This window comes from Silurus aristotelis (assembly GCF_946808225.1).
Source record: "Silurus aristotelis genome assembly, chromosome: 3".
NCBI classification, from domain to species: Eukaryota; Metazoa; Chordata; class Actinopteri; order Siluriformes; family Siluridae; genus Silurus; species Silurus aristotelis.
The window spans coordinates 23420928-23542823 of record NC_139576.1 but is presented as its reverse complement, the minus strand read 5'-3'; the positions used below and the strand labels follow the sequence as shown (position 1 = coordinate 23542823).

General features: G+C 37.7%; 4 protein-coding genes and 1 long non-coding RNA gene across 14 annotated transcripts in view; 1 reads left to right on the top strand and 4 right to left on the bottom strand.

The window, feature by feature from the left end:
• Positions 1–2870: 2870 nt before the first annotated feature.
• raph1a (Ras association (RalGDS/AF-6) and pleckstrin homology domains 1a) lies at positions 2871–61217 on the top strand. 3 transcript variants are annotated; one of them, XM_083537976.1, is made up of 16 exons: positions 2871–3229; positions 18052–18118; positions 39349–39468; positions 39854–39959; positions 40200–40804; positions 42332–42406; positions 47316–47393; positions 50828–50987; positions 52195–52316; positions 53377–53442; positions 53578–53721; positions 54499–54609; positions 55945–56043; positions 56133–56253; positions 56375–56505; positions 57707–61217. In XM_083537976.1, the coding sequence occupies exons 3-16, from the start codon at positions 39349–39351 to the stop codon at positions 59849–59851; spliced, it is 4083 nt and encodes a 1360-aa protein (XP_083394102.1). In that variant the 5' UTR covers positions 2871–3229; positions 18052–18118; the 3' UTR covers positions 59852–61217. The 3 variants fall into 3 exon arrangements, with proteins under 3 accessions (XP_083394102.1, XP_083394103.1, XP_083394104.1); XM_083537977.1 differs by lacking the exon at positions 18052–18118; XM_083537978.1 differs by lacking the exon at positions 42332–42406.
• A 442-nt stretch (positions 61218–61659) lies between these two features.
• LOC310724274 lies at positions 61660–66405 on the bottom strand. The gene is made up of 3 exons (XR_014533016.1): positions 64124–66405; positions 62110–62232; positions 61660–62001 (listed from the first exon to the last, which is right to left on the bottom strand). It is a non-coding gene; the product is annotated as an uncharacterized lncRNA (long non-coding RNA).
• Positions 66406–69758: 3353 nt separating this feature from the next.
• On the bottom strand, positions 69759–99961 carry abi2a (abl-interactor 2a). Of its 4 annotated transcripts, XM_083538034.1 has the most exons (11): positions 99679–99948; positions 84456–84623; positions 83512–83688; positions 79598–79695; positions 79243–79392; positions 76812–76930; positions 76219–76470; positions 75323–75484; positions 74794–74880; positions 74260–74433; positions 69759–72002 (listed from the first exon to the last, which is right to left on the bottom strand). In XM_083538034.1, exons 1-11 carry the CDS (start codon positions 99793–99795, stop codon positions 71827–71829), a joined length of 1680 nt encoding a protein of 559 aa, XP_083394160.1. In that variant the 5' UTR covers positions 99796–99948; the 3' UTR covers positions 69759–71826. The 4 variants fall into 4 exon arrangements, with proteins under 4 accessions (XP_083394160.1, XP_083394161.1, XP_083394162.1 ...); XM_083538035.1 differs by lacking the exon at positions 74794–74880 and having other exon boundaries at positions 99679–99947; XM_083538036.1 differs by lacking the exon at positions 76219–76470 and having other exon boundaries at positions 99679–99938.
• Positions 99962–100633: 672 nt separating this feature from the next.
• On the bottom strand, positions 100634–106325 carry tmem237a (transmembrane protein 237a). Of its 4 annotated transcripts, none has more exons than XM_083536013.1 (13): positions 106251–106325; positions 105504–105526; positions 104956–104969; positions 104133–104204; positions 103867–104004; positions 103700–103793; positions 103467–103624; positions 103126–103243; positions 102761–102952; positions 101738–101811; positions 101565–101652; positions 101210–101331; positions 100634–101132 (listed from the first exon to the last, which is right to left on the bottom strand). In XM_083536013.1, the coding sequence occupies exons 1-13, from the start codon at positions 106266–106268 to the stop codon at positions 101086–101088; spliced, it is 1158 nt and encodes a 385-aa protein (XP_083392139.1). In that variant the 5' UTR covers positions 106269–106325; the 3' UTR covers positions 100634–101085. The 4 variants fall into 4 exon arrangements, with proteins under 4 accessions (XP_083392139.1, XP_083392140.1, XP_083392142.1 ...); XM_083536014.1 differs by having other exon boundaries at positions 104956–105078; positions 106251–106292; XM_083536016.1 differs by lacking the exon at positions 103867–104004.
• Positions 106326–114101: 7776 nt separating this feature from the next.
• als2a (alsin Rho guanine nucleotide exchange factor ALS2 a) overlaps positions 114102–121896 on the bottom strand; it is a 20226-nt gene continuing 12431 nt past the window's right edge. For both annotated transcript variants that reach the window (XM_083537974.1, XM_083537975.1), the window contains 10 exons: positions 121857–121896; positions 121278–121395; positions 120383–120540; positions 118184–118291; positions 117777–117953; positions 117568–117613; positions 117357–117418; positions 116196–116345; positions 115983–116079; positions 114102–115200 (listed from right to left, as the gene is read on the bottom strand). The exon at positions 121857–121896 is cut by the window's right edge and continues 125 nt beyond it. In XM_083537974.1, coding sequence (XP_083394100.1) covers positions 115156–115200; positions 115983–116079; positions 116196–116345; positions 117357–117418; positions 117568–117613; positions 117777–117953; positions 118184–118291; positions 120383–120540; positions 121278–121395; positions 121857–121896 — 1001 coding nt within the window. In that variant the 3' untranslated portion in view covers positions 114102–115155. The remainder of the gene's footprint in view (positions 115201–115982; positions 116080–116195; positions 116346–117356; positions 117419–117567; positions 117614–117776; positions 117954–118183; positions 118292–120382; positions 120541–121277; positions 121396–121856) is intronic.

Genomic DNA, 121896 nt, shown 5'->3' with positions numbered 1-121896 from the left:
ACAGTTTAAATCCACCTCCAATGTTCCTGGCCTTACTCCCTTTCCACTTGGTCTCCTGAACACACAACATATCTACCTTTCTCCTCTCCATCATATCAGCTATCTCTCTCCCTTTACCCGTCATAGTACCAACATTTAAAGTACCAACCCGAACCTCTACTCTCCTACACTGCTCCTTTTCCTGCCGTCTCTGTAGACGTCTTCCTCCTCTCCTTCTCCTCCTTCGGCCAACAGTAGCCCAATTTCCACCGGTACCCTGTCGGCTAACGATACCTGTGGCGGTCGTTGTTAACCCGGGCCTCGACCGATCCGGTATGAAATTCTCATTTGTGATCCGCATATTTGATTTGGCACATGTTTTACGCTGGATGCCCTTCCTAACGCAACCCTCCCCATTTACCCGGGCTTGGGACCGGCACTAAGAGTGCACTGGCTTGTGCCCCCCTAATGGCTGGGTTGAGAGCATTTCCCTTTGATGTCTTTAAATGTTTAAGCTTTGTGGGTAAACTTTCAGACAGTTTTTTATTAAAATGAAAAGTGAGTCCTGTTCTATTCAGAAATAATGAGCTTTGATCAATTGTTGGATAGCTGAATAAAGTTTGTGAACCCAGATGTGTTAATTTTACATCAAACTCTTTGATCATAATTTACCTTTGAGTTCAAGAAAACAACTTAGCTTTTCTCCCAACAGTTCACTACAGAAAATGTAAACGAGCAAAAGCAAAAGTCTTAGGAGTGTATATATATAATTCATGCTTTAATTCTTTGTTTAATTCCCTTTCTAAACATATATTGGTTTACGCCAATTAAAAGCTTTATATTTTGCTATGTTTTTCATACTAAGTATATGCTAATATATACAATAAAATAATGTATATATATATATATATTTTTTCTTTTATTGATGATCAGTTTTGTTAGGAATATTTATTTTTACACAATAGTACAAAAATATTTCGACTGAATTTACTAAAATAAAAACTTCAGCCTGCAATAACGAATATAAACCACATGGTGGCAAAATACCCACAAAACAAAAAATATAAAAACTATAAAAAAGGTAACTTCATTAAATGTCTAGCCCTCTCTTGAAGCTATATTCCTCTAACATCACACACAAGTGTGAATATCTGTAATATCTGTAATATTCGTAATATCTGTGCACAAAATAAAAATATGAATGTTCTGAAACAGCAATACAGTGTGGCTTCACTATCAAGACAATTACTTGCGTTGGGGTGCAAACATATATTGACTATAGTGGACTTTTTTTTTTTGGTTTGAGTGGTGAGATTCTCAGCTGTGATTTCTTTGATGTGGCTAGTCTGCAGCCTCAGAGTGCAGTCAGTATTAGTCTCACAATGTCTTCCCCTTTACAGTATATAGGTTGCTCATGTTTCCACATTGTAAGCCCCCCTCACCACACCAATGCAGTCTGTGTCTCTCAGCGACATTACAATAGGGTGCTCTGAAACTGGTGCATGCATTTCACATGCAGTTACATTTTTAAACAAAAAAAAACCTTTTTCTTCCTGTACTGTAAATGTACAACAGTATACAAACGGTTTAGCAGAATCTAGACCTACATATTTTTTAAAACTCAAAGACTCCAACTCAGTGACAAGATATTTCAACCCTTAATTATACCTTAATGCAAGTGATTATACAGGATTATACAAATTTGCAACGGAACCTATTCTCTTTTTTTTGTACAAAGTAAAGATGAAAAGAGTTCACAATACCCTGATTTCAATATGCAAAATGATAATAATAATAATAATAATAATAATAATAATAATAATAATAATAAATAATCACACACATTTAGAATAGCCAATCCAATTACTGCCATGATTTGAAGAGAATGTGAAGAAACACATACACACTTATTTCTTCTGTCAGCAACCTGAACTCTGAATCAAGGGTGTCTATGACAACATCAGTTAACATTAACAGAAAAATAACAGAAAGAACTTACAGAATGATGCAAAACCTGTTCACAGTGAAATCACTATTTCACAAGTTAGAGTTAGATTTAGATAATAAAGGGCTAATAACACACTAAAGATCTAAATATTGAAAACGTCTTTTTTCCCCACTAATACTTTGTATATTCTACACTTGTCACTTTTTTTACATATATTTTTCTAATATTTGGATTCAATCCAAATGGTGGCTCTGAATGGGATATAACGAGGTTAATAGATAGACACATTCAGTAATAAATAGCATAATTAGTTATTTGTTATTTACTATTCTAACATATTCAGATATGATGGATCCCTGACAGATCTTATTCAGTGAGTGTTTAAGCTTCATACCCAGTGTTTGTGAGATCAGTTCCACCGTGCCTCTAACCAGAAACAAAACAGTTACTGAAAGTGTGTGAGTGAAATTTCTTCATCTATCCACCTCCTGTTCTTCTCCAAATGTCGGGTGACTCTGATTCACTATAACACCAGAAGAAAAGAAAACAAACAAATGCTGAAATTTTTAAGACATTTAACATTGGGAATTTATAAGAAATTTAGTATTCAGATGTAGATTAAGTGTAAAACTTATAATGTCCATACTGTACAATTGGATACATGCATAATGTCCAAATTATCCAAATGCAGAAATGTATAATGTCCATTAAGAATAATAATTTCAGTTTGTAAAAAAAATGTAGAATAATCACTTGTGATAGTTTTCCCAGCAGGTTTGGGAATCCTCTGTCTAAATAAAAGTGAAAAGCGCAAACAGGACAATAGAGTGTGCTATTACAGGTGAGTAATCCGTAAGCAAACACACCGGGATCGGGATGGGAATAATAGTGGGATGAGGAGGATCCACGCGGTGGACTGGCACACCCACTGAAGGGGATTGCGTGAATGTGGTGACGTAAGCCGGGCAGGGCACGCGCGCGATCGCGGAGCCGCTGGCCCGGATCTCAGGGCTGGACAGGAAACGAAGGCTCGTGCACGCGCCTCGGTCCAGCAGCAGCAGCAGCAGCAGCAACAGCAGCAGCTCCCATCGGTGCGGGAACGGAAACGGGAGCCTAAATGCACCTCCGAGCTCAAGGGGCTTCTCGGGTCTATCGGTTGTGAACACGGCCGAGGCGTTTAAACCACAGACTGATTCAGTCCTGCTGGATCTGAACAACACGTCGGCTTCCCCCCCCCCCCCCATTGTGGATCTGCTCATTTCCCATTCACGAGCCTTTAACCGTCATCCTGGATTCATAACGGTCAGTCGCTCTAAGTGGCTTTTTATGCTATTGCTAGAAACGATGAGTTGTCACGGTAGGAGAAAATCATGGCGAATAAAACGCCTGTAATCTGACCATTTATTCTATTAACGAAGTGTATTAGCTTAGTAGCTAGCAGTGATAGGCGCAGCTTAGAAGGTGCTAATGATCAGACAAACCAATGTATCCGATCTACAGAAAAAGCTACCAAAAAGGTGTGGAATCGGTCCTGTACATAAAAACACGGTTGTATTTTGTGTGTCACAGCGCTGACAGCATTGTGGCGTGTGTGCGTGTGTGTGTGTGTGTGTGTGAAACGGGAATTGCGTGCGCATTGACAAGCGCTGGATCAGACATTATGTGTGCGTCTTCGGCATGGACGCATTTGGCAGCAGAGAAATCTGATCGTATTCAGGCCTGTGATCGGACACGTGATTAAAGCGCAGAAAACCTGCAATTTCAGATTGTGTGTGTGTGTGTGTGTGTGTGCGCGTGCACCAGCCTCGCCAGCTAAAACCTTACATCTGTGCAGGGTGTGTTTCCACTGCCTCCACGAACGCATTGCATTTTCACCATGCGGCAGCTCGTTTTAGTTTTTCCCATCACTGCGATCTGCACATTAGTAATCGTGCATATATCAATAAGTAGGTGGACCTGTACGATTATTATTGCGCAGGCATGAGGGCTTCTGACAGAAGCTGTTTGCTTTGCAGTAAACATCAGGAGGCCCAGGCTCCATTTCCAACAGCAGTGTGTCAAGTGGCCTCGGATTTGCATTGCAGTTGTCTGCATTACCTTCCCACTTTACTGCGAGTGTAGATGTGATCCTTATTCACAATACTCCACCTCCACCTTTACCTCTGTATTGACTGATTTTGGATTGCGTTATACAGAATGTTACTAATGTATCACTTGAAAGCATTTGTTAAGGCAAAGAGAATAGGGAGCTTTATATCTTATATTTAGGAAAAGGAGATGCAAGCTTTGGTTTGAACTATTCACAGTTAATAAATAATATCTTTCAACAGACTATTTAACCATATTATTATTATTTGTTTGTCTTGACAGAATAAGCGTTTTGTTTTGCCCTATGGGTATGCAAACATTTGCATTCATCTGTATCTTCATAGCTATAATATATATTAAAAAAAAAAACAATGTAGCATGCAAATATACTGTAAGTTTGCTCATCACTTGCTCTTACCCATATTGTTGGATTAATGACACCTAAAAACATTTTATTCCATTCATGCTAAAATGTTTATCATGTTAAGTTTTGGTTTTAATGTCATTTTATTTTTCCTTTAATTGAACTAATTATAGATATCTTATGAATCAGAGTCAGGGTGTAAAACAGGAAAGAATAGCAGGCTTATGATCATCCCCGAGGCTGTTTAAGGTTACCTGCAGAGAGGTCATCCAGCTGTCTGGGGGGTTGAAAGATGATACACAATGTTGCTTTTATTAAACTCTCTTATTTCTTGTCTAGAACAGTTCAAGTTTTTTTGTTAAAGGTTGGGTTTGAATGTGTAATTATACCCATGTTTGGCTCAGAGCACACCGACACAGTCTGGAATGAATGAAGAAACTTTGTTGTCTTTGTTTGCTTCTTATGGAGGTGTGTAGAGCCAGGTCTGTACGGAGCTGACAGTGAACAGATGCTTTCAGTGTGAAATGGGTGGGAAGATTAGCCTATATGTTGACAATTCTTGCTCAATGGAATACAGGTCAATTGAGGTGGGGGGGTGGCAGGAACGGGGGCTCAGAAATACCAACTACTTGCTAACCCAGCAGTGTGCATAGTCCAGTGGCATCTAACAACACTCCCCTAACAAGCATGATGAATTAGTGTTTTTATTGTAAACCAGGCCAAAACCAGGCCATTTGCTCTATAGTTCTCAGCCTCTGAAATAGTTTAGTGATTCTTATTTGTGTTATGAGTGGTATTGATAGGTGATTTATTTTATTTTCTGATGCCCTGTACTTTATTCCTTGTATATTGGAGTTAATTAATAGATTCTTCTGGTTCATTTAAGTCATTTGCACATCTAATTCTTCACAATCTGGTGCTCAATCTGTTTTTGTCTCCTTCTGCTGTTATTATCTGCATATATTTTACCACAAAACCAAAATCACAGTTTTCATTGAGAAAATACGTGTAACTAATGAAGAAATTTTTTTTAAATTTGTTTCAAATGTCCAGAATTAGATTCTCGGCCATGTCCCTTACCAATCAGATTTGTTCCACTTGCCTGAGATTGAAATTGTAATGTGTAAATAAACTTCTGACAGCTGGATTTAAAACATGTTGTTTGGAATTCAGTCAATTTCTGTCATATACAAATTTTCAGCAAAGGGAATGGTAACATAGAGTTGCAGTGGAAGTTACATTTAAATTAATTATTTTCTATTGAATTTGTATATTTTTTTTAATAGACATGGTCAGTTCTACAGAAATCTGAATGTATATTTAGATCCTTAATGAGCAAGCCAGATTCAAACATGGTACAGGAAAAACTCTTGAAGAAACCTTTAGAGAAATCAGACTCAAAAGGAACCCATTCTCTCTTGCATTACACCGGATTGTGTGATTAGAAATCATTACAGTAAAGCTGTAGAAGAGTAAAGACGCAGGCACGTTTCCATGTTACTCAACCTTCATATGACAGACCTTGACATGTGACAGTTTAGTAAAAGCCCTTTTTACATTTTACATATCTGACCTTTGACTTGCAGGGGCAAAGAGGGGATAGTAGGATATTGTGCTTAGGGAGTGGTTTAGATATTTGTAGTTTAAGTTCTGTAAAAACTCCACAGAGTAAAAGAGTGCTAAACTGCCTAACGCCCTAACAGGTCTCTCCACATACTGATTTGCATTGGACGACAGACTATCCACATATAAATTTGCCTTAAAGGGATAGCCCTCCGTTTTCTACTTAATTTCTGTCCACCACATTTAAAATGTAGACATGATTATACAACAGTTTTTTTCATTTTATTAATAATGTTTCTGTACATGTAGAAATGGACAAACAACCCAGTTCCCAAAAACACTTATAACAGTAGTCTTTAGGCTGTTATTGAAATGTTTTTCCGATGACGATACGAGGATTCTAATTATTGAAGCAGTATACAATAAATATGCTACTACTGTATATTCACTGGGGTCTTGAAAAATGAAATATGCTTTTCTGTAGTGTGTACAACTTACCCACACTAACATTGTATAGTTCAAATAATCCTGTTCTATTATGCTTTTTGAGAAGTTTTGTGAAATCGACGGGTCATCACGTGGAAACGGAAATAATTCTTTGTTTATATTTTTTACCATGGTGACACAAAAACTTTAGAAATCCTACAATTTCATTATAAAATAACTGCCCTTAGATTTCAATTGCCCATTGGGTTTTTATTTATTTTCCTCACTCAGAGAAACATGCTGAAACTACCATCTGTAGTTGTGACACATACGACACACTTGTAGAGAGTAAACAGATGTTAGGAACAATTCCTGATATATTATTTTAATATTAAGTGTTTGGTGGTTGAGCTAACCACATGTAGCAGAAGTGCAGCAGTAAACTGGACCCCACCAATCTGGGACTGGCCCTGTTTGCTAAAATTACCTCATGTCATTTTAAAAAGGGTGGGTTCAGCTGTTGAGAGCCTCTGGGTTTTGATAGAGGTACAGGATCGAGGATGCTTCTCCAGACATTCTTACTTATAACAGTCCTACCGTAGAAATACAAAGTGTGAAACGTTCTGTTTGTTGTAGTGAAGTGCATATGGGTTTGTGACTGAGGTTTTGTGTCAGCCATGGCAGCCATCTTTGATCTTTTACAAAGCGAAAAATCCCAGCTGGCATTCCTTCGAGTGAAACTGGAGGCCACAATCACCTCCCACAAACATGACGGATGAGGGGGAAACATGGCAATGGGGAAGAGACATAAAAAGCACTTCATAGTAATAGTTTGTGTACAGACCATCATTATAGGCTTTGACTGCACTGTACTGTGCACACACTAGTATGGTGCAGTATTGTGATGTGTTGTTTGCAGATGACATAGGCCATGTGGATTAACATCATCGCTGTATTTCATGTACAGTTGCCTGAGAACTTGGGCACATGGTCCAGCTGTTAGCTGCTATCCTCAAGCTGTGGTCATGATTGACACGCTTCTCTCAGCATGGGCAGATGCAAGTGCCATGTTTCTAGATCATTAATGTCAATAATGATTAGAAATGCACTGACATTTCAGTCAGGGTCAGTTCTTTAGATATGAAAAAAGTTCAAATGCAAAAACCTTTACCCAAATCGCATGCTCAAATGTATAAAATATAACAAACTGTAACACTTTAACATTTCTGTAACGTGTTTGAAGCAGTTAGCACCTTGTGGTTATTATAATCACCCTGTACCCAAATGACTGTCCCAGTTTCAGTGAATTCAATTGGATTATTTTAATAAGAAATTAAATAAAATCTATCTGGCAACCATGACCTTGTAGATAAGGTCTACAAATAATATTTTTTCAAATAAGTTTCATTCAAAAAAAAAAAAAAAAAAAGCTTCCAATTAATTACATGTGTACTATTTTACGAAAAAGGCAATTTAAGTCATTTCATGCTGGCTCTCAATATCTATTTTGTTTGGCATCAGCATGGCCAAGATTTTCATTTAACTGAATCACTAATGATTCTAGAGCTACTTAAGTTGACACTGGAATTTAAATGGTGTTATTGCTCCTTGTTCTCTCCAAATCTGAATGTCAGTGGTGATGCTTGGGGGCACAGGGGACGATTTATGTGCTATAGCTGTTTGATTCATGGAGAATGGTTTTAGCACAGCATTTACACTGTGTTGAAATGAAGTCATGGGTGTGCTCTATTTTCTGTTTAGGTGAACCAGGTGTTCTGTTCGTCATTGCGGCTAATTTTACGTTGAAGTTGAAGTTCCTTTATGAAGTGCCCTGCCTAGCGGGTATTTGCACTATGACTAGTCTGTGTTGGGTAAGCAATGAAAAGTGCTTATGTACTCTCACCCAGTGATTTGGAGAAACAGACATGACTGCCAGGTAGTAGAGTTGTTTGAGTCAGCAAACTTTGTGTGTGTGTGTTTGTGTGAAATGTGCTGAAGCTTCCTCATGTTGATGTCATTCTGAGACTAATTGCAGTTATAACTCTCACTAATAAAATCACTAAAATTAACTTACACAGGATCCCAATTGTTGTTTGGGAGGGCATTCCTAGGAAACCTATATTTGAAGGTAACTTAAACACCATATTGTTTTAGGCTGAGTAAATTTAACAGTCAGAAAAGAAAAGGACGAATTTTCAAACTGTCAAACAGCCTGTGTCAGAGGTCAGGGTTCCAACAGGCATGGAGAAATGTCTCAACTCTCTCCACCCTCAGAGGCAGCTGTCTCCATCCCATATACACTCAATCACATGAACAGACTAGTATCACACAATCCTAAAAATAGAGAATGTACTGTAAGGCTAACAGGGTCAAAGTTTAGTTTTTTTGGTATCAGGTATAATGCAGCACTGTCCACAATCCTAGTTATTATAATTATTTTGAGCAATATTAAAGCCATTCATTTGTTCATCTCTAGTAACTTCATTCTAGTCAGTCCAGGAACACAGTGCGAGGCAGGAATACATGCCAGTCCACTACAGAGCATCACACACACACACACACACACACACACACTCACACACTCACACTCACACTCACACTCACACTCATTCATACCTATTCATACCTAACTGCAAATGATCATAACCAATCTACCTACTGGCATGTTTCAAGGAGGTGAGAGGAAACCAGAAGACCCTGAGGAAATTCCCAGGACTCAATCAATTAAGATTATTATTGCATATTTTTCCCTGTTTCTATTTATTTAATAATTTTTATCACATTTATTTGATTTGACTTTGAAATGATCAAAATAAATGTCTACACTCACAAGCATGAGTGAAACGTTTTTTTTTTTGTCCTCCATTATTCTTTTATTTAAATAACCAACTTGTGCAACCTGTTATATTATAAATATACTTTAGGATGCACTTATACAGCTTTATATTCCTGGAGTTTAGTCAGAGTCTACCAGACATGAGGTCTAAGTTTGATTGTGTCACCTCCTATTTGACCTGTTTGGAAAGGATGTCCTGAAAAGTTTATTTACTGATTAAATAGATAGATAGATAGATAGATAGATAGATAGATAGATAGATAGATAGATAGATAGATAGATAGATAGATAGATAGATAGATAGATAGATAGATAGATAGATAGATAGATAGATAGATAGATAGATAGATAGATAGATAGATAGATAGGTTGCTAGTAAAGAGGGACACTGGGAGAAAAACACACTGTGCACCACTTTTTTCTGCCATTGACTTGTTGTCACGTAATCGGCTGCCCCTTAATCGCTGTACAGCAGGAAGCACAGAGGAATGCTAGCTGATTAGAGACCACTGTGCCAACCACTAAGTCCTCACACGTTTTGGCTATCGAGCCTCAGCACAGCATGCAAATAAACAAGGGAAGGACAATCCGTTTTACATCTTTGTTGTGCTGAAAAACATGACTGCGAGGCAGATTTTGTGTTAGGAGCGTGTTTCTCTGCTTGCTTTCTAGATGACTGTAGGTAATGATGGAATTGAGGACACTGAGATCTCTTTCAGCAGTCCATCATCAAGTGAAGCAATCAAACCTGTAACCATGCAGAGGCAGGCTTATTTTTTGGCCGACCCCAAATATCAGTGCTGATGTCATTTCACTGGAAATGTTACACCCCCTTGTTTTAGGCCAGACAGGATGTAACTGTGTGCTGTATGTGTGTACATGCGAGCTACATTTGGATCATACAAATGTGTGTTTCTATTGTTTAACGTAATATGAGCAAAGCAGCATGGTCTGACTTTCTGTACAGTCTGTACGGATATGCGGAATGAAGAGGGTGAAACAGAGTGAAATAATGGCAAAGTAAGGTGGTGTTTCTTGTAGTCTAGGGAGTTATCTATTTGCTTCCATCTCAGCTTTGTGCCCAAGTGCTTCTGTGGCATTGCCTGTGTAATCTGTCTCATGTTGTTCTGTTCTGACCTGTTTGTTTTGAGCAAATAAACTCGGAGGCTTATCAGACACATTTCTAGTGTTGTTACACACTTTGTAATGTGCCACTTTCCTCTCTTTAGGATTTCGCCATGAACTTATTACAGTATGCTGCTGACTATTATGTTAATGAACAGCATATGAGAGCATGTCCAATTCTACTTCTACACATTTTCTCTCATTAATAAGCTAGTAAAAAAGAATATCGTTTTGGTCCCAATTTCATCTCAAATAACATCAGATGAACTAGCAAATAGTTTAACAGATGGAGGAGGGAATCTTGATTTACTTTCTTGAAATTATTCAACTTCTTTAATTGACATTTGCTCTGTGGTGACTCATTTTGAGCATCACATGAGAATTTGTGTTTGCATAACAGTGCAGTTTTACCACAGAGTAAAATGTGAAAAGGGTAGCTTTGCAAAATTCAGTAAATGAAATATTGAAGTGGATGTTTGGAAAATCTAGGCTCATTCCCCTTCTCAGTTTTTCTTTTCTCCTTTCTCTTCTTTTCGCTGGGTCGGTATTTAGTCCTGGTCTGGCCTGCTTTGCCAGGTTTTCCAAGCTGTTCCTCATGTGACAAAATGAGTGTCAGCCTCGGGGAAGAATGAGTGGCTGGGAATCAGGATCTCTTACAGTTTACAGCTTTCCGTCCTCATCTCACCTGTCTCCATTTAAAACCAAGTGCTTATTTTACCAGCACAATATCAAAGGCTTAGAGTGCTTTACTGTATGCTGACACTGCTGTTCCATTAAAGAGAGTAAGGAGTGCCAGACGAGTCAAGGAGTTTGCAATTGTTTTTTTTTTAATATTTTTCTGTGTCCTTAAGTTTGTATAATGACCATATGAGCAGTGCTGTATATGTAAGTATATGTAACTATGGTTAACAGGTAGGATTTTTTACCTTTTTTTTTTTTTTAAAGAGAGAAAGAGAGAGAGCGAGAGAGAGAGAGAGAGAGAGAGAGAGAGAGAGAAAAAAATGATGTACAGAGCACATACATTCATTTGAGCATTACAGGCTTTCATGCCTCTGTTTTGACATGTCTACGGTCTCTGTCATAACGCGCCGTTGTCCCAGTTGTTTCTTGCCCAGCAATGTTGTATATGAACACCAGAGAGACCTGGGTCTCCATTTTTTCAATATATTTACCATGATTTAGCTTTCGTCCACCTTGCAGGTTTTTATGACCTTTTGATTAAGTATGCTGTATTTAGACTGCCAACATTTCCTCGAATGACAGAAACTGCTTAGCTGAGTCATCCGAGTCTCATATTTGAGTATTGTAAATCAAAGCTGGCTTAGTGAGTAGTTTATAAAAAATCTCTTTGCTCTCATGAGGGTCTTTAACTATTGTTTTAACACAAGTGGGTGTACATGTGCCTGCATGCAGTATCTTTAAAATCCTCTGTGATGCCATTGAGGGCCACATTTTTACGTGTTATCACTGATCCATTTACAAACACAGTCTCTCTAGCCTGAATTTGTGCATCATTTCAAGATATCCTTAAATGATTCCTTGTATTTATTATATTATGCCCTATATATATGTAACTCTCTATGATAATTTCACTCCATTGCCATGCCTTTTGCAGTATAACCTTCTTTTGGTGTAGTGCTTATTTTCAAGTTTTAGAATAAGTCAGTAAAACTGTTGTTTAATGAAGAAGATGTTTCACTCTTAATGTACTCATGCTATAACCTACCAACTCTTTTCTTTTACATTATATTAACCCAGTAACACATTATTAATCAGTCAATTTTGACAGCAAAAGTTAGACTCTAACTAGTCTAACGAGATACTCTATCAGTTGTCACAATTTTTGTTCAATGTTGATGGGATTGGGAATTACAAAAAAAACATACACACGCTATGCTACACTCTTGTATAATATACTATAATAATTTAGATTATTCACATATATTCTGTGCACGTTACACATACACACTATACATGTTTTGAACTGAATCGCTGTGACCTGTTGGTGCCCAATGCACACAAACGCATCAAATCCCACAAGAATCCCACACTCATCAAAGTTGCATGTTGTCCATCACACATATGTTAGTGTTAAAACACTGCTACTGTATTGTGAAAGTGAAGTTGGTTGGGGAAATGTGTCACCATCCCTCAGGCTCCAATGGGAATTTACTTTGCAGGAATGTTTGGGTTGTGTTGGTGGAACTTCTATATGCTTCACTTACTTTTCTGTCCATCAACAGAACAGACTTTAAAGTGTGCTCAGATTTCCTACTCAGATCATTTTGGACATACTAGTCATGTTCAGGTATTTTGATCATTTTCTGGCTGTTACAGATCTTCCCAGTTTCATACTCATGCTCTGCTTTTGTTTAGAACTTTCCTCACCTAGTGACATACTATCTGCTACTGTGAATGGTCCAATTCTTTATCATTTATATCCAAGTCTTTCCTTTTGTTTAGTGAATGACCTTAGCTAAAAACATGCTCACCTCAGGACCTCAATATTCTAACATCTTTTCAACACAATAGTTACTTCTTGATGTCATAGTATACAATATGTAGAAAAATAATGATTTATAATTTCACATGTGTAGAAGAAGATGGATTCTTATTTGATTCTGGTTTCTTTTAAGGTTTCTTCATCCTGTCATGAAACATGGAGATTTCCTCTACCACTTTTACTTCTGGTTTGCTCATTAAGCATGTAAATCAAAATGTACACATTGGTTTATGCCTGTTGTTAAAAGTATTATGAAAAGAGCTTTCAATTGAAATGATTAGAAATGTAGACTTTAAATTCATCCCACATTTCGCATATGTCTTATACAAATAAACATGCAGGTGGTCTGCAAGATGCATGGTTGTCAAGTATCCATAGTCAGAACCATTACCCATCCAGCATCCAGGTTACTGTTTCCACATAGTGTCTGTTCTTCTGTTTTCCCCAAGTCTATTTGAGATTGCTCCAGGTTCTCCTGTTTCCTCCAATCTTCCAAAAACATTACAGTAGTTTGACTTGTGATGATAATTTGCCCCTAGTTGTGAATTAATTTGTGTGCATGGTGTCCCATCTGAGGTGTATTTCCCAATTCAGGATAGGCTCCCCCACACTGACTTTAGATAAAGTGGTTACTAAAAGTGAGTGATGAGTTAAAAGAGTCTATGCTGTCATTTCTTCTCCCCCGCACTACCTAATCTAGGGAACAGAGCTCCATTATGCTTTACTGTTCATATTTTCTTTTTACTTTTTACGTGCTTTTATTTATCTTAAATCATATGTTGAAATAGAAGTTATAAGAGTGTTACACTTTTAGGTTTTGCTGAGATCATTACATAAGACCTTTGAGATTGTTTTGCGAGTTTGCTATTCTAAACAAATTTTGAGTGAATGAAAGCCTCCTGATACGAAATACTTGAGAGGAGTTCCAAGCAGATAGTCCTTTAGTCTTCAGGTTAGACGCAGTTTGACCTAAGCTCATGGTCTGTCATAATATTTTTTGACAATACATGAGAAAGATTTTCATGTTTGGTGATGCTTGCAAGGTTTAGTACAACATGGTGAAATCGGAAAAAGCAGCCTTATGTGTGATTACAAGATTTGGGCCAATAAATGCATAACACACCCACAAAGAAGAAACCAGCATAGAGAAGCTTTGTGCTGAAATTAAATATCATGTTCTGTCTCTCTTATTGACCAGAACCATTCCCGAGTCGACATGATCCATGTCTTTCCCTCATCCTCTTGTATACAGCTCACATCTGGTCCCAGACACGGCATCTACACATCCGTACAACTCTCTGGAGCTCTGAGATCTCCAGCTCTGACATGACTACATCATTGGCTCATGAATGCTCTCACAAGTACATGCCTCAAACAGATGTTGTGTTGTGTTGTTCAGCTCTGGTTTGGGATTTCAAGACCATGGGAATTGGTCCATTTTATGAGACACATTCAGAGATAAATTCCCATAGCAGAAATCTCCTATCTCATCTCATTGTTTTTTTTTATTATTATGTAATGGTGTCCAAGAGATGACACTATACCGAGAGATTTAAGAAGAGATTTATTTTTATTTATTTATTTATTTTTTTTAAAGAAGTTGATGCACACATTCATTTGCCTGTGCCTGATTTGCCTGTTCTAGTTTCCTTCTCATTTGCTCTCCTGTGAGTTTATGGCATCCTAAATATGGCGGAAGGTGCAAACTTTGAAGCAAAACCATAGTTCAAAACCATGAAGCCATAGTCAAATTTCTCACAGTGTGTGAGAGCCTTTAGTCCTGCTGACCCAGTAACAGCTTGCAGACTCCAGTGTCTCTCTAAATCAGGGTTATTAAAAGATGCCCAAATAAAAATTTGTGTAGGATAAGTAGGACGATTCAGAACACTTTTCCAATACAAGGTGACAACATATAAGTTGTGTGTGCACACTTAATTATTTAGATTTTAGGTTAAGCTTTAGCGAGTACACTGCGTAGTGACATAGTTAGGCCTGCAGCGGTTCAGGGAGGCAGTGAACACCACGGCCTCTTCCCCAGCGACGACACTGTGTCCTCAGGCAGGGCACAGCAGCCTCACCACAAAGGAGCTCCAGCTTTGAAATTAGAGCTTCATGGTCTTTCCCTGGCATAAATACACTCTCACCCACAGCTGCCTGCTACATCTGTGAGAGCGAAGATGCTGAATGAATGTGCGTGTGTGTGTTGGTGTGTGAATCCTTTTGCTTTCATCAGCCCTACACAGTGTGTATTGTGTGAATGAATGTGTGCCTGTTCATGAATTAATCCGCTCCGTACAGCAGGGACGGTGAGTAAACCTGGATACCGTGAAATGGTGCAAGAGCTGAGCAGCACTTTAACTATTAGTCATTTCTGATCAGTGTTGCTTCAAGTGATTCTGTGTAACTGCTCTAGTGTGTGCAGGTTTGTCCCAGAGCAATGAAAATGTATGTGGTTGAGTATATTTGTTACCTCTACACTAAATTCTGAAATACCTTTCAATTTTACATCATTTGGATTTGCTTTACTGACAGTCAAATATTTGATTGAAGGGTTACTACAATATCAGTCACATCTCAACGTGTTTTTTATTTATTTTTTTTTTTTATTGCAACTATTTTAGAATGCTATGGAGATATTAACACTTGGAATTTTACCACGAGGAAGAAAAATTCTGAAGAAATTTACAGAAAAAAACTTTTTTACTTTTTTTTTTTTTTAATAAGATTAACATTAAACACATATTCTCAATTAGAACCATGAGAGTGCTTACACTATAGATCCCAAATAGACTGAGTACTTGATAGCTGGTCTATCTAAATGAAAACAAGATTAAATCGTTAATATAATAGATAATAGTTTTCATTTTGATGAAGAAGTACATTTCTATATAGATGTTAACTTTACTATTTACAGGAAATTATTATAATATACTATTATACATTGTAATTTTGACAGTACATCATGATGTGCAAAGTAGAAATGTATAGTATCCTCATACATAATTTTTGTCTTATTGTCTTACACTGCTGTAGTACCTCCCATCAGTGACAGCTGATCATGATGTTAAAACTTCTATGCCTATTTCTTTTTCTATATCTATTGTATCAATAACATTATAAGAATGGTGTAGGGCAAATTAGTACACACAATTAAAGACAGTCAGACAGCTGTTCCTAAAATATCTCTCTCTCTCTCTCTCTCTCTCTCTCTCTCTCTCTCTCTCTCTCTCTCTCTCTCTCTCTCGCTCCCTCTCTCTCTCTCTCTCTCTCTCTCTCTCTCTCTTGCTCCCTCTCTCTCTCTCTCTCTCTCTCTCTCTCTCTCTCTCTCTCTCTCTCTCTCTTTCTCTCTCTTTCTCTCTCTCTCTGGCTCTGTTTGTTTTTTTTTCTTTCAATTTTAGTCTCTCACTTCCTGTCTCTTCCTTGTTTTCCCTCTTCTAATTCATTTACATCTGGAATCAGGATGTGTGTATCAGATTTCCTATGCGGTTAAGAAGACAAAGGCCTGTGGGAGAGCACAAAGTTCCATTCCAGTGTTAATCACTGAGTTTTTCCAGTGTCACTTCTGTGTAGAGGACCTGATGGGATCAGAGACATTGGTCTTCAATAAGTTTCCCGAAGTAAACAAGCACAGTTTTTTCATTAGAATTTCAACCTTTGCTGATGATTTTTGCATACAGAGGTCTTAACGGTCTAGTGGGTTAGGGGCTGAGTGTAGAACGTTATTAATTAAATAATATCTCCATTTTCCCTCTGTAGCCTTATCTTCAAAATCAAGATACAAATATACAGTATAACGTTGAGTGATAGTGCAAGATGGTGCGATTAGGGACAATGATTGATGGCAGATAGTGATGCTGCCTGTTCCTGCCCGGTTGAGAAGTGGTCCAGCCTGTGGTACTGCAAAGTCAGAGTTTGTCTCCTAAATCAAAAATGTTTATTGTTAATATGTACAGACAGTATCATTTAAAGGACTTGTGCAATTTTCTTATCATATTTTCCACCTATAAAGTTTGCAGTCTGAGGTTTTGAATAAAAGTTTTTTAATTCATCTCAGTATTTCCATTTCCATTACCATTTCCTTGCTGTACCTTGTACAATTTAACAAGCCTGTTCAGGTACAGATGCATTAAGACTGATGCCATTTCTAATTGGCTGACCTCAACCAGTGTAGCCTTATTTAACTGAGCCATTCTTGAAACCTGGGTCAGGCAGATGTGAATGTGCCCTTGGTAGTAACATCACAACACAAGAATTTAAAATGGAGCTGAGTTTACATGAGTTTACATGTACTCAGTCTGCATGCTTAGGCTGAGAAATAAAACTGTTTTAAAACCTTTCCAATATTTGCATCCAAATGTTTTATCCATTATCCATAATTTCCACATCATGGGTCAGTGTGGTTTACACCAGATACATAGTCCCAAAATGGAATAATGTGCTGTAAATGTACCTGCGCTGTTTTAGCCTTTGTAGATACAAAACACTAGGGCATTTTGTGGTTAGGTTTGTCCAGATGACATGTAAAGGCAGGACAATATTTGTACACTACATGTATAGCTCTTTTGCTTCTTTCTGGTTTTACCTTTTGACATTTGCAGGCAGGATAACAGCCTGGTTATGCATTATAAAATGCAAGCATTTGGATTATGGCATGCACATGCTCATGTGGGAAATAATTTAAGACATATGCCCCTTGTCTAAATCACTTGCACAGTTGTAAAGTGGCAGCTGCTTGGCCAACACAGAACGGAAGTGCATGTGATAAAAGAGTATGTTGAACTGAGCCGCACACACACAAACACACAGACACACACACACACACACACACACACACACACACACACACACACACACACACACACACACACACACACACACACACGCACACCAGCAGCTCATACTTTAAATGAAGTGACGCCCAGCTTCCAGGCCTGGAAAAGCAGAGTTCAGAAGAGACATTTTTATGTTAGGTGACTGAGCTTCTGGTTAAATTCCTTTGACTTAACTTATGTGGTCCATATTGAGATCCAACCAGCTTTCAGATTTCTGCATAATTGTGCATAAAGCAGTTCAGCTGGTGCCCTGTAGAGAGGATTTACACCAGCTGGATTTTTTTGCCTACCTTGCAGAAAATAAGCACTGAATATATTTTCAAAGACACAAATGAATTATTGTGCATGGCCTGAAATAACGTGGACTTTTAATTATTTTTTTGGCAGGGTGATTGAGGCTTATTTTCATTTCCGAAGCCTTTGTGAACTTGGATCAAGCAAAGCTCAACCAAAGGTAAGAACCACTCAGCAGTGGAATTAACAGGTAAAGCCTTTAATCGCTTTTTTGTGGAATTGCTAAATTGTTTACTGTATTGTTGCCATACTGTACAAATGTGTTAATGGAAGGATGGTAGGCATGTCTGGTGTCCCAATGCAAATTCATAGCTTTATCACATGCTGGATGCTCTTCTTTGACATAAACAATCCATTATTTTTGTAGACGAAAGGAATATTTCATACCGAATAATGACAGTTTTGAAAAGAACATGCTGCGTGGGCAGAGTAGACCATTTTAAATCAACCTTAAGTGGGTGAGTTTAACAAAATCTCAAATAACATTAGCTGAGGTCAGGGGTTTTGGCCGCATGCTTGCGAGTCTTGCTTAGGTAGATGATTCCATGTAAAAGTGAAACCATGTGGGGGTCGTACATAGCTTTGTGAGCGTTCTCCTTTGGGAGTCTCTGATGTTGCTGAATTACAGCTCTGTGCATCTCCTGGCCTGTTATCATTGCGCCAAGGCTGCAACTCGCCACAGACTTCAACGCACGTGTGATATTAACCCCCTCCTGCCCTGCTAAAGAGGGAAAGCCTCATTGCATTTTCCTTGCTATAAAAACTATATGGCAATTTCTTTAATGAAGCAGCCTGCTTTAGCTCTGTTCTAATGAGAGGGGACGTCTGGGTGCTTCACCAGCATGAACAGAGCACCCTACAGCTCAGCATTCCTGGAACAGTAAATTAAGAGAGGTTTTTCCCTTTTTGGCTTTAGCAAAGGGGAAGCATTGCGTTTATGCCGTGTCAGCACCGTTACCACATCACCAGATTGTCTGATATGGATGGGACTTGTGTAAAGCTTTGTAGAATGTTATTTATTTAGCGTAATACATTTGAAGAATTACGCTTTCAGATTACTTTCTATGTTTTTTGCATGGCAGTGCATCATAACAGAAGGATATTAATGACTATGCTTAATGCCTTTAGCCATATCATATCCAAATTACAGGTTTATTGCAAAAAGACAAACATTTTGCCCTCTGTAATTTCATGACTAAGTCAGTCAGGGGTTGTGATAATCACACCTTTCTGCAGGAGAGAATAGGAATTTCAGTAGCCTCAAAACAAAACGAGCATTTTTGTTTTTCTGCACGCAAAGATTTCAAGTTTCTTCAGTGTCTCAGGAAAGGCAATAGGTTTCTAATTGCACTGTTTCTGATAGAAACAGAAGCTGTAAAATGTGCAGCTCCCAGGCAGTGGGGGTTGTTATTCTGTGTCTCTGTGCTCTTCTTGGCCCCTGAGGCATCTCCTGACTTCTCACATGGCTCAGATGAGTTCAGCTGCTGTCTGACTCTGACATAAACTCAGTCACCAGGGCCTGTGTCGTGGTGGGTCTGGGGTTATGTCAGTATTTAAGCACGTTCAGATCTGAGCAGTGAGTAGTTTTAACCCAGCAGAAAGTTCCCACATTGCATGTTTGTGGATGCATGCATAGTCTGCTCCCTCAGGCACATCTCTATTAAAGAGCCAGTTGGCATGGCAACAGTGTGGCTTGATCCAAAGAGCATTATGTCTGCATTGCCTCTATTCATATACTTCATATAAATCTTGGTTTGGGCTCCAGTTGTCTTGTGGTGAAAGTTCATGTACTGTTGTGTGGCTATTTCATGACTAATGTGTAGTTCCTCGAACAGCAGGAACATAGTGTTTATTCAAACGACTTATAAGCAGCAAAAAAGCGTTTCTGTGACTTTCTTGTCTTCTTTCTTTCTTTCTTATGACTTTTTATGAGTTTTATGACATAAGGGAAATAGGAGTGGGTATTGCAATGTTATGAAAGAAATGTTATGATAAAAAATGTTTAATATCTAACCTGGGTGCTTTCGGTGAAAGAGGACAGCTAAGTGCATCAGCATGTGTTTTGTTTGTCCAGTTGATTTAAGTAAGCAATAAAACACATTCTAGGGAAATAATCAGTGATGAGGTTATGCATCTATACGTGAAACCGAGTAATTGTTATGCTGCTCAAGTTGATTATTTTCCAATAATCAATGTTGTAGTCCTCTGATACACCAGCAATTTGCCAATGATTGCAAACTGAAATGTATAACTAAACTACCTTCCATAAGTGCTAATAAACATACATAATAAACATGTCCTAATAGTAACAGCACAATTTTTATACATTTGATTAATTATTAAACTTGGGTTATGTGGGTCCAACAAAGTTCCTGTGAATCAGTTGTTAGTATAGAAATGCAAAACTTGTAATGTTTAGCATTTCTATACCAACAACATGCAAGAATTTAAGCCTGTGATTTCACTTACACACTTGGTTTTAGGAATTAAGCAACACTGTGGTAGAAAGATTTATACATTTTACATTACGCAGATTACACAAGATAAGCTAGCGAGCAGTTTAAACATGCTGAAGTCTGTGTTCACGTGACTGTTTTTTGCCATGAGGGTATTGCAGGTGTCCTTTGTGTATGCACAACATATTATGTGTACACTGTTGGCTACTATTAGAAGCTTCTTGAAAGTCGATATGAGAGGGAATGGCTAATGCTATTGATTGATAGTGCCGCGTGTTATGTCTCAGTGCAGATTTAACTGCCCTGCTGTGTGAGAATAAAGAGCATCAGATAGACTGGTCTTTTCAGAATCATCAAACTGTAATTCATCACCAAACCGTAACACTTTGTGAACTCCTGTTGATGGTGGGGCTGGGTAATTATATGTAATGGTAGCATGTGCACTGCTTGACTCAGCTGTTTCTCTAATTGCCTGTTGGGGGGGAAGCAGAATATGGTGCACCCCGATATTTTATCATGTTACACGGTGTCAGCTGTGTGCTTTCTAATTCAGTTTCCAATGTCTCAGAACTACCAGTTTTAACATCTTTACAATGTTATTATGGAGGGAAGAATGAAAGGGAGCTGGGCTAGATGTTCCTTTTAATAGGTCAGGTCTAGACTCAATTCTATGAACTGTATGTACTTTATGTGCATAGAATTGAGACTAGACCTGGACAATGCTTATAAATATAAATAGTCGTTTAAAAAAAGCTTCAACCCGGGGTAAAAATAAAGCTGGTTTGTCTTTTTTTTTTTTTTGATCTTGGCCTAATAACCTTTTATAGCACATGTGAGATGTTTTGATTTAAATACCACCAAAAGAACATTTAAAAGCCAGACAATGTACCAGAAATATAAAGTTGCTCAGACCATTTATCCTGTTCAGACACTGTTTCAGGCAACTGCTCTGGTCTGTGTTTACTTTGGATCGTTTGTGGTGAAACCAGTGTTTAGGTGTGTTGGAAAACCTGCTCTAGTCTGCTGTTCTTTGTTAGGCGTGACCCCATTGCTGTGTAACATTTAAAATGAATCCAGAGAATCTTTTCTACCTGGCTGAAGGTGCTTGATCTGGAGTGGAGCCATATCCTGTCTTTGTAGTAAAACAAGTACCAGTATTTATGTGTGTCCTCTGTTACAGGCATTTGAGGTCATTCTCTAGGAGTGTGTGTTTTCCAGGGTTGTGACAAGAGCTAATCAGTTCTTCCTTTCTTAAAAAAATTCTGCCCTGAATTATGAGCTCCTAAATCAGGCTGAGATTGTGAGCTTCATTTACCCTTCAGCAGATTGACATCTTAGGCAGCCTGGCTGTGGCTAGTGCCATGATTCCTTTAATTCCTCCCTCACACACTTTAATTGTCAGAGATGCGTGCTAAGCCCTTCTCCCATTGGGTGTGTTTTGCCAAGGCAGGGAGGGTAACCGCTATGCATGCTGCTTATTTCCAAAGCTTAGTTGTCCGTGAACAATGACATTAGTTTGCCATTTTCCATCTGTCAAGCTAAAAGAGACAACCTTGAATCCCTCTTTATTTCCTGTTCTTATCTTTGTCTGACATTTTGTCTTCCTCTTATTTCTAAATGTACTGTTTTTGTATTTGATCACTGGCTGTGACTGTGCAAGTTAGATGTCAGATTTTCCCATTTATGGATGAAATACAGGTTTTAAATTTGTCCTCTTCTGAAAATCTTTGGGCTTCATTGCTACCCTGAGACGACTGCATGATCGACAGGAGGCAAATGGTTGAAATTCTTGGCCAAGCTTCTGTTCCAGTGTTGAATTTGGTTCCTGGGAAGCAGCTGTGATTGGGCCAAAACACATTAACCATCCTCAAAATCATGGCTTCAAGAAAATATTTAGCATATACATAATTAGTTTTCCACGATTGTCTTCTATCTCGGGGAAGGGGAGAGGACTCTGTGGAAAAGCTTCCTGTTGTGTTTCAGATTAATAGTCAGCGGTGATGATTGCAGCTGGAACATTTTTCTGGAGTATGGCTGTTTAATAACACGTTTGCACTGTTATACCCTATGTAGTGAATGTGTATAGTCTAATTCCAGATATAATGGGGAGCATTTTCTGCAGTCACGTTTGCCTAATCTTACAAAAATGTCCTCCTCACACAGTTGTGAAAAGAAACACCTACTTATTACTCTACAAAGAATTATTTTCTTTAGGTCCTAATTTTGTTTTAGTAATAGTAGTAGTTTCTCTCATAAACAGATGTGGCAAAATTATTAACATCCCTAAAACACTTAAAAATTTCAACATTAAACAAAGAAAATCATTTTTGCTGTACAATTTCTGTACCAGTACAATTCCGTTACATACATTTTATGTTTGGAAAGGAGTTTTGTGATACAATAAAACCATATATCTCCATATGTGTTGTTTGGTATTTTGGTATTTGGTTATTTCTTTGCTACTTTTAATGAAAGATAGAAAAATATGAAGAGTGTAATATGATAGGGTTTAAGTCATGTAGAATAAAATCAAGCTAAGTATTGTCTTTAGTACTATAAAAAAAAATTTATTATATTGACAATAAATATTGTGATACATTAAATATGGCCTTTTTGTGAATTATTTAGCTTTTAAGCATTCTGTACAAACAAAATAAGCTTTGATAAGCTCTGTTTATTCTTTGTGCAGGAAACTGTTGGCTCTACCTCAATTTTTTATTTTAGTTTGTAATTGCAGAATACTGATTCTACCAATCTTAATTTCTGGAGGTTTCTAGGTTTTGACTGCGTTAGCCCATTGCATAATAGAAGTTTGGTATACAGTAGAATGAGGCTATACCCTGCTTTCTTCTTCTTCTTCTTCTTTCGGCTGCTCCCATTAGGGGTCGCCACAGCGGATCATCCGTCTCCATACCACCCTGTCCTCTATATCTGCCTCTTTTACACCAACTACCTGCATGTCTTCCCTCACCACATCCATGAACCTCCTCCTTGGCCTTCCTCTTTTCCTCCTACCTGGTGGCTCCATCTTCAGCATTTTTCTACCAATATAATTCATGTCCCTTCTCTGCACATGTCCAAACCATCTCAATCTCGCCTCCCTCACCTTGTCACCAAAACATCCTACATGTGCTGTCCCTCTAATAAACTCATTTCTAATCTTGTCCATCCTCGTCACTCCCAACGAAAACCTCAACATCTTCAGCTCTGCTACCTCCAGCTCCACCTCCTGTCTTTTACTCAATGCCACTGTCTCTAATCCATACAACATCGCAGGTCTCACCACAGTCCTATAAACTTTCCCTTTCATTCTTGCAGATACTCTTCTATCACAAATCACTCCTGTCACTCTTCTCCACCCACTCCACCCTGCCTGCACTCTTTTCTTTACTTCCCTAACACACTCTCCATTACTTTGCACTGTTGACCCCAGGTACCTGAACTCCTCCACCTTCTCCACCTCTTCTCCCTGCAACCGCATCACTCCACTGCCCTCCCTCTCATTCACACACATGTACTCTGTCTTACACCTACTGACTTTCATTCCCCTTCTCTCCAGCGCATATCTCCACCTCTCCAGGCTCTTCTCAACCTGCTCTCTACTCTCACCACAAATCACAATATCATCTGCAAACATCATAGTCCAGGGAGACTCCTGTCTGACCTCGTCCGTCAACCTGTCCATCACCACTGCAAACAGGAAAGGGCTCAGGGCCGATCCTTGATGCAGTCCAACCTTCACCCTGAACCAGTCTGTCGTACCTACTGCACACTTTACTGCCGTCACACTGTCCTCATACATGTCCTGCACCACCCTCACATACTTCTCTGACACACCTGACTTCCTCATACAATACCACAACTCCTCTCTCGGCACCCTGTCGTACGCTTTCTCTAAATCCACAAATACACAATGCAGCTCCTTCTGTCCTTCTCTATACTTCTCCATCAACATCCTTAAAGCAAATAAGGCATCTGTGGTGCTCTTCCTCGGCATGAAACCATACTGTTGCTCACAGATGGTCACCTCTTCTCTCAACCTGGCTTCCACTACTCTTTCCCATAACTTCATGGTGTGACTGATCAACTTAATTCCCCTGTAGTTACCGCAGGTCTGCACATCTCCCTTATGCTTAAAGATCGGTACCAGCACACTCCTTCTCCATTCCTCAGGCATCCTCTCCCCTTCCAGAATCCTGTTAAACAATCTGGTTAAAAACTCCACTGCCATCTCTCCTAAACATCTCCACGCTTCTACCGGTATGTCATCTGGTCCAACCGACTTTCCATTCTTCATCCTCTTAATCGCTGCTCTCACTTCCTCCTTAATAATCCTATCTACATCCTGCTTCACTAACTCCACATCCTCCAACCTTCTCTCTCTCTGATTTTCCTCATTCATCAGCTGCTCAAAATACTCCCTCCATCTTCTCAACACACTCTCCTCACTAGTCAACACATTTCCCTCTCCATCCTTTATTGCTCTAACTTGCAGTACATCCTTCCCAGCTCGGTCCCTCTGCTTGGCCAATCGGTATAAATCCTTTTCTCCTTCCTTAGTGTCCAACCTCTTATACAGTTCCTCATATGCCTTTTCCTTGGCTTTCGCCACATCCCTTTTAACCTGCTGCCGCATCTCCTTGTACTCCTGCCTACTTTTCTCATCACTCTGTCGATCCCACTTCTGTTTTGCCAACCTCTTCCCCCTAATGCTCTCCTGCACTTCCTCATTCCACCACCACGTCTCCTTGTCTTGCTTTCTATTTCCAGATGTCACACCAAGTACTTTTCTAGCTGCCTCCCTCATCACTCCTGCAGTAGTTGCCCAATCATCCGGCACCTCTTCACCACCACCGAGCCCCTGTCTGACCTCTTCCCTGAACCTCACACTACACTCTTCCTCCTTCAGTTTCCACCATCTTATTCTTCTTTCAAACCTTACTTTCCTCCTCTTCTTCTTCGCCTCCAAAACCATCCTACAGACCACCATCCGATGCTGTCTAGCTACACTGTCCCCCGCCAACACCTTACAGTCTCCAATCTCCTTCAGGTTGCATCTCCTACACAGAAGATAATCCACCTGTGTGCACCTTCCTCCACTCTTATACGTCACCCTATGATCCTCCTTCTTCTTAAAATACGTGTTCACCACTGCCATTTCCATCCTTTTAGCAAAATCTACCACCATCTGCCCTTCCACATTCCTCTCCTTTAGGCCATACCTACCCATCACCTCCTCATCACCTCTGTTCCCTTCACCTACATGCCCATTGAAGTCTGCCCCAATCACCAATCGTTCTTTCCTAGGTACACCATCTACCACTTCATCTAATTCACTCCAGAATCTTTCTTTCTCCTCCATCTCACAGCCAACTTGTGGAGCATAGGCACTGATGACATTTATCATCATCCCTTCAACTTCCACCTTCACGATCATCACCCTATCAGAAACTCTCTTCACCTCCACTACACTCTTACTGTACGCTTCCTTCAGAATCACCCCTACACCATTTCTCTTCCCATCCACACCATGATAAAACAGTTTAAACCCACCTCCAATGTTCCTGGCCTTACTCCCTTTCCACTTGGTCTCCTGAACACACAACACATCTACCTTTCTCCTCTCCATCATATCAGCTATCTCTCTCCCTTTACCCGTCATAGTACCAACATTTAAAGTACCAACCCGAACCTCTACTCTCCTACACTGCTCCTTTTCCTGCCGTCTCTGTAGACGCCTTCCTCCTCTCCTTCTCCTCCTTCGGCCAACAGTAGCCCAATTTCCACCGGTACCCTGTCGGCTAACGATACCTGTGGCGGTCGTTGTTAACCCGGGCCTCGACCGATCCGGTATGAAATTCTCATTTGTGATCCGCATATTTGATTTGGCACATGTTTTACGCTGGATGCCCTTCCTAACGCAACCCTCCCCATTTACCCGGGCTTGGGACCGGCACTAAGAGTACACTGGCTTGTGCCCCCCTAATGGCTGGGTTCTATACCCTGCTTTCTATCAACATGAAATGTTTAATTCTTTGTGGAAATATTTGTGTTTAAAAGATGTACCTGTCCTCTCTCCTTTATTAGAGGGAGGTGTAGTAAGAATTCAGTTCAATTTGTACTACTTTTTGCAGGTTTTTTCCTATAAATGTATAACTAATGAGCGAGCCAGTGGTGACTGTGGCAAGGAAAATATCTTCGCTTGGAGGCCACTCTGTGCAGCTTGGGATGGTTTTTCATCAACGCCCTGGGTGGTTCCATGAAATTCCAGATTAAAAACGGGCGCTTTGAGGATAGATTGGACTGTAGCTAATGTCAAAAGTCTGCTACATTGACTCAGGACTACTTTTCGCTTCTGATCACCATCACTGTACCCCGCAACATCATATATCTGCTATAAATAGACATTCGGTACAACCCAGATGAGGATGGGTTCCCCTCTCAAGGTTTCTTCCTTATGCCATCTCGGGGAGTTTTTCTATGCCACAGTCACCACCGGCTTGTTCATCAGGGACAAACTTACACTTATAAAGAACATATTCACTTTTAATCACCACATTTTCTGTGTAAAGCTGCTTTGAGACAATGTTCATTGTTAAAAGCGCTATATAAATAAAAATGAATTGAATTTAATTAAATAGACTTTTACCAGTTTGGTAAGAGGTGTGTGTTATATATGTGTAACTGTCAGGAAGTTGGGATTATTATTCTACTTACCCCCCAAAAAACCTCTATCTTCCCCTAACCCGCATCAAGCTGTCACTGATGGGCTTTGGCTTATGAACGTCAAATTTCCGCTGGGCTATGGGCTGAAAGAGGTCTTTCATACCTACCATGGGGGAGTCTAGACTATGTGTGTATGTTTCTGTTGGTTGTGCTGTGAGATGCATAGACATGTGTGAGTATGCTTTACCCCTGAGTGTGACCAGTCCATCACTATCCATGCATTTGTCCAGGGAGTAGCCTGGGTGGATCTTTGTTTATCCAGGGAGGTGACATGGAAATAAAGAGCAATGGCAGAATGGCAAATCCTCCTGTATAAATACACACTTTTACTATTAACAGCTAGGATTTATTTTAGTCACAGTCTGCAGACTGGAGTGTTGTTACTCCAAGACGCGTCTGGAAAGCTACGACAGCATCAGCTGTGGACCCAGTGACGACTGTGTTAAATGGGACTGGTCGTAAGCAGTGGAATTTAGCACTGATCTGAGGATTTAGACACATCCTGCCAAGTGACAGGCATCCCTTGGCTAACACGAGAGCCAGTTAATCAGCCAGTTGTCTTTATACTTTATTCCATCATCTGCTTATACAGTTGGAGGGAGAAAATGGTTAAATGGAGCAGAAACCTTAAGGATACTTTAGCTCTTCTTGAATCAAATCCTCTAGCATTTCAAACTGTAGGATTTGCTTTAATTTTTGTAACAGCAACTGTACATTTAAACATTAATACTTTTTCCAAATAGGAAAAAAGTTATGTTATATTTTGTTTAATTATTGCTTATACAAGAAATAAGATTTTTGTATAAGCAATAATTTACCAAATACAAATTTAGCTAGTTATGTAATGCATAATAGTTTTTTTTACTCAGGTGTCATCAAAGTTAGCTAGGTAATGCTAGTTCAGGGCTGAATATAGTTAGCTGACTAGCTTATTTAACGTTGTTTAATTTATTTAATTGCCCCTAGTTTAATTTAGCTAAGCACACTGATTGCTAACTAGAGGTACAAACCTAATGAAAGCTATTAGTCCAGCTAGAGACCTACTTAGCAGTCCCACATATACGGTGTTAAATATTCCTAGCAAAATCAATAATAATAATCATTAGTCTTTAATACATAATTCTAGTACTATAGCATTTAATGTTTATTAGGCAAACATGATATTGTAGACATATTGAAGGGTTTAAATAGGGTGTGGCATTTTGACAGTGTTCCTAATTGGCCCTGCATTGCAGTGACAGTCCTTAAATAAGTCTGTGTTTATTTTCATTTTGCCAAAATTCTATTGCTCATAGTCTTAATAAAAATAAGGTATTGTGCTAAGCATTGCACAGAGACAGAGTGGAAATGAAATAAATAGTAATGTCTGAGGATTTTGTGTATGCTGAACTTGCGAGTGTTTAGAGTGAACTCACTAAAACACAATCTGCAGCTAGTTAAATGTGTTTTCTTTTGCATGTGGTTCTCTTTATTCAAGAAAACTTGAAAGCCCTGAAGAATTTAGTTGCATTACAAGGAGCATTTTCCATGCCACTAAGGTGTAAATGTCAGCAAATGCCATGTTCAAGTTCCTTTAGATAACCGATTAGCCCTCAAAATGTTGCATTTTAGATGTTGTTTTATTCTTTCTTATCAAAGTAAGTCTGAGCAGGGGCTTTGTTTTAGGTCACATATGTGTTCCATTCTGGGGTTTCTTCCTGGCAACTCTCTTGAGATAATAAAGTCTAGGGACATTCTTTTACCCTGACAAGGCTGAAATACTGTCCAAGGCAACGCTTTATATATATATATATCTCTGAAAAGCTGCCTTGAGGATAAAAGAGAATGATGTGGATGCATTAATACATAAAACAAACTGAATTAATTAATGTTTGTTATTCTTGTTTGTCAGTGACCCTGTCTTATTGACTCCATGTTTTGCAATGGTTCCATCTTCCTAATCATCAGCGTCAGCAATACCACGTTAGCTGTTGCAAACCACAAATGTAACTATTATTTAAATATAAATACAGTTGTAAATGATGTATAATATCACAAAGTGGACAGACTCCATAAATTCTCTCTCACTCTCTCTTATTGCAAGTATATCAGCATTCATCTAAAGTCTGCCAGTGAATCATATGTATTACAACACACGACTGTGTACACGCTAAACTGGCCATGACTTTCTAAATTATTGATACAAATCATATATTTTTTTTAATTGCTGGATTCCCTAAGTTTTAGTCTTCAGCAACCAGGATTTGTCAAATATATAATTCCACTGCTAAGATTTATTTTTAGATAGATGATTTTTGAATTTATACCAACATATATTTTCAATAATAGGCAGGAATCTATGTTTAGTATGTTGTGCCTATTTGTGGGTGATTTTTTAAACCCCACCCTGTGGCATTTTAAAGAGCAGTCCCATGCCAGTTATTTGATGGGTGTAGTCATGCTGGAACAGCTCTGATATTTTGTACCCAGTACACTGTGACTTCACTCAGAGGAGGTGCTGTTTTTAGTCTGGTTTTGGATAAACATATGAGCAATCAGTGGCCTAGTTTAATGAACTGCAATTACATCACCCCCTCACATCACCACACCACTCGGGCGTTATAGCACTGGAACATTTTAAAAAACCTCAAAAATATTTGACCACTTTATTTACTCTCAGTGTTTGCCTGTTTAACTATGAGTATTCACCAATCATGTTATTGTTTGACGAAGTGACACATTGAGCAAGACCTTTTAGTTAAAAATTTGTAATCGTCATTAAATTGTTTTGGTTGTGTATATTGTGTATAGTTTTATAGTTAAAGTTTTATATTGACTGTTTTAAAAAAACACATTTGTAACCAAAAATGGAATAGAATAGAAACACTATCAACAGCAGCAACAACACTGACTGTGTGTTGTTTTACATGTTCTCCTCAACTCAGTGGCGGGCCATGCATTTGGTACCTGGGACTTTAGTGGGGACTTACTCGACTTAATCCACCTCTTAATACCACCACTATCACATCGCAATTATGGAAATCATCAATAACTATACAAAAAACGCAATATAACAACGTGTGACATTACAGAGAGAGAGGCATTTTACATATGGAGGGTGAAAACCAAAAGCAAGAAACCCAGTTGAGACTCCAAACCTCTACACTACAACCGCACCTGTGCACCTACATCATCAGTTTATAATCAATATTTGTCTAATAATATGACAAAAATATTTAAAATGTAAATAAAATACGACCTACTCACCAGAGATGCAGACTCATAATTTGCACCGCTTCTCAGAGGCTGTAATCCAGTGGTACCGCTCGTATTCACTGGTCTGGAAGTGGAGAACAAACCCTTTCCCGGGCTGAGACACACTAGCTAGCTTCTAGCTTTTCTGGAAAATAGATTTTTAAGTATGTCCGTGACCAAATCAATTTCTCTTCCTCCAAAGGTGTAAAAAAAAGTCTAGCTCAGATGTATTCATGTGTGCAGAACTACACACGTGTTTTGCCAGAACTTGGCTGTAACAGGTTCTCTCTGACCAACCAATCAGAGGGCAGAAAAATGCTGACACTATTAGCATTAGCTGGCCCTGTGAGGCGAATATGAAATCTGATTGGTTAAAGAAACAGACTTGTTGATAATATTCTCTATGGTAAAAAGCCAGCAGTATTAACTTTGCAGGCCCTCAGCAGATTAGATTGACATATCAGCACATAGAGGCTAAAGTCTGATTGGACAAAAAATCTAACATCCACATACACGTAAGGGAAGCAGGGCAGCCAAGAGAAACACTACGAAATGAAGAGAATTACCTGTTGGGAATAAATTAATACAATTTAATGTAACAAATATTTGAATTTAGGTTGTAAATGTAGGTCAACGCTGCAGATAGTGTTTAGGCCAGCAGAGACGGCTTTGCTGGCCCTGACCCCCCCGCCACTACCTCAGCTATTTGCCAAAAAATGGCAAGAGGTCAATTGGCTGTCCTAAATTCCTTTGGGTGGGAAAATGTGATGCTCTGTCATAGACTTTCCCACCATAGACAGTCCTAACTTGCTCTCAGTGTTCTTGGGATAGCTTGATTCTGAAGTCTTGAACTTCCTCTTCGTTTCACACTAAAATAAGCATTGTATGAATTGTTTGTACTAGCAAGACTAGTTATGTTTTAGATCAAGCAAATACTTCAAAATAATCATGCTTCAAATAGTCCTTTTTGTGTTATCACATGCAAATTAACCGTGAAACATGTATTATTACATGCAAATGAACCGTAAAACATGTATGATCAAATGCAAATTCACAGTAGGCCTGTCCCAAATTTCGAATAAATCCAGTCTTATCGTAACAGGTTATCATCAAAAATAGTATAAGTGCTTTTACTGTATTTGTACTCAATACCAGATACCTTTTTTTCCTTACGCAGTCCAAAACTCAATTCTACAGATACTAAGTCAGTCAGGCATTTGGATAAACTGACTCATTGCTGACTTTTCCTAAGGCTAATGGCTCATGTGTTAGAAAGTCCCATGGAGCAGGACATCAAATGTAGACAAATGTAGATATTTAGATGGAAAATGGTTTGAAGGAAGGAGCAAATGGCCTTCTGTGTCATGACTGGAAAGTCGGTTGGAGTATCTGTTTGGCTGAGCTTTTTTTTTTTTTGGCCAGTCAACAATACTGCCTGATGTGATCTTCTGTTTTCTTGCTTTCTTCAGATGACTTGAACATTTGCAGTTTAGTAAGAATGGATGTCTAAGTGTACACGACAGTCTGGTTTTATTATTTGGCGTTTTCTTATCCATATCGAACTGCTTTGTTTTTGCAACTAGAAGCAAACTTTTACTATTATATTGTAATAAATAGATAATTTAATGAAGGCCAAAGAGTAATACTGTAATACTGTGGGTGGTAGCAGTGAGAGCGGCACTGATTATTCCCATATGTCTGTGTGAGATAAGTGCCAATTACAGTGGCATTTGCTGAACTCCAGCGCCCAGCACCTCAAACGTTCTTTATCATCTTTATCACTCAAGACCTTACTGTGCAGGTTGTGACTTAATATGATGATTTGGTGTTGAGTCTCCAAGAAGTCACAAATTTGTAATATCGAGTAGCAGCAAAACACAAAATACCATTTTATCCGACATGTTGTGATTTGACGATTAAAGAGATGTTTTAATGTTTTTTTTATTACATTTAATGAACAAACTGCCATCTTTTTATAAATATTTGTGGTCAGTAGAAGACATGCCAGGCTTTGTTGTTGTTCTAGAATTGAGTAATAAGGGCCAATGTTAATGAGACTCTTATCTTCAGGATGAAACATATGTAAGTGATGAAATTGCCATTTTCAACACTTTGCCCATTAGTGGTCATCGTCAGTTTGCACAATGCTGGATTATAAACACACACAGACTTGATCATGAGAAGAAGGAATTTTAAACTAATGATTATAAACTCATTATAACACTTATCTTGTACTGTTTGCCAGTCCGCTGTAATAGTCATAAATCTGCATGTGTGTTTCTCTAGCTTCACATCTGGAATACTGAAGTTAAAGTCTCTTGCTAATTCATTTTCATTTTTTCCTACAGCAGCTGAGGCCAGCTATTCCTCTGTGAGCATCACTGCATTTGTTTTTCTCTTTGAAATTATGGCAAGAGGAAAAGAATGAGTATAAAAAAAAAGATCTGGGTCTAATTTGAACCTCTCTCTCTTTCTCTGTCCCACTTTCAAATCTCTTTTAGTACCACAGTTTCGGAGTCGGTTCAATGTGAGCAGCTTATTGTGGTTAAACACAAATACAGTCTATTCAAATTTAATATTTAATAAATTACTTAGGGTCATCCTCCAATATGGTTACAGTGCTATTGGATTAGTGAGAGAGGTCTTTGACACTGCTGTCTTTTTGGACAAGTTTGAAAGATTGTTGTTGTTCCTGGATGGCAAACTTCATACTCCACAATAGCACTCATAAATCACATATTTCCTAATAACAGTCCATGGAAATGTACCTACAACTAGCTTGATTTGTCCTGGTTGTGCTGAAGTGGCTGCCGACGCTGCAGCTGAAGATGTCTGAAGTTTAGTAAAGCTGTGTTAAAATACAGCACTGGTGTAATATTACATTAATCACTACAACAAACAGAAACCTTGACCATAGTAACTGTCTCCAAAAGCAGCTTAGTCAATTTTTATACTATTGAAATTTTGCATAGGTTTGTGAAAGGATGTCTTGAGATCCTCTTTCTGATATGTGTTGCAACAAAAATACAATCAGGTTTTTTCCTCATTTAATTTTTGGGTTAGTACAGTCATGCAACGTTGTGTGTCACTTTTTGCTCACGTGCGTGATGATGAATACCTCAAACACATTGCCTGTGTAAATGGATCTATTACAGAATGTTCTAAGTGGGTCAATACACAGATGTTATAATATTAATAATGTTGATCTTTGCATAAGAACAATTTGTAACTTCTTTCTAATGTTTTTAGTTATGCATTTATTTACTTTAGATTTTAATTAAAAGTACTGAACACATTTGTTTAAAACAACACTAGTTTCTTTATCTTTTGACACATACAGAAAAGCCATCAAGTATGCTTGATATATTTATCATATTGTCCTTCCATAGTAGCGCCATGACTCCCTTAACAATTCTACATTTTTATTGCAAGCAGAAACACAGGCCGGTTTTTGCGGAGCCATCAAACAGTAGTTAGAAATAAATCTTGCTTCCAGGAAGAGACATGATTGTGTACTAATCATTGCTGGTTGGTGTGTTTAGTATTCATAAACAGCAGTAGGAGAAAACCTCAAGACTGGTGCAGTTATAAAGTGGATTTCAGGCCCAAATGTGAAGAAACTTGCTCTCAAAACATCAGCTGAGTTATTTCCATCATTTATTTTTCATGAACTTGAGGATCAACTCAAGAGATTTGGGTTCAACTCAAGAGCTTTGTGCTATACATTACTGTAGTACTGACAGCTACTTTCTTATATATACACACTTTTGTATATACAGCTATTAAGGAATATGTTGTCATATATCGTTGAACTGGTGCTGTGGTTAATCCTAGAGCTCATGGGCCAAGTGTCGGAATGTCGAAACCCAGAAACGAGGCATCAAATGTAAACATACAGTCATGTGGAAAATAGATTAAAAGGAAATGGAAAAATATGGTCTTCTGTAGCATGGCTGGAAAGTCAATTGAGGCCATGTATTTGGCTGAGCAGTTCTGTGCAAACAGTCCACAGAAATATGGACAGGTTCATCTCAAGTGCTATCTGAGCTCTATGCAACATGTGTGTTACTGATCAGAGCTCACATCCCAGCTGCTTTCTTCTTAGACTTCCACAATTTTATGTGAAAAATAGGCTGTTGCATGTGCTGCCTGTAGAATGTCCCCGGGTCATAACCTCTCTTCAAAGCTTCCATGTTTCCATTTTTAACAACATGCGGGAAATTGTGGAGCTGAATGTGGAGCTGGGCTTTCTCTGATCTGTTTTCAATATTGATTAAGAGATATAAACTGTCAGGAGATATGGAGGTTTTAACCTACTATGATTATGAACTTAAATAATTCTTGTCTGATTAACTAATGTATATGTTGTATTTTATCCTGTGTTTCATTAACTATTAGGAGATATGCATGTTGGATTATTGCTACTTTCACACTCCGCTTTGGGCTGACAATGTCAACCATATTATCTCTTACTCTTGTGCCGTGCTGAATTTTGGATCAAGAGTATTTAGTGCGAGTGATGGCACCTGGCATTAGTACACATTGCGCAGTAGTTTGACTGGAACTTAATCTTTTTACCTAAACACACTGACCTCTGACACTAAGGTCACATAGGTCATAGAGTCAGTCATAGAAGAGCTGCTCTCCATTTACAAACAGCATGGATCTGACTGTGGGAACCACTGTCTGAGATTTGAGCTCATGGTATAGGAATGGCAGCTATTTTACACACTGCTGAAGTCATGAAGAAAAGCACATTCCATATGGATGGATGTTAGCTGCCACAATTATCAGATATTAATTATTGCTGTTGTGTTAAGGGCTATCAAAAATCAGATAGGAGACAACATATACATGATATGCAATATCATAAAAAGCTATGTACCTCACCAAAAACACAAAAAGTGATAGTTCAGTGAGTTTATTAAGCATGAATATGTCTTTCCAGCTCCGCGAATTTGTACGGAAACATCGTATGATTGTAATAACCTCAATTTCAGTGATCTCAATTAATCCATGTCGATATAATATTCCCAATCAGATCAAACAATCCTTTTGATTCGGGCCAAATAATCCTAAATTATTTCTGTGAGATCAAGTAATCCTGATCACTTTATATAACCCTAATCTCCCAACTTAATTCTAATCAAATTTTCCAAAATAAAGTTCTTCCCATTACCTCGGATTCAAATGTTAGAACATTGTTAGAAATAATGACAGTGGTATTTAGTGTATTGTCCTGTGTTCTATTAACTTCAAATGATAAATTTTTGTGGCATGTTATATAAACTCACATTTGTTTTCCATCTGAGAGAAATAACTTAAAGAGCAACTATGTGCTGTATTTTTTTCTTGTGCCCTGTTACAGAGTATGTGTCATAAAGCTTTGGCCTTTTCTCTGGTGCTCTCGTCAGGAGGGATGTCTTATGCAACACAGCAGCCCAAGAGGGAGACTGAGGAATCCATTACATCCTGCCCATTTCCTGTTCACATTAGACTGTCCTCCTTCACACACAGATCAGTGTCTCCTGTACTCTAAAACCAGTAAAGACTCCCTCATAGTTAGGCACTAACTGTACGTACGTGTGTAATGTGATATGAGCAGTGCTACAGCTGTGTGTGGCTGCTGTAATACCAGAGTGCCAGCAGAGCAGCATGAAGCAGACTCAGGATAAAGGCCAGGCTCAGACTTAGCAGATCAGAGCATGTATGATCACTTTAAACGTTTGGCATTAAAATAAATACAGGTGCATTAACTTACAAAAACAGAATCTCAAGACTGGCAGCTTCTACTTCTTAAGACAGGGAAATACTCTAGTAGCTGTGGGTTGTGAGTTTAAATCACAACACCAACCTGCTGCCATTTAAAGATGCTTGAGCAAGACCCTCAACCTCCAACTGCTCAGTTGTAAGTTGCTTTGAATAAGGGCATATGCCATTTATGTAAATGACTTTTAATAGTTTTTCACTGAACCCCAATTGTTCTGTTTTCACTAAGCAGTGACCCATAACTATATCTAAGTACTATTGCTGAATATGGAAACACTTCTTGGCAGGATACAGAAGGTACTAAAAAGAGGCATGCAAGTAAATCAACAAACGATTCTAATCATTTATCTGGTAAAACAGAATCAGCATTTTGTTATAACAAAAAATAAAAAAATAAAAAATGAGCTTCAAATAAAAAAAGTTACTTTTTTAAATATTTCATATATGATAATGTGCTGTTTAGACTGCTAGTATATTCAGATAAACTCAGTTTGTATAGCACTTTTAAAACATGAACAATGAACACAAAAAGCAGCTTTAAAGAAATAATAATAGTATTACTGATATCGCCAAGCTAGTTAGAAGCACAAACAAAGTTTGTACTCAGTTTTTTTCTTTTCTTTTCAAATGTTCTTTTCGGCAGCTTTTAGTCTCCTGTTTCTCAAATATAAAATGTAGACCTTGGGGGGCTTTGCTGTTGCTACTAATGTTAGTGTTTACTGTTAACACATGTGGGAAAACCAGGGTATGAATAGCAATTCGTAACTGCACTGCAAAACATAATAATTTGACACGTCATTTGGACGTCATTGTCATTTAGGTTTGTTTTGAGACATTTGCTTTACTGTTGAAGCTCATTTTAGCCCCATTATAGTTCTACTCTCACAGAAACTAGTCACTTCTAAATAACTTCTATAAATTAGCCAAACTTTGATCCAAGATTAGCAGTCGTGCTGGTTTTAGTTTTAGATCTTTGACGCTGTCTTTCTTTCTCTCGCTCGCTCACACACACATACACATACACATACATACACATGCACACACACACACACACTGCTCACACCTATTCCTGCTGGTCTAGGCTGTGTCAGCAGGGTGTGTGTGGGCACGTCTCAGATAGCTTACGTCCTACGCCCCATGCTTGCCAATCCCAACCTTAAATTACAGGGCAGATAACCACAAGGAGCTAATTGTAGCACGGTTGCTTGAAAGACTCCTTTCCCATGTTCACTTTTGCAGCGTCCATTTTTATATATGTTTGCAGAAATGTTTTCTTTGGCTAAAATGGCTTGGGAATACTGGAGCCCAAAGAGGGGAAGAATAGTTTGTGATATTGCAGAATGTTGACTCCATTGTAATCCTTGTAGCAACATGTGTACTCCTTCTCTGGTGACCCAAGGCTGCATTAAATTGAATGCCTGTACTCTTAATTGTGTAGTAGTAATGCAAACCTCTTCTTGTGCAGTTGTGGTGTGGCAGGCCCATGCCTGTGCTAAGTTTTTAATGAACACATATCTGCTGAGGGGTGCAACACTGAATCACTAGCGCTGACACCATCTTAATTTATCTCACCCAGACACCGTTCTGCTGGGCTTTTCACACTTCGGTCGTATATTTTCAGCATCTTCTCTCTCTGTGGTGTCCAGCATCAGCAATATCCCTTCTAAACAACAACCCTTCTCTCATCCCTGCTGTGTGACCAGTTACATTTCTGTACTGATAGAAGGAGTGGGCATTATGGCAAAAATAACATTTCTGCAATACACAACACATTATTGTTCCTATAGTAATAGCTCATACATTATGGATTGTATGGCAAATCTTAATTGTTTAAAAATAAAAATTTATATTTGTTGATGTGTTAAAACTTTTTGTTAGGAGACATCTATGTAGCATTATGAAGAGCAGACAATAATCCACTCTGTGATGGTATAATACAATCTGATGTGATGTGTAGACCCTGAAGTATTCTTTCATGTTTTTAGTTTTTTATTTTACTTAAATGTATTTTTTTTTTATAATGCTAAGCTTTCAATTCATTAAAATCTTTATAGACAATAAGCATTTTAAACTTTGTGATGGTAAGACATGGGAAATACATTTTTATCTATTTTCAGTGATGCAACATGACTGTAGTAAATCAAACAGGAACAGAGATCACTATAATCATTTTGTCTAGTTTATTTGAAAAGATCTTCTTTATTTTCATATAGTTAAGTGGAAAGTCCTGGGGTTAAGACAATGTCCTTCTGATCAGAAGGTTGTGAGATTGAAGAACAGCACTACCAAGTTGCCGCTGCTGGGCACTTGAGCAAGGCTCTTTACCCTCAGCTGCTCAGTTTTATAAAGGAGATAATTGGAAGTCAGTCTGGAAAATGGCATCTACCAAATACTAGAAATGTTATTTATCCTTTGTGTCTTTATTCTTATTCTCTATGTCAGTGAAAAAAAGAGCCCCTTTTCAGATGAAGCAGTTCAGAAGACTTAATATGTTTTGATAGTTTGGATTATTTTTGTGCCAGAATATTTTATTTGAGTTTGTGTTAACATGTGCTGCTGAGGATTTGGAGCATAGTTGAGAATTTAATAGTTATGACAGTGATTGCTTGACAGTGATTTGACAGTGATTGCTTGTTTATGTTTATGGACAATATCCCAGGAGCATGTATGACAGGAGATAATGTCCAATTGTACTGCTGTCTATCTGATCCTCTCCATTTTTTTCTTTCTCCCAGGCTGTTTCTCTCTTACACACACGCACACACACACACACACACACACACACACACACACACACACACACACACACACACACACATAAACACACTACATCTGTTTATCTCATGTGTTTATACACACTGCAGGGGCTGCTCTCCGCATCATTAATAAATCAATCACGCTGTTGATGGTAACTTCAAAGATGTTTAAAGTAATGGTTACTCTGCATGGTGTCAATTGTTGAAACATGTTAAAAAAATTCTTATTCTGTAGTGTTGCCAGGATATATTTACTCATTAACACTAGGGGGCAGTGTAAGATCATTATTGAATACAATATGGCATCAAACAGTATGTGTGTTTGTTTAAATATCAATAAAGCACAGTAATATAGGTTCATATGTGTTCTAGTTTAGACATCTTCAGTGTGATTTCTGATGAAATTGTATATTTAGTATACTTATATGCTGTATGTGTTTGTTTCTCAGATGGAGCAGTTCTCAGATGATGAGCTAGACCATGCTGCTGAGGAAGACAGTGATAAGGAAGACCAGGACCTGGACCAGATGTTTGGGGCATGGCTCGGGGAGCTGGACAAGCTAACCAAGGTTGTGCGTGTGTGTTTTAAATTACAACTATAATGTATCGTTTTATATATATTAATAAGTGATATGCTTTGTACGTTCTTTATAGGGAAACTTTATTAGGAATGTTAGTGAATGTTAGTGAAAGCCATGACATTTATTGAAAATCTGTGTTATTTTGACAGCAAACATTTCTCTGCAGATTAAGAGTATTAGTACCCAGATTATTTCCTATGAACAGTCTATGAATGTCATTCTGTGTTTTCACATACAATGAATTCCCCACATACTAAATGATTTGATGAATATAAATACTTCATGTTTATAAGATCAGTTCACATCTATAATAAAGTTTCTGTGGAATACTTAAATGAAGTATTAAGCTTTGTCTTATTATATTGCTTTGTAGAGTTTGGATGATGGAAAGACAGAGAAAGGGGTGCAGAAAGCTCCTCTCAGACAGGAGACTAACATGGCAAACTTCTCGTACCGGTTCTCCATATACAACATCAATGGTCAGTTTGATGTTTCCCATTTTCTACCCAAAGACAGACACACACAACCTGCATCTTTAAGATAAAATATTTCAAACATGATTCACCTCTGATAAAAACACATAATAGATGCTAATACCTTTTGAAATATTGAATTATATTTTACTTTATAACTATATAATGATTCAGTGCAAGTCATTTTCATGGTCACTTGGTGTCAACCCCACTGTAACCAGATGTTTTGTTTACTTAATCACACAGAGGCACTAAACCAGGGGGACTCTGTGGATCTGGATGCCCTAATGGCAGACCTGTGCTCTATCGAGCAGGAGCTGAGCACCATCGGCAAACCAAGTAGTGGCTCTGCACGACTAGGCCTGAGTGGAGAAGCCAAAATGCGACAGAAACCTCCAGCTGGCCGTAGCCACAGTGTGAAGCACACAGGGGGAAGTGGAGGCAGCAGTGGAGGTAGTGGAGGCAGCAGCAGTAGCAGCAGCACTCGTGTCTCGCCTGCATCTACGATCAGGCCTGCGCTTGCTTCCAACTTCTCCCTGGATGACATCACTGCCCAGCTGGAGCGTGCCTCGCAGAGCATGGATGAGGCAGCACGCCTCAGTACAGTGTCCCTCGCCTCCACCTCCTCAGCGCCGTATTCTACCTCTACCATGAGGAGGCCTGCCCATCACCATCACCGGCGCACCGGCTCGGTAGGGACTGTCATCGAGCATGATGTGAGGTCCATTGTGCACTCGTCTCGCTCCAGCATCAACTCTGCCTCAGCATCCAGTGTTGACTCGCTGGAGATGGACAAGTCAAGGCAGCCGGAGCAGGATAGTCTCCAGGAGCATAGCCAGCAGAGCTCAGAGGTAACTCTTTTGTTTCATGTGTACAATAGCATAATAAGCTAACATGCAGTGGATACAGATACAAATTAAAAAGTAAAATACAATCTAAAATAAAATATGCTGTTTATTATAGCAAAGTTGTTAAAAATGTGTGTGCGTGTGTGTGTCTTTTGATTTGTGTTTATGAGGTAAATAGGCTGGCACTTTTTTCAGTCACGCTCTCATTCTTCATCTCTATAGCATCTAAGCAGGACATTCACAGCCTCCCACTTTCACTGCACTCATCTGTTCCACCCACAAACAGATCCAGGTCCATTAAGATCGCATCAGTCTAAAATCACAGACAGGCACTCTAGAGACACATGAACCGTTAGATAACTTGTATTAAAGTGATGGATTGACTTGTTCTTTCGGTAGCTCTCTCTCTAGAAGACAGACTAGGACACCACACTGGAATTTACTAAAAGGAGAACACATTTTAAATATACACCAATCATATTATTTCTTTTAAAATCGAACCATTGTGTGGAGACAACATACACAATTCAACTGCTGCCTTCATTGTTACAAAAAAGGCCTAACAGGGATGACTGAAATGGAGGCAGCAGATGTGGAGATTAAGTGGAAGGTTCAGGTTTCTGCATGTCTTTTTTTTAACGTCACAGCGAATGCCACTTTGTCTCTTTGTGCAGAGGTGAAAATATATAGATGCACGTCAAGCTGTAGCTGTTAGCTGAAAACATTTCGCTAATCATTCGACTCACTGGTTATTCTGTGAATTCCAGGCAATCATAAAGTGTTATAACTGAAATAAATTGCAAAGCATTCATTTGAATGTATTCAATATTCAAAATGATTCGATGAGCAGAAGTGTTACGATGTCTGTAGCAGTAAGTACACAGTCAGTCTTAAAGATCTGCTGTTGAGATATTATAGTAAAAAAGTTCACAGAAAACTTTATTTTTGCTAATTTAAAGTGCTTACTGAAGAGGTTCAGGAAGAAGTAGGTCTTTGGAAAGTGTCTGAGCACATATCCCTGGGGTTTTATGATTGCTGCTGCTCAGGGTCTGTCATATAGACAATTTTACCTGAGTGTATATGAGATTATGCATGTACAAAAAAAAAAAGACAGATTTCTTATGTGTTGGGGACAAGATTTTTGTGAGTTAATACATAAGTCACATACAGCTCAGATCTAACGCATCACCAACTATAGCAAGAAAAATTTATGCAATAAAATGTATTGTATAGTTTTTGAAAAAACATGTATCAGTGTTAAATGTGAGTAACATAAAGCAAATGTTATTATTGATCAATATTTAAATTAATCTTTCACATTTATTGCATTTACAGGTCCTATGACCACCACCTGCTTTAATCTGCTGTGCTTTCACAGATTTGCAGTTAATAATCACCGCTCTCTCTCTCTCTCTCTCTCTCTCTCTCTCTCTCTCTCTCTCTCTCTCTCTCTCTCTCTCTCTCTCTCTCTCTCTCTCTCTCTCTCTCTCTCTCTCTCTCTTCCTCTCTCTCTTTTTCTTTTGCTCAAAGCATTCGTATCTGGACAGGGAGACTTCTCTGATTCTGAAAAACATTGCAGGAAAGCCCTCTCACTTGCTGACAAAGGTGACACCCTGATTTCTGTCCATGTAATCACTCTTTTCTGGTGGCTTTTTAACATCACTCTGCATCACCCTCATGCACCCTGCATTTCCCCTTGCTTATAGTTGGATTTCTGAGCGGTCAATGATAATTTCTCTTGCATGTTGGCTTTACATTTGTCCTAGTTTGCTGCATACCTAGCCTGACCCTGAACCCTGGTCCATTTGTTATACAATTTTAAACTACAAATATTTGACAAGCATAATTATGCATCTCAGTTTTGGATGGAATGATAATTTCTGTAAGTGTTTGTTGGGAATGTTTTGACTGGTGTTGGTTTGAACTCTGCACTGCTTGATCATGTCATGTGTCAGTGTTCATAGTCGTAGTGCTAGACACATTAGTTATGATGGTTATGATTATTTATTCGGTAATCACAGCATGCTCACAGCATGCATCCATCACATGGAAAGAATTGACATCATTCTAATGTGTAGACTATAAAAAATCATTCCGGTAGCTATAAGTGAGGATAAGAATTTTGCTCAATGTTGATGTGAAAAGCATGTGCTTGCATGTGTCAGCATTTTGAGTGATGAATCAGCCTCTCTGCTACAAAATACAGCTCATTACAACAACGTCTGAACATTTACTTTTGTGTTGTATTTGTATTATTTTGTATGCAAATCAAAGACAAAATTGTTTTCAAAACAACACGTGGTTTAATAAGAATTATATTTTTTATTTTTATATAAACATTTCTGTAATTATTTTAAAAAATCTTATAAGGCTATAATTTTAGCTGTAGTATGTAGGAAACATTGTAATCATAGCCCACCAATTGTTTTTTAAATGTCTACATCTTGTCACTGAGTTGTTGTTAATCTTCTCGTCTTTGAAACGTTAGTAATTGACTTTTGTACAGTGAGTTAAATGTTAATACAATTTTAAAAGATTTTCCTTGACAAATCAAGAGGTGCCAACCTTTGTGCATTTTGCATAAATTATGAGTTATCACAAACATCCAAAATAAATTCCAGAATAACAACACTCCTGATCAATATGTGAAAATAGAATTGAGTTGGAATTGGATTGACAGTTTTTGCCTTTCATGGTTGGCAGGTCTGGAAATCGTTTTGTGTAGTTAGTGTTTTTTGCTGGTTATCAGCATTTGCTCAGATTAAAAGTGCTGTATATGCAGATATTCCTTTGAATGGGGAACAGCTTCTTTTACAAGTTGTGTGCAGGTCCAGCAGGCAGTGTCTCAGGCAGACCTCTGCATCATTATAGAAAAAAAGGAACTCTTGTGTTGTATTACTGTGAATGCAAAATTAGAATTATTTACAGTAGTATTATTTATGTTTTTTCTTGAAATTTTGACTTCTTTTTGTTTTGAAATTCCTTTCAGTAATGTGTTCATTATTTGGGTGTCTAGAGTAAGGAATCCTCAGTCTCTATTCAAACAGAGGAACCAATTAACACATTTTCATGCATGTTGCTGCTCTTATTTGCTTTTTAAATGTGGGTGCTCCCCTTTTCTTTTCTCAGAAAAGAAGGGTAGAGATGGCAGAGTCCATGTTGACATATCATACAGCCATTTTCTCTTTGTAAAGTGTGTAATAGTAAACAGCACATAAACCGTGATTAAGAGGTCATAAAATGAATTCTTTTAAGGAAAAATATTACATAATACCAAACTGGTCGGTCAATACCTTCCCCAATGATTCTGAGTTCTTTATCCTCTGCACTTTGTGACTCATACACCAGTTCATTACATTTTTGTGCAGTCTGGTCTGTGTTGCTTAAAAAGTTTTGAGCTGTCTGGTGTAGATGGTGCAGCTTGTCCTGACTGACTAGAGCTGTTCAGCGTGTTTCTAAACAGGAATAAAGTAAAGCTGTGACAGAAGGGTCATGACGAAGCAGCACTCAGCCTAATTACTCGAACGAGTCTGAGAGCAAGCCAGCTCATGCTTAATTATCAGGACTCTGCGAATCGCTTACTCCACACACCAGGGCTTGTTAAAATCAGTCTTCGTGGAGTAAGAGAGTTGATTTAGGAATGCTTTTACAGTTTATATCCTAATGAATTGTCACGCATCCAGATGTTCTTATAGTGTTCTATATATTTAAAGGTAAAGTAAAAACTGTTTGAGTGTAGTTGTTTCATTTGGAATGGCTGTCTTATATGAATGTGTTTGTTTGGTATGTGAAGAGTTAAGCACTGGCCCGTGTGTGTTTAACCCAGGTTTAGTGGCTTGTCATCACTGACAGTAAATGCAGGAGGTCAGGCTGAAGAACCATGCGACCTCAGCTTTGTTAATCTCCTTTAGTTGAGGGGCAGAGTTAAATCTCTCAACCTTCCATGTGCACTTTGACCAGTGCAGTCACCTGCTTTGCATGGCCATTACTGCAAACCTATAGCAGAGAAGTCTTCCGGTCTTTTGTAGTTGATTATAACTATACTTGCAAATAATGTTAAATAAATGGCATTTCTTTCACCAGGATTATCTCCATTTCAATGCTATATATGCTATATATGCTATATATTATAGGAAAATATATATATATATATATATATATATATATATATATATATATATATATATATATATATATATATATATATATACTTTATGTAAAAAAAAAATCAGCTAAACATTACAGCCCAAATATACTTACTCACAAAATATTTTTGTCTGTTTGAGTCTTACACTCAAGTAGGTTAGTATGTTTACATCTGACTTGCTAGCAAATATGAAAAGGTTATAGTTGCCAGTTAATAATATGTTAGTCGACATGTCAAAAGTGATTCAGGTTGACCTTTTATACTAATCTGAAGCACTGTGTAAAGTCTGAAGGGCTTATTCGCTTTTTTATTTTCTTAAAAAGCAGGTGATAAATATAGTTTTGTCAGTTTGGTTTGAGTTTTAATGTCTTGAAAGGAAAAATGTTGAAAAAAATGTCAATTTCAAAAAGTATTTTCTAAGTAAAAAAATTACTCTAAGTAAAATGTGTTAGTTAAATCCCTAATAGAAATAAAGTAATTCATGTTTTTATTTATGATGAAATAGTAAATGCAAGTAGCCCATTAATTGTAGTGCAAGCTATACAAATCAAAAATCAAGACACATTAAGATATCAATTACACCCTACTTCAAGATCAGATTTAATTATGTGATGTCTTGAGGTTTCCACCCTTAGTGACTTTTTTCAAGTAGCATTAGCTTCATTGTAAAATGAAAGAGGAAAAACTTTCGACACTAAATGTCTTTTTACAGTGTACACTTTTGACACATTTGTGTTTCTGATCATAGGTTATTATATATATAGTTCTGTGAACTTGAAATTTTACTAATCCTTGCCAATTTGTTCTCGATTTTTTGGTAGCTCATAGAAGGCTCTTTAGTCCTTTGTTGTTTCGTATCGTGTAACTGGTCTCTCATCTCCTGTTGCCTTCTTTATCAGCATGTCTGATAGCTCTGGCCTTTCCAAAAGATACCTGAGGAACAACACCTGCTCAGGCGCTCTGTTCACTTACCCCAACAAACCCTTGTTTATGCCAACATGAATGCATGTTTTCCCAGCAAGCGGGCAAATTGAAGTGCCTGATCATTATTTTAATCAGCTAATTGGTCAGAGCTTCCTGTACTCTGCTGTTCTGGTGTTTTATGATGGGTAGGAGAACATCTGTTGGGTTGTCGACCCTTTCGGTTAATGATTAGCAGTTTCTGTTTGCTGTGACATTGGGATTGTTTTTTATTTGCGAAGGATCTTAAGAATTCAAGAATATAAAAAATGTTGTTTGTTATATTAGACCATTTTTTGGATACCAGATTTACCATCTGGTATTGACAATATTATATATATTATTTGTTAACTATACATTATAATACATAACAAGTAAGGAATATAACATGAAAGGTCAATTATATGAGCACTGTCATACCGTTTTAACCCCTAATAATTATGTTCAATTTTATGAAACATTTATGAGACAGGTCAGTTCTTACAATATAGCACCTGTAAGTAAGAAAAAATATGCAGCTTGTCATATTACTAATTATTAGAAATGTTGCTGTAAAGAAAAATTAATCAATTCTTTCTAACCAATCAGATTCAAGAATTTAACAGCTGTGCGAAAAAAGAGATGTAAAAATTGTGAGCTGATTGAAGGCAGTAAAGTTTAGTCTTCATGTAACTGTGCGTCCCAGCAAGACACTGCAACACAAAGAGGATAATACACTGTGGCTCGACGTGATCCTAAACCCGCTGCACAGCTGTCACAGGAAAGCATGCACACATACACGCTTGTGCACCCATGCACTTTAGATTGTGCTTCCTAGAGAAAATTAAATGGGCTTGGTTAGTCAAAAGGGGAGGGCATATGTGTGTGTGATACTGATTACGGACCGCCTCCTCTCCTAACTCTCTTTCCCTCTCTCTAATGTTTGGCATGGATGTGGTGGTGTTTTTTTTTCCCAGGATTTCTCTTTCTTTTTACATCAAGAATCCATGCTTGTTGCATGTCATTTATGGTGTTAAATTAAGATTATAGTGGACAGTATTGGTGATTCCTGTTCCTGTGTGCACCTCTTTTTCTCTGATATTGAACTCCAGAAACAAGGATACATGGATTATGGAACAGCCTTCTCTATTACGCTGTTCAACAGATCCTCCATACATTAAGAAAATTACTCATTTTGAGTCATTTTTATGTGTAGCTCTTTGGATCTAAACATCAGAGACACTGCCTGCCTGGTTGAATCTATAATTAAAATGTCTTCTTGTTGGAGAAATCAGGTAAAGTTGGAGTATAGCAACAGTGTAATCAAGGAAACGTATCAGGATTCATTCTGATGAATTCATTTTTTTTTAGTTATGTAATGTTTGTTTTATTTAATTATGTAGTAAAATAATGTGTGCATGTGTGTAGGAGGAACAGGCTGCCAAACTTAAAGCAGAGAAGATACGAGTCGCTCTGGAGAAGATTAAGGAAGCGCAGGTTAAAAAGGTGAGAATTTTCTGACAAACATGAAACATACACTATTGTTCATTATGTGAAACGTAATTTGTCTCCTAGAATATATTTAAAATGTCTTTATTACAGTTATTACTGTATTTAAATATGTACTGTCTCGAAATTCAAGTTGACATGGTCTTAGTAACTAATTTTTCATTCGGTGTTCATTTATTCCACTGTTGATTATAATTTTAATGCATGTAACATCACGTAAAACACCAAGGTTAATTCAGGGATCACTTTTACGAAGGTTAACATTAACTACCAGCTGTTGAGTCAGAATACACAAAGACACATTAACACAACAGAAGAAAAGTCGTTCATTAAAACTGGGCACAATTGTCCTATAGAACAGAAATAATGTCTAGGTCTGGAATCATCCAGTTAGCTGTTGCATATTTTTTTTTGTCCTAAAATACAATGTTTTTTGAGTGTCAGTACTTATTCATATTGGTATATAACATTGCGTATTAAATAGTGCTAAAAAGAAAAAAGTAGACAAACACTTTGACAAGTTTCTTATTCTTGTTTTCTGTACACAATGTGGCAAAATTATTGTAAAATGCAATACTTGAAAGATAAAGTCATGTTAATAAGTTTTTGACATTCGGTCTGACAGACATAGTTTTAAGTACGTTTTATCTGATTTTTACAAAAAGTTATTGTTATGCATTTCTTGTCTTGTATAAAGAATTTGCTTGTGTATTGTTAGTTAAAATCCTCTACTCTCAATAGTTCCCTTTACAGAGGGTATATGAAGAAAGTTCAGTTGATTTTTTACTAATTTAATGCCTTTACATGTTGTGACACCTGACAATATCCACAATACAGTAAATGTGATACAGTATTGATATATTATTGTATTGTCCAGCCCTAGTACAGGCTGCACTCACTGCCACCCTATAATGCATAGTTATTGATTTACCACCATGAAGATTCCTGTTATAGCACCATATAAGCATGGATTTGTTTCTTTTGCACAGAAAGCCTGTACAGAACAGAAGTAGGTCATTGCAGCAGATTAACATTGAAGGATCAGTGCAGTACAGAATTGCTAATGATTTTTTTCGGGACATTCTCACACAGTCATATGATGAAACTGGCTTGTAATGTTCTGTCTGCAATGGACACATTCCTCTTTCATTTGTTTATGTAATGTGTTAAAGTTTTTCAGGTTACCTTGAAAGGAATAAGCAAAAACGAATGGCACGTGACTAGCATTGTCAGTGACAACAATAACAACACATGGAGGAGATTAAGCACATTTCTGTGTTTGCATGTGTTTGCACATGTTTACATGCTTTCAACTATTAGCCACAATTATTTGTTTTATGTTGTGTGGGTCTGCTGACCAGATGCACTGTTGGTTTCTGGTTCATGTCAGTGAACTGCACACACTCTATTTGCTGCCCTTTAAACATACATAAATCCTGAAATCTCTCAGAGTAGAATCTTAAATGTGTATTTAAAACATGCATGGAAGCATAAAATGTAATAAAATGTTAGGATTCATTACCACTGGCAAACTGACCCTGAAGCCATTGATTTCTTGTTTTTTTTTTTTTTTTTTGCTAAACCTAAAAGTATGAATGAATGATGCAAATTGGAACAATATCCAACTGTCTAACAGGTGAGCATTTTGAATAATAATTATTAAAATAAAATATTTAATCATAATATATTTGATCAATAATAAATAAAATTTCCTTCTTTAATTTTGATCAGGAGACTAATGTATTTTAGATCACAATCATTTCTCAACTTCAGTAACTGTGGTCAGGATTGTCGTTGACTGAGCCTGTCCAATGAACACTGGGAACTAGATGGTAATACACCCTAGATGAGACACCAGTCTATAGCAGGGCACCATGCATAATCTGTGTCACACACTAATTCACACCAGGTTAACCACACTTTAGTGCAGCCAGTCCATCTGCTGGCATATTTTTGAGAGAAGACATGGGGAGAGCATGCACACCTGCAGACTTCATAACCACCAGTCCATGGGGAGTGGTAGCTCAGTGGTTAAGGGGCTGGGTTACTTATCAGAAAGGCATGGGATCAGAATTGCCAAGCTTACACTCTTGGGCCCTTGAGCAAGGCCCTTAACCCTCTGTGCTCCAGGGGCGCTGTATCATCTCTGACTCCAGCTTCTAAGCAAGCTGGGATATGCAAAAAAAAGAATTTCTCTGTGCTGTAATGTATATGTGACAAACAAAGACTATTCTATACAATAGATTTGAAATGCAAAAGTTTTGGTTTTGCTATGATGGTTTAGGTCCACAGTTGCTATGATAACATTTGGGCTGCAATTGCCACAAACAGTTTTGCACTCAAGTCCCTATCAGTGAGCATATGTTGACATATGTTGATAAGTTCACTAGTTAATGGTTAACTCCATGTTGAAATTAAAATGAATTTTACACTATATGGTGTAACAGTGCATTCTCTTTTTTGTGTATCCTCATACATTTGTGTTTAAAATCCTGTAGATGGTTAAAAGCATTAAAGAAAGTGAACAGAATCAAATTGATAATTAATTAATAGGCAGGGATTGCTATTGCACTGTAGTATAGATGATGACATGAAACATGTACTTTATCTGATGCCTTCTGAGATGACTTCAATGCGAACCTGAAAACCAGCAATAATAAATTGAAGACCATTTTATCCTTTCTCACAGAAAAACGTCTTCCCTGTTTAATTATTCTTTGTGTGAAGGAAATCATGAGTTAATGTCAGAAAATCTGTCATCAGTTTCCTATCATTCTGTTCAGATTGTACCAGCTCATAAAAAGTGATTGTGGTTATGTAGACAGTGTGAGTGTTTATGTGTGATTGAAATGGTGTTTTTGCTGGGTTGCATTGGAAAGCTTTCGACCAACTCTGAGCTGACAGAAGTAGGTCAGTGTGAACATGCTGAATGTGTGAGTAATGGAAAGAGGAGTGATTTGTACAAGTGTGTGCTTATAGACATTTTATTGTTGCTCATTCATGCAAAGGAGGAGTTTATTTTCTGAATTAAATGGATTATGGGTAAAGTGGAATTTTGACTAGTTTGTCTCTGTGGCTTTTATTTCTGTTTCTGAGCTGTTTTGGTTTAAAATTTAATACATTAAGCAATTTAAATCAGTGTGTGTGTGTGTGTGTGTGTGTGTGTATGTATGTATGTATGTATATATATATATATATATATATATATATATATATATATATATATATATATATATATATATATATATATATATATATATTGTTTATTTATTTATTTATTATCTTCATCTGTAGGGTATGACTGGTTTTTTAACTATTTTGTAATAATCCATAGTTCAACTATTAAAGCAATACATCTATGATAGAAGTTTAAGTTATTGCTTGACATCAGTCAGCCTGAATACTAAGAGCAAATCTCCTGCTTTTCTCAGCTGGTGATCCGGGTGCACCTTTCGGATGAAAGCTCCAAAACCATGATGGTGGATGAGAGGCAGACGGTGCGTCAGGTTCTGGACAGCCTGCTGGATAAATCGCACTGTGGTTACAGTCTGGACTGGTCTTTGGTGGAGATGATCAGCGAACTGCAAATGGGTGAGTGCTGGAACAGAACAACACAGGCTGATCCAATTGGTATTTCTCAGGGATTATTAACTGGTTAAATGAAAAATGAAATGGTAGTTATCATATATGGCCTATGGGAGTTTTTTGCAGGATCATGGCAAAAAGCCACAAATTGCCTGATTTATTAACATTATGTTAAGGTCGTTACAAAGAGTATAAAATTAAGTTAGGATTCTAAAGATGATAATTTTATAAATACCTGTATTTATAAATGTAAACCCCTTAACAGTGAAATAGCTTTTAGTTGCTTCCACTTGGTTGTACCTCTCTCTGTCTGTCTGCAGCTCTTTTTGTTTGACTGCCATGTTGTTCACTGTGTGGTAGTGTCATGGTGTGTCTTTACATGTGCTGGCCCAGAATACATACTGTAAGGTTGAGACTGAGAGTGTTATTATAGGTTACTTTGTAAAGGTGTATATCTATAAACAGGATAATAAGTAGCATGAGCTTCATACATTATTTATAGATCTATTTTTTTTCTTTTGTTAATTTACTCATAAGAACTACAATATATATTGTCATTTATTTATCATATTTACAAATGATCAGTAAGCCTGATCTTCAGGTTTCTCCAGCTTGTATTGTCTGTTATAGCTAATTAGTTTTTTCAGAGTATGTGTTCAGGTAAGGTTTCAGTTCTACTTGCATGAAACCCACACTATTATTAGTATTAGGATCAGCAGTGTAAACAGCAAACAGGGCTTTAATATATTTCCTGAAGTAATTTCTCAGATTTAGGATTTAACCATTTTCATTTTTGGGGTGGGGGGTTGTTTTTTTGGACTCTTTGACTTGATTTCCACAGAGGCCTGTGTTTCTCCTGGATTTCAAATGAAATCAACTTCAATTTGAAAAGCTCCGGGTAAGAAGAGGATGTGTGTATGTATATCAGAGGAGAGATTTAGGGGTGTGTAAGGAGCAGAAGTGATTAATGGGTGTTCAGTTTACTGATGTGGGGAATGTAAATGTCATTGGAACAATGTAGATGTGTGTTAGTAATCTAAGTGAGTGAGTTGGTGCTCTTACAGTCGCACCAGATACTCCTTAGGGAAAATATTGTTTACCAATGAACATTTTATTGCTGAGAACATCTGGCTTGGTCACCTTGATCATGCTGATAATTCAGATTTATCCTTTTTACTCTCCTTCTCATCATATATATTTCATTGTTTTCCAGAGCGAATCTTTGAGGACCATGAGAACTTGGTGGAGAACCTGCTAAACTGGACCAGAGACAGCACCAACAGACTTATGTTCATTGAACGCATTGAGAAATACGCTCTCTTCAAGAACCCACAGGTAAGATTTAAGGATCGGCACAAAACATGTTCACCACAATGCCTGTAGTCTGTGTTCACACGGGCTGCATCAAGCTATCAATGCAATCAAATATCAAATTCAGATTTGGTTTAGATTGCAAAAATAGTTCATATTTTGTAATCCCACAGCTACAGTTTGAAAATACTTTTTCACTTACTATCAGGTGAGCATTCATTTCCTTTATTGGAAGAGTTCAAATGTAGGAGTGGATTTGAAATTTAAAAGTTATAAATCTCAAATCCTGATAGTTCACTAGTAGAAGCATTTGGACCATATCCAAAACAACAAGCTAGTTTTACACCTCACTATCATACTGCGAAAAAAAGAGTGATATGACACAGATTTTGTGTTAATGTTAGCATATTGTTCAGTGTATTATTTTCTTAAACTGGGATACTTAGTTGAGTGTTAGCTCATACACCAGACTCCTTGTTGTTCATAATATGTTATGATTACATCACATTTTTCTTATATACTTTAGGTCAAAAGCAATAGGCCAAGCATAAAAATGTAGTAATTAAAATTTGACAATGTAAAGTCTGAAGCAACATGTAGTAATACAGAATCACTTTTCCCTTAGATTTCCTTTTACCAAACAATGTATATTTTGTGGTAAGCTTAACATATTTAGACCTGAACATATTTTAACAACCTCCCACAGATGAAAGAGAGCATGAAAAAAGCTGTTATATGCGTTAATATAAAGTGGATTCTAACATGTTTTGTGTTAATAGAACCAATTTATTCCTCAGAGTGTAATTATAAAATTTTTGATGTGGTGGATAGAAGTCACCTAAAGTCAGTCTGGTGTAAATACACAATTTGATTGAGTGTGAGACTCAGAGGACCCACCCTTTCTCACAGGCTGTACAAGGTTAATCAGTCTTATCTGGCTTGTTGTCAAGTTTAGTGTTGCTCTGTCATGCTTGCAGCCTTTTTTGTTTACCTTTTTTTTTTTTTTATGCTTAATTTTATTCATTTAAGTTTTGCTTTGCAAAATGTATATTCTGACCTTATTTAACCGCTTCTTCAATTTCAGAACTATTTGCTGGGCCGAAAAGAGACATGCGAGATGACTGACAGAAATAAAGAAGCTTTGCTGGAGGTAAGATGTTCTGTAAAGTTCTTAATTTTCTAGCTCTCAAACAAACAAACAAACAAACAAACAAAAAACCTTGTTTCTGGGAAGACACATTGAATTATATGGTTCATAGAAACTATTTTTTTTGCGTCTCTAAAGGAGTGCTTTTGTGGAAGCTCAATCAGTGTGCCTGAGATGGAGGGGGTGCTCTGGCTTAAAGACGATGGTAAAAAGTCCTGGAAGAAGCGCTATTTTCTTTTACGAGCCTCTGGATTATACTATGTGCCAAAGGGCAAAGCCAAGGTCAGTTCTCACTCTGCTCTTTTTCTTCACTCTTTATTTCTCCATCTGTTGTTCTTTTTGTGGCCTCTATCACACAGTCCTCCCGATACACACAACACAGCACACCACAAAGAATGAAAGGAGTAAAGGATTACAATGTGTATAGATTGACAGTGAAATGCCGAATCAGTATTGCTAGAAGGACACACATTTAATATTTCATAACAGGGCGGGGCTTTATGTCAGAGGGCTACTGTCTTATTGTCATAACATGCTCATCTACCACAAATCCGGTTCATCTACATTAACATGATGTGAACGATTTCAGATAAAAATATAATTTTAGACAAAAGGAACATAACATATTTTCTCAGGGTCTTCTTATGTTATGTTCTGTAACAAAGAAGCTATAATATGGAAAAGATATTAGAGGTAAATAGTTTTGCAAAACACTAAAACATTTGATATTTTTATTTCTAGGCTAAAGGATGGATGGATGGATGGATGGATGGATGGATGGATGGATGGATGGATGGATATAGAGAACATACAGAACATTTGCTTAACTAAATGTTAATCCAGACCTGATTTAAAAAAAATTATTGTCCCAGATCTGTATCCAGAGAACGCCTGCATAAATTATTTATCAGTATTCTAAATTAATGTAAAAAAAAAAAAACATTGTAGATGAAAAATAACTTTTGTAAAAAATGTCTATTTGCCATTTTAAGCTCCGTAACACTGTTTTGCAACTTGTTAAATTTCTCTGTACTTTTCCCACAATTCCATCCACTGAAGACTTCTAGAGATCTGGCATGCTTCCTACAACTGGATCATGTGAACGTGTATCTGGGGCGCGATTATCGCAGCAAGTACAAGGCTCCCACCGACTACTGCATGGCCCTTAAGGTACAAAATCAGTATTCCAATACGAGTGTGAGTGCATAAATGACCACCGCATCAGGTACAACTGCACCATGTGTGTTTCCAATTCCAAATACTGTAACTACATCTAAAAGCACAAAAGGTTCTGATGTTTATTGCTGTGTGGATATTCATATATAAAAATGTCTGGACCTATAATACATAGAAAGGTTTTCTTTATTCACTATATACTCTTTTGGAGTAACAGTGGAGACGTTATCATTATGAAACAGCACATGCAGTGGCCAAGTGTCGTGTCAAACTAAGAAAAGTATTAAAAGCTATGCACACTTTTATTATTTTCTCAGCCAGCTTTTTGAGGGAGCTTCATTTTTTCTTCACAAACTAAATGAGAACTTACTGAAAAGGTTTATAACAGTTTCAATAAATCTTCAGTCTAGCATGTCTATTTTTGAATGATAGTGTGAATAAATCAAAATAAAACAAAATTTGTCTGACTTTATATTTGCGTTGCACAGCAGAAGTATTAGTTACAGCAGCAAAAATTGAAAACCTTTGTCAAAAATAAGCATAACTCTAACAACTCCTCTTCAACACATCACCAAATAAACAGTCTAAGAGGTGGCTTAGTAATAAATACACTCAGTTTGTGCTTAAGCAGCATTTGTAAATGCTTGCATAAGCAGAATTTAGAAAAGCATTTATAAAAGTGCAGCTAAAATATCCAACTAAAACATGCCATGGTTAAGTACAAGTAAGTATAATAAAATCTGATCCCAGGCTATTGCTATAATATACAGATGGTTCATTGAATTCTAACTTCAGTCTGCAAACTTGATGAAATGAAGTCGAACCTGACTATACAATGTATAACAAACTGTCAAGATAAGAAAATCAAGTAGGTGCTACTAATAGTGTTACACTGTAATACACTGTGTGTATGCTTTTAACAGATGCAAAGCATGATAATAATAATTAGTCAGCTATTCTGTGCATGCATTTTGAAATTTCATTGAAGACAACTGTACACTGTGCTCTATTTTTTTTTCTTGTGATTCATGAAAGAAAGTAAAAGAACCGTTTGAATGATGGCATGAAGCCAAAACACTGAGTCAAACTTTTTTTAAAACACTTGGTTTTGATCCCACAACACTTGAAAAGGTTTTATGGCCTGCTTAATTTTACAGTCATGGTATATCTTTGTTTAGAAGGTTATTATGGTAGGTAGAGATTATATAACATTTGCCCAAAAACAGCTGTTATTCCACTATTGATTTGTACTGCCCCCTGGAGTGATGTGGAAGATTTTAAACCTGGTAACACTTTTAGTTCCATTATAATCAGTTTTTTTCCCCCCAGCATCCACAAATTCAGAAGAAGTCTCAATACATTAAATACCTGTGCTGTGAAGATGTCAGAACTCTACATCAGTGGGTCAATGGAATACGTATTGCGAAGGTATTACTTTGTATATGGTGACATGAGTCAGTTTTTGCTTTTAGTTTTTTTGTTAGAAGTAACTCAGATGTTCTGTGGTGTTTTTGCAGTATGGGAAGCAGCTTTATTTTAACTACCAGGAGGCTATGAAGCGTACCGAAGCGGCCCATGACTGGTCGTCTCTCTCCAGCTCCAGCATGAAGTCTGGTTCCAGCTCATCCAGTCTGCCAGGTGATCTTGGATTGTGGCATGTGATTTAAATTCTTGAAAGCAAAGTTTGTTTTTGTTTTTTTTGCAGTTTTTGTGCAAAAAAAACTGCAGGGTTAACTGTAAATCTTACTTATATTTGCAGAATCTCAGTCCAACTATTCAGACAGTGGTGTGTCAGAGACCACTTCCTCTGGACATGTTCGTTCTCAGAGTGTGGTCAGCTCCATCTTCTCTGAAGCCTGGAAGAGAGGCAACCAGGCAGAGGAATCCAAGGTGCCCTAGAACAAATCAACATTAGCTGCTTTTCCTATTATCTGCTACTGTTTTCCATCTTGTCACTCTTATCCTGTTTCTGTCCTGTAAAATTATGACTTGATCATAGTATTGAACATATTATCTAATCCTTTAATATTATAGTAGCTCAGTAAACCACCATGGACATGTTGGCCTTATCCAAATGCTCAAATTATTCATCAGCTCAGCTCTTGCAGCTGTGATTTATTATAGACTATTTTATCAAAGTAATTACCTTGATCAGCATTTTGTGAATAAGTGTAGCGATTGATACTCATGTGGTTATAGAATAATCTGCTTCTCAGTTAAACTGCATGAATTAGCTTTCCTTATTATCACATACATATTCGCTTTGTGTTCAGCTGAAGCTGCTTCAGATCAGCAAAAGTCAAAGATCAACATGCTCATTATTCTTTTAAGCTGGTCTGATATACTGGCACCTCAAACACAAATAGGCCAGTGCACTGTGGGTAACTGCTGATTTTCTGTGCTTTTCTCCTTTCCTCTTTTAGGGTGCAAAATTCAAGTCTCGCAAGGCCATGCCCTTATGCACTGGTGGGGATTGAGGTTAGGGTGTGAAAACCCTCATAACACTGGTGTTTTCTCTTATCCTCACCTAACTTAGAGGCCACTAACCATTAAATTAGTACTCTAGAGTTGTTTACTCCTTGTGTGCTTTGGTGAATGCAGCCTAATTGGGATGTGGTGTGAGAGACTGGTGTTAGTGGCTTGTGTTTTAATGGATTCCCACAAAGCACTAGTGTAATGTTGTAGGATTAACGCTATAAAGTTTAGCTTGAATGCACTGTGTTGTATTTACAAAGAATTATGTGTGTGCAATAATGGGATTGTGCTTCAGAAAGGTACACCCTAAGGTAATCATCAACAACAGAGCTCTGTAAGTTCTTAATATTTATTACACAGGAAAGTAAAAGAAATCTGTGTTATTCAAAATGTACATGTCCATCCAAGTAAATGTGATTTACAGGATGGCTTTGAATGCTTGTTTATGCCATGTCGATAATTGTTGTCTTATTACTATTTTACATATGATATGTCATTCCATAACAATTTCTTTTAAATGGTTCTGTTGTCTTCTGTGTGCATACTGAGCAGAGTTAAACATGGACATTTTACATGAAGATTTAAATTTATAAAAAAAAATTTCTTTCTTCCATAGATGAGAATGGATCTACCTCCTACACAGCCTAATAGAGCTTCTTACCCTCTCCAACTTCCCCATCTGCCTCAGATGCCTCAATCTGTCCTACCACATGGAAGCTTCCCAAGCATGTCAACCCAATCTTCTCCTTCTCCACCATCACCCCCTTCTCCTCCACCTCCTCCTCCCCTGCCCAACCCAACCTGCCACTCCACACCCACCAAGTTTACCAAGTACAGCACCATTGCGAGGCTTCACAACATCTCCCAGGCCCCTAATCATTTTATACAGACCCCTCTAGTGGCTGCAATGCAACAACATCAACAACAGCAGCAGCAGCAACAGTCAGTGCCTCCACCCCCTCCCCCTCAGTCTGTGAAACCAGTATTGAACAACATAGCAGCTGGTTCCAGCATTCCACCTCCAGCCCCACCGCCACCTCCTCTGTCGATGCCCATTCCAGGGTCAGCCATGGCAGTGCTCAAATTAGGCCCACCAAGCCCTCAGCCAGAGTTTATCCCCCCTCCACCTCCTGAGGAAGAGCACTTGCCTCCTCCTCCATTGGATCACATGCAAAGCAATGGAATCTTGCCTCCCCCACCACCTCTGGAGCAGTACCCTCCACCCCTCAGCACCAGTGGCCTCCAAGAGTTTCTGGCTCAGAAATTTCCCCATATGAATTATGACTTTTCTTCTCTTAACCAAGATGAGGATCCTCCTCCACCTCCACCGCCTGTGGGTTTCTCGACCCTGCCAATGCCTTCTCTTGCCCCACCGAAAACATTCACTGGAGGATTTCCTCCACAGACAGCCCCTAAACCAGCTGGACATGGCATGTCTCCAGTCTCCCCTGTAGGTCCACCTCTGTCACCAACACCACCCAACTCCATTAAGAAGCAGCAGAGCTTCTCTGGTAGTCAGAGCCCCAACCAGCCTCCACCCACCTTGCCCAAACAGCACAGTTTCCCCTCAAAAGCACCACCTTTATCCACTGCCATTTCCCCAACATCATCTCTGGTGAAACAGATTGCGAACCAGTTTCCTGGACCTTTAGATGGTTCTAAAAGCCCTGTGTCTCCTCCAGTGGTTAAAACAAAGCCTAAATGGCTGCCAGGAGCGCAGGCACAGCCCCAGTCTCCTGAGTTCCCACCACCCCCACCAGAAAGTAGCCTAGACTTTCCTCCACCCCCACCTTTGCCTTCTGATCTTAGCCCCCCTTCTTCCAGGATAGGGTCACCAATGAAGAAATCTCCTTCCACCTCCTCAAATCTTTCAACCAGCGCATCAGTTAAGAGGCCTCCTCCAACCCCACAGCGAAACTCCAGCATTAAGTCCAACTCTTCTGTTGAGTACCAAGAGTCGAAAAAAGTGGAAGACCTGGTGAGCATGTTTGCTCAGCCCAGCCAGCCTACCCCTAGCTCATTCTCCACTCCGTCTTCTACAACTGGCTCGCCATCCAAGGATTCTTCACTCAATTTCCGAGCATCAATGAAACCAGGAAAGATCAACTTGGCAAACCTACCACTGGCTCTACAGGGGAAACCCAGTCAGTCCTGCCAGCCAAACTCAGACTTTCCCTCTCCTCCACCTGATTGTGACTTCCCTCCTCCACCTCCAGACTCTGAGCTCCTGCCTCCTCCACCACCTGTGGAGTTGCTTACCGGAGCCCCCAAAGTGGCTGTAGTAAACCCTCAGCCACAGCTTTTCTCCAACACTTCAACAAGGAAGCAGAGCTCCTTGAGAAAAACACCTGCTCCGGCTATGCAGCGCAGAAGCAGTGGTACCCCCGAACCCTTGGTCCTTTCTCCCCCACCACAACAGATCCCTCTTACCCCATTCACCACTCAGATGCCCCCCACGTCCCCCAAAGGTAACCTTTCTGTCCAGCCCAACTTTCTTGAGGACCTTAACAGGACTTTAAAGAGAAAGTCTATGTCTAGACACAGTTCCTTGACTTCATCACGCATCTCGGCCAAGATGGACCCTGTGGCCACTATGGACGACATGGCACTACCACCCCCTCCCCCAGAACTGCTGCTGGGCCAGCAGAAAAAGGGAGGCTACACGGGTGCCAATATCTCAGGCTATGCAACGCTACGGCGGGGTCCACCGCCAGCTCCACCCAAACGGGACCAAAACACCAAACTGACCGGAGAGTGGTAGATGAGGCATGCACTAGAAGCTGTGTGCTGTTCATCTACTTTTCTCCAATACAAACTATAGACTCTTGCAGGCCATAACATAAACATAACTGACTATGTTAAGAATACTATTCCTCATTTTAACCCAAGTTATTACCACACTATGAAAAAAGCAAGCCAAATCACCTACAGTATAAGCTTCTCTGCGTGTTTGTGCCGCTTTGCAATTACATGTAAGCAGTTATACAAAATAGTGCGAAGAAAAAGAAACTCTGCCATTATTATAAATAGGTACTGCATGGACTCCTGTAAGAGGAAAGGGGAATAATACGTGTATATTAAAAGATGTATTTGGAATTTTGGGGTGGGGAGGGAGCTTTTACCCTTTTTATATGAAATTATTTAATACCTGAAATATATTCTTATTTTAAAGTTTAGTTTTTAAACCCTTGACTGTATGCGTTAAACGTGAATAGAAATCAGGATTAATGAAGAGATATGTATATGTGTGTGTTTTGTCTAAGTGGTTTGGTTGCGTGGTCAACTCACAGAAAAAAAGCAAAGGCTTGGTAGTATTGCCTCAGTTATCCTCTGTTAAATGTGCAAATCAGAATTTTTTTCTTTCAACCCATAAAAGATTGCATCCTTCTACTATACAACTGGTCAAAACCCTTTTTGAAGAAACTCGTTCTGCTGTTTCAAATAGAACCTTTATTTTACAGAGACTTTCAGACATTTTGCTAAAAAATTTAACCCACTACTTTCGTGATGCACTCTTTAGGCTGTGTTTGGAAATGGATGTGTTCTGTCTCTGTTTATGTTGGTTACACTGATGCCTATCTGTAAATACTGCAGCTCTTCCTGACTTTAACACCTGCCTATAGCTTTGTAGCTACCAGGAAGAAATTGTCTTTTGTAACTATTCCTGCCTTTAGTACTTAACCAAAGTTCTTCGTATATCATTTCTAAAATTTTTCTCTTTCCCAGAGAATACAAGAATCTAAATACGTTTTGCAGGCACACGCTGGCATTTTACTATAAGCGAAGGTAAATAACCAAACCTGACATCACTTTATACAAACTTTATTATTTAAGTTGAGCGGTTACTTTAAGGTGCGCACTTAAGGAAATCTTCAAGCAGAAAAAGAATGTTTTTGTGCCTAAATCTGATCTGATATTCATGGTTATGATGTCACAACAGTAATTCATTGACATACTTTATGTGTTTTTGGCTGCTTAAATGAAAAGAAAAATGGCTAAACTCTTGAAGCCATGGGTACACATTGCTAATGATGGTTGTTAAAGTCAGGAGTGCTCAAGATAAGATACATGGGGAAGTAAATGTTACATTTAAACTGAACAATATAAATATGTAAATCATGCAGAAAGCTGTGCCAGTGCTGTTTTCTTCTACGTGTCTGTTCTTTTTGGTACTGATGTGATAAGTATTTGTGATATTCCATAGTTTAAAGATTTCTACTAAGTCTGGCATTACACACGTGCTAAAGAAACATACACAAGCTTAGTTATTGGTTCCTGGGTGAAAAAAGGAGACACAGAAGAGTTTGGAAGTTGATATTAAAGGGAGGGTATACAAGGTATTGAGGAATATTTTACTTGGAGAGGGAGATACCTTCCTTAGGGGCTAACATTATATTCATTTTTTTCCTATTAACATTTTAATCTTCATAATTTGACTTTGCAACCCTTTGCAACACGTGATTCTGAAACATCTAATCTAACTCACTGAATGTCTTTTTGCTATAAATTTGACTTCATCATCTTTATTTTCACCTTAGGATATGCAAACATTTATTAACAGTAGAAGCACGTTTTAAACCAATAAGCTTTTATTTAAAAAAGAAAAAAGCTTTTTAGTGCAGTATCTATCAAAATTTAAAGAAAACATTGCAAAAACCTTTACAGAAGGCTGTTAAAATTTGCATCTGCTTGTTGCATTTCTCACTTTAATTTCAGAGATCCATCTGGTCCTAACAGCAATCCGGGGCAGCTGCGAGCTCCAGGACAGATGTTGCTCTGTTCAGTCTGCTTCTCTTATCACAAGAATATCTCCTCACTGCTGGAGCTTACAGCGTTCACACTACAGCTCATTCCTCTCAGAGAAATTAACCCGCTAGAAACACGGACATAACTACTACACCTGTGCTCAGGCTAGACACACACACAGAGAGACAGAGACAGAGATATCAGCTATTGTTCAATACTAATAAGTTGATACTAATGATTATTGGGGGAAAAAAAGTAGATCTTATGATTTACCTTAGTCAGGCCCCACTTGAACTGGCATCTGTCTAGGGAAACTGCCAGAGGTTTAATACACATAGTCTCCCTTATGCCAAAGTTAAGGGTGAGGTCATAAGTATTGAAGTCCACCTGCTTAAACTGGAAAAGATTATTTGTAAATCATTTGAACAGATTTTGTCACTATGACGAAACAGCATGTTGTAACTACAATGCAATGTGACACTAAAATATCATATATAGCTTTGAATACAGATCCCAGAAGTTCACAATGTCATGTACATAATATGGTTTTCCACAATCTAACATATCCAATTGAAAGGGCTGTTGATTAGTTGACTCGGTAAATGAAAACGCTAAAATGTGCATAGCATGTGGCCTAGAGAAGAGATAGACGCTGTATTACTCAAGAAAACCACAAGAGGGCAGCACTGTTCTATAATTCAGACCGCTTAATGAGGGTTTATTGCAACAAATACTTTATGGTAACAAATGCAATTTGGCCTGAATGGCCAGTTTTTTGCACAAGGTGTATTCAGGGTGCAAGGGAGCCCAAATTAATCAGAATGTATCAGCATTTAGGTTTTTAACCCAGCGATAATTTCTATTATAGGTTCAATACGATATAGGTGGTTTCATTTGTTAAGATGTACGTCGGTCATATTTGGCTTGTGCTGATTGGTTGATTTGAGAATGGGTGGGATCATAGATGCAGGCACTTTGGCTTAATTGTAAACTAACCAGCGCTCTGCTTTATTTTAGTGGTTTGTAAGTCAGGTCCAGAAACTGGGTCGACTTACAGCTGGTATCGTGTCTCTCTGACTCGGGACTTTGTTTCATATTTAGACATTTTTGTTTGTATTATTTTTGTGTTTCACCGAAATCTTAGAGACTGTCGGTAAAGTGTGACTATATATAAAAGTTTGAAACGCGGAACTAACAGATGAAGTGCATTTTCTAGTTGGACAAAATTACAAACTATCATCAGTAGTACAACAGCCACTTGTTTTAGATATTAATATATATTTATATTAAGTTTGTAATCTGGCGTACCAGTGTAAATTTATTCATTGCTGGAGACTCAAAGCACTTTTGTAAGTCGCTCTGGACACGGGCGTCTGCTAAATGCCGCACATGTAAATGTAAATATATCTGACTTTATGGTTGTAATATGTAGTTGATTATGTAATTATAATTATTACTGATTCTGATCAATAATAATCTGATCAGTAATAATTAAGAATTAATTTTATTTTTTCATTTTTTTTTGCAGGGGGAACAATGTTGCTCTAAAATCATTTCTAAAATATACTGCATCTTCTCCAGAATATGACTTGGACACTAATGTTTCAGGAATATTTATGTTGTGTGCTTTTTTTTTTGCCTTCCAGTAGAGAGAGAGCGAGAGAAAGAGAGAGCGAGAGAGAGAGAGAGAGAGAGAGAGAGAGAGAGAGAGAGATTGCTCAGGCTCAAATTTGTACCAAGGTAAACATTTTAAGATCCAATATCTCTTTAGAAATGCTTAAAGTGGTTACATTTACAATTAGTTGCATCCTGTTTTTGTTGTTGCACTGATTTTAGAGTTCTTGATTCGGTCGTGTGTGTTAATAGATTAGTTGGACTTGTACAAGGTGCCTCAAGACGCTGTAGAAATAATTTTCCCTTCACTTGAATTAGAAGACACAAACCTGTTCAAAGCCAGCTCCATGAAAATATATTTACATGGCTTTGAATGGAAGATCTTGAGTGGCCTGATTTAGATCTCTGACCTCAACCCTTTTGAACACCTGGGATGAATTGGAACGCAGGCTGCCCCCAGACCTTCTCACTCTACATCGTTATATGACTTTATTTATGCCATTGTTGCCGAATAAGCGCAAATCTTTCAAATCACACTCAAAAATCTAGTGGAGGTTATTATAACAGCAAATAGAGACTAAGTATGGAATGGGATGTTCAAATATCACATAAGAATTTTTAAGATCTATCTCAATTCTGCATTTCTATTTTAAAATGAAACCATCAGAATTACCTGAGTGATAGCATTGTGGGTTGCTCTGTACAGATGGAAGGTAAGAGATTTTGCGTTCATTTCATCAACAGATGCTGATAACGCTGAGTCTGCAGCAAAACTGAGGTTCAGCAGAGGCCATCCTGTAAAGTCAAGAGAATTACAATAAAATGCAATGTGTTCACCATAAATTATTGTATGTTGTACGAGTATTGTATTTTAAATGTATGAGTTATTTCATAAATTGATTTCTTACATTCTATATCATTTTATAGGTTAAAAATAAGACTTACTAGTGTGGATAAGTATATATATTTAATGATTTAGTAATAATCAATAACCAAAAAGTGGGTGAATGTTCATATCTGTTTAGTCAGTATGTGTGCCTTTTTCTCATATAAAAGCACAGACAGACAATAGGTTACTATTAATTAGTTATTAGGGTTTTTTTGTGTTAAAACCTTTTACAGATAGATAGAACATGATTGACTAGTCATTTTTGTAAACGTTACATAAAGGATCACAGTTTTTTTGTTTTGCTAGAAATTTATTAGCAGCGTTACTGTTATACTGTTCAGAGGGTTTGGTTTTATTTAGGAAAAGTTTTAGACTATTCAAAGCTGCTCTACCTATAAAGCCTGAGGTACAAACAAGATGTAATGCACAAGACTATAAAAAACATCAACGTTCTGACCTACCTGACATGCAGTGGCATTGCACGAAAACAAGAATCAAAGCTGATCTCATTTTTCCAACTGGCTGAATCTCTTCTTTTCATGCAGTTCCACAGAAGTGTATGAGACTGAACAGCAGCCTGCAGTCAGATTATCAAAGATCCCCAGCCAAAGCTGCAATTTACCACCCAGTGAACACCCTACAGTGCTAATCAAAGCTCTGAGATTTACCTAAAGGGTGTTGTGGTTCAGAGAAACTGTCTATAGCCTTCTTTTAGCACTTCATATTTATTGGTATCCTTCATTTAAATGAGTGATAAATGAATAATAGTGCAATTGATTTGAGTTTAAGGATTTTGTTTAGTGCTGTCACTGTTAATATTTTGTTAAGACTGCCATGCTGAGAGTAAAAGAAGAGTCTCCTCATTTAATGTTTCACAAGTTTAGAGATGCATGTAGCAGGATCTTGAAACACTCCTCCACGCAGAACATTTTAAGCAGCTTTTTATTACTTTATATAAAGTTTCCTTTTAATTAAGCACAGAGCATTTCAGTATATTTTAAATCCATCATAGTACATGAGATATCATGCGCAGTGTTGAAATTTGGGAATGTCTTTGGTTCATCATCTTGTTGAAAGCTAAAGTTATAACCAGGTCCTAAACTTCAGGCCGAGGCAACCAGAAGTTGGCTCCTCGTGCTGAGCGTCAGGTGCAGATGCTGGCTTCAAAAAAACAGTGCTGCAGCATTGTTTTATAGATTGAAGAAGCGAGAGGTCCGATGTCAATGCTCAGACCATAGGCCACACACAGCAAAAAATCGGTTTGCATGGCCATCGTCCCAGAAGGAAGCCTCTTCTGAAGCTGACACAAGAAAACCTACAAACAGTTTGCTGAAGACAAAGTGTCGAAGAGAATGAATTACTGGAACCATGTCCTGTGGTCTGATGAGACTAAGATAAACTTGTTTGGCCAGCATGTATGGTGACGCCCTGGTGAGGAGCACCAAGACAATTGTGTCTTGCCTACAGTCAATCATGGTGGTGGTAGCATCATGGTCTGGGGCTGCATGAGTGCTGCTGGTACTGGCGAGCTGCAGATCATTGAGGGAAACATGGACTCCAACATGTACTGTGTCATTCTGAAATAGTACATGATGTGCTTATTTCAGAAACTGGGCCGAATGGCTAAATTTCTACATAATAACGACCCCAAACACAATGCCAAGATGACAACGGCCTTGCTAAGGAAGCTGAAGGTGAAGGTGATGGAGTGGCCAAGTATGTTCTCCAGACCTGAACCCTATTGACCACTGTGGGGAATCCTCAATTGAAAGGTGGAGAAGCGCCATGTGTCTAACATCCAGCAGCTCTGTGATGTCATGGTGGAGGAGTGGAAGAGGATCCCAAACAACCTGTGCAGCTCTGGTAAATTCCACGTCCAGGAAGATTAAGGCAGTGATAGATAACAATGGTGTTCGCACAAAATATTGACACTTTGGACACAGATTTGACATGTTCATTTAGGGTGTACTCACTTTTGTTGCCAGTTATAATAATGGCTGTATGTTGAATTATTTTCAGAGTGCAGTAAATATGAACTGCTATACAAACTGCATATTGACTCAAATATATCCAAGTTTCATTTCCATAGTATTGTCTTCTTTGGTGAGATACTGGATCTATATATATATATACACACACACACACACACACACACACACACACACACACACACACACAGGCCACTTTATTAGGTACAACTGTCTGTACAACAGCAGTTGCCCGTTAACGCAAATTTCTAATCAGCCAATCACATGGCAGCAACTCAATGCATTTAGGCATGTAGACATGGTCAAGACAATCTGCTGCAGTTTGAACTGAGCGTCAGAATGGGGAAGAAAGGTGATTTAAGTGACTTTGAACGTGGCATGGTTGTTGGTGCCAGACGGGCTGGTCTAAGTATTTCAGAAACTGCTGATCTACTGGGATTTTCACACACAACCATCTGTAGGGTTTACAGAGAATAATCCGAAAAAGAGAAAATATCTAGTGAGCGGCAGTTCTGTGGGTGCAAATGCCTTGTTGATGCCAGAGGTCAGAGGAGAATGGCCAGACTGGTTCAAGCTGATAGAAAGGCAACAGTAACTCAAATAACCACTCGTTACAACCAAGGTATGCAGAAGAGCATCTCTGAACGCACACGTCGAACCTTGAGGCGGATAGGCTACAGCAGCAGAAGACCACACTGGGTGCCACTCCTGACAGCTAAGAACAGGAAACTGAGGCTACAATTCGCACAGGTTCACCAAAATTGGACAAAATTGAGCATCGTGTCAACGCCACAGCCTACCTAAGTATTGTTGCTGACCATGTCCATCCCTTTATGACCACAGTGTACCCATCTTCTGATGGCTACTTCCAGCAGGATAACGTGCCATGTCATAAAGCGTGACTCGTCTCAGACTGGTTTCTTGAACATGACAATGAGTTCACTGTACTCAGATGGTCTCCACAGTCACCAGATCTCAATCCAATAGAGCACCTTTGGGATGTGGTGGAACGGGAGATTCGCATCATGGATGTGCAGCCGACAAATCTGCAGCAACTGCGTGATGCTATCATGTCAATATGGACCAAAATCTCTGAGGAATGTTTCCAGTACCTTGTTGAATCTATGCCACGAAGAGTTAAGGCAGTTCTGAAGGCAAAAGGGGGTTAATAAAGTGGCCCTTGAGTGTGTTTATATATATATATATATATATAAAATCAATCACAAGTTTACACTTTGTTGATGAGGGAGATCAGAGTAGAATGACTGAACCAGTCTGTGCTAACAGGAAGTCTATAAATGCTTAAATGTACTTAAACAGAAAAGTATCTCAGAAAACACAACACATCAAACCTTGAGGTAGATGAACTTCAGCAAAAGATAAGAACATATTAAATCAAGTTTGATGTGGCTGCTGAGATGCTTTTCTGCACATCACATATGTAGTGATTATTCTGCATTACTATATACACTACCTGGCAGCTTGATACAGCTTGTCCATGTCCATCTGACTTTTCTTACCAACGAGACGTTTCTGGCCATAGAAACGTCAATCTCAGGTGGTTATTTTTCTCTTTTCTATTTGATGTAATGTAATCTCTAAAGATTTGTGTGTGTGAAAATCCAAGGAGTTTAGCAGTCTCTAAAATACTCAGATCAGCCCATCTGTGCCATGATTAATGTCAAATCACTTTTTTCCCTCATTCTGATGTTTGATGTGAACAACTGATAGTATGTTCTGCTGCCACATGATGATAACCACATAAATGAGCAGGTGTACAGGTGTTCCTATTAAAGTGGATGGCGAGTGTATAAATAAATATAATACTTAAAGGCGCTGTATAATCAAGCAGTGTGTCTGGACATGCCTGAGAAATGTGCAGCATGTGAACAAGTACCATTACTCATACAAAAAGCACAGAATGTATGTAATATTTTTGTTTTAAACACATAATAATGTAGAGTGTTACTGCATATTCTTTGTATGTATACCCAAGACTGCTTCTACAAAGAGACATCAAAATGTCTGTTTTCATAAAATGTTCTGCCACCAGGGGAATTCTTTTGCTTATTCTATTGTCTTCCAAACGCATGTTTAATTATTATGTTGTGTTCAGACCATGTGGAGATAAAGATAATTGCTGGTTTGTGACTGAAATTGCAGTGTACAGCACTTCGGAAATTCCAATTGTGAACTTTAAAAAGATTCATTTGCCTTTTGAAAAGGATTTAATCATGATGAAGGATAGTAAGCTTGTTTTCATTCAATATAGACATTTTAAGAATTTAATCTGAAGGCTTTCTACTGGGTTTTCTCTTATTCTCCTATTTATCTTTCCAATCAGATTCTGAATATTAGCTTGAAATTTCAGGCCATGATAGAGTCCTGCCTAAACAGTTTTTTTTTTTTTTAGAGGACACTCTATGTTACTAAAGTAAAACACTTGCACAATTTGAATAACCCACATTTAATAGTCTAATAATAAATTCCAAAATAAACCTAAATATTTAAACATAAAAGCAATTGTTATTAGGGTTGCATGTAAAAGTTTTAGGGATGTCTAACTTGATGCTATAAAACAAACGAGGTCATTAATAGGTTTTCTTCCCAAAATATACTGTAAAGAGAAGCGATTGATTGGTATGTATTGTCCATCCCACGTTTTTGAAAATTGCATAAATATTCTCAGGTACACTTTGTGCTGTGTAGAAGGTAAAACCTGACTGCCGGCTTTTTCTGCCTGGTGTTTTATTCGACCTAACCTGAAAATCAATGTCAGGCCGTGCATTTCACTATTATGCTTTCAGTGGTGTGAAACCTTATAAAATGACAGAATTTTAGTCCACTCCGGGTTATCTATTTTTTTTTTTCATGCATTACAATTTTTAGTTTGGAATTAAGACAAATTGTGTGATTTTGTGCAAATTCGACAAAAATAATTATTTTCCAATTTTAATAAAAAAATCTCAACTGCTTTGGCTGACTTCCTCACCATATCCAGCTTTTCTTAAAAAGTCCTTTTTGAAAATGGCCTTATATTTGCAAAAAAATGAATTTATTGCCACTGTCCAATAAAAAAAAAACAGCTATTAAATCCACATGAATATATTGTGCATTTGAGCCTGTGCAGTTTGCTGCAGATGCAGTTTGCTAGCTCTGATAGCGTCCAGGTGTCTCCAACTCATAATCTGATTGGTTAAAGCAACAGCTTTATTGGAATGCATTCGAAGCCACAGATACCCACACTTTTGATTCTCAAGGCCTCGAGGCAGATTTCTTTAACCCTGCCAATACGTCAGTGATTCTGAGGCCAGCAGAAATGACAACCCACCACTAATGTAAATGTTAACAGTAATTATGTAATATTCTTTTGAGATTATTATATGATGGCAAAAAGCAGAGTGTTGAAAACAAACACAGCCACACATGAACAGAGCGAAAGGTTTTATTGTGATATATTTTATCCATCTGTGTTTGTTCTTTTTGGTCTGGATGGTGCCACATGTAGTGAGCTATAATATTAAGTGGTCCCATTTTACAGGCTTGTGTTAAGTGCTGTTTGTAACATTTATCACACTTGTGTTAGTGTTTGAGCTTCAGAGCAGACAGACTGCTGTGCTAATAAAAGTGACAACGGCCCTAAAAACAACACTATTACTCATACATGTGAACAAATGCACAGAACAGCGGCATGCAAATACCAAATTAATTCACCATATTAGCACATTGTAAAAGAAAACTGCGGCATACTAACAGCTGCACCGTATGCACAGTTGCACTCACACATATGGAAATAAAAATATATATACTGTTTTTGTTAATGCACAAATGTATAATTTCTGAAAATCTCTAGAAAGAGCAAAACTAAACTCAGTCTTGGTTTTCATTCATCTGTGTTTGGTTTTAAGACAGTAATGGTCCCATCTTAAATATAAATATGGCTGCCTGCACAAACAAAACAGTTTTCATTTCATCTGCAAAACTATGTGCTTTCAATACTGAGCAAATACAAAATTAACATCTTTAAACCCATCATTTCACCACGTTATTGCATTATTGCAAACCCTTTAAAGGATTTGAACTGTGCTGCCATTTTATTGCTCCTCAACCTTGCTCTTACTCTGTCCTTTCCTAATTTGTAAACAATCTGAAAATTGTTTACAAATATTGTGGGGAAAATTACACATCCCTGCTGTAATCCAGAGCTGAACATCAGCTAAAGCATTTTAGAAAGTGAATGTGGTACAGAGGAAGTAATAATAAGCAGAATTATCAGGCATTATAGAAGCATTTCAACACCACAATATGGCACAAAAAATATATATAAATTTAAACACACTTTTGGCACCCGACTGCAAATTCACACTGTGGAATTCTTAGCAAGAGCATAAACTATTGCTGAGAACTAAACGATATAATTAAACTAAAAGGTTAAAAAGAAAAAAAGAAAAAGAGTATTAAATTAAAATATGATGTTTTATTGAGCATGCAATTTATGTAGCACTACACATCATATTAAAACTCAACTTGACTAGTTTGTTAGCATCACTACATAAGACATACAATAAAAAAAAAAAAAAAAAAAACGGGGTTTACTTCAACATACTGCATACTGATTTTTTATTTTTTTCAGGGTTTTTTTTCTGTGTATTTTGCTGAGGAGATATGCATTGTGTATCTGCCCAATGTAGGCGAAAATAACGGCCGGGGGGGGGGGGGGGGGGTTTACATTAGGAGACCTGCACTTTGCAAATTAGCATCATTTGTTCCCAACGTTTTAACTTTGCTTCTACCTGGACTCATTGTTATTCCAAGAGCATAAACTATTATTTTCATTTCATATAAAATGCTGTTCAAAATGTGAAACTACAGTCCTCTGTCAAAAATCCAATTAGATAACCAGTCCCTGTTCAATCCATTTGTACATATTTTAAATAATCTACCTCCTAATTAACTCCTGTCTTTCCCCTGCTTTAATTATAACATTGTAAACTGCTGTCCTACGGAATATGTATGTAGTGATTCCCTTTTTCAACTTCTTTCTGCAAAACCTACTACTATCTTCATAACACTTTCAGAAAATATGCTGTGAATGAAATACCAAAAATAGAGAGGGATTTTTCTTCTTTTTTTTTTTAAAGCACTGCCATCTTTAGTATATGAAACTTCTTCGATCGCAAAACTACTTCATATCTTTTCTTCTTAATCAAACACGCAAAATAGTGGTTGTACTCCAAACCATTCATCAAACATTAGTGTAACAGGATTTTATTGTTAGTATATTTTATTATACTCTATTGCATTTCCTCCCCTCTGTCCGTAGTGAAAAGCCCACACTGTCCATTTTAATTTCTCAACCGTAGAAGTTTACGCTTATCACAATTGACTATCACACCATGCCTGAACATTTGATCTAACCCATCTGCTGTAACAGCTGTCTGTTTGTGTGTTAGACCCGTGTTTATGTTAGCTTTAGTGCTGACTGCACTGGTTCAAGCTTCATTCTGTGTGGTGCATGATGGACTCCACGTAGTTACCAGGGAAGAGTCCAGTAGAGCCGTTCATCACACCCTCATACCAACCATCATCATTCTTCTTGATAACATAGATGATTGCACCTTCCTGGAATGACAGTTCATCCTCTTTGTCCTGTGTGTAGTCATAGATTGCCACCACTGACATAATTCGGGGCAAAAAAAATTCAGTCATTAAGAAAAGTAACTGATTTATGTACATATAAATGTAAAAGCTACAGAATGGCTAAATATATGGATAGTGGGGAGTGGATTCCCAGCACTGCTTATAAGAAAGACACTTTAAACCTTGACATTACTTTTAAGAACAGGTTACAACATGTATATCCTGAATATATAGTGTAATATTTAAAGTATATACACACTATAGTGACTATCGTATTCTAAATACATCTTCTTTCAGCTGCTCCCATTAGGGGTCGCCACAGCGGATCATCCGTCTCCATACTACTCTGTCTTCTACATCTGCCTCTTTCAAACCAACCACCTGCATGTCTTCCCTCACCACATCCATAAACCTCCTCTTTGGTCTTCCTCTTTTTCTCCTTCCTGGTGGCTCCATTCTCAGCATTTTTCTACCGATATACCCCACGTCCCTCCTCTGCACATGTCCAAACCATCTCAATCGGGCCTTTCTCACCTTGTCTCCAAAATGTCCTACATGCACTGTCCCTCTAATAAACTCATTTCTAATCCTGTCCACCACTCCCAACAGAAAGCGCAACATCTTCAGCTCCACCTCCTGTCTTTTACTCAATGCCACTGTCTCTAAACCATACAACATCGCGGGTCTCACCACAGTCCTATAAACCTACCATTTCATTTTTTTTCAGATAGCCTTCTATCAAAAATCACTCCTGCCACTCTTCACCCACTCCACCCTGCCTGCACTCTTTTCTTCTCTTCTCTGGCTTCCACTACTATTTACCATAACTGTACCATAATCTGGTTAAAAACTCCACTGCAAATCTGCACTCTTCATCCTCTTAATCGCTGCTCTCACTTCCTCCTTACTAATCCTATCCACTTCCTGCTTCACCATCTCCACATCATCCAACCTTCTCTCTCTCTCATTTTCCTCACTTATCAGCTGCTCAAAATACTCCATCTTTTTAACACACTCTCCTCACTAGTCAACACATTTCCATCTCCATCCTTTATTGCTCCAACTTGCAGCACATCCCTCCCAGCTCGGTCCCTCTGCCTGGCCAATTGGTACAAATTCTTTTCTCCTTCCTTAGCACCTTCTCCTTGGCTTTTGCCACATCCCTCTTCACCTGCGGCTGCATCTCCTTGTACTCCTGCCTACTTTTCTCATCACTCTGTCGATCTCAATTTTGTTTTACCAACCTTTTTCTCCTAATGCTCTCCTGCACTTCCTCCACCAGGTCTCTTCGTCTTCCGTTCTATTTCCAGAAGTAACACCAAGTACCTTTCTAGCTGTCTCCTTTATCCCTTCTGCTTTAGTTGCCCAATCATCCAGCACCTCTTCACCACCACCGAGCCCCTGTCTGACCTCTTCCCTGAATCTTACACTACAGTCTTCCTCCTTCATTTTCCACCATCTTATTTTACTTTCAGTCTTCACTCTCCTCTTCTTCTTCTTCTTCTTCACCTCCAAAACCATCCTACAGACCACCATCCGATGCTGTCTAGCTACACTGTCCCCTGCCAACACATTACAGTCTCCAATCTCCTTCAGGTTGCATCTCCTACATAGAACAAAGTCGACCTGTGTGCACCTTCCTCCACTCTTATACGTCACCCTATGATCCTCCTTCTTCTTAAAATAAGTGTTCACCACTGCCATTTCCATCCTTTTAGCAAAATCTACCACCATCTGCCCTTCCACATTCCTCTCCTTTAGGCCATACCTTCCCATCACCTCATCATCACCTTGGCTCCTTCACCAACATGGTCATTAAAGTCTTCCCCAGTCACCAATTGTTCATTACTATGAAAACTCTCCATCACTTCATCTTACTCCAGAATTTTTCCTTCTCCTCCATCTTACAACCCACTTGTAGGGCATTGGCACTGATGACATTTATTATCACCCCTACAACTTCCAGCTTCATGTTCATCACTATTAGAAACTTTCTTCACCTCCACTACACTCTTACTGTACTCTTACTTCAGGATCATCCCTACATCATTTCTCTTTCCATCCACACCATGAAAGAACAGTTCAAATCCACCTCCAATGTTGCTGGCCTTTCTCCCTTTTGCTTTGGTCTCCTGAACACACAACATATCTACCTTTCTCCTCTCCATCATATCAGCTAACTCTCTCCCTTTACCAGTCACAGTAGTAGGAATTTTAAGATATTTAGGTACAAATAATAAATGTTTTAGTGCCCTTTTAAATATATAATTTAAATAAAACTGAGCTAAATACCTTTTTCTACGTAAGCACATGGAGCCCAAGGTGGGTCTTCCTCCGCGTACGGGTCATTGTATTCCACCACCGAGGGCTCCTCTTCTTCATAATCCTCCAGAGGTGGAGGAGGAGGCTGCACTTCTTGAAACATACTTTCCTCTTGAGGAGGAGGTGGAGGAGGTGCATCTGAAACTAAGGAAAAAAATTGTTAACTTGAGGCCCAAAGTTAATCCTGAGTGTTTTAAATATAGAAATGCCATGCAAGCCTATCCTTGCAGGAGGTACAAGAATAGTTGTAACAGAAGTGCAACAAAGCTGCATTTGTTGTAGATACATTTCATTCTTTATAAAGGCACATAGACACACATGCAGATTGTAGTATCGGGTATGACCATTTTAATGCACCAACATAGGTTCTCCAGGTATTAACCATATGTTCTTCTTATTGACAGACAGATTAGCAATACTGATCTCTGGGAAGCAGACAAAATTTGCTACACTGTTGGAAAGTTTAAGAAGATCTGCTCAACAGTGAAGCTCAAAACCACTTACTGGTCTCCTGAACTCGAGCCACGAAACCCATGAGAGGGAGCTGAGGAGTAATCTGCAGGATGGAGGGGGGAGGGGGTGCCACTGAGGCTTCAGCACACACCACACAGAAAGTAAAGAGACAGAGACAAAAGGCAGAGCAGGTGTGTAAATCAGAGCAAGGGCCAGAGTGTGGTGGGTGATGAACCAAAGCAGATGAATGAGAGGTGAAAATCAAAGAAAGACAGGAGAAAGAATAGGTAGTCATTTTAATGTGGAGACAAACATGTATGAAATAACTGGAACTCAACCATACAGACAGTGCACACTAACCAAATATCTACAGCAAGAGTATGTTGTAGCATATTATATACATATATATGTATATAATATGCTACAACATATACTTATATGTAGCTCAGCTGAGAATAAGTAAAGAGGTTAAGAAGTAATGTTTCTGAAGCTAAGGCTTTTCACACGATCATGTGCCAACTGAAGTGACCAGTAGAGAGCACACTGTACCATTGATTATTTTAGAGTGGAGGTCCCTTACCTTGGCCCTGGTTATAGTATGGTCCTCCGTTCTGCTGACTGGCAGGCATAGAAGACTGGCTGCTGACAGAGGGTGTGCGGCGGTAAGGCAGAGACCCACCAACAGGGGGAGTAATCTGTCTGGGAATAGGCCTGTTCATACTGTAGAACTGAGGAGCAGTGCCTGTGTAAGCAACAGCAAAGAACAGGAGAACAAAAACATACCACAGTGTTGGGACCAGGGGTGGGAACCCTTCCTTTAAATAAAAATAAATAATACTGTAACTGTGAAAGAATAATTACTGTAATTGCCTGTTAGTAGAAGGTTAAGTCGACACCCAGTAGAAGATAGACAGACATGCATACATTAATACCAGGATGAAGCTAGAATCAGAGAACTTGTGTAGTTAGCATGAACCATATAATCCTAAAGAACTGAGTAAGTCTTTGAATCTCGAGGCCTTTAGTGTATGTGTAAAGATAGTAGTTAAAAATAAAGTTTTAAATGCCTGTATAAAAAGTGTTTAGATTGGCCATTAAAGGGAGCTAGAGAGACTCAGAGAGGTCGGTGCAAAATTGACTGCTCACATTGAGATGAATGAGATTTGGCTTAGTAGATGTTTTTCTGAGCACTCTCAGTACCTTGTTACCAAAGTTGGCATAGACTCCAATTCATGACTGAACAGACTGATTTGGCTAGGTGGATTTAACACAGACACATGGACAAAGGAAAAAAACCTCTGTCTAATGAGAACCGTAATTCTAAATTCAAAATAAAAAGGAGCTAAAAAAAAAGTTATTTCTTTGTACAAGACCCTGGAATCAGAAGACATTCTCAGAGAGGCTAGTGGTCTCAGACAGCACAGGCAGGCAAGGGTGAAAAATTACATGAGATAGGACTTAGTTGGGGAAACTTACCTGGCGCAGGGGTAGTGGAGGTAGAGGAGGAAGAAGAGGAAGAGGCAGAGAAGGTGGCAGTAGCCGTTGCAGGAGTAATGGGTTGAACGGAAGGAGGTGGTTCAGCTACTATCTCAGCAGAAGTGGGGAACATAGGGGAAAGCTCAGCAGGAGCTGTTAGGTTGGTTAAAGACTGAGTATGGGCAGACTTGGAGCAAGCAGAAGAAGGTTGGGTGGAGTTAATTGAAGCAGAGGAACAGCTGGTGGAACCAGCTGCAGAGGATTTGGAATTGAGGAAAACAAAAAACAGACAGTAAAGATGAAAAGATGAGTAAACCAAGGGAAACCCTGGCTGTATTTTGATTTTGGGGTGTTACATTGTTACACATCAGGTAAAACATTGCTAAGTTTTTGCGACCTAGAGGGCACACATTAAAAAAAGCAAGCTAGAAGAACATGCATGCATAAATCTGTTAATAAAATCGACCAAGTACTAGAGTCTGTTTCTCTACAGACCAATACATTTCAAAGGTAAGTGTTCTGTAGAGAAACTAAAAGCAGTTAAAAAAATAAGACATATAATACCAGGGTGTATAAACAAAACAGAACTTTACCTGGAAATGCATTAGGGGGAGATGGAGTGGGCACAGCAATCGGTAAACCCACACTGCCACTCCCACTGTTTTCTCGACTACTGCTGCGACTGCTGGGATTGCTGCCTCCACTGCTTCCACTACAGACAACATAAGAGCTTATAAGCAAAATCGACTTTTCCAATAGACTGCATTTAAAAACCGTAACAATGTACATACACAAACAGACTTGCTAACATGCATACAGAACATGCAAAAAAACCCGCTTTTGCGTGGCAACAGTAAAGACAATATCAATCAATGTATCCATGAACTTGATAGTACCGTAATTTCCGGACTATTAAGCACACTCATATATAAGCCGCACCCACTGAATTTGACAAAGATTTTTATTTTAAACATTGAATCTAATGAACTTTACACAGGCTTTAATGAAAGAGAGTGTCTGTTACACGGTGTAACGGGTGAAATATGTTGTGGCTCCTTTAAGAGCAGAGCGGCATTTTGGGAATAGCCTGCCACAGCTTTTTTCCGGTATTACTGCATGTGTGCAAGACCGAGGAATATGTCCTTATTATTTCTGATGCTCATTTCTAAGTTTCTCTGACCATCCCGTAACACTGTTTTCAAGAAAAATAAAAAAGCATGAGTTTCGGAAACCTGTTTGTGCTTATATGATTTCTGTTGCAACTGGAGTTAGTGAGCTCTCCCTTCACCCTGACTCAACACATTACAACGGCTTGGATCTAAACAGTGGCCAACCAAGAAGGTAATTGTTCACTGTCTTCCTCCTTCCTTTCACAACAATTTCTCTATGGAGTTTATCTTTTGGCATCGTCGTGCGTTTAAAAATCACCACCGATGGAAGTTTTTTCTCCCAATGTCGTGCAGCTCAGAACACAGGTGAAGTGCGTTTTTTCGTTTCCGTTCGGAAATTTCATTGGTCTAATGTTATGTCACTCAGATTTTTGGCTTGAAGTTTGTGAAACCGGGAAAAACCCAGGAAAAATCCACAAATTAGCTTTGTTGTTTAAGCCGCGGGGTTCAAAACGTGGGGAAAAAGTAGTGGATTATAGTCCGAAAAATACAGTACTTTTTTTCCGTTATGTTCTTGAGTCCTCGTTATCATTTTAGTTCATTATTATGTTTTGTTTTTATTTTTACAATTAATTATTATAGGTGTTCCAAGTCTCTATACAATTTATATTTATTAAAAAAATGTTTATGTATATAAAATTTAAAATCACAAATATTTTAGACAGCCTTTATGTCTGACAAAATATCATATTGCAAACATTTTAATTACTGAATAAATAACCTGTTGTAATTGACTTCAAATGAAAACATAGCAAGCACTTCACATATGATCGATGGCACTGGTGTGACACCTATTATTTTACAGGTATGACCCATCTAGAGAGAAGAAATGGGTTAGGAAACCAGAGTAGTATGAGGATCATCATACTTAATAGACAGGAGACCGGAAGCACTGCACAGCTGATGAGAGGAATGCAGTGCAGAAACATCTACCGTTTCAGCTTGTAACATCAGATTTAGTAGACATGTAATAGCTTTCAACTGTTTTTATACAAAGCATTTTACAGCCTCGGGAATCCATATTCAATCTTTAGATTGACCTATAATTTTAAGTAACAAAATTAATTTCTGTATTTTTTATTTATGAATTTATATGTTCTACTAATCACATTGTGATACATGAGAAAGAATCTTGTGGTTTGTTTACATTGTGATGGATGAAGATGATCCTTTCTTCAGGTTCATTGCTCATTCAAAAAAGGAGTAAGAGGGGAAGAACTTGCATGTACTTTTCCTGATGCAGCAACCCAAGTAACGAAGCAACCATCCAAGCCCAGTGGGAGGTGTAACACAGGTGTTAAAGAGGTTACATATCTTCCACAGAAAACGTGTGTGCATGCCAGTGCATGACAACGAGCCTATAAAGGTGATTAAACATGCAAACAAGCCTTTATCTAGATGCTCTATTGTGTCTTTCTGAAGTGCATTTATGTTGGACACAGCAGATGGCCTATTAACAGTCCGATCTGGTAGAGCACAGTTACGTAAACTAAAACATGGTAGAAAAATCTAAGGCTTTGGAAAAAAGAAAAAATTTGGAGTAGGCAGAAGTCTTTTATTTCCCATTACACAAAAGGGGAAAAAAGAAAGTTAAAGGTGTGCCATTTAATAGAAGCCAAATACCTGTAGAACCCTTAAGTAGTTTCGCCATCAAATTTCTTATAATGGAAGTCTATGTATATTTTGATGTGTGACAACATTTTTTCCAGTTTACACAGTTAAATATGTTTAAAAGCAAAATAAAAGTTGAAGAGTGCCACCTGAGAAATCACAATGCACAAGTTAGTCAACCGAAAACAAAGGAGAGAGAGTGGGCAAATTAGAACAAGAGGCATGAGGCAGACGGCACTGGTACCTATAGGTGCGGTTCCTCTGGTTTAGTGATGCAGTGCGCACAGGACTCTGTTGCTGCCCAGGTGCCATGTTACGTGTCGGGCTGGGGACGTAGTCATTAGGAACCACAGGAGGACGCACTGGTTCCAGTGTCCTATAGGGAGAGTGTCTCCTGTCAGGAGCAAGTGAAATAAAAATTCATAAATTAATGACATGAAATAAAATAAAGGCTTTCTAAGGCGAAGAATACCCTAAAACCTATAAACCCACATCAACCCAATAAACGTGGTGAAAACTATTGAGAAAAACAGAAAATGCCAGTCCCTACAAACAAAGTTCTACATATGAGGTGGTTGACACTGAGGTACTGTACATACCCTATGGTTCCCTTTCCAGGCATTGGAGGACTTGGCGGTTTTTGTGTTGGAGGGGTGGTCCGAGGAAGACCCCCCATTTTCATGCTCTGATTTCCAACCTGAAACACAAAGATAAAAGTCAAAATTATTAAATTATAGGATAAGTATTTATACATACATATATAGTGAATGAGTGTGTGTGTGTGTGTGTGTGTGTGTGTGTGTGTGTGTGTGTGTGTGTGTGTGTGTGTATATATATATATATATATACACATACATACAGTGAGGAAAATAAGTATTTGAACACCCTGCTATTTTGCAAGTTCTCCCACTTAGAAATCATGGAGGGGTCTGAAATTGTCATCGTAGGTGCATGTCCACTGTGAGAGACATAATCTAAAAAAAAAATAAAAAAATCCAGAAATCACAATGTATGATTTTTTTTTTTACTATTTATTTGTATGATACAGCTGCAAATATGTATTTGAACACCTGAGAAAGTCAATGTTAATATTTGGTACAGTAGCCTTTGTTTGCAATTACAGAGGTCAAACGTTTCCTGTAGTTTTTCACCAGGTTTGCACACACTGCAGGAGGGATTTTGGCCCACTCCTCCACACAGATCTTCTCTAGATCAGTCAGGTTTCTGGCCTGTCGCTGAGAAACATGGAGTTTGAGCTCCCTTCAAAGATTCTCTATTGGGTTTAGGTCTGGAGACTGGCTAGGCCACACCAGAACCTTGATATTCTTCTTACAGAGCCACTCCTTGGTTATCCTGGCTGTGTGCTTCGGGTCATTGTCATGTTGGAAGACCCAGCCTCGACCCATCTTCAATGCTTTAACTGAGGGAAGGAGGTTGTTCCCCAAATCCTCTCCTTAATACAGTCGCCCTGTCCCATGTGCAGAAAAACACACCCAAAGCATGATGCTACCACCCCCATGTTTCACAGTAGGGATGGTGTTCTTGGGATGGTACTCATCATTCTTCTTCCTCCAAACACGTTTAGTGGAATTATGACCGAAAAGTTCTATTTTGGTCTCATCTGACCACATGACTTTCTCCCATGACTCCTCTGGATCATCCAAATGGTCATTGGCAAACTTAAGACGTGCCTGGACATGTGCTGGTTTAAGCAGGGGAACCTTCCGTGCCATGCATGATTTCAAACCATGACTAATGTATTACCAACAGTAACCTTGAAAATGGTGGTCCCAGCTCTTTTCAAGTCATTGACCAGCTCCTCCCGTGTAGTTCTGGGCTGATTTCTCCCCTTCCTTAGGATCATTGAGACCCCACGAGGTGAGATCTTGCATGGAGCCTCAGTCCAAGGGAGATTGACAGTCATGTTTAGCTTCTTCCATTTTCTAATGATTGCTCCAACAGTGGACCTTTTTTCACCAAGCTGCTAGGCAATTTCCCTGTAGCCCTTTCCAGCCTTGTGGAGGTGTACAATTTTGTCTCTAGTGTCTTTGGACAGCTCTTTGGTCTTGGCCATGTTAGTAGCTGGATTCTTACTGATTGTATGGGGTGGACAGGTGTCTTTATGCAGCAAACGACCTCAAACAGGTGCATCTAATTTAGGATAATAAATGTAGTGGCGGTGGATATTTTAAAGGCAGACTAACAGGTCTTTGAGGGTCAGAATTCTAGCTGATAGACAGGTGTTCAAATACTTATTTGCAGCTGTATCATACAAATAAATAGTTTAAAAATCATATATTGTGATTTCTGGACTTTTTTAGATTATGTCTCTCACAGTGGACATGCACCTACGATGACAATTTCAGACCCCTCCATGATTTCTAAGTGGGAGAACTTGCAAAATAGCAGGGTGTTCAAAATACTTATTTTCCTCACTGTGTATATATATATATATATATATATATATATATATATATATATATATATATATATATATATATATATATATATATATATATATATATAACACACACAAACCGATCAGGTTAACATTATGACTGGTAAAGTGAATGACACTAATGATCTCATCATCATGGCACCTGTTAATGGGTGGGGTATATTAGGCAGCAAGAGAACATCTTTGTCCAGTTGATGTGTGAGCAACAGGAAAAATGGGCAAGCTTAAAGATTTGAGTGAGTTTGACAAGGGCCAAATTGGGATGGCTAGACGACCGGCTAGACCCCTGTTCCCAAACTGCAGCAGTCAGTATCCATTAAAAGTGGTCCAAGGAAGGAACAGTGGTGAACCGGTGACAGGGTCATGGGTGGCCGAGGCTCACTGTAGCACGTGAGGAGCAAAGGCTGGCCCGTGTGGTCCAATCCAACAGACGAGCTGCTGTAGCTCAAACTGCTGACGAACTTAATGCTGTTAATTCTTGTCAGGTCAGGACTTTTTTTTTCAGCAAAAGAGGAGCCAACACAATATTAGGCTGGTGTCAAAATATTATGCCTGATCGGTGGCCATGATGTTATGCCTGGTTTGTTGTACATCATACACATTCACACACAAATGCACACTTCAAGGCCAGTTCTGCAGGAGGGAATTTGAGTGGTTTTAAATGGTTTCTCAGTAGGACTGAACATAAAAAAAAAAACCTCATAGATTGAAGTCGATTTGAAATACTCATTATTTACACACGTAGTTTGTAACCACAAGTTTTCTTTTCATATCTATACATTAAAATTAACAAGCACACATGATAGGCCACATCAAAAAAAGTCAGTAGAAAAGATAAAAAGAAAAAAAGTCAGAATTGCTTTAATTCAGGCCCAGTTATACTTCTTGCATAAATGAATATGCAGCATGCTCAAACAAGAAGAAAAATCTCAAAATTTATTTAGCTTTCTGCTGAAAATTGTAATAAATGAATTAAAATATTGTACACATTAGTAGATAATTGTTGCAATATATTAAAAGTTTGATGTCCATCAGTGCAGCAATAGATTTTTATATTGCATTTAGCTTGATTATGCATTGATACTGCATCACAAGAAAGATTCCTTAGGGTACATTTTTACTGTTTGTAATTTTGTTGCTGCTTTTTGTGATTTGTTTTCCTGAGCCACATGTCCTATGCTAGGTCACCATGTTAATACCTCAACAAGGCCACCTTGTGTTCCCCCCTCACTTCCTCATAAAAAAAAAACAATCCTTGAATCACCTCTGACACACACACACACACACACACACACACACACACACACACACACACACACACACACACACACACACACACACACACACACACACACTCTTGCCAATCCACTTTCCTGACACCAATCCAAAAATCAGTGTGAAAGTTCCCATTGGCAGAGGGTTGGCATGAAAATAATAATCTAGGCACACAGAGACAGGAAGCAGCTTATGACACTTTGGTAGCTTAACATATGGGCAACAGGCACATAAGGACCAGTGTATGAATCGTGAAATACACAACATGCATGCTCACACTTACATTAAGTAAAGGTGGAAAATAAAATAAAAACTAATAACTCATGGTAAAGAACTGATTTCTTGGAGGTTGATTCATTGTGATCACCCTTGTTACATAGAAGAAAACAAAAATCTCAGTTTGGTTTGAGGTAAATAATTCCCCAAAGATACAGAGGGAAAAAAAATGGGAAGAAAATTGGTTGTTAAACTTCCATGAGTCAATTTTAAGAAATGATTATTCCCCCAAACCAGCTGACCTGCTCACAACACGCCACATAAAGCCCTTACCTTGAACCTAAGCAACCACTTTAATCAAGAATGAAGCAGAAAAAAGAAGCCAGGGGAAGCACAGAAGCAAAGGTTAGTGACAGTTCAGACGCTTGGTTATGCAACAACATTGGTTAGTAACAGCAATACACACCAACCACAGTAAGTTAGAAAATATACTCATACTTTAATTAATTTTCCACCGTTATCTATTAAGAAAGAAAACTGCATTTTTAGATCACGTAATCGTACCTTTACTCCATGGCCAATATCATCCAGTACATTGTAGTCGATAGGTTTCCTTATGTAACGCACCGGCCGCTCAGGATTGGCTGGAGCAATTATTTTGTGAGTACGGGAGGTGTTTTTATTGGTTGTCAGGATGCCGATCTCCCTTCTTGCTACCTTCTCCTTGTGTATATCCACTGTCTGTAAATGACAAAAACAGACAATCTTTAAAGTTTCAAACTTTTTCTTTTTTCATTGCAGCAAAATAGCACAGACACAGGCTGTAAATTTGCCCAACACAAGTTTTAAAATTTCTTGTAATACCAATAATCTAAGAATACATGCACATTCTCTATTTAACAGAAATGCTATGTAGAAGCACTATGCACAAAAAAGCTTGTGTTAAAAAGCCCTGATGAAAAGATGATTAATGTGTTAGCGAGGCAGCAGTATGGCACTTTATAATACTGCTGGATCGCATGCTGTTGACAGATTATATATAAAAAAAAAAAACAGCAGAGGGAATTTGTTACTGTTGCCTGCTCGTCAAGCTCTTCAATCATAAGTCAATCATTTTCAGCATAAAGAGACAGAGATGCTTCAGGTCTAACAGTGTTCAACCAAATAAAAAAGTATAAACGTGCAATGTCATGCTCTATAGTAGGGCTATTCACATCAGTACATTTGCATAATATACCTTACAAACACCTACAAAAATGACTATCATGTCTGAAACATGACAACAGGGATAATTATAAAGCTGCCATTGGTTAGTCTCTGTGGTTGTTTTACAGTTGCACTTTTGAACATGCTTTTGAACAGCGGCAATGGACAAGTGAAACAAATCTTTGTGGGGGGGGGGGGGGGGTCCTTTATCAGGACATGAGTGATTTCTGGATATTGCTGTAGCAACACTACCTCATAATGACAGTGTGCTTTCTAGGAAACTATCCAGTTAGAATACTTACCTGAGAAATGTGGTTGATGGAGGACTCCATGCGGCGTAGCTGTGAAGCCTGAATATCCAGCATCTGCAGCACATTATTAGCAAGTGTGTTGATCAGGTAGGCAACGCTGGCCAGAGACTGAGTTGTGTAGTTTTTTGTTTCTTCTAGTGCTCTGTGTTTATCAGGAGACTGAATAAATGGGGGAAAAAAGAAAAGAAAAAAAAAGTCATTCAAACAATCTGCACTATTACAAATGGAAAAAAGTATATTTGGACTTTTGGATTTATTTACACAGTGGAGCAGAACATTTTCTGTCGTAGCCAGTTTAGGAAATACTAAAAATATGATATAATTGTTAAATGATGCTTCCCGTGGGCTCACCACCTGCAGGAGGGACCGTAAGGGACGGTGCTATGAGGATTGGGCAGCAGTCGAAGGCAGGGGCCTGCTTAGACTGCTGCCCCCATGACCCGAATTACGGATAAGCGGGAGAAAATGAATGAATGAATGAATGTAAAATGATGTAATATAATTTGTTTAGTACTGATTTAATGACCAGAAACAAAACAAAAATAAGAAACATTTATACAAACTATTCAAATGTTTATTAAAAGATGCTGATATATATATATATATATACAGTGAGGAAAATAAGTATTTGAACACCTTGCTATTTTGCAAGTTCTCCCACTAAGAAATCATGGAGGGGTCTGAAATTGTCATCGTAGGTGCATGTCCACTGTGAGAGACATAATCTAAAAAAAAAAATCCAGAAATCACAATATATGATTTTTAAACTATTTATTTGTATGATACAGCTGCAAATAAGTATTTGAACACCTGTCTATCAGCTACAATTCTGACCCTCAAAGACCTGTTAGTCTGCCTTTAAAATGTCCACTGCCACTACATTTATTATCCTAAATTAGATGCACCTGTTTGAGGTCGTTAGCTGTATAAAGACACCTGTCCACCCCATACAATCAGTAAGAATCCAACTACTAACATGGCCAAGACCAAAGAGCTGTCCAAAGACACTAGAGACAAAATTGTACACCTCCACAAGGCTGGAAAGGGCTACGGGGAAATTGCCAAGCAGCTTGGTGAAAAAAGGTCCACTGTTGGAGCAATCATTAGAAAATAGAAGACGCTAAACATGACTGTCAATCTCCCTTGGACTGGGGCTCCATGCAAGATCTCACCTCGTGGGGTCTCAATGATCCTAAGAAGGTAAGAAATCAGCCCAGAACTACACGGGAGTAGCTGGTCAATGACCTAAAAAGAGCTGGGACCACCGTTTCCAAGGTTACTGTTGGTAATACACTAAGACGTCATGGTTTAAAATCATGCATGGCACGGAAGGTTCCCCTGCTTAAACCAGCACATGTCCAGGCACGTCTTAAGTTTGCCAATGACCATTTGGATGATCCAGAGGAGTCATGGGAGAAAGTCATGTGGTCAGATGAGACCAAAATGGAACTTTTGGGTCATAATTCCACTAAACGTGTTTGCAGGAAGAAGAATGATGAGTACCATCCCAAGAACACCATCCCTACTGTGAAGCATGGGGGTGGTAGCATCATGTTTTGGGGGTGTTTCTCTGCACATGGGACAGGGCGACTGCACTGTATTAAGGAGAGGATGACCGGGGCCATGTATTGTGAGATTTTGGGGAACAACCTCCTTCCCTCAGTTAGAGCATTGAAGATGGGTTGAGGCTGGGTCTTCCAACATGACAATGACCCGAAGCACACAGCCAGGATAACCAAGGAGTGGCTCTGTAAGAAGCATATCAAGGTTCTGGCATGGTCTAGCCAGTCTCCCAATAGAGAATCTTTGGAGGGAGCTCAAACTCTGTGTTTCTCAGCGACAGGCCAGAAACCTGACTGATCTAGAGAAGATCTGTGTGGAGGAGTGGGCCAAAATCCCCCCTGCAGTGTGTGCAAACCTGGTGAAAAACTACAGGAAACGCTTAACCTCTGTAATTGCAAACAAAGGCTCCTGTACCAAATATTAACATTGACTTTCTCAGGTGTTCAAATACTTATTTGCAGCTGTATCATACAAATAAATAGTTACAAAATCATACATTGTGATTTCTGGATTTTTTTTTTTTAGATTATGTCTCTCACAGTGGACATGCACCTACGATGACAATTTCAGACCCCTCCATGATTTCTAAGTGGGAGAACTTGCAAAATAGCAGGGTGTTCAAATACTTATTTTCCTCACTGTATATATATATATATATATATATATATATATATATATATATATATATATATATATATATATATATATATATATATATATATAAAAGCATCTTTTAATAAACATTTGAATAGTTTGTATAAATGTTTCTTATTTTTGTTTTGGTAAAATAATGAAATTAGTCAGATTTGGAGCATGGCATATCTAATATCTGATTTATCGGTCATTATTAACTATAATAGTAAATAAACGTAAAGCTTTTACTAAAATAAAATAAAAAAATGTGGATGTTAATGTGACAAACAATAAAATTTTATTTAATATAAAAAAGTGACATTTAAACCAATTCAAAAGTAAGCAACATTTTACAAAATCATTACTATGCATGCAAGGGTCGATATTTGCCTCTCCTACTGCATGTTTGTCTCTTTCCCCTGCAGCAGAGAAGCATATAGGTTAGAGTGTTGGTTCCTCTCCCAGGCTACATGCTGACATACTAATATCAACTATTCACTTACACTGCACTGGGGATAACATTGAAAAACATTCCTGACTGTGTGAAGAGAAGAAAGACCCATTAACTACAGAGCAAAATCCTTTTTTGGGGTCAACATTTGAGATCACAGCACAGGGTCAGTCATAACTCCCAAAGATTCTGATCAACCCAGCAAACAAGAACCATAAACACTGAGTCACACCACTGTACTGGCTTTTTACTCACAATTCATTCTAATGTGCTAAAACCATGCTGAAAAGAAATCATAATCCATCCTTGAATAAAGAAGGACTACAAATGTACACACATGCTGTGCTTCCACAAACCTGGTTCATTAAACTAAAAAAAGCATGTTAAAGTCACCATTCAGTGGTGGGTTCATTCAGATGTGAAAGAATCACCTGAGGGATTTAGGTGAGGGTAGGGTCATGGCCTTTAAATGGAAATGAACCAGGTCATCCTAGTGGCAAAATGTCTATGCCTGGGCTCTGATCAGGTAAAGGATACAATGAGACTCCTCTATGAATATAGATTGTACCGAGCCCTCTTATCTGTAGGAATGTCAATAATGGTACTACTGACTACTCTCTCTCTCACACACACACACACACACACACACACACACACACACACACACACACACACACACACACACACACACACACACACACACACACACAGAGTAAAGGTAGCAGGGCTCCCTAGTAATTACATGGTATTGAGTGTAAGGGGTCATCAGCAGTGGACTCCCCGAGGCTAAACTAGACTGTCCACAGAGAAAAAGCAGCAGGAAACTCAGGTAATGACCTTAAAAATAATCAGGCTTTGGCTTAGCCTTAAGTGGTTGAAAGAGCAGGAGACAAACAAACCCTATTAAAAATGCCTAAAATGTATATGAGGCTTAAGAAGCAAGTTTTGTTACATCACAATATCATCACGGTTCAGATGTTAAAGGTGTATATGGTATTTAACAAAATACATGCAGAAATAGACTGCTAAATATAGCTTTGTTTAATATTTTGATCACACACCTATAGATGATATATGCTACAAAATAAAGCTTAATGAAATAAAATATAATAATATACAAATATCAATTAAGATTTTTCCAGTCAGTCAGCTTGATTATCTGTCTTTACTGCATTTAAATTATTTTCATTATTAATACTCCTGAACATATTTTTAATAGTTTTAATTTATATACTTATTAAGCCAAATTATGCCTGGTGTGAACATAAACCAAAACTCTAGCAAAGACATTTAAAAACCTCATAAGGCAGGATTGAGAGACCTGTTATTACACATTAACAGCAGATCATCTTATGGAGTGCTTTTTTTTGTCTTGCTGGATGAATGGCCACACAAAATAACTCTAAATAACAGACATAACTCTTATACCAATAGCACAGTAACACTCAAACAGTGGAAGAGTGGGCACCAGAGAGCACAAACAAAGGAATCTCTATGGTGGTCTTGACTCACAGCCATAGAGAACAAACAGTAACAGCAAGTCTATGTGTGGCTAAGCTTACTATGTCTACAGCAACACCATCTAAGGAATCCTAAAATGCCAAGTAAGAACACATTTTGCAAAATGTTTTACAGGCCTTATCTGTTCATCAACTGTTTGAAAGGAAATCCAATCTGAGCTGAAGTTTCTACTTGACATGAGCATAACAGTGCAGCACATTCAGCTAAAAGCTAGCAGTAGCACATGGCCAGTTAATAATGCGGCACCCCACACACACTCACCCACACACAAATCTGTGTTAGAACAAGACCAAAAGAGATGCTGGAATATTTTAGTTTAAAAACAAAAATTCAAAAACCATACTGCAGAGGGCCCATGTTTTAAAATCAAAACAAAAGGCTGCAAGATAATTTTGTAAAAGACTGAAAGAGGTAGCAAAACAAAGACACTTGATAGCAGTCTGGTCTCAATGGCTAATAACACAAGTGTCTCCTACAAGTTTTCAAAATACACATACACCCATCAATCACTGTTTTTTTTTTCTCCCTGCTGCTATTAGACTTTACAATCAAAGCTGCTCCCAGTGAACCAGTGAACCATAATACACACTGTTATTACCATTTACCTGAAATGTTATTATTTCATATAACAAAGTATTTTAAACAACACATGTGCAATAACAGAAATGTTTAAACTGTGCAATATTACCTGGGTGCAATGTCTGTTAGCGTAACTACTTACTCGTGGTCTCTTTTTTCCTTCTTTTGTATTTATACACTGTGTTGTGTGTATACTGTATACTATATTATGTATCTATTCTTTTATATATTTGCATTTATTTTTCTTTGCTGCTGCAGAATAATTTCCCCACTGTGGGATGAATACAATTATTTTATCTTATCTTATCACACTAGAAGATTATTGCTGGTTTAATGATCCTACATTGCACGCCTACACAAAGACAATACGAAAACCCATTGACTGCTATTACAATACAGATTGCAGTGCAAATGTAACATTATCAAGCGACCACTCAGACAGAACAGTTAACACAAAAAAACACATTTTATTCATTTTCTGCAACTGGGTTAATTCAAGGTCAAATAATTATTTTCCGTCCACATGAGTGTGATTGGATCATGCTGGACACGATAGGGGAAAACACACAAAAGATAAGAACACAAGATAATTAGGTTTATACAGCCTAATCAATGTATATGTGAGAAGATATACATTTATATACATTTACCTAAGGAACAGACTCAAGAGCCTAGAAAAAAGTGAAATGTCAAATCTTTCAGTTGATTCTCTTAAAATGCATTCTGCACGTCTGGATAAACCAGAACCCCATTACTCTTATGAAGTACATGGCCATTTATAGAAGACTGAAATGCTGACTTCACAGCTTGTGCATTTCAATGATTATTAAATTGAAATTTATTCATATAAATTGAATTGTATTATTAAAAACTAGCAATACACTCATGCAAAGCTTTTTATATTTGGTTGTGACCCAGGGCTTTTTCAAAATTCTAGACAGTTATAAATACTGACAGCACAGCACTACTCTAGCTCATGCCCCAGTCACTTAACCCTCTACTTTCCTTTGTGCTAATCTCAAACTTCTGTTTTCCTTTGTATACTGCTTCCTTTCTGCCACTTCAGTCTCAGTGTCACATCTTTCTCAGTCATTCCTCTCCTGACTTTAAAACTAGGAAGCTATGAGACATAGAGATAAAATAAGTCAGCCTGGTCCTGGTTTATCTTGTCCCAGCATGTTATGTTACTGTATATATAGTAGCCTTCTGTCTAGAGATCTTATTTTATTTGCCCTTTATTCATACCTTAAAAGCACTTTTAAATAGGTAACATTGTATGCTTTTTATTTTATTTTAATGCTTGAGAGACTGTTAAAAGACTGCTGCAAATGATTATTCAGAATTTTACAGATATACATCACAGATTTGAGGGGTGTAATGATACAAACTGAGGTACATCCCTAACTGTCAATTTTGTGTAAGTCCCAGTTTTGGGGGACGAAATGCAGAACAAAATTGCTTGTAGTTTTCTTTTTATTAACATTTTATTATTATTAACATCAACAAATAAAAGGCCTGCTTGGTTAAATCATATATGAAATAATATTTTGTAAAAATAAATTAAATAAATTAAATTAATTAAATACACATTTTATTATATTGATTAAATTGAGTGAACAATTAAATTGCAACACATTAATTTGATTAAATACAATTTTAAAACGTAGAAAAATTCAATTAGTTTACATTTTTTAGACTCTATTTGTGTAATGCAGAGGTGTGTGTGTGTTTTACATTTAATATTTAATTTTCCAAAGATATGATCTACTCAACTCTTATGTATTTCAGCATACTTTAACAAATGTCTTCATTCCTTCCATCCTTCGTTCATTCACTCCCTCATTATGTGGAATTATCATGGTTTTCTCCTTTTAAGAGAAATTCTTGAAGCTGGACATAAAACGCTAAAGAATCTATAGCACTAGCGTTAACCGCTAGCCACATCTTGGTTAGCAACTAACACTAGCGCTATGGATTTCTTAGTGTTTGCATGCATGCGCAAAACAAATCTTAATTCCGGTTCGGAGTGAGTAGCCACAGTGACATTGCGCTAACTTTAGTTTGTTTTTTATACCACTGGCATTGTGAATGTTTTCAAGTTTTATAATAATATTAGTAAAAAAAAAAAAAGGTGCTCAAAGTGCGAAGCGAAGACTAAACAATCTTGCGGTCAGCCACTTAATAGGTTTTTGAGTGGAATCAGATTTTAACTACGTTCCGCATGTAAAAAGGACTGCATTCAGTAAACAATGATACCTTGCCAAACTCACCAGTCTAAACACTTATAATGATTAAAACTATGTTGTATTCACTAAACCAATAAAGTTAAACTAATTAAATTGACACGTACATTTCCAAGTGAGAGACTGAAGGGACCACAAGTTCTCTGCCAGACACCTAAGACTGAGTGTCACTAAAGTCAATTTGCATAACCTACTTTCTCTGTGCACAATGAGAAAGTCAATTCAACTCATGTGTTTTACAGGGTTGTTACAAATCAATGTCTGTGCAGCTGTGAAAGAATGACAGCAGATCAACATACAAAGTAATGGAAATCAAAAACATCTATTATAGCATACATTATTTTGTAATGATCTTTCATTTTAAAGGTGGGTTTAATTAACAAAGGCATTTTGTTTCTCTGCACAAAGGCTCAGATTGAAGGTTTTGCCTGTGGTAATTCTGAGCACTGCAAGCAATAGAGACACTCAGAAATCACCTCTTAATAACCCAACGCTAAACATCACAAAGGTAGAAAACCAGCATAACGAACAATCTTTTATATCTCAATGTGCTGTTGCAAATATGCCTCCACAAAATATAAAATCGTTTCCACCTTGCTGAAGCCAACATATCACCGAACACCAGAAATGACAAGACCCACTACATAAAAAAATATGTACATGTGCCCCCACACTGGATCATCAGTCTCCATACTCACCTGTCCTCTACATCTGCCTCTTTCAAACCAACTCCTCCTCTCCTTCTTTGGCCAATAGTAGCCCAATTTCCACCAGTACCCTGTTGGTTAACAATACCTGTGGGGTCGTTGTTAATAATATAATAAATATATATATATATATATATATATATATATATATATATATATATATATATATATATATATATATATATATATATATATAAAACTTTTTTTCAAATGCTGTATTAAATGGGCTAGTTTTGCATTCGTTAATTAAACTAAAAATAGTTAAATTGCGCATAATGAAAGTATAATAATTTACACATGGACAGAACTCAATGAACAGTGACCAGGGCCAGAACAACTTGAAAACATAAATAAATGAAAATACAGCAAATACTGAAATAATCTTTTGAGCATCTATCATTCTGAGCATGAATCTTCAGGTGGCACAACTGCTGAAATTACAGAATTTACTGTGTGCAATTTGTCTCCTTCACAGAGTAAAGCAGATCTTTCGTGTAAATTAATCAAGATTATACAGTGCCTGTTTAAAGTTTGGAAACACCTTGTCTTTTAGAGTCTTTAAGACAGATGCAGGCTAATTTTGTTCATATGCAAAATAATACAAAAATACACAATTTAACATCTGTACTATCTTTGTCTGGTCAAAATAAATATTTGTTAAAGGAAGGTAAATTACATGCATCTGTCCCTAAATGGTAATAGACTGGGAGTTTCCCAATTTTTGACAGGCACTGTATAAAAAGCAGAACTCAAATAAAAACTTGAATAAATCAGTTGGAAAAACAATTATTTTGTGATTACACAATGCTAAAATAACACTTTGCAGTACATACCGTAATTATAATGCTTCACAGTGCATATTTTCTGTCATGACTACATCATGGCTTTGAGCACTAAATGTTCTTAAACAGAGTTGCTCAGGGAACAAGCGATTAGGTGAAAGATGTACACTGCCTTCTTAATGTCATTACAGCAAACGTAAAACCACATGTTCAACTAAATCATGGCTTATGCAAATACTAGCTGTAGCGCAATACATCTGTAACTGCTGTTGTCAATGTCTCTTTAATAAACAGGATACAAACCAATAGTACTGAACATCCAGATGAAAACTGTTTAAAATAGTAAAAAGTAACTATTAAACTACTTTAAAATTTTAAAATGAATAAACCTAAAAATAACCTTTTTAAATAAATTTATAATTTTGCAATTGTATTTGTAGTTGTATTTTTAATGTTTTAATAAAAAAATAACTAAATAAATAGCCATCAAAATCTAAAAAGTGTATGACAAATGATCACATCTGGATTATATTCAGTTATTAAACAAAGTATATCGATAATGAGCTTCGTTGTAAATGAATGCCGTTATCGATTAGTCAGTCTGCTCAAGTTAAAAGTTAGCGTAGATAACACGGCTGCTTGCGAAATGGCAGAGAGTACAGGCTCACCTGGCAGCAGGAAAAAACTGTATATTCTCATCATGTGAAAATGGTACACTTTAATTAAGAGTTATTGTGTAAACTGTTTGATAAATTCTGGACAGTCCCACTGGATCCGTTTTGGCGTGATTTGCAGGTTGCGCAATCAACTCGCCCTCAACATTGTGATGGATCAATTAAAACGGTGCGAACAAACACTAAATGTAAAAGCAGCAAATAACAGCAGCAGTAAATTATTATATTTTTAGTCAATGTTGTGGTTTTCAGCTAATGCTTATGCATTTGTACACAAATGCATATTTTTTATTTTATTTTTTTGTTAGCTTGCTGTGTTTCATTCCTTTCTCACTTTATGGCATTAGTCTACTATAACTGCTAATTTACCTGTTTTCAAACATGATTTACTGTGGCTTTACTATGTTCAAATGCTTGTTTTCAATGTGTGTATATTTAATTTATGCATATATCATTTAATTATTATACAAAATTAAATTATATATTCTAGATGCTTATATCTTTACAACTGTACAAAATGTGTGTTTTTTTATTTACTGTCAAAACATTATATTTTATATTGATTTTTATAAGCATGATTGTCAACTTACCATCTGCAATAATTATTTAAAAAAAATAAAAATGTTTATTTACACAAATTGCTTTACCTTGCCTACTCAAATGCTGTTTTATTACATTTTTTTTACAAAAACAAAAAATCCAGCATTAACGAATTTGTTGAAAGAAGAAATCCCCAATGTACTCCTCAACAAGCAGCCACTATAAGCTTTATAAAACGTCAAAATTAAAGATAGTTAAACTCAATATGTGGCTTTGCATTTTTTAAGTACACTTTTATACATAAATAACCTGAATTAGGGTTTTATATAGTTATAATTAGCAAAACTTCTAATCTTTTTTTAAACAGATGAATTGATTCTAATAAAATATTTAATCAATAAACATTAACCAAAATGCTTTGTTACCAATTTAAGGCAATGAACAATACAATTATAGAACATCAAATTACACTCTTGATGACCAGCTATGTTTACCTCTACTGGGTTTAAGATATTAGCCCAGTAGAGATATTTGTTACAACACTTTTATTTTATATTTGTTACTGACATTTTTCTTAATGCAGTCAAAAGTAAAAAATAAATCAATCAAAATATTAATAATCCTTTCAGCTCTAGTCAAACCTTGCATCTGAATTAGTACACCACTCATTACTGCTTATTATCCATTACATGAGCACAGTGGATATTCTTCAGTAGACTCCTTAGTTAACAAAAGTCCCCAAATTAGTGAATTATATATAGGGTATATAAAAACTTTTTAAAGTCATGTCTTTCACGAAGGATGAGTCAAACCATATTTAGGAAGGCTAATAAAAAGTGTTGATGTCACTGGAAAAAAATCTTTTGAAGTCATTATAACATGCCAATATGCAACATTTCAATGGTTCCTCTCATCTATGTCCTCTTTTTCATGTGTACAAAAAGTGGGCTGTACAGAGTTTGTGTATCAGAGACTTATATAAAAAAGAAATACTTCACTTATATAGTGTTTAAAAAAAACCAACATATCCTGCTGTCTCCATTATAGTGATCCAAATCAACAAGCTCGAAACACCACGTCTGATACTCACAGGCCTGATACTCGAAGGCCCTTTTAGAGTTCACCAAACCAAACACTGCTCTGGGTAATCAAACATGGTTCCAATTACCTGTGGCCCTAGACTCAGCACTAGCTAACCAAATCCAGCTGCATTAAGTTGGAGCTGAAGAACATCACTCTACAACACACAGCTCAAGGATGCACTCCATGACTCACACGTACACAGACAAGTCAATGGGAAGTGGTATGGCCATCTGTGATGCTGAAATGGGTAGACAAGTGGAAATTACAAGTCATAGACAGGCAGAGAGTAATCAAAACACTACAAATCACACACTACAAATCACACGCACACGCACGCACACACGCCCACCACTTTTATTGGAAATGTTCTTCTTTCGGGGTCGCCACAGCGGATCATTCCTCTCCATACCCCCCTGTCCTCTACATCTGCCTCTTTCACACCAACTACCTGCATGTCTTCCCTCACCACATCCATGAACCTCCTCCTTGGCCTTCCTCTTTTCTTCCTACTCTCCAGCTCCATTCTCAGCATTCTTCTACAGATACACCCCATGTCCCTCCTCTGCACATGTCCAAACCATCTCAATTTCACCTCCATCACCTTTTCTCCAAAACGTCCTACATGCGCTGTCCCTTTAATTAACTTATTTCCAATCCTGTCCATCCTCGTCACTCCCAATGAAAACAACATCTTCAGCTCTGCCTCCTGTCTTTTAGTCAATGTCACTTTCTCTAGACCATACAACATCGCAGGTCTCACCACAGTTTTTTTTTTCCCTTTCCCTTTTTTTTTTTAGATACTCTTCGATCACAAATCACTCCTGCCACTCTTCTCCACCCACTCCACCCTGCTTGCACTCTTTTCTTCACTTCTCTAACACACTCTCCATTACTTTGCACTGTTGACCCCAGGTACCTGAACTCCTCCACCTTCTCCACCTCTTCTCCCTGCAACTGCACCACTTTACTGCCCTCCCTCTCATTCACACATGTACTCTGTCTTACTCCTACTGACTTTCATTCCCCTTCTCTCCAGTGTGTACCTCTATCTCTCCAGGCTCTTCTCAACCTGCTCCCTACTCTCACCAAAAATAAAAATATCATCCGCAAACATCATAGTCTATGGAGACTCCTGTCTGACCTCGTCTGTCAACCTGTCCATCACTACTGCAAAGAGGAAAGTGCTCATTCATGCAATCCAACCTCCACCTTAAACCAGTCTGTCCTTCTTACTGTACACTCCAATAGAGATGTTCTAATTATATGAAATTATATAAACTTCATTTGCTTTTTTAGAGATGCACCATTATGGTAATAGTTTGTAGACACCTAACGATCACAACCACATGTGCCTTTTAAACACCCGATTTCAGATTTAGTCCACCAGTTATAAAGTAATCCACTCTTCCAGGAAGGCTTGACACTAGAGTTTGGAGAGTGGTGAGGCTGAGGACATACAAGCACATCAAAGAGCATAAAAACAAGCCATGAAAGTTTCATACATATCCCATGGACATCACAAATTCCTTGGGATATGAAATTTGTGTATAATATAATGTGTATAGTTGAGAGGACAGAGTCCAGCACTGCACAGGTGATTTTTTTTTGGTGCTGATTTGTCTTTAATTTCAAAATATGAAACTAGTTTTAATTACCTTTATTTGAAAATCAAGCTCAATATTTATGCCTCAATAAACTGTGGACAGACATTGGTCAAAAGGTCAATGACCAGCCAAGCTGTTACCCACATCTAACAGACTGTATTTTTATTTTATAAATCTGCTGCAATTCTACAGCCTGGAGCCAATGCTAGCATGATACAAACCTTCATCTTTTAAAATTCAAATATTAGTTTTTTTACATGACATTACAAACAGTAATGACAAATATACAAACATTTACACAGCAATTTGCTGCCAACAATTGACATTCATTTTAACTTATTTTTAAGCATCTGCCATCAGTGGAGAAAAAAAAAAAAAGATCACCCTTAAATGCATTAAAATCCCCATACAGATTTTTTACGACGTACTTATGGCAAATCCTCAGCACAAGTTGACAAAAAATACAAATCTAGTTATTGTCATTTTTGCACATAAAATCATGGCATGGCAGAAAAGAACAACTCAGAAGTACAAAATAAAACTAAACCAAATCTCAGGGGGCACAGCACGGTGCAGCTTGTATTACCTCATCTCTTAGAAACCAGAGGAACAAGGCAAAGCTTAAAAACATCACAGCATCAGGAAGGAATGACAAAAACAAAATGAGCACACAATGAATCCTCCCAATGCTAACATAATTATGATATTATAAAAATGGAATGCAATGTGTTTCAGTATGACAACGAACTGGTAAAAACTGTAAATTTACAAAAACATAGCATACTTACAGTAACAACAAACAATACATTACATTATAAAGTTTTTTATGTTAAAAGTCTTCTTTCCTGCACAGCTATGCCTACTCAAGGTGTGTGCCAACTCAAAACCTGGGTCAAAAATTATATTACTTCAATTGGGAAGTAATAAATAATCCCAGCTGTTTAACCAGGATACACCACTCCTCAAACTCAACAACATAACAAATCTGTGATTAGGCAGCCATATGGCAAAAGAGCTTATTGTGTCATGGCAAGGCTTCAGGATCTGGTTTTTAGGGACTAGGTTTATATGAAATGTAGCACATGCCCCTGTTAGCATGGGACTGAAGTGTTTTACACAGTGACAAATGGATATCCTGAATAGGGCAAAATTTACTCCTAGATATTCCAAGTGAGTGAATACAAGGAATAGCCCTGGTGTGAACATTGAATATCGTAAATATTATTTTCAAGTACTCCAAGTAAGATACAGCTAAATAAAAACACTGTGTAAATAAACCATGAATAAGAAAACTATATGGAATGTTGCTACTTGAAGTATTTGGTGGAACAACATTAAACATTATATACACACACACACACACACACACACACACTAATATATATGTGTGTAAATCAGTGAGTTTTTAAAAAAAATTGAGATAAAAGTGATAAAAAACACACACCCACACACACAGCTCTTTTTTTTTTTTTTTTTTTTTTTTTTTTTTTACAGATATTCTGGCTGTTTACTGAACCATTTTATCACTGAACTAGTTTACCTAAACAACACATTAGGTAAAAGCATATAGTATTTAAAAGTAATCAAATATAGAGAAACATCACATTGTATTTTTAATCTTGAGATTAAGACTTGCAGTAATTTACAGCAAAATAAAAAAACACTGTATAAATCAACTACATATAAGAAAATGAAATGTGGCTACTCTAAATATTTGTATTTGGAAGACTTTACAAACAAGAAGCTTTTCAGTGGCAAATCTACTGGGACAAAATAAACTTACATATTCTAAAACAAACCTTAAGCTTTTTGATTAGATGTCCTTGCTTTTCTGACCTAAAATGACAACATGATGGCCATATTCATCTTAATAGTTCTTTGTGAAAAATGAGATAAAATTTTGCAGGCCAAAAATTATTATTTAAACATTTCACTAACATCCTGGCAGTTTTTTGGAGCATTTTATTACTAATATTTCATTAATTAAACTACATATTGAAATAATATTTACATTATTTTGAATTATACAGGGTTGGATCAAACTAATTAAAATAGCAGGGAAACATCCAGTTAAATTCTGAGGATTTAGTTTAAAGAAAAGAAGAAAAAAAAAAATCTTTTTGCACCCCAAATCTCACTAAACCCCTGGTTTACATATGAGGCTTTTTATTTATATATGAAAGGAAGCATTATATTACTAAAATTTCTTCAGCTGAACATATTAGGTAAAGGCCCGCAATATTGGCATTGTTTCAATTTTTAGAGGTTTGGATATAAAATTTTATATGTTGAGTTTGATATAATGCTGGTCTGAGATTTCGGAGCCACCCTGAGAACCACTGCAAATCCGGGTTTTGAATAAGTCACTCATTTGTTTATTATGTAATTTAAAACAATAACTAGGAAACACCAAGCCAGTTGTTGTACTTAAACACTGTGTTTTTACATACAGTCATAGCTGGGTAACTTTTTAAGTTTTCTGATGACAACAGTTTGCTGTCCTGCGCCGTGTGGGACAGAGTGATACTACAGTTTCTCCCAGTCCTGTCCCGGAGCTTGTACAACACTGTGGGGTTTTTGTTCTTGTTATAACACCCCTGGGTTTATTCAGCACGCCGTTTTTAAAGGCAAAACAGACATTTCTAGGGTAGTAACAACATTTCAGCGTGCAGGACAGAAAGCCTGGAGGAGCAGATTTGGGAAAGCGCGACTTCATTCCAGTGAACAAGCAGCCGTTATAAATCAGTCGGTTAGCTCGATGCTAATCGGCTAGCTGCTAATTAACACTCTACTAAAGCGACTTTTACAAAAATAGCGCTTAATTAAAGCTTTACCTGAACGTAATTACTTTCGCAGTATTCGGCGACTCTGTCGAGGTTGGTGAAACTGTCCAATAAAGCTCTCCGTCCAGCAGGAATTTCTTCCTCCAGGAGCATCTGTAGCTCCGCCATCTTTTACATCTTTTTTTTTTTTTTTTTTTTTTTTACGACTAGGCTTTTTTTCACGTACACTCTCACGCGCACACGCGAGCGCACACACGCGCTCGAGCGCTCTGCTCCCGCGCACAGGAAGCCGCAGGAAGCGCCAATCTCAACCTCCCGTTATTCAAACGGATTCGTCCTAAACCACTTCCATAAAGCCCATGGCAGTGCACTACAACCGAGCGTACACTATATCGTTCTATACCCTTTATAGTGCACACTATGAAGGGAGTCGATAGGTTTTTAAAACTAATCCCAGAGGAGAGTTTTGGCTTGCTATGTGTAGCGTTTATAATAAACTCAGATGTCACAGAAATGGAAATAAGAAGCAGGAGCTTATCACAGCATGCTTCTAAAAGTTATATGGAAATAATATTCTTTAGGTATCATGAATCGTCTGAAAAACCGAAAAGAAGGAATTAAATCTTATATATATATATATATATATATATATATATATATATATATATATATATATATATATAAACAAGCATAAGTAACTTTAATAAGTTCATTATCACCATCATAAGAAGAATAAGAATTGCAATAATAATAACATTATTAATAATAATAATAATAATAATAATAATAATATTAATAATAATAATAATAATAATAATAATAATATTAAAAAGCTCTACCAGTTCTAACAAATGAATGTAACAAGGTATAGCTAAATCTGTATTGTGATATAAGTTGTTTTTTTGGAAAGGCTTTTTACTCTGTACTAACTTGTTTGTTTGTTTGTTTGTTTGTTTGTTTGTCTGATGCTTTTACAGGTGAGGTGGAATAAAATTAATCAAACAAAAAAATTATTGTCACGTTTATTGGTTATCGATGACATTTTTGAATGCATCACTTGATTCCAGTAGTCATGCCTGCTTATGAATACTACTAAACCATTATGTAACCAAAATATATTGGATATTTTGCTAATCATTTAATATACAGTATACATTACAGACAAATAGCAATATAACTGTCTTAAATTATAGGACAAAATAAAATAAAATAATCACTTGAATCAGATTAATAAAAATTTCATCTATATTTAACACAACTGTTTTTTTCTGGTCAGGGTTTGCAGGGCTTGTAGGTTTTCTTTAATCTCTGTTTTTCCCAATCATAATTTTGAGTGTTTCGTTTTTTTTTTTTTTTTTTTTTTATTTATTAATTTTTTTCACAATGAATCGTTGTCAGGTCTCTTCCTTGCCTTCCATTCTTCAGGAACACTGATTCCATTTGTCATGATAAGATTTTTCAGGAGTATTGTGGATAGTCATCTATCTCCATTGATATTAAGAACTCTGTGGAACACAAGAGCACAATGTTAGTGAAATATGATGTAACTACCAAGAAATGTTCTCCTTACCCAAACACATACCTTCTGTGTAATCCATATCAGGTCTGGCAGATATAAAAAACCAGGCAAGTCCAACCAGTAAAGCTACAACCAGATTCACCACAATCCAGGGCTGCAGAATTTGGTGTTCAGAGCCTGGAGGCCTAAAATAAAAACAGAAAAAACCCAACACTGAGGGAGTGTTGTCATTTAAATACATGCTCCTACTTTACCAATTATTTATGGAAGCTAGTTATAAATGTCAAATGTGCTTCTGTAATGTAATGTTTTGTGATTCATAGGCAAAATCTTAGATAAAGATGAGGGCTGAATAAATAATCAATGAATAAATGCATGGTATATTTTTCAAAGTAAGGAGTAATTAATAAATGCTCACCACAGTGACTCATTGGCTATGGAATAGAGGTTGATGCGGTCGCTAGTCATCTGTTGACTCAGAGACAAAATAAGGGCTGCAAAGTACACTAGAAATACAAAGCACACATTTTCACATAAAAAGAGGTCTTCTTGTTCTACTGCCACTACTACTGACTCAGTTGTCATGCTTACAGAATGACGCAAGGGCTGCTGGGTCAAGCATGAGGAAGCCTCTCAGAGCCATAGAGGCTTTGGCTAGATTCACCCTGCAGAGAAGTGTGAGAGTGTGCAGAGTGTGCCAGTCAGAAAACTCTCCAACAAAAATGCATCTAATAAATGACATACAGTAGGTGTATAATCCCAAGTGCTGACTAGATTACATTCCATCATATACATTGTGTATTTAGTAATTTGCCGTATAGTGTTTTCTGGTGCAAACCAAAACCTGTAAACAGCTAAAGATGCAAAGATATAAATTACTTTAAGAGAGTGTGTAAAACTCAAAATGTGGGAGAATAAAAATTAAACTGATTCGTATTCATGCTGGAATTATCCTGTCTGTCGATAAACAACAACAAGTGGGGTTAGTTTAAATTAGTGAGAAAACAACAAATATTAGGAATGAGAAAATTAATTATACAAAAACAACTATTGATAACAATTGAACTGTAATGTCAGATGTCAAGTGCAGAGGTAGCTCCTGAGATCTTTGTGAAAGTAATTTTGACATGGGACTTTTGTTCTGATGGGTGAAGTTCATCCACAGGTGAGTAGCCAGGATTCTAAATCATTAATGCATGCTGAGAACTTGACATGCCTAGAGCCCTGAATTTGAAGACGTCATTGTTGAGTATGCCCAATCTATACTGCTGTCTGTATTAATATAGCGGTTGCTCTTATTACATCTAAGACAGAAGCATTTAATTGAAACATGCTTACATGTGACCCTGGCAGTCTTAGAATTTGAAAGCAACAAATTTGCAGGGGAAACAGGACACTTTTATTAAAAAATGCTGTAATAATAGCCCAGCAGTTAAGGCTGCACTAATAATTCAGTGGTATCTGTCTGACTGCAGGATCAAAACAGATGACTCCCACATGTGACATAGGCAATTGAGCAACTTACAATAAACTGAATCAATTAAAGTTTGCACTTGCATTAATCCTGATATTTAAGGTCCAAACATATGATCACGTCTTATATTAAGCACACACCTGTCAAAGGCCGACACAGAAGTAATAGCCAGCAAAAAGTATAGTAGAGACTGGGTGGGGTATGCTAAGCTTTTGTACTGCTGTAACAGGTTTGACAGTGTTTTCATCTGTTCTCCTGCCAACGCATAAATAACAATGACGTTCCACACAGCATATCCTGCCAGAAACCCATGACAGAAGAGTCCAATGATCCTAAAGAACCAAACAGAAAAACCCAACACGATTTTTCAGTAGCTGTGTTTACCAGGAATTTTAAAAAGGCTATGGATTTAATTTCCATAACTATGAATCACTGATTTATCAAAATTTTATGAATGAGCTTGGAGACTCAGTAGATAAAACTGTCTTCTGGCTTCCTCTATTACCTGAAGCCATTGTGAACTCTTAATGCAACATCTCGGGTGTTCCACATTGATCTGACCTCCATGAAGTCTTCCACCTGCTCATGGCCAAGGCCCGGCTGCTCAGTTGCTTGAAACCGATCTATAAGTAAAACACTCATTGAGAGACACTAGACATGCATCAATAATCCCAGTCAAACACTAATGACTTGTTTCAGGTAAACTGTTCTGTAGAAGAAGAAAAAGAAATTATGTTTTCTACTTCATAATCTCTTTGTTTATGAGCAATTCTTATTTTTTATTACATTCAAACAAACAATGCAATGAGCAGTAAATGTATTTATTTTAATGAATGAGGAACTCACGACTTCTCTCCACAAACACTTTACCAAGAGTCTGGCTTTGACCCAGAGGGGCGGAAAACAGAGAACGATGAGAAACAGGAGTACGTGCTTCAATTACGACATCACTGTCCTTCACTTCCACATTGTTATTACGCTGATTCTCTGATATTTTAGACTTCCTATAGAGAGAAAATAAGTCAAATAAAATATTTCCACTGATGAGCTTTTATTTATTTGATTTATTCCATTCTCACCTTTTCCGTCTAGATTTCCTAGTAACTTCCTCTCTATTTGTGGGTGGCATTTGTGTGTCTCCATTCACAAAGTATTGCTGTTTACTTTTCATATCTGTAAAGGCAAGTGTAATAAATATGAAATGAAAATGTGGAAAATAGTTAATTTGTTCACTTAAACTGATTACCAAATGTATTGGATATCTTCTTTCTCTTTTTCTTCTTTTGTGCTGGAATGTCCTGAGGTTCAGGGGAAGAAGCATCCTTGCTTTCAAATGTATTACAGCTCACCAAGTCTCCCATTTCAACAGCAGGCTTTGTCTCCTCTAGACAGGTCAATCATATTACCAGACCACAGGAAGACACACTAATAATATCCTAAAATCAATGAACTGTTTACTAACTATTTTGGTTTGGCTACTATTAAAAATTAATAGATGTGAAATGGTCTTACCTTCTGACTCTTTCACACCACTGAATTCCTTCTTAGACTTTTTCTTCTTGGGTTTGGTAATCAACATGTTTTCTAGGACAAGGTCAGAAAAAGAACTCTGGCTACTCTGTTTACCTAGTGCAATCTGGGTAATATTGTAAATTTGAGAAAAGTAAAATAATTGTGTGGTGACTTGGAAAAACCTGTTGGATGAACAGGTTAAATTCAGCATAAATATCTGGATCCTGCCTATAATTTTACACCTTTACAAAAATATTACTATAACCCAAATGATATGAATATTATTAAACCTGCCTAAGTTTGCTGCAATGTTTATATTGCATCAGAAGGTGCATCAGAATATAAGACAAAAGTGGTGGTAAAAACAGTCAGTCTATTTAAAGATGTCTAAAAGATTTGAGTGAATCCTTCACACAGTGAATGATGGATCAAGAAAGGGACTTAATTCTACTCAATGTAATTAATAGTTAGATAACTGGCTGTCAAAATATCCATGACACAGCAGCACTACAGTTAGTGTCACAACTTTATATTACACTTGGACTTTGGACTTTATTTACTTCAAATTCAAATTTACTTACACAGACCAGATTTTTTTTTTTTGTAAAGAAACAAAGAGAAATTCACATTTCAGTTCAAGAAAGTCTGGAATTTTCAAATCTAGATATTATTAAATACATATTTTACCATTCTGCAGACATCTATAGAAACATGCAATGTATCAATGTATTTTAAATAAATCCAGTTTAAAGGTTAATTTACAGCTAATTAAATAAACTTGCATCTAATATCAGTCCTCGATGGTACAGGTTTATTTACTCACCCCGAGTGTCTTGACTTCAGCATCATGTTTGCAAAATCATTACAGAAACCAAGAAAGAATTCAAGAATCAGATTCTTATGAGACTGGCACTTAAAGCTGCAACAACTATATTGATCACTGGATCTGCAAGCGAAAAAGATTAAAAAATTTCACAGAGACGGAAAAAGCTAGTTTTCTATTTCCCACATTTCCTTAAAAAATAAGGTGATTCCTATGGGTTTTTTTCATCCCACAATCCCACGCTTTTGTTCAACACTAAAACGGTTCATCAGAGGGACAAAATGAAAACACTCCAGGGTCCCAGACTTTCCCCAAACTTTACTATAACAAATTCCATTACTTCAAATGAGACCTTCATTCCTTCTTAATGATTTCTCCTAAAAAAAAATTTTCTAAAAAAAGAAACCCTCTGTTGCAGTGTTTTATATGGAATCTAAAGTTCTTCAAATCGAGAAATCCTTAAGTAAACACTATTAATGTTAAGTTCATTATTCTTTTTCATTATTCTTTTTCCAAAAAGCATTGTATTGCTTTTTAAAGCAACTGACCTTGGTATATGAGACACGTCACACTGAAAATCAAAGCAAAAAAAAGGCTGTGTTAGAATATATCCTGTATATATCCTGTACATTTCTAATATGGATACTGTATATACAGTAAAATTAAGTTTGGCAGTAATTTGTATTACACAAATATGTATGTAAATATAACAGTATTATTGGTAAAATATTGAATTAACATAGTTACATGTTACAGCCAAACATTCTTTATACCCTCCAGACACACGGGAGATGCACAATCCTATCAGACAACCTAATTAAGCCTACACACTTAGTGTAAGAATACATAATGAAATGTCTTACACAGTATGCTTAATACAGCTTTTCCCCCCAGTCATTTTAAAAGATAAATCAATGTCATATTATATGCATATGTCTTATATGCATATAATATGACATTGATTTATCTTTTAAAATGACTGGGGGGAAAAGCTGTATTAAGCATGTTTAATGACATGTTTCTCAATGACATACCTCAGTTAGAATCTCCTGTAACTATTAGTTAGCAGAAACATCTGTACCTAATTAAATAACAATTAACTCTAAATCTATTTATTTTGTGAAATAATTCACGTGTTGTTGTCAGACAGCAACACTTGAATTGTTTCACAAAATGATTACTTGTATCAGGAACACAAATTAATCCGCAGACCACAAAAAGTCTCAAACAAACCTAAGACTATTATTGTGTAATATCTGTTTTATCTGAAAATAAATTTAGAGCATGTAACTTACTGCCTGTTTTTTCCCCATTGTGATATTGACTCATTGGACTTGTGGTTCTGGATACAGTGGTGTGAAGAGAGGAGTTTAGCCTTCTAATCCCTAGCTAAATCCACACAGACGTGCATTTGCCAGTGAGAGATTACCGGGACACTGATCATTGTGTGTCTAAGGACATGCTAAAATATACATTCACACAAACATACAGGTAAAAACGCTCACTTATGAGTGTGCATTAAAATGTATTTCTACAAACGCAGGACAGGCAGAGAGGCATAATGAACATAAGCACATACAAGAAGAATATTGTATTTTGTGTATAATGTATTAATTCAGATTATAATTCATATGAACTTTTATTCTTTATAAAAAAATAGAAAATTACAATGTTACACAAACATTAGTTTATTATAGAAAATATAATAAAAATGATCACATCAATCAAAATACATTTTCTTTGTCTAAAACACTAACAAATCACAAATAATACTTAAAGGTTAAACCAATTCAGAGTTTTTTCAGTAACATTTTGTAAGTACACGTGCCTTTACCATATCCTGTTTATAAAGGTTCATTTTAGGTTTCATGTGTCTTCAGAGCTCACACCTTTTTCTTTCTTATTTGTAGATGTACTATTTGCTCTCACCAATGAGGTAAGAGGAATATATCAGCTCAATCAGCTATATATGGAATCAATCAGCTATATCTGGTTGAAATGACTATAAAAGCTTCTTGACTTGACTTGACTTGACTTGACTTGACTTGACTTGAAGGAATATGTGCATGTGTAAATGGGATTGTGTGTCAGGGTTCATAGAGGCTGATCAGCTGGCTGGTATCCATGTTGTTGCTCATGAACAGCTGCAAGAAGTTCCACGCAAGCATCCTGCAGCTGGTCATTCACAATCTCTCTGTCAAAGAACTGAGTGTACTGGGCCTCCAGATCCTATTGTAGTTGATACTTGCCTTAAAATCATGGCTTTAGATAACACAGAGAGATTGGATATTAAAGAGAGTAGAAAAGCAGTTAGCAGTAACTTTTACAAAACATCACAACAAACAAAGCAATGATGACTATGTGATGTAAAATTTAATTGTATAGCTTCAATTTGTGTCATTTATTGCTTTATCTTCTGCTTTCTCATCCTGCTGGACAATTGTTCCCAAGTTATAATTTAACCTTGAAACTTGTAAACCTTTTTTGAAATGAGGGTCTGCTTTCACCCTTTCTCTTTCTGGTTGAACTGAGACTTGCAGGAAGACGTCTGTGAAATTAATGCAACTCCTTAATGCAGAATCTGACACAAAAACACTAAATAATGCATTCACATTTGGCAATCTTTTAATGTCATGTGTGATGTGGGTTGTTCTAGCACATTTGAGCCAGTTCCACCTCCACAAGGAGACTGTGGAGCCTGGGCATTTTCCTCCATGCTGTTTGCCATGCTGTCTGTTACAACCAATATTGTATGGTCCAGCTCTTACTTGGTATTATTGCAGTGTTACATACTATAGACACAGGGACTTATCAATGGTGTGATGCTTGGTCTGTGTTGAGACTGTTTGGTCAGCAGATTGTAAACAGTTAGGTGGAAGGTGGAAACTGGAAGACAGAGTGAAGATGGAAGATAAGACCAAATGTAGAACACACATTGTGGATGTTATTCAAGTGTATTTTAACTTTATCTAATGAGTTTATCATTTAAGCAAGGAAAATATCACAGGTTAGGCTGGAATCAGGGACCCATTCAACAATCTACAAATAATTGTAAAACCATTTCACTGATGGGTTTTAGCGGAATGATTAACATTTCATGAATGCATCATGGTCACAAATAAAGCAATTGATTCATCCTTAAAAGAAGCCATGACAGTATTATCAACACTGCCCTAGCAAAATTACACAGCTGAGTTGGATTTGGTGAGGCCTCGTGTGAGGTGGATTAGCCAGCATATTTAAACCAAGGCCATTAATAAGTGTGCAGCAGACCAGAAAAAGTTGAGTCACACATCCAAGGCAATTTTGTCTAGAGCTCAGCCTTAGTACTACTTTTGTATCTTTGCCGTTTGTTCTTTTGGGACTTCAGCTTCTGTAACCGTGAAGGAAGCGATGAAGAGGGTGCCGGAGGTGTGGCTAGAGACGCGGCTAGAGTTCCTCAAGGAACTAGGATTACATACGTAACCTAGAGACGTTCCCTTTCAGGAACACGAGCTGCGTCGGAATGCTTTGGGAACAAGAGTCCAATAACACCACACCGACCAGTCCTTGACTAGTGTGATTGAGCACAACTGAGTCGAAGGACAGAGGTGCCAGGAGTGGCACAGAGGTCAAGGTCATAAAACCTGGTAAAAGTGAGCGGGGTGGACCACCCAGCCTTAGAGGCTTCCACACTTTGGGTTAAGTAAGCTCTGACCCCGAATGGAGTGGGGAGACCAGAGGACCTGTAAAAAGACCAAAATCCCAAAAGACGTCGAGATAGGTGGTTCTCTGTGATAGAGAAAGCACACTCTTCTCAGTATTCAGTCAAAACTACTGCTAACTGCTCTGATTAAGCTAATATCAACAAATCTTCGATATAATTGAGGATACGGATGCCCTGATGTCTCAGGGGAAAGGTGTGTAAAGGTGTGGGGTGACAGTGCAAGGCCAATGGCAGGACCCGATATTGGAATGCTTTGACCCCAAAAGCAAACCTCAGGAACTTCCTGTGAGAAGGGAGGATGTGTATGTGAAAGTACGCATCCTTTAGATCCACTGTGACAAACCAATCCTCGGATCTGATCTGAGACACGACCTGCTTAATGGACAGCCTCCTGAACCAGAGCCTCATCAAAGAGCGGTTCAGCTGACGTAGATCTAGGATAGGCTCCAACCCACCGTTCTTTTTGGGAACTATGAAGTACCGGCTGTAGAACCCCGACACTCTGTCTACGGACCACCTCGATAGCCTTCGGACCACCTCGGACCACCTCGATAGCCTTCTTCCTCAGAAGAGTATCTACTTCTCGTTCCAGGACCAGAGCCTGCTCGCTTCTCACCAGAGTAAGAGAGAGCTCGTTGAACCGGGGAGGGCGAGACCCGATTTAAATCGAGTAGCCTTGCTCTACAGTACGCAGGACCCACAGGGACATGTCTGGCAAAGTTCTGCTGCCCGGTTCTCCCATAAGGGTATCAGTCTCTCCAGACTTACCCCCGGTGTGTCCAGAGCCGGGTCAGTACCCAAACGTGGCCGGGCGGAACCGAAGGAGGGAGCTCGGTGGAGCTGGCCATGCTCTGAAGCACATTTCGCGGCAGGGTTAATGAACCAGGTACCTGAGGGGGCTGGGAGTTACCGGGCACAGAGAAAAGCGGTGCTACATGCTCACCGGTCATCGCTCCACAGGTGAAGCCCTCTTCCTGGAGATGACAGTCCTCAGATCTGTCACCTCATGGGGCTTTGACCCAGGGTGTCGCGTGGGATCCTGCACATGGGGAGCACGCGTCGCGACGCTCTGTCTCTGCATTTGGGGTTGGGGCTGTGCCCGCCGAGCAGGCCTATGAGAGCGGCGTGGTAGATACCATTGGAATCCTGGAACCTGTCGACTACCAAATCAACGGCGTCGCCAAACAGGCGGTATTTCTGGCAGGAAAAGCCAGAGATGTCTCTCAGTGGCGATTAGGGTGGCCATAGACCGGCCGATGGCCTTAGCGGTCTTGGCGGGTCTCAAAAAACTGGCTGCCCTAGGGATCCCCCAGATCCAGCTCCCGCAGCAGGTCGGCTTGGTATGCCTGCAGTACTGACATGAAGTGCAAACATGACCTGCTGAGGTGTAAGCCTTACCCACCAACGTCAAGGTATTGGGCAGGGGCTTGGTGGTTAATGTGGGAAGAGATAGCGTGCTAGCATCTCTTCAACCCATGTCATGACATTATAGCCATAATCCCTAAACCCAGAGACGTTGGAATAAACCGTGGTCTTGGGGCTGAAGGGGCAGCAAGCCCCGAAGCGGAGGCTGTGATGCCAGGAGGGAGGGGCTTTATGCTCACCAGCCGGCGAAGCGATATCAAGCTTCTGAACGGCGCATGTCACAACCTCCAGGAGCTCCTCGCTAACAGGTTCGTAAGAGCGTGCCCTGCCCCCCATTCCCTCTTTGGAGGAGGAAATGCGGAGCTGCACACTCCCGTGACAGGGAAAGACATCGCTGAGAGGCGTGCCTCCGAAGTTGAACGAGAGTCAGACCAAGCAGAGGAAGGAGAAAGGGACAAACCTTCTGCAAAATCCAGGAACCAGAGCGCTGTTCCACCACCATAGACATGCGAGCGCATCTATCTGTGAAGATATTTTCTTATCTATTTCTTATCAATATACTATGTTTGCCGACTAACCATCCAAAGTGAGCTATTAGTTCTGCTGCCACAGACTTCTCTGAATAGCAAAAGAAATAAAATGCAATGAGACAAAATGAAACTCAATATTCCTACATAACAGTGGTGCAGAACAATGTCTTAGTGAATTTTTGCCAGATTTGTGTGATCTTGTTTTCCAAAGGGTTGAGTGGATTTTAGGATAAGGTTGCCGTCCAAATTAATCCATCATGTTGCAGATTGAATATGCTATCATGGAAGATCTCTGTAATGCTAAAATGCTTTATGAAAATGGCGACGAGTGAAAGGAAATCTTTAGTATTCTGTAAATTCATCTCTGTTAAAGTGATCAGAAAATTATCTAAAAAAAATCTTACCTAACTGCTGCAATTGTGACATTCAAGATGCTAAAAGAGGACAGACTTTGTGGTGAGTTCAAGCTTGGTGAGGTCAATCCAGATATCTACTTTTTCCAATACAGATCTAATTTAATTGAAAACAAACAAAAATAAATTAAAAATTCCAATTCACAAAGGATCAGAAATGTATCATCTTAGTAGAGGGCCATAGAAGCAATTGCTACAAAATATAGTTTAAGTTTTAGGTACAGATAAGGCTTTGGTAGTTTTAAGTGATTTGCCAACAACCAAGATGTTGGATGAAGAAAAACTACACACTAGTTAACAACCATATGATCATGGATTGTTATCATCATATTTATAAATATTAACATTACTTATTTGTATTGGGCCCCCTGGTGGCTCATGTCTCAAGCCAGCAAGAAAGATTACAGATCTCCTCTGGTGATGTTACAATGATGAATATTACCACACCCTGCATTAGTTCATATGTGTTTAGATACTGTTACAAACGTATTCTTTACTGGCACTATTCAGTTTTGCAATAATGTGATTTGTAACATCTATTGCAAGAGAAAGGAAGTTGAAAACCAATCTTCCAAGAGTTTCCAAAGAGATAATAAAAATGTATGCAATACTTCCTAAACATTTATTAGGTCATTTAACGGTTTTAGGTCATGTCTGTCCTGGTTATGAACAAGTACATGAATTTTATTTAAGGAATGATTAGAAAACAGATTCTAATCCTCTAATTCTCTCTAATCCTATTGAATCCCAAGAGCGAGAGGCCTGTAGCTTCTACCACACTAATATCTACCATAATATCTTCTACTCAAAGTTTAGTTCTATGTTCTTTCAATGTTCTTGCACACCTACACACTCAGGCTAAACACACAAAATATAATCCCAGAATGCCTATTTCTGCAAACTTTTAAATTCAATTGGAAATCACATGGAACAGAGAGAGACAAGTTACACCATCTTCTAAACCCAGAATTGCACAAGACACAATATATAAATGACATGACAGACTAACAAAATAAGGTCATACTCTTCTCAGTATAAACAGGGTTACAACTAGTTATCACTTCACATTTTAATTTTGTCCCCACACAAGTATGACATTTGACTAGTACCTTTTTTCTGACATTTACACCCTTACTATCATTCAGGAAACATACAAAAGGAAAATATTTTTAGCAAAATTTGACTATCCCAGCTTCCTGCCGAAAAACAAAAAATTTTAAGAACCAACAAGGCAACATATAAAAACAATTCTCACTCAGACTTTTGTTCAGAATATTTATTCGTCCAATAATATATTAATTCAATAAAAAAATCATTCTAATAAAAATAGATTAAAATATTACAGTTTTTCCCTACAAGTTATAATGACTGTAGATTATCTATACATAATTATTAAATCCCTCATCACTCTAATGTGAGTGTCTCCCTGAAAAAGATATGTATGTTTCCTTCTTCTGTATCAACAGTATGCATGTTGCATAGGGTAAAGAGAGGAACAATACAATCTTATTTCGATGAATACACTGCCAGTTTTTGAACACTGCATATTTTTTGCATGGTCACAATTTAAATATTACAAAATCAGATTTTTTTAAACACATTTAAATTTAAAAGTTAACACAAACAGTTTTACCTCCCAGTACTCCTGCATTTAATAAAGCACTTCCTTAAAGTCTCCAAAAGATCTAAGAATAAACACTATAATCAGGTTTTAGAAAGATATATATATATATATATATATATATATATATATATATATATATATATATATATATATATATATATATATATATATATATTCATATTCACATTCATTTTCTCCCGCTTATCCGTAATTCGGGTCGCGGGGGCAGCAGTCTAAGCAGGGCCCCGCCTTCGACTGCTGCCCAATCCTCACAGCACCGTCCCTTACGGTCCCTCCTGCAGGTGGTGAGCCCACGGGAAGATATATATATATATATATATATATATATATATATATATATATATATATATATATATATATATATATATATAATTTTAATTGCTGCTCTATAATATTTTGTTTGGTAATTATACAATTTAAATTAAGTAAAATATATAAAACCTGACTAGTAGTGTATCCATCCCAGTATCAGTAAGGAGACAATTAACAGTAACATTAAGTTAACATAAAACATTTTAACAGAGACACAGGCAACTGCTTTGTCAGGTTTGTGTGTGATAGCAGGTTTGCATGACTGGAATACTCAGTTTTCCAGGTATACCTGCCGTGTTTTTGATTTGTCAGATATGTCATTCATGTGGAAAACAATTTCTTTGCAGTTAAACTAAGAAAGTTTAGATATACAAATACAGCAGACATGCACACCCAGAAAACACTTGCAAGCACGCATACAAAACTGGCCACATCACTAGAAACATTTGTACACCGAATATTTTGTTGTCCTTTTATTAATCAAAAGATATTCTCCTCTCTCTATATATAGCCTCAGATACCTCTGGCCTCATGGTCTTCTGCTGTTGTGCATTTTGGAATACTATTCTTCTTAATACGGCTGTAAAAGGTGATTATTTGAGTTACCGAAGAATTCCTGTCAGCTCCAATTAGTCTTGTTATTCTACTGTGACTTGTCTTGATTTAAAAATTTCATTCCTCAGAACTTCGTCTCACAAATAAATTTTTTTTGTTTTTTTACATGAAAAAAAAAACATGAAAGAGATAATCAGCAGTTTCCCATTTTCTGATGTTTGCTGTGAAATGACTAAGTCTGCATGATGGTTACTTGAACGAAAGATCTGGGGTTTCCTACTAAAGTGGCCAGTTAGGAAAGCATGTTTATAGGTTAGATTTTCAGTAGTCATTCATTACATAAAACAGACAATTGTCAAACAGACAAAAATCCAGGAACAGATACAAACGTGTAACCATGCATTAACAACATTCTCTGCTTAATTAAAAGACATTGTATTAAAATACAAACACAACCAGAAAAGGAAAAACACCATAAAATGAACACAGAAACAGTAACAATAGTGTGGGGTGCTATGTATACAGAATATCCGGATAGCACGATAGACCAAAACACTTATAGGGATAATACAGTACAGTACTGTATACATAAAATAGCATTTTTGGGGTGAACTGAACTTAACCACCGTGATAAACAGATTACTGTATATTCTAGCAAATCCTTTTTAGATTAATAAGCAATAAAGTCTGTTTTAAAACTGATAAAAATGTCATTGTCTACAATACAAATATGTATCCAAAATAAATTATCCAAATGTAACCACTTGATATTTGCAGACCTAATAAAAAATATAGAGGAGACCCAGCACAATTTTAACCTTTTTGAGCCCATAACGATGATGGGATGGTATTAGGTTACTACAGAGCTCAGCTTCAACTGCATTTTGCATTCTATTTTAACAAAACCAAGAATGTGTGTGTGTGTGTGTGTGTGTGTGTTCTGCCTCAGTGCAATCACTGTTTGTTATGCTTAACAGTTTGTGAGCCACTAAAGCAGGAAAGTACAAATGTTACATCTCAAACTCGTGCAAACAAAAGGAGAGTGCCCAATCTCTTAACAATTAATGTAAAATACTTGTCTTTTTAACTTTTGTGTGACAAACATCTACGGAAGGAAATTAAGAGTGTCAACTAGAAATATTAAGATAAATGTGTGTGAGGAAAAAACACTCAAATTTTATCCAGCTGTCTTTTTATGCAGATGGTCACACATAGGTGACACACTAAAAAAAAAATCACAGTTTCATGCATAGTTTAGAAGAAAAAAAGTAAAAATAAAAAAGTGTCATGCAATTGTACTGAATGTCCCCTAATGCACTAATAACTGTTTCATTAGATAAAGTAAGTAGTGCTACAATACAGTGTAGGAGGAAAAAAAAACATTATGCAGTACAACATTAATCATTGCCGAAAAGCATGAACTCTGACACAGTAGTAAAATGACTCATTTTTTCAGTTAAATAACAAACACCAAAATATTAAACAAACTAGTTCCTTATAAAAATGTAATTAGTTTAAAAGCAGTAATGAAGGTGCATGAAAACATGTCAGTGTTCTCTGCTCCAAATCTATGAAACAGTTTCCAATCTGAATCATACTGTAGAATGCACTGCATCCAAAACACTGTCCAAAGACTAAAGCTGTCTTAACATACACCTGTAAAAAATGTGGCTTCTACATGCCTGTAGGTTTCTCTCTTTGGATCTGGCAGTAGCAAGCCTGCAGTGATAGAATGAATGTAGAGATAAGATTAATAAAAAAAAATGGAACAATCACCTTCATAGCCGATCTAAATAAAAAAAAATACAATAAATAGTAGACGTTTAATTTCAATTCAACAGCGCAAACTGTTTTAGGATGCTGTCTGTGGTTTGTATTTTAACTGCATGTTAAACACAATTTTTGACAATTCCTCCGAGAGTATATTTGACAAACTTCACCAGAGAATGAGCTGTAAACATATCAGTGAACATATCTTTTAAAGGCTAGCATGATCGAAAGCATTTAAAAAGTGATTTTAATCACAATAAAAAAAATATATATTGAGTCTATTTGCATATAAACATGCAAGCTACAGATATTGGATTAGTGCATCTGACCGGAGACATATTTAAAAAAAAGTTTAAATGCATGTGGTTGAAATCTTAATTAGGATTCAATTCACAACAAGATGCATGAAATGAGAAAGAGTAAACAGGGCCAAATGTTAATTAAGAACAATTTTGCAGTGGTGAAATATCGCCTTTAAAAACTCGATTTAAAAGTGTCTATAGAAACTATTAAATAGAGTGCTTTCTTTGTGTGTTGTACTTCCAATTTCTTGTCTTTGTGTGTTGTACTCCTAAATACATCATTATGCCATCATGTTTGGTTGTGTGTATACTGCAAGGAGGCTTTCATGCATGAAAATACTAAATAATAAAATAAATGTAAATCTTATCTATATTTGTGTATAATGCATGTGGTGGCATGTCTGTGGAGATGTGGTGATGCTGTCATACTTTGAGAGTGGTGAACATGAGTCCGAGCTCTCCATGCTGTAGAGCAGGATCCATGAAGTCCTCTATGAGACTCACTTCAGAGCCAAGGTTTCTGATCCTGAATTCACATATAGTAGGATATCACATGTAGGAAATGCACTTAACATGACTATTGTAGTAAATTTGATTTTGAGCAACATGATAGAACTGGAGGCTGTTGTGTATTAACCATACCTTGCACGGAGAACTATGTAGAGAAAGACTGGAAAGAGGTCATCCATACACCACAGGAAGTCCTGACCCAACAAGGTTTGCACTTCCTGTGTGAGGTCCTCAAAGGTCAGCTGTATGACCTGAAGCTTATCGGCAGGAGTGAAAGTTGTGCTGAAGAAAAGAGACCAAAATGGCATCACAAATAAGATAAGCTACAAACAATGCTTTCAGCATTCAGGTGTGTTAACACAATGCCAAGAAGGGAAAATCAGCAATCATATTAAAGAAGCAGTTGTTGCTTTCCAAAAATCTAGGAAGCGTTGCATGGCCATTTGCAAAAAGAAAAATCCAGCAAGTCCAAAATGCTACAGTTCACAAAGGAAATCATTTAAGTCTAAAGAATTCACCCAAATTTACCCCAAGGTCAGATCGTGCAATGCTTAGAGAAGTTGCAATAAAATCCCAAGAGTTTACAGCCCAGATTCTACAGGCCTCGGTTAGCAAGTTATATAATGAAGTTCACGACAGCACTATTAGAAAAAGACTGAACAAGTATGTTTTTTAGAACAGCTGCCAGGACAAAGCCACCTCTCTCCAAAAAGAACATGGCAGCATGGCTTCGATTTGCAAAGTTGCATCTGAACGAACCACATGACTTCTGGAACAATCTGTCCTTTAAACAGATGAGACCAAAGTGGAGATGTTTGGCCATAAAAGGCACAGTGCCACGTTCAGTGAAAACCAAACACTAGTCACATATCAGTCTAAACACCTCATATCAAATGTCAAGCACAGTGAGGGGTGGATGATGATTTCAGCTTGTTTTGCAGCCGCAGCACCTGGGTAAATTGAGCTGTGCATAAACAAATACCCATAAACATCAACAATGAGCCAAAATTCCCCCACAATGATACAAGTCATACAAAATGCGACTGCCTCAAGTTATTACTGCTAAAGGTATTACAAGCTATTGAACCACAAGGTGAACTTAGACTTGCACACATAGATTCTCTATTTCTGCTCGATTTTTGTAAAAATAAATAATGATACTGCTTAATGTCACGTGTTGTCGTTCATATGAGGTTGTTTTAACATGATTCTAGAATCTGATAAGCACCAGATTGTATATTTCATTTCCTGTTATGTGAAACCATATAAATTGCATAGGTATGTGTCTTTTACCTGATCTGTTGCAGTGTCTCCACAGCAGTGGCAAAACAAGCATTTATACTGCTAGGCAGCACCTGTAACATTTTTTTTTACCAAGAATTTGGTATGCACAGTTTAAAATTTGCACATTTATTATGAACATATATTTTGCCACAATTTAAACTGTTTTTTTTTTTTATTTATTTATTTATTTATTTATTTTTGTATAATACTTTATACTCACATCCTTTATCTCTCCTAAAACAGAAATTGAGACTGGCCAGAATTTTCTGAAAAATTAAAAAGAAACAAAAGCAATGAATGTACTCTAGTTCATGACATATACTATACATAGTGGACTGTCTGTTTAAGAAAACATCAGTGAGTAATCACTGTAATGACAGGGTGTCCACTTGACCGCATGCGTGTAGTGCACTTGTTTAAATCACTCACTGAGGCACACCCAAAAAGGTGAGCAAAGACAAGTCAGGCTGTTTGTTGAGGCGCATCACACACTCCCAATACACCTCCTCCTCCCTCTCACTCTCTTGTGTGTAAAGTGTGAAGAGAAGAGGATAGAGACGAGGTAACAAAACAGGAAGCAGCAAAGTGGTGCAACTGACAATCCAACTGCAACACAAACAAAATACACAGTATACATACAGCATATACATACTATATATATATATATACTGTAAATCTACTACATAGAACAATCAATGAATGTAAATTCATAGTCAATTCTGTAACTCTTTCACTGTTCAGTTAAAAACTACTAAACCTTGGATATCATTTAAATGCTGGATATAATTTTACACTACATGGGCTATAATATTCTTAAGCACATTTGTTAGTCTTACCCCTGCTGGTTGGAGTTTGAGCATGTGCTGCTGCTCAGAGAGTCACTGGCCTTCCTCTCAGAATCGGGGATAAAACCACCCTCTTCTGGAAGACCAGGAAACAGAAACCTGGAAGAAATTATATGATTTCAAACAATGAAGTATTTGTAAATGAGAGCATGTTACAAAGAAGAAACCTTGAATCTGAACAACTTTGATAAATGAATTAACACCTGCTGACCAATCAGAAAGAAACATGATCTGGTTTAAAACTAGATACCTTGTTATATAAGTGAATCTAATGAAAGCCTTAGAATAAGAGTACATCATATTTTAATTACAAAAGTGAAAACATGCTACAGGTCCATGGTTCCTAAATGTCACTTCTACTGCTACCTTGAACTACATACATTTCTGTAAAAACAATTTGCAATCAACAATTCGAATAAAATGAAAGAAAAAGTTGACTCACCCTTACTTTTGACTCACTTAACATATGAAATGATATCATTAATAATAATATTTTAAATTTGGCTGAAACATTTCCTCGAGTAATTCGAATACAAAAAATCACGAGGCAAATAATTTTTTCTTGATGCTTTGTTTAGTCCATTTAACTACACACGGAGCACTGTTTCCTGTCGCGCCACTCGCTAAACTCTGTAGCGCTCTGGAGAGAAATTACAGAAGGGAACGCGACGGAAACAGCAAGGGGTGAAGAGAAGATTCATATGGGAACCTGTTTTTGCCACCTAAAAAAAAATGTATCGCCTAATTCTGACTTTTTTCAATTGCAATTCTGTTTTTGTTTTTTGTTTTTTTGCCAATCGGGCAGCGTCACCCCCTTGACTACAATCAGTAAAATCGCATGGTATCAAACTCTTAGATCCCTGGAGAGAATTCTGTCTAACAATCAGCTCTGGAGAAGACAGAACAAGACAGATGAAGCAGAGGTGACCTCGTTCATAGACCAACAGCTTCAAACTTTATGCCAATACCATGGTTACTGGTGGATGCACTAAACATTTTGGATGTTTACGAGAAATAAAGTCGCAGCTGCGAGAACATAAGTTACTCAGAATTGTGAGAAAAAAAGTCGGGAATTAGGGAATCTATTTTTTTTCTGTGGTGAAAACGGTGTTTTCAGGCCAAAGAGAACGACAGAAAGTTTCCAAGGTTTGGAATCATTTCAAACTAAAATATAAAGAAATCACAGTACAGTGCTTTTTTTAATAGTAACCTGAAATTTTATATATTTTTATTTATGACTTTTTATTTATATATTTGTTTTTGCATTTTGTAATATGGCAATTGAATGCACTCAATGGGTTTAGTTTTCACTGATATCCTTGTATGCAATTTCAGCAATAAAATTTACATTTTTACATTTTAAGAGACCCGTTTTCACACTCGGATCCAGTGTTGTAAACCAGAATAACGTCAATAATCTTCATTTGCCTTAGGACAGAGGACAGGAGCTTCAGCAGAAGCACAAACCAGAAAACGGGTAGAATCCATAGCATAGGACGTCCAAGAATTATCTCTAGTGCAAACTGTAGATTGAACAGTAAGTGTGCGGGAAAGGGGCCTTAAAAAGAGGAGTGTAGATTGGAGACAGGTGTAGGTGATTAGTAGGGAGGCAAGGCTGAGCTAATGTGCTGAGTGCAAGAGGGAGGCGTAGCTGGTGGTTCCCTGACACCCGTCTTATTTTCTCTTTTATATTTAATATTGCACTTTAATAAAGAAAAAGTCTCCTTATTTGTCAATTAATAGAATAATTGTTTGAATAATCGGTAGAATACTCACTTACTAAAATAATCAATAGCAACAGCTCTAATTTGAAATATATAAAAATATAATACAGTAATCCCCTGCTTTATTGCGGAATTGCATTTGCCACATATCTAATTTGTTTTGCTGATTTGCTGAGTCTCTCGCGGATAGCACGATAGATAAAAAAAGGGAATTGTTTTTTGAGTTTTGAGTTTCATGATGAAATAATGACATTTATTGCAATAATGAAAAAAAATTATTTTTTTTTAGGTGGCGTCCGTTTATCGCGGTTTTTCGTTTATTGCGGGTGGTTTTGGAACGTTACCACCGCGATAAACAGGGGATTACTGTATATGTAATTCAGACAATCCCCTTCTCATATTTAAATCCACATCTAAAATGTACAGTGTATGGTTCCTGGCATTCTATGAATCACACAGCAGTTACCTGATCAACTGAAATATGCGTTCGAGGTAGGACTGGATCTCCTCTACAGCCTGCTTTAAAAGCCTTCTGTTAGAGCCCACGCCTACATACGTCATCCTGTACACAGTGACCAAGGTCTCCAGCAGCCAGCCCAGAGGATGCAGCGGAGTATCACATGCCTGGTAAGAGTCGACATTTATGTAAAACTGTGTTTATTTTGTGTTTGTAAACAACATTCAATAGGCCAGTGATCCCCAACCCCCGTGCTGCGGACCGGCACCGGTCCCTGGGTCAATTGGTACCAGGCCGCACAGAGAGAATACATAACTTCCATTATTTCCATTGTATTTATTATCTGATTCTGAACGATGTTTTATTTTGAAAAATTACTGGATTCTCTCCACCACATCTGTTTATGACTCACTCTTGATTCATGTCAAGATGCTTCGGTCACATGTCTTACCTCCATCCTCTACCTTCTTACAGGGGCTCCGGCCGCTAACACATAATACATTACCACTAAATTGAAACCCCCCAAGCTAACAAAATGTAAAAAAAAACAACACAGTGGATTCACGTTTATTATTATATGTAAAAAATACCAGTTTTTATGCCGGTTGTATCATTTTATTTTGTTGTATTTATCCGCCACACCTTAAAGGCCGGTCCATGAAATTATTGTCTGACATTAATCGGGTCCGTGTCGCAAAAAAGTTTGGGGACCACTGCAATAGCCTGTTAAATCTCTAAGTGTTGGAGTGACAATGTGCAGGTCTGCTTATGTAAAAAAAAAAAAATTTTAAATACTGTGCACACATTTGTATTTAATTTTATGAAGAGAACTTGTGCATCACAATATTAAACCATTTACATTCAGACACAAAAGATGTGGAATCAGTAAGAGATGTGGTCTCACCTTGAGGAGGTAACGACGGATGATGTCATAGACTTCAGCAGTAACAGGACCTACATGCTGAGGTATCATCTCTAAGCTCTCCAGCATCTTACACTGGGAGCGACTCAGAGCACCCTTACTGCATGTAAAAAACACACAAACAAACATCTGTCAACTCAACTCAACTTAACTCAATTCAAGCTGTATTTTGTAATTGTTTCACACAGTATACAAACCCCCCGAAATGTCTTAACTAACAGACATTAGACATAAATAAAGAGTATACATTACACATACAGAGTTGGATGTGATAAATATGAGGTTAAAATGTATGAACACTTCATTATAAACTTTCTTACAGCTTTTCCCATTAGGGGTCACCACAGCGGATCATCCGCATGTTTGATTTGGCACGTTTTTACACTGGATGCCTTTCCTACCGCAACTCTCCTCGTTTATCCGGGCTTGGGACCGGCACTAAGACCTCATTATAGATACAACCAAATGCATGCTCATGTGTGTGTGTGTGTGTGTGTGTGTGTGTGTGTGTGTGTGTGTGTGTGTGTGTGTGTGTGTGTGTGAGTGTGTGCGCATGCCTACCTGTTGCTCTGCTGCCTGCGGCTGGTTGTCAGTATGACTG

What these genes read in the sequence shown, in the direction of transcription:
- abi2a (XM_083538034.1), bottom strand. Translation starts at nt 99,795, where the DNA reads ATGGCGGAGCTACAGATGCTCCTGGAGGAAGAAATTCCTGCTGGACGG. An exon ending in CAGAGGAACCGCACCTATAG is followed by an intron (nt 76,931 to 79,242) that starts GTACCAGTGCCG and finishes TGTTGTCTGTAG; the next exon opens with TGGAAGCAGTGGAGGCAGCA. An exon ending in ATACTATAACCAGGGCCAAG is followed by an intron (nt 74,881 to 75,322) that starts GTAAGGGACCTC and finishes TGTGTGCTGAAG; the next exon opens with CCTCAGTGGCACCCCCTCCC.
- raph1a (XM_083537977.1), top strand. Translation starts at nt 39,349, where the DNA reads ATGGAGCAGTTCTCAGATGATGAGCTAGACCATGCTGCTGAGGAAGAC. An exon ending in GATCAGCGAACTGCAAATGG is followed by an intron (nt 50,988 to 52,194) that starts GTGAGTGCTGGA and finishes ATTGTTTTCCAG; the next exon opens with AGCGAATCTTTGAGGACCAT. An exon ending in TGCCAAAGGGCAAAGCCAAG is followed by an intron (nt 53,722 to 54,498) that starts GTCAGTTCTCAC and finishes CATCCACTGAAG; the next exon opens with ACTTCTAGAGATCTGGCATG.
- tmem237a (XM_083536013.1), bottom strand. An exon ending in TGGTGTGAAAGAGTCAGAAG is followed by an intron (nt 104,005 to 104,132) that starts GTAAGACCATTT and finishes TGACCTGTCTAG; the next exon opens with AGGAGACAAAGCCTGCTGTT. An exon ending in ATAGCCAATGAGTCACTGTG is followed by an intron (nt 101,332 to 101,564) that starts GTGAGCATTTAT and finishes TTTTTATTTTAG; the next exon opens with GCCTCCAGGCTCTGAACACC.